Source organism: Saimiri boliviensis, chromosome 3 (genome assembly GCF_048565385.1).
Source record: "Saimiri boliviensis isolate mSaiBol1 chromosome 3, mSaiBol1.pri, whole genome shotgun sequence".
Taxonomy (NCBI): domain Eukaryota; kingdom Metazoa; phylum Chordata; class Mammalia; order Primates; family Cebidae; genus Saimiri; species Saimiri boliviensis.
The window spans coordinates 46,874,700-46,976,223 of NC_133451.1; the positions used below are offsets into that span (position 1 = coordinate 46,874,700).

At 38.8% G+C, this 101,524-nt stretch overlaps 1 protein-coding gene and 1 pseudogene across 3 annotated transcripts; both read left to right on the forward strand.

The window, feature by feature from the left end:
* The first annotated feature begins 13,632 nt into the window (after positions 1 to 13,632).
* SLAIN2 (SLAIN motif family member 2) lies at positions 13,633 to 99,872 on the forward strand. 3 transcript variants are annotated; one of them, XM_010344193.3, is made up of 9 exons: positions 13,633 to 14,319; positions 44,511 to 44,659; positions 55,530 to 55,694; positions 57,884 to 58,045; positions 60,829 to 61,188; positions 62,162 to 62,299; positions 74,258 to 74,335; positions 94,998 to 95,316; positions 96,863 to 99,872. In XM_010344193.3, exons 1-9 carry the CDS (start codon positions 13,934 to 13,936, stop codon positions 96,927 to 96,929), a joined length of 1,824 nt encoding a protein of 607 aa, XP_010342495.3. In that variant the 5' UTR covers positions 13,633 to 13,933; the 3' UTR covers positions 96,930 to 99,872. The 3 variants fall into 3 exon arrangements, with proteins under 3 accessions (XP_010342495.3, XP_003933689.3, XP_074252200.1); XM_074396099.1 differs by lacking the exon at positions 13,633 to 14,319 and adding an exon at positions 27,289 to 29,018; XM_003933640.4 differs by lacking the exon at positions 74,258 to 74,335.
* On the forward strand, positions 89,430 to 94,990 carry LOC141583946 (U6 snRNA-associated Sm-like protein LSm2 pseudogene; annotated as a pseudogene).
* Positions 99,873 to 101,524: the final 1,652 nt, after the last annotated feature.

Consider the following 101,524-nt stretch of genomic DNA (forward strand, 5'->3'; position numbering starts at 1 on the left):
ATTGCACTCCAGCCTGGGTGCAGAGCAAGACCTTGTTTCAAAATAAATTAATAAAGTTGCAATTCTGCCCCCAACCACACTCCCTATCCTCCTTTCTTGGTGTATTTTTTTCTTCACAGCACTATTTCTACCCCCTTCACTCCCTTCCCTCCTTCTCCATTTGTTTAACATTTTTATTGATTCTGGGTTTATCTTTCCATTGTATCTTTTTACAAACATAAGCATATATATATATATATATATATATATATGTATATATACATTTTCATATCCTTTCCGGATTCTTGTGCTAACAGTGTATACTATAAGCACTATTCTGAACCAGTTATCCTGGAGCTACATGGAGATCTTCATCTCTTTTCTTTTTATTGATGCACAGTCCTCCATCATGTGGATGTATCATAGTTTTTTAAATTAGTCCCACATTGATAACATTTGGGTTGTTCTCAGTCTTTTGCTATTGCAAGCAGTGCCATAATAAATAGCTATGTGCATAGGTCATTATATATTTTAGCCAGCCTACTTTTAGAATGGATTCTTTTTTTTTTTTTTTTTTTTTTTTAAAGAGATGGGGTTTCACTATGTTGGCCAGGCTAGTCTCAAACTCCTGACCTCGTGATCCCCCCACCTCAGCCTCCCAAAGTGTTGGGATTACAGGCGTGAGCTGCTGCACCTGGCTTTAAGATAGATTCTTAGAAGCAAGATTAGTGGAGAGATTCCTTTTCAAATTGAGATAATACAAGAGGATTTCTGTTCATTGTATCCAACAAGTCATGATTAAGATTGCTACCTATCCCTGTAGGTCCATCTTAAGTCACACTTCTTCTGGGAAAACTCTTATTCCAGGCAGAAGGAATCTACTGCTATTTCTCTCTCTCTTTTTTTTTTTTTAAGACGGGGTTTCACCATGTTGGTCAGGCTGGTCTTGAACCCCCGACCTCAGGTGATCCGTCTGCCTTGGCCTCCAAAGTGCTTGGATTACAGGCGTGAGCCACCATGCCCGGCCTGCTAGTTCTCTAATATGCCCTCAGGGAAAAATAAAAACAATCATATATTTTGTATTTTTTGTTGTTCACATCACTCACATGGTACTTTTTACATGCTGCTTTGTATATACAGTAATTTATACCTCTGATCTCCTTAAATGGACAGTAAGTTGCTACCGATTAAGGAGCACATTCTTTGTGATGTTTATCATCTCTGGTCCCTAACAATGTGCTTGAACTAGTAATAGATGACTGAATGAATAAACACAACAGGTATTTGTAATCCTGCACATGACAGTGCCCCTTATAAAAGTGTCCATGTGATTTATGCTTCATATAACATACAGAAAAAAATCTCAGGTGAACTAAAAAGTTCAATTTTAAAAAGGTAAAAATATAATAAACTATAGGAAAAAAGAAATGATATTTATTATTTGCTTAGAGGTCAGTGAAAGGTTGAGCCTTACACCTTTGTTTTTTTTCTTTTTCCCTGAACTAGTCGCTGCTTTGTGAAACTTATACCTTTAAATAAGACTGACACAATAAAATGAGCTTGGAGCCCTCCAGCACACCATTTTGGATCCTCTTAAATAGCTCCTGCCCATATTCTCTACTGGTAACAATCCTAGCCGGTGGCCCTTCAAGGGATGATTAAATGTTCTTGCCCAAATGTAAGGCTCCAGAGTCAAGCCCACTGATACAGCCATGTGGAGGTTGTGGCCCTTCGACTGAGTGTAGGAGAAATTAACTTGTTCTATGTTCATATGCCCTGCCTGGAGTCTAACAGGCTAAACCGACTCTTCAAGAGGACCTTGTGCAACATCATGATATAGCTCTGAATGCATCAAAGGTGAAAAGGTAGAAGGACATATCTCTTTCTTTTCTTTCTTTTTTTTTTTTTTAGACGGAGTCTCGCTCTTGTTACCCAGGCTGGAGTGCAATGGCGCGATCTCGGCTCACCGCAACCTCCGCCTCCTGTGTTCAGGCAATTCTCCTGCCTCAGCCTCCTGAGTAGCTGGGATTGCAGGCACGTGCCACCATGCCCAGCTAATATTTTGTATTTTTAGTAGAGACGGGGTTTCACCATGTTGACCAGGATGGTCTCGATCTCTTGACCTCGTGATCCACCTGCCTCGGCCTCCCAAAGTGCTGGGATTACAGGCTTGAGCCACCGCTCCCGGCCCCCCCCCTTTTTTTTTTTTTTTTTTTTTGAGACGGAGTTTCACTCTTGTTACCCAGGCTGGAGTGCAATGGCGTGATCTCGGCTCACCTCAACCTCCACCTCCTGGGTTCAACCGATTCTTCCGCCCCAAGTAGCTGGGACTACAGGCATGTGCCAAACGCCCTGCTAATTTTTGTAATTTTAGTAGAGACGGGGTTTCACCATGTTGGCCAGGATGGTCTCGATCTCTTGACCTTGTGATCCACCTGCCTTGGCCTCCCAAAGTGCTGGGATTACAGGCTTGAGCCACCGCGCCAGGCTGGCATATCTTTTACCTTGGCTGTTGGAGAGGTTGGGGATGATCTTCCTTGTGCACTACACAGCACAATGTTAATAGTTTACTCATGAGCTGTCTACAAACGATTCCATATCGTGATTTGAGTCCAATATTCAAATACTCCGTTAGCAGAGCTGCTGTTAGCTGCATCTGACTCAAGATGGACTAAGTACAAGGGCATACCTCCTGGTCAACTGACGTGGGCTGCAAAACTGGCAGAAAAAACTCAAAGAACTTGGGAGGATTGTCCTGGTGGGGAAGAGGAAAAGCCCTCCAGTAATGCAGGTAGACAACCATGCCCACGGACAAAGTAGTTCTGTTGACCGCTGCTTCATGTGTAGGTGCCCCATGTGAAGTAAACTATACCCACGGATAACAGGGAGCCACTTGTGCCACACCCAACTATTCATCTTTACCCTGCCCTGCTCAACACCTTACCCTCATTTCTCTAGAATAGGGTGACAATGTGAGATGAAGGCTATCTGGTTTCCAGAGACTATGGGAAGATAGAATCTGTTTACACAACAGTGGACTCGACTGCATTAAGGAGCTTTGCAGATTGGGCTCTAGTCCAGCAGATCTGGTTACCAATTTGTCTCAATGCTGGAAACTCACAACCCTGCCATGGCACAGAATCCCTAACCCTTTAATGCAACTGTTTCTTCCACACGCCTTTTATAAAGGGCCAGGAAACAAAGGTTACAACTGCCTGCAACCACTTTGTTTTGGCATTCACAAAGAATCACCCTCTTCCCTATCATTGAACCCAGTATATCTGGCTCTCATCTGTTTCCCAGGCTCTATACTTCGGCTTTTCATTCTGCTTCTATTCTTCCTTATATTGGGACCCATTCAAATTTTTCTTTTTTGTTGTATAGGCCCAGGACTCTTATGGCTAAATTCTGACTCTCAGATCTTCTTGCTTTGTTGATTGTGGTGTTACTACTGCCCTGGGTAAAAGACTACTTCTGCTAACTTCTGCCCCCATAAAACTCTTACAGGCTAGGCTAGTTCACTTGCCTTTCCAATGAGAAGCTCAGATGGTGAAGCTTTATTTTAGCAAACTGCTGACTGATGGGTCTTCAGCCATTCCTATCTTCTCTCTGGTATCCGGAGTACTGCCTAAGTACACAGCCAAATTTTGAGCAAGAGATCCAAGAACTACCTTCTATCTTTCTCTCTCTCTCTCTCTCCCTCTCTCTCTCCTCTCTCCCTCTCTCTCTCTCTCTTTTTCCAGACAGAGTTTTCTTTTATGCTCAGGCTGGAGTGAACTGGCATGATCTCAGCTCACTGCAACCTTCACCTCCCCGGTTCAAGCTATTCTCCTGCCTCAGCCTCTGGAGCAGGTGGGATTACAGACATCTGCCACCACGCCTGGCTAATTTTTCTATTTTTAGTAGAGATGCGTTTTCGCCATGTTGGCCAGGCTGGTCTCAAACTTCTGACCTCAGGTGATCCACCTGCCTTGGCCTCCCAAAGTGCTAGGATTATAGGTGTGAACCACCGTGCCTGGCCGAAATACCTCCCTCTCTAAAGAACTGATTGCTTCAATGCTGGGTTTCAGAATTGCTGAGACATCAAACCTGGCAAATTTGTTGTTAGAGGAAGATTGAGTTGTTGGTATCACAAAGGCAATGATCCTTAAGTTCTCAACATTGTCCCTCAATCCTCATCCGAGATGGTAGCTGACTAGGTATCAATACTCTTTTAAGTAAAAGAATGGAGAATTCATCATGCTTATGCGCCAAGGGGGATTGTGAGTGCAATTCTGAAGTCAGACCAGCTGGGTCTAATTCAGCTCCACTACTTCCTGACTATGGGATTGGAAATTATTTAAGGTCTCTATAGCTCAGTCTCTTCATTTGTAAAATGGAGATGATGAGAATAGCAGCTACCTCCAAAGACGATCATGAGTTTTTTTTTTTTTTTTTTTTTTTTAATGAGATGGAGTTTCGCTCTTGTTACCCAGGCTGGAGTGCAATGGCGCGATCTCGGCTCACCGCAACATCCGCCTCCTGGGCTCAGGCAATTCTTCTGCCTCAGCCTCCTAAGTAGCTGGGATTACAGGCACGCGCCACCACGCCCAGCTAGTTTTTTGTATTTTTAGTAGAGACGGGGTTTCACCATGTTGACCAGGATGGTCTCGATTCTCGACCCACCCGCCTCGGCCTCCCAAAGTGCTGGGATTACAGGCTTGAGCCACCGCGCCCGGCTATCATGAGTTTTAAATGAATTATTGCATGTCATAAAAGTGGTCAATAACTATTAGCTACTATTACTATTGGGCCAATTTGGATAGATTTAAACTTCCAGGGCACATGTAACTGTTAAAATGCGCGCTTTGAATGAAGAGACGCCCCCTCCCCACCCCCAAGCAGGCTTTGTGTGAGCAACAGAGCTGTTTATTCACCTGGGTGCAGGTGGACTGAGGCCAAAAAGGGTGTCAGCAAAGGGCGGTGGGATAGGAGTTGTTATAGGTTTGGCAAATCTTTGGGGGGCAGGGGTGTTATGGAGAAAGATCAGTTACAGTGGTGGGGTTAGGGACAAGGAGTATATATTACCATAAGTTCAGTTACAATGGTGGGTGGGATAAGGCCTAAGAGTAGTTAAGATGGTAGGGTGGGGCAGAGGGATATTTGCAGAGCAAGAAGAGTTAAGATGGTAGGGTGGGGTGAGGAGTATTCATATTATCATATTATCATAATAACAGTTAAGATGGGCCAGGCGCGGTGGCTGAAGCCTGTAATCCCAGCACTTTGGGAGGCCAGGCAGGTGGATCACGAGGTCAAAAGATCGAGACCATCCTGGTCAACATGGTGAAACACCAGCTCTACTAAAAATACAAAAAATTAGCTGGGCATGGTGGGGCGTGCCTGCAATCCCAGCTACTCAGGAGGCTGAGGCAGGAGAATTGCCTGAACCCAGGAGGCGGAGGTTGCGGGAGCCGAGATCGTGCCATTGCACTCCAGCCTGGGTAACAAGAGGGAAACTCCATCTCAAAACAAACAAAAAACACAAAAAACAGTTAAGATGGCAGGGTGAGAAGAGAAGCTTAATGTTGGGGGAAGTTCCGCTGGGTGATCAGGGATAATGTCGAATGCAGGCGGGGGTGGGGTGACAGCCGGGGAGGCAATCAGCCAAGGCAGGCAGGACTTCAGACTTTCTGGGTCCAGGCTTGCACATGGAGGCCTGACAATAACTGCCTGCATAAGAAGGATGATACACAGGAAGTAACTGTGTAGACATATTTGGGCAAATTGAATAGTTGATGATGTCCTTCAGTCTGTGTAATACTGTGACATGGTAAAAGCCCCATAAAACTGCATACCTCAACTATACCAAGTTTCTGTTGAAACTGCTCTCTGTAACCCTAATGTGACAGGCAAGCAATCCAAACCCACACCATCTTGGCCCTACAACTTGTTTTTTTTGTTTGTTTGTTTTTTGGTTTTTTTTGAGACAGAGTTTCGCTCTTGTTACCCAGGCTGGAGTGCAATGGCGCGATCTCGGCTCACTGCAACCTCCGCCTCCTGGGTTCAGGCAATTCTCCTGCCTCAGCCTCCTGAGTAGCTGGGATTACAGGCATGTGCCACCATACTCAGCTAATTTTGTATTTTTAGTAGAGACAGGGTTTCACCATGTTGACCAGGATGGTCTCGATCTCTTGACCTCGTGATCCACCCCCAACCGCCTCGGCCTCCCAAAGTGCTAGGATTACAGGCTTGAGCCACTGCACCCGGCCCTAAATTTTTTTTTTTTTTTTTTTAAAAGACGAGGTTTCACCATGATGACCAAGCGGGTTTTGAACTCTTGACCTCATGTGATCCACCCACCCCAGCCTCCCAAAGTGCTAGGATTACAGGCGTGAGCCACCATGCCCGGCTTTTTTTTTATTTTTAAACGGAGTTTAGCCGAGCGCGGTGGCTCAAGCCTGTAATCCCAGCACTTTGGGAGGCCGAGGCGGGTGGATCACGAGGTCGAGAGATCGAGACCATCCTGGTCAACGTGGTGAAACCCCGTCTCTATTAAAAATACAAAAAATTAGCTGGGCATGGTGGCGCGTGCCTGTAGTCCCAGCTACTCAGAAGGCTGAGGCAGGAGAATTGCTTGAACCCAGGAGGCGGAGGTTGCGGTGAGCCGAGATCACGCCATTGCACTCCAGCCTGGGTAACAAGAGCGACACTCTGTCTCAAAAAAAAAAACCAAAAAAACAAAAAACGGAGTTTAGCTCTTAGTACCCAGGCTGGAAGGCTGGAGTGCAATGGCATGATCTTGGCTCACCACAACCTCCGCCTCCTGGGTTCAAGCAATTCTCCTGTCTCAGCCTCCCGAGTAACTGGGACTACAAGTGCGCGCCACCATGCCCAGCTAATTTTTGCATTTTTAGTAGAGACGGGGTTTCACCATGTTGACTAGGATGGTCTGGATCTCTTGACCTCGTGATCCACCCGCTTCGGCCTCCCAAAGTGCTGGGATTATAGGCGTGAGCCACCACACCGGGCCATGTGACTTGTAATAAGTAACTAAGGTTTGTAATTTCCACCCTGCCCAGGCAATGTGTAAACTAATGCTTATCTTGACTTCTGTGAACCACTTAAGTAACAATTGGAATATCCAAAGCCCTTCACCCTCATCTCTGCCCAGGAGGTGATTTAAGGAATGTCCAAAGTCCACTGGCCCTTGACAAGTCTGAAGCCTCTCGCCCCTCCCCCCACCCCTCCCCCTACCCCCAAGGTGGTTTACTGGCATAAAAGGTCTTGACACCCTCCTTTCGGGGCCACGGGTTGGAGAAACCTGAGTCCTCCGTGGCCGCCGGCAATAAAGACCCTGCAATTTGGCATACTTTTGTCTTGGTGTTGACTTTCTATGCTCACTCCAGGACAACAATACTCCGCGAGTATCCCAAAGACACAGAAATGGAATTCTCTACAACTTCCTAGAAGACCAATTATGTATCTCAATGGCAGCTTATTTCGCTTTTACTTGATACAAGTATCTATTTATTTATTTATTTATTTATTTATTTATTTATTTATTTTTGAGACGGAGTTCCGCTCTTGTTACCCAGGCTGGAGTGCAATGGCGCAATCTCGGCTCACCACAACCTCCGCCTCCTGGGTTCAGGCGATTCTCCTGCCTCAGCCTCCGGAGTAGCTGGGATTACAGGCACGCGCCACCATGCTCAGGTAATTTTTTGCACCATTAGTAGAGACGGGGTTTCACCATGTTGACCAGGATGGTCTCGATCTCTTGACCTCGTGATCCACCCACCTCGGCCTCCCAAAGTGCTGGGATTACAGGCTTGAGCCACCGCGCCCGGCCACAAGTATCTATTTATAATCTACTTTCTCCATCTGTAAATCAGTACTCAGAATAATGTATTTTAAATCCTAGGGCAGATTATTGAGACTTATCTTATTGATTTGGATATTTAGATTATTCCTACTAAGTTTTCTTCATTCTTTGAATAGTAGTTTCCCAAACACATTCAGAAGTGGTTCATAATCCACTCTTCCAACTTCACTGTTTGATTGATATGCTACTTAAAGAAAAAAAAAAGAAATAATAAATGTTATTTAAAATGTTATTTTCCGGCTGGGCGCGGTGGCTCACGCCTGTAATCTCAGCACTTTGGGAGGCCGAGGCAGGTGGATCACAAGGTCAGGAGCTCGAGACCAGCCTGTCCAAAACGTTGAAACCCCATCTCTACTAAAAATACAAAAATTAGCTGAGCTCGGTGGCACGTGCCTGTAATCCCAGCTACTCAGGGGGCTGAGGCAGGAGAATCGTTTGAACATGGGAGGCGGAGGTTGCAGTGAGCCGAGATCGTGCCGCTCTCCAGCCTGGGTGACAGAGTGAGACTCCGTCTCAAAAAAAAAAAAAAGATCTTATTTTCCCATCTGCTGCCAGAAAAAGGGTGAAAGAGGTATTGTTTCATTTTGGATAAGATGACAGCTTCCTAACAGTTCAAGAACCTGATCACGAACTTTGTATGTCACCCCTTCATCTATATAATATATGCCCCCAATAGTGTGATAGGGGACCACCCTCTAGACAGAGAATCTCCCTAAAAAAGCCCCCCTTCATTTTGCCACCAAGCTTTCAATTCAAAATTTCTTAAATACCTAACCTTTAAGGTTCCTGGGATTCCTTTGTAAAATTGCATTGTACCAAGACAGTAAAAAGGCTGCTTCATAGACCAAAGGGAGGCATATCTGGAGGAGGGATGCTGGTGAGGAGCAGACGAAAGAAGGCAAGTAGAACATAACTGACCGTGTGTACCTATGAAGATTGAATGGATGGACTGTTTAATGAAATGATTGTTATGCTAAAAAATGGATGGATTTTAGCTGGGCATGGTGGCGTGTGCCTGTAATCCCAGCTACTCAGGAGGCTGAGGCAGGAGAATTGCCTGAACCCAGGAGGCGGAGGTTGCGGTGAGCCGAGATCGCGCCATTGCACTCCAGCCTGGGTAACAAGAGCGAACCCGTCTCAAAAAAAAAAAAAAAAAAAAAAAAAAAAAAAAAAGGATGGATTGGGCCTGGCATGGTGGCTCACTCCTGTAATCCAAGCACTCTGGAGGCCAAGACGGGTGGATCACCTGAAGTCGGGAGTTCAAGACCAGCCTGACCAACGTGGTGAAACCCCGTCTTTTTTTAAAATAAATAAATAATAAAATGGATGGATTGGATAGCCAAGGTTTTGTCAAAGAATCTGAGAATTTTCTAAGGAAATGCAAATATTTCTGTGTCTAGCAATTTCTAAACTACTTTTTAGCATGTGCTTATATCGACACACACACACACACACACACATACACACATACACACACACACCCCTTGATTTAGGATTTTAGGATGGCTAAATATCTTTATGCCATTGAGCAATAGTTTTTAATTCTAAGTTCTTTTAGTAGTTTGTAATATTTTCCACTTTGTCAGGAGTTTCACTAAGAGCTAACATGCATGTAGGAGCAAGTTATGAAAATGGGCCACACCTGCTTAGAAAAGAAGCAAGTCCTTCTTCCAGCAACAAAGCAAGCTTATCATAAAACACAACACCTGAAAAGCTAGTTGGGCTAATTGTGATGCATACTTCAGACACCTACTAGCTCTGCTCCTTGTATCCATATAAAAGTCACTTATAGAGTGACTTTAAAAAAACCATGCTCTAACACTTCTGAGTCACCAGAGAAGACAGGATATCATAGCTAACCTGAAAGAGGAAGATCCTGGCAAGGTTAAGGATAGAAAGGAAATATTCTTGTCCTTATGCTTCTCAGTGAGAACTTAAAACTCTCTCCTCAGCAATTCTTAAGGGTTGTTGGCTCTCAGGAGGTGGAGAGTGACCTAGTTTTGAGGATGACATATACAGTATGACATGTTGCTCTTCTGGAAGGACAAAACATAATTTTAAAAGTCAAACATTCAAAACAATTACAAATTTCCACTTCAGTGACTTGAGATATAAGCAGGAGACTTCACTTAGCCTAAATCCATTCACTCATTCAAAAAACATGTGTTGAGCACTTACCATGTACTAGGCACTGTTGTAGGCACTGGAGATACAACAGTGAACTCTGTTCCCATACAGTTCACATTCTACCGGACAGAGACAGGCAGGAAAGAAAGAAAGAAAGACGCGTCTGAGGAAAAATGAAACAGGATTAAGAGGATGGGGAATGATAGATGCTATTTTATGGAGAACTGTCATAATGAGGATAGTGAATTTAGGTGCTATTTGAGCAGAGAACTGAATGGAGGGAGTCAGTCACATGACAACATGAAGGAAGACTAGATCTTAGACAGATGGAAAAGCAAGTGTAAAATTCCCGAAGTAGAAACATGCTTGGCTTGTTTGAAGCCCATTAGGAAAGCCAGTGCAGTAGAGTGAGGGGGGAATGGTGGTAGCTAATGAGATACTTGCAGAAGTTGCCGGGTATCTAGAGCTTTATAGGCCAGGGAAAGGACTTTGAAGTATGATGGGAAGCCAGTTGTTTCTGAAGATTCTGAACAGGAGAATAACCTGATGTGACTTACACAAAGGATCATCTGGTTGCCATGTAGACAAGAGACTGTAAGCAGCAAAGTGGAGTAACTCATTAAAAGAGTACCACTGAGGCCGGGCGCGGTGGCTCAAGCCTGTAATCCCAGCACTTTGGGAGGCCAAGGCGGGTGGATCATGAGGTAAAGAGATCGAGACCATCCTGGTCAACATGGTGAAACCCCATCTCTACTACAAATACAAAAAAAGTGCTGGGCATGGTGGCACATGCCTGTAATCCCAGCTACTCAGGAGGCTGAGGCAGGAGAATTGCCTGAACCCAGGAGGCAGAGGTTGCAGTGAGCTGAGATCGTGCCATTGCACTCCAGCCTGGGTAACAGTGAAACTCCATCTCAAAAAAAAAAAAAAAAAAAAAAAAAAAAGTACCACTGTAATCTAGACAAGAGAAGGCGGCAACTTAAGAGTAGTAGCAGCGGATGATGCTGGGAAGTAATCAGACATATTTTGAATGTAGAGCCAGCATGACCTGCTTAAAGACTGGATCTTGTGGGTGAAAGAAAGTGAGGAGTAGGGATTATCCTAAGGTTTTTGGTTTGAGTACCTAGAAGAAAAGAGCTGTCATTTATTGGAACGGTGATGACTACAGGGCAAGCAGATTTAAGGGTGTGTATATGTTGTGCAGTGTGTACATGTGTGTATGAACTGAAAGTTATGTTATACTCAAGAGGCCAATTAAACGTCCAAATACCTAGATTGATCCTGCCACATAGTCGATACTCAATTTATACTGAATGAAAAAGGGAAGACATTGAGCAAGGCAATAGAATTTAAAAATCCAAGTATATCTATCTACTATGAACTTCTCTACATATCTAAATATATTTACTCTTATGTTTTGCAACCATGAGGACTCATCAGAATCCTTTACTTTTTGGTCCTGGAAGAAATACTGGAGATCCTCCAACTTACGAATTCCAAAGTAAATTCAGAACCAGAGATTAAGAGACCAGTGATCAAGGTCAAGTGCATTTACGCTACAGCTAGCACCTGACATCAGGTTTTCTGATTTTTTTTTTTTTTTTTTTTTTTGAGACGGAGTTTTGCTCTTGTTACCCAGGCTGGAGTGCAATGGCACGGTCTTGGCTCACCACAACCTCTGCCTCCTGGGTCCAGGCAATTTTCCTGCCTCAGCCTCCTGAGTAGCTGGGATTACAGGCACGAGCCACCATGCCCAGCTAATTTTTTGTATTTTTAGTAGAGACGGGGTTACCACGCCTGGCGGCTTTCTGATTCTTAATTCATTGTTCCACACTACAACAAGCTTTTCTTTCCCCACAAACATTAGTGCTCACTTCATAATGCCCGGTGAACTATTCAAGGAGTATATTTAAAGGATTCCCATTAGAGAAACTGACTAGTTGGAATCTATTTTACAAAGCATTGAATGCAAGTAAAAACTGCTATACATGAAGTAGTCATGATTTTTAACCCTCTGACAGAAAAGTTCATAGACTGGTCAGAAACAGTAATGATATTTAGATGTTCATTACACAGATAATAAATATTACTTGACAATTACATTAGCAGACAATCACATTCTTTGACTAGGTCTGCATAGCTAGAAAAATACTCGACTTATAGTTAGCCAGCAAACTTTTAACACAGTAAGTTTTTTGCTATGAATAAATAGCTACTTGGTTTTAGTAGAACTTACAGTCTACTTAACTTTCAACAAACCAAGTATTGAGTCTCCACTGTTATCAGTGTACTAGACATGGTAAGAAAAAATGAACCGGCTCCTCAAATCAAGTAAACTGACAAAAACAAACGAAAAATAATTCCTAGAAAAAATGCAATTTTTAAAAAAGTGCAAACACCTGTTGAGAACTATTGAGTGCTAGAATACGCTAGAATAATTAGATCTTTGTGGAATTGTCGGGAAGAGGTTTCCCGAATGAGTGAGTATGGGTTTTAAGATAAGGAATCAGATATGGCAGGCAGGATAGTCTACGTTAGGAAAATACGGCACTAGAAGAAAGAAAGGGTAGAAGCAGGTCAGTCACGGCACGCGTCCACACCCAGGTGTAATAGGACTGGATCATTGTTTTTAAGCTAAGGGTGGAGGGGGCAACTGAAGAAAAGCTGCAAACACAAGCCAAAGCAGTTACCGACATCTGAAGACCAACGACTGTGATCAAAACAAGGCATTTAAGTTTTGTTTGGGTTTGCTGCCATATTATAAAGGCAGACTTCACATTCATACTATTTTCTGTATTCTTCAGTGTCTGTCACCGTGCTTAAGTGCCTTTTTTTTTTTTTTAAGATGGGATTTCACCATGATGGCTAGGCTGGTCTTGAACTCCTGACCTCAGGTGATCCACCCATCTCGGCCTCCCAAAGTGCTAGGATTACAGGCGTGAGCCACCGCGCCCGGCCGCTTAAGTGATTTTTATACACAACTTTTTAAAAAGTCAAGACACACTTGATCTAAAGAGCAGCCTGTGAGTCAATAAACGGAGAAAGGCAGTAAAGAAGTGGTTTCTACCCCCCAATTCTGCGCCAGTGTGCTGTAAACTTTAAGTCAGGAAAACTGTGTTTAAATGGATGAGATAATGCCTTTAAAAGTGCTTAGCACGGTGTCTGGCCAGTAGGAAGCACTCAAGAAATTATGATTACTTGACTTTAGACCTCTCTTAACTGTCTGAAACTGGGGTTATTTTCAGGAAAAGAAACAGGACACAGGCAGTCTCTGAGGCTCCCGCCAGCCGAGACTATCTCCAATTAAAAGTAGGTATCGATGGAATATTTGCTGAACAAAGTAAACCGTCTCTCTACGGCTGGGCTGAGCGCCCACTGAGATCCGGCTGCCCGCGGGTCCCAAACGCCGAGACCAATAGGCGGGGCTGACCAAGAACCGTGTGCGCCACCTCAGCCCCGCCCGCGCCGAGCCTTCGGTTCGCCTACGGGCCTGGGGAGACCGTCCTTACCCAGCCCGGCCGCGGCCCACATCCGCCGACACGCCCCTTCCGGTCTAAACCCCGCCCCTTCACGCCCCCGCCCCGCCCCATAGGCCCCGTCCGTGGCCCCGCCCCGCCGCGAGCCGGTGCCGGGTCCTCTCAGCGATCGCGGGCGGTCGCGTCCACCCCCGACGCTCTGAGGTCACCGACGGGGCCGGACCGCGGGGGGGCGGAGGGACGGAGGGAAGATGGCGGCAGAGGCCGGATATTGGCGCCGCCTCCCCCAATCCCGGAGCCGGCGCAGATGAGGCAGCTCGGCTGGGGCCAGCGGCGCTTTGGAACCCGAGCTGGGGGGACCCTGGCGGTGGGGCCTGGTCCTGCTATATGCCGGCGCCTCGGCTAGAGTGAGCGGCGGCGACGCCTCTTTTCTCCGGCTCTTTCCCTGTCGCTGCGAGAGCGAGCGGGCGGCTGAGGCGGCGGGGCCGGGATGGAGGACGTTAACTCCAACGTGAACGCGGACCAGGAGGTGCGGAAGCTGCAGGAGCTGGTGAAGAAGCTGGAGAAGCAGAACGAACAGCTGAGAAGCCGCTCAGGGGCCGTGCAGGGCGCCGGCTCTCTCGGGCCCGGCAGCCCGGTTCGGGCCGGCGCGTCCACTCCCTCCTCCGGCGCGGCGTCTCCTCGGGGCTTCCCCTTGGGCCTCAGCGCCAAGTCGGGCGGCGGGGCCGGGTCGGGCCCGAGGCGGACGAGTAGCGAAGAGCTGCGGGACGCCACCTCCTTGTTGGCGGCGGGCGAGGGCAGCTTGCTGGACGAGGTGGAGCCGCTGCGGCCCGACGAGCTGGAGCGTTTGTCGGGCTGGGAAGAGGAGGAGAGCTGGTGAGCGCGGGGTGCGGGGCCGGAGCGGGGCGGGGACGGGCCCGGGGGCGGAGAGCGTCCTCGGAGGGTCCCTCCGGTCGTGCGCCTCGCTTTGTGTAACCGGGTCCGCTCTCCGGGGGGGACTCACGGTTTTTTTGCTTTGGCAGAGGGAAGGTCAGCTGGAGTTGGGGGTTCAAGGCGTGCGCAAGTAACAGGGTTTTAGCTCGTTCTCTGGCTTGTGGACTCTCTGGGCGCCGGATCCTATTGGGGTCTGTCGGTTGGTGCAGCTTGAGAAGGGCTGTTCGCCTGGGGAGGAGTCGGAATTGGGAAACTGCTTTGTAGGCAGGGATCCTGCTTTGTGTGAGATACTGGCTTTCGGATGGTGGCCCTGGGCATTTTGGGTGTAGGGGACGGGTCTGCTTGATGAGGTATCACCAGGTGCGGCGGGTCGGGGGCAGAACGAAGTCGTCTACGTCTGTGCAGTGGTTAGTGTGTGGGACCCATTTCTGTCGGGTATGGGGAGACCGTGTGGATCAGCACCCTCGCTTTGGGGAGAGGGGTAAAGCTTGCTTTGTGTGAAGAGGGCAGAGGATGGTGCTGCTTTGTGTGAAAAGTCAAGGGTGGAACAAGAGCCCTGGGTCTTATTTTCTAAAACAAGAATTTTGAGTCTGGCGTTTTGCGTAGCTCTGAATTGAGTTATCACATCCATCTTTCATTTCCACGTCCTCCTAGAGGCAGAGAAAAAGAGTCCTATTTTAAACTCTAAACCAAAGCTGTATTGTCATAAGCTACTTCTTTGTGAAATTGAGATCCACACCTTAATAATCACTTTCGTATAGAAAGGACATGGGAGGCTTTCCCCCTCATTTTGTTATAAAGATGTCTGTGGGAAATTTCTCCTCTTAATTTTTTTTTTTTAAGTTTTAACTTTTAGCTAAAATGTCTCTGCCTTGTTAAAATTAAAACTTCTTATTTAGTGAAATACTCTGGTATTGCAGGGCTGGAACTTTGCAGTGTTCTGAGGTTAGTGTTCTGGATTCAGGCTCTGGTTTTGCCTCTTACTAACTGTATGACCTTGAGCAAGTTACTCTGAGCCTCACTTTGTTCTTCTATTTGATGGAGAAAATAATAGCACTTACCTTTATAGAGTCATGAAAATTTAGTAAGATAATCCATGTATGCATTTAGCACTGGATATGGCATATAGTAAACTCTGAAACTAGCTAGTATTCGTCCTCAAGCCTAGTTATTTAAATCAAGAAATGTTTTGTGAGCCTTTACATGATGTAGGAGATGCTGAAGATTGTGTTGTTACGTGCTCATAAGGCAGTTATATTGAGAACTAAATTTTGTGCAGTTAAATAAACTGGAAAGTGTACAGTGAATTACCGAAAGAGTGATAAAACAAAAAGTACTGACCGTGCTCTATAACTGGGAAGAAAATAGTAGTCCAAAGTAGTTGGACCAGACTTTGAGGAGGAGGTGACTCTGGAGTCTGTTAAGTGACGAAAGAGCGGGAAGGGCATTTTACGCTCTGACAGCTACAAGAGCACAGTCGGTGGTATTTGTAACTCCCAGTTAGAAGATTTGAGTAACAGAAGTACTCTTGAGTATTTAATGACAGGCCTTTATTTTATTACCACGTGATATCAAATGTTATTAGAGCTGACTATGGTAGTGACAGTTTTTGATATAAATGTGAAATTGCATTCTCCCAAAGGAATCTTGGGTATGTATGCACTTGAAAAGAACCCAGAATCATGTAAATGTTGTCACAAGGCTCTTGCAAGTGATGATAATAATGATGTTCATAATAATGAGGATTAGCTGCACTCATCAGCCCATTTTAGATTATATATTATTAGAACACATTGAGTCTACTTGGAGAAGCCGATTAAGTCTTTGGCTGCTTTGGTTCCTGAGCATGAGTTTTGTTAAGGTAAAGCAAGTCTTCCTTAAATACTACACCTGGAGTTTCTTTTGACTAGGTGATTCCTGCTTACTGCTTTGATCCTAGCTTCATATCTTGATATTATAGATGTCATATATATATATATATATATATATATAATTTTTTTTTTTTTTTTTTTTTTTTTTGAGACGGATTTTCACTCTTGTTACCCAGGCTGGAGTGCAGTGGCGCGATCTCGCCTCACCGCAACCTCTGCCTTCTGGGTTCAAGCAATTCTTCTGCCTCAGCCTCCCAAGTAGCTGGGACTACAGGTGCCTACCATCATGCCTGGCTAATTTTTGTATTTTTAGTAGAGACAGGGTTTCACCATGTTGACCAGGATGGTCTCGATCTCTTGACCTCGTGATCCACCGGCCTAGGCCTCCCAAAGTGCTGGGATTATAGGCGTGAGCCACCGCACCCGGCCTAGATGTCATATATTTTTCCTAAGATTTGTGTGAACTGAAAGTTGGATGAATTAAAATGCATTCGATGTGTTTAGGGTAAAAGTTGTAGGGGGAGGATGTCAGTGGCAGGAAGATTCAAAGTCAATTTTATTCTTAGCAAGCTAAAAATCCACCTTCTGTAACTTCTAGTTGTTGCACTTTCTTTTTCATCTAGAGGCATGAAATTCCTTGGATGTAGAATTCCTCCCAAGTATGTGTGCCACAAAGTGCTAGTTCTGAGGATGTCCATAAGTGCTATGTAGGAAAAAAGTGGATGGGTTCCGGGGTTGAATAAATGCAAGAAAAACTGGGTTCAGCAAAAATAAACAGTTTTCTTTAATGCTGGGCTCTTGGAGATGCTAGTGTGTTTTGAACGTAGTAAATCTTTAGAGAGTATGGTTTGGTCATAAACTTAATTGAGTTCCCAAGGAGCTAGTATCTTAAAGAACACACATAGAAAACAGTGCTCTACAGCAGTCACTTTCACACTTTTTTTTTTTTGGACTCAGCTTCATGATAAGAAATACATTTTAACTCATCATCTAGAATTTACATGTATGTGAATAACTGAAGCAAAAGTTTCACAAAATTATGATTACTTCTACAAGTGATATGCTTTGATATTTTCCATTCTATTCTGTTTCATTAGAAAAAAAATCCTGGTTACTACCCAGCTAAGCTGATTTTGTAACCCATTAATGAGTTGCAATTCTCACTTTGAAAAACATTGTTCTAGAATAACTCAGCAAAGTCTAGGGATGAGAACTAACATCGTTGTGTATTACAGTGTGTCAGTCTGTGCCACGCAGCTTATAAGTATTTTTTGCCTCTAATTTTATACATTTATGAGATAGGTATCATTTTCTAGGTAAGAAAACTAATCTCTCTCCAAACATCAAATAACACACAGTAAATGATAGCATCAGGATTTGAATCCAGGTCTTTATATATCATAGCCTTTGCTGTTCCCACTGTATTTTGCTTTTTCCAAGTATAATCTTTTCACATGAACGGTCTCTTCACATGTTTGAAGACTACTGTAGTGTCACTGCTGATCCTTTCTCCCTGCCATGTACTGTGAACATTCACTTCTCTTCTTTTTTTTTTTTTTTTTGAGACGGAGTTTCGCTCTTGTTACCCAGGCTGGAGTGCAATGGCACAATCTCGGCTCACCGCAACCTCCGCCTCCTGGGTTCAGGCAATTCTCCTGTCTCAGCCTCCTGAGTAGCTGGGATTACAGTCACGTGCCACTATGCCCAGCTAATTTTTTGTATTTTAGTAGAGACGGGGTTTCACCATGTTGATCAGGATGGTCTCGATCTCTTGACCTCGTGATCCACCCACCTCGGCCTCCCAAAGTGCTGGGATTACAGGCTTGAGCCACCGCGCGGCCACTTCTCTTCTTTAGAGTTAAGAATCCCAGTTTGTTTTATAATTCCTTAGATAATGTAATTCTCTGATCCTTCAATCATGGTTTTTTTTAAATTAACTCTAAATTGGTCATTGTCATTATACATGGTTCCCAGAGTTGTACCCAGCATTTTAGGTGATGTTTGACCAGATGGAGAGTATGGTGGGTATGAGCCAAATCTGTTTTTTTTGTGGTTTTTTTTTTTTTTTTTGAGACGGAGTTTCACTTTTGTTACCCACGCTGGAGTGCAATGGCGCAATCTCGGCTCACCGTAACCTCTGCCTCCTGGGTTCAGGCAATTCTTCTGCCTCAGCCTCCTGAGTAGCTGGGATTACAGGCACGTACCACCATGCCCAGCCGATTTTTTGTATTTTTGGTAGAGACGGGGTTTCACCATGTTGACCAGGATGGTCTCGATCTCTTGACCTCGTGAGCCACCGCGCCTGGCCTTTTTTTTATTTTAAGACAGGGTTTCACCATGTTGGTGAGGCTGGTCTTGAACTCCCGACCGCAGGTGATCCGCCCACCTTGGCCTCCAAAGTGCTTGGATTACAGGCATGAGCCACACGCCTGGCCAAATGCAGGTTTCTTAAAACCAAATATTTCATTTTCAGTTTTAACTTCTGTTACTTATGCTTAATATGAGCCCGAAGTACCAACTTCTGTCCTGTATATTTTATACATAAGATGTTATACCGAGTCTTCCCAACCTTGTTTTTATGTGGTGGATTTTTTTAAGCTTAAATATAAGGCTTTTATTTATTTTTATTTTTTTAGATGTGCTTAGATTAAATACGGGCTTTTAAATTTCCTTTTTTTTTTTTTGAGAGGGAGTCTTACTGTGTCGCCAGGCTGGAGTGCAGTGGTGCAATCTCGGCTCACTGCAACCTCCACTCCTGCGTTCAAGCAGTTCTTCCACCTCAGCCTCCCAAGTAGCAGGGACCACAGATGTGTGCCACCACACCTGGCTAATTTTTGTATTTTTAGTAGAGACACGATTTCACCATGTTGGCCGGGATGGTCTTGACCTCATGATCCGCCTACCTTGGCCTCCCAAAGTGTTGGGATTACAGGCGTGAGCCACCACGCCCATCCCCTTTTGTTTTTATTTAGACATTTAATATTATCCTTTCTGATTTATTTGGTCTTTACATTTGGTAGGCATACCTACTGTCTTCATTCACATTGTTGATAAAAATATATATTTTTTTAAATAGTTGAGACCATCAGTTTATTTTTACTGCGTTTTAGGTTTTGGGGTACATGTGAAGATCATGCAAGTTTGTTGCGTAGGTACACACATGGCAGTGTGATTTGCTGCCTTCCTCCCCTTCAACTGTATCTGGCATTTCTCCCCATGCTATCTCTCCCCACCTACCCCCCCCCCCCACCCTCCCCCATTTCCTCCCAGCAGACCCCCGTGCGTAGTGCTTGATAAAAATATTAAATTGGCAATAAATTACACTGAAGTGTGCACGTCAGCTAGACTCACTCTGCATTAGTGCCAGTCCATTAATCAGCACACATTATGGTTGTTCAGTAACTACTAATTCTATCATTGTCAGGCCCGTATGACATTTTGGAGGTTACTATGAAAGATTTTGTGTGCCTACAAGATTCTTACCTACAGTGAAGAATACTACATTACTATTACTAACCTATTAAAATAGCCATTGCAGTGGATTTGGTTGGATTTGTTCATAGTCAGTCTTCTAGCTAGCATTTCATGTATCCACTTTTTCTTTCTTAACTTCACAAACTTTTTTAAATCCAATTTTGAATTTTGCAAAATTAATTTGGTCTGGACTTTGTAGACACTGCTTATTTTTCTCTTCAGAAATTATTATATTTCCTTTTATCCAGACTTTTGATCATGCCCATGTTCATCATGGTATTAGTGATAAAATTTCTGTTTTTTTCCAAAATTTGGAGTGATATACCTAAGCCCATTTCAAGCTACATTCTGGTTCGCTAGATCAATTTTATCTTAGGTTTATGAAGGCACTTTAAACTCATACTGGGTTGGGCGTGGTGGCTCATGCCTGTAATCCCAGCACTTTGGGAGGTCAAGAGTTGGAGACCCCAACATAGTGAAACCCTGTCTCTAAAAAAATAAAATAAAAATAAAGAAAAAAAATTAAAAAAAACCTCATAGTGACTTCTCATCAGTAACCTTTGTTGATAAATGTCCCAATTCAGAGCTAGGTAGGTATATGGTTTTTATTTTTTGTCACGTGGCTCTTCACTGCTGAGAGTTAATTTATTACATGACCTAATGCTTTTTGTAGAGGGCCATTGGTAAAATTTGTCAGTAGTTTGATTTGATAAGCCTAAGTTAATAAAACAGTTTGTGTAATTATCACCACTTATCTGAGTAGTTTCAGGCATTCACTGATTAACATACTAACATCTTGGGAAGTTTCATGTTTTCTAGACTCTTCTGTACCAAGGAGATGTTACTTTAAAGTAATGTGGTTTGCATGTGTGTGTGTTAGATGAATCAGAAGTTATACATCTAACAAGCTTTCTATTCCCCCCCTTTTTTTTTTCTTCACTTTCTTTCTTTCTTTCTTTTTTTTTTTTTTTAACAGCCCCTTTTGTTTTTTTAAAGAGACGAGTTCTTGCCATGTTTCCCAGGCTGATCTCAAACTCCTGGGATCAAGCAATCTGCCCACCTCAGCCTCCCAAAGTGCTAGGATTACGGGCAGGAGCCATCATCCCTTGCCCTCTATTCCCTTGTTAGGTGTGGTTTTCCAGTCATTCTAATATGGCTTTAATTTTTTTTCTTTTTTTCTTTCTTTCTTTCTTTTTTTTTTTTTTAAGAGACGGGGTTTCACCATGTTGGCCAGGCTGGTCTCGAACTCCTGACCTCAGGTGATCTGCCCGCCTCAGCCTCCCAAAGTGCTGGGATTACAGGTTTGAGACACTGCCCGGCCAATTTTTTTCTTTAATGTAACAAATACTTAGTGTACCTGTCTGCAATACTGTTGGGAACACTGAGAGACATGATAGTGCCAAGTTCTTAAAAAATAGAATTTGGCCAAGCAGGGCCCCATGGTTGATAAAAGTATATTACAGTCACTATGATGTACCCATGTTTTATATACCAAGCATTGCGCAAGACAGCAGTTGCCAATCTGTTTGGCACCAGGGACCAATGTCATGGAAAACAATTTTTCTGTGGACCAAGGGTGGGAATGGTCACTGCAGCTTTGACCCCCGCCCCCACCCTCCCCAGGCTCAAATGATTGTCTTACCTCAGCCTCTTGAGTCACTAGGACCACAGACACCATGCCTGGCTAATTTATTTTTTATATTTTGTAGAGACACAGGGTCTTACTATGTTGCCCAGGCTGGTCTGGAACTCCTGGGATCCCTGCTTCACCCTCTCAGAGTGTTGGGATTACAGGCGTGAACCATCGTGCCCAGCTCCTTTACACATGTTAAATCATCTAATATGTACAGTTTGGAGTTGTAGTTATTCTTCTTTTTATTGTAAAATATACATAACAAAATTTACCATGTTAATTTTTAAGTGTACAGTTCAGTGGCATTAAGTACATTCACATTGTTGTGCAATCATCACCACCATTCATCTCTAGAACTTTCATCTTCCTCAGTTTAAACTGTGTACCCATTAAACAGTAATTCCCTGTTCCCATGGACCCCAGCCCCTGGCTACTACCATTCTATTTTCTGTGTCTGTGAATTCGACTACTTAAGCTACTTATGTAAGTAAAATCGTACAATATTTGTCTTTTTGTGTCTGGCTTATTTCATTTAGCATTATGTCTTCACAGTACATCCATGTGGTATAATGTATCATGTTAGTCCCATTTTACAGTAAAAGAAGCTAAACCCAAAGTCATATAGCGAATAAAGTGAAATTGAGATTGACACCAAATCTAAAAGTCAAGTCTGATGAAGAATGATTGATCTTGGTTTATTTAGACTGTAGATATTTAGCTTGGGGAAGAGAACTTTTTGAATATTTGAAGAACTATAATAAAAATTATTACTTATATAACTCTTCACTAGACTAATAGGTATAAATTAGAGGCAGGCAAATTTCAATTTAGTAGAAGGAAGAATTTTCTAATAGAGCTGTTTTGGGATGATACGGATTACCCTAAAATTGTTGGAAATAACCTTCAAAAGACTGCTGAATGCTCCTGTGACAGACGATATTACAAAGAAGTAAAAAAGTTAAAAATTGGTGAATTCTAAATGTTAATTCTTTAGCAGTCTGCATGGGAGCATAAGATACCTTCAAGGCAGGCCGGGTGCAGTGGCTCACACCTGAAATCCTAGCACTTTCAGAGGCCAAGGCAGGCAGATCACTTGAGGTTAGGAGTTTGAAACTAGCCTGATCAACATGGTGAAAACCCATCTCTACTAAAAATACAAAAAAAAGTAGCTATTGCCTCTAATCTCAGCTACTTGGGAGTCTGGGGCAGGAGAATTGCTTGAACCGGGGAGGTGGAAGTTGCAGTGAGCCGAGATCATGCCATTGCATTCCAGCCTGGATGACAGAGCAAGACTCCCTCTCCCAAAAAAAAAAAAAAAAAAAAAAAAAAGATACCTTCAAGTCAAAGTGCTAAGCTTAAGTGTGAGATATTTAGCAATGGAAGCATCATGGATGTTTTCCCTTTAAGTCTGTGCCACATTTCTCTGAATATTCTCAGTAACAGCCAGTTGTTTTCCTCTTGAGGGTAGGTTTGAATTTTTAAAACTATTAGAAAAAGTCATTATCATGCCTGGTGAATAAAAATGAGTTAGCGGGATACTTAAAAGTTCTCAGCAGTCCAGTGCTAATTTACCTTTTTCCTAGATTTACTTGCTTTTGTCAGAACGTTCCTGAACATTTATGCCCTTTGGCTTTTGATGTTCATCCCTTTTTTTTCCTCCTCCTCTCACCAAAATTTTACTTATTCTTCAGGCACAATGCAGATTTTCTTTCCTTTGTGAAATTCTCCAGAATTTTTAACTCGGTTTACTTCCTCTTCAATGTTAACCTATCACTGTTCATTTTTCCTTTTTTAGAGTATATTTAACACAGCCACCTTGTACTTTGGTCTGTGTAGTCTAGATTATGAGCAATGTAAGCAGGAGGATAGTATCATATTCATCTTTATGTTTCTGAACAAGAACACAGTATAGTAAGAGTTCAGTTACATTAATTTAATTTAAATGAAATCAATATAGGGGCCAGGCGCGGTGACTCAGATGCCTGTAATCCCAGCACTTTGGGAGGCCAAGGTGGGCGGATCACCTGAGGTTCAAAGACCAGCCTGACCAATATGGTAAAACCCTGTCTCTTTAAAATAAATAAATAAATAAACGCTGTCTCTTAAAATTAAAAATTAAAAATCAGTATCAGTGATGTTAGGTTAACACGAGGTGAAACTATAAAATAATGAGACCAAATTTAGATGAGATATTTTGCACAGATTCTGAATAATGGCAGTATTGAATTTGTGCTTTCCCATGATGAATTAAAGAAGAAAACACTGTCTAGATATAGTGTCTGATTTTCAATGTAAGTTGTTTTCTTCTTCTTCTTCTTCTTCTTTTTTTTTTTTTTGGCTTGCCGATTTCATTGGATAAAATAAGTTTTAAAATTAACGAAAATACTGGCATATTTTGGTTAATATTTCATAGGATTACAGAAGCACTTTGTTTTGCACTTCTTTGTACTTTTTGCGATTTCCAAGTTTTCTGATATAAACATGAATTGCTTTTATAATTTAAGAAATCCTGTTGATAAAATTTGTCAGTTTCATTACTCTGTGATCATGTAGGGATCATAACATGATATATTAAAAGCGTTGTTACCTAGTGGTAGTTTTCCTTGTTACTTAGTGATAGCAAGGTTATATATCACAGATGGATAAATTTTGGCTTCAATAAGTACGGTTTCATTTATTGAGTACCTCCCATAGGTGGAACACTATGCTATAAGGACAGCATATTTTTTATGTGGAGAAATAGGAACACTTTTACACTGTTGGTGGGAATGTAAATTAATTCAACCATTGTGGAAGACAGTGTGGCAATTCCTCAAGGACCTAAAAATAGAAATCCCATTTGACCCAGCAATCCCATTACTGGGTATATATCCAAAGGATTATAAATCATTCTACTATAAGGACACATGCACATGAATGTTCATTGAAGCACTGTTTACAATAGCAAAGACCTGGAACCAACCCAAATGCCCAACGATGATAGACTGGATAGGGAAAATGTGGTACATAGACACCATGGAATATTATGCAGCCATCAAAAACGATGAGTTCACGTCCTTTGTAGGGACATGGATGAACCTGGAAACCATCATTCTCACCAAACTGACACAAGAGCAGAAAATCAAACATCGTATATTCTCACTCATAGGCGGGTGTTGAACAATGAGAACACATGGACACAGGGAGGGGAGCACTACACACTGGGGTCTGTTGGGGGGGAAATGGGGGAGGGACGGGGGGTGGGGAGGTAGGAAGAGATAGCATGGGGAGAAATGACAGATACAGGTGAGGGGACGGAAGGCAGCAAACCACACTGCCATGTGTGTACCTGTGCAACAATCTTGCATGTTCTTCGCATGTACCCCAAAACCTAAAGTGCAATAAAAAAAAAAAAAAAGAATTGGAACCCAAGACATGTATATGATCTTATGATCTCTTATTCTTGTTTGTTTTAAATTTAACAGTTTAAGTGGTCAAAAAAACATTTATTGAACTGGATAGCACCCAGGACTGAAAGTGGTTTAGAATGCTTCTTGTACCTATTCTTAACTTTGCATTAAAAAAAATTTTTTTTTTTTTGAGACGGAGTTTCGCTCTTGTTACCCAGGCTGGAGTACAATGGCGCGATCTCGGCTCACCGCAACCTCTGCCTCCTGGGTTCAGGCAATTCTCCTGCCTTAGCCTCCTGAGTAGCTGGGATTACAGGCACGCACCACCATGCCCAGCTAATTTTTTGTATTTTTAGTAGAGACGGGGTTTCACCATGTTGACCAGGATGGTCTCGATCTCTCGACCTCGTGATCCACCCGCCTTGGCCTCCCAAAGTGCTGGGATTACAGGCGTGAGCCACCGCACCCGGCCGCATTTAAAAAATTAAATTCCACAGTGTAACTATTAAAACATTTATCAGATCTACCTAAGTAAATCTTGTAGTCTGTTTTCATGGAAAACACAACGTTGGTTTTAGGAATATCAGATAAGGAACCCCAAAGTTGTATAGCTCATATCCTGTGAGCCTTCTGGATCATTGATGCTACTGATGCTGCTCCGCAGTCCCATCTTTGAGGCCACCCTGTATTCAAATTCCTATGCTAAAAAATTGCCCAGGGAGCCTGATGCTGATACCCTGGTAGCCCAAAAAGACTACTTGCCTTCTACCTCCACTTAATGCAGACCCCTGCCTCCTCATCCTTCCTCTAGGAACATACCCATAACGATATAAATTCACGTAATTTTGACGTGATATTTTAAAAAGACAATTTGGGCAGTAAATAGCAGAATTAAGGAGTTTCTTACTATAAATGGTTTGCGTTACCTGAATACACTATTCCTTAGAGTAATTACCTGTACTAGCCAGAGCACATTGTATGTGACTCCTGTTGGGCTTATTTTCTGTAGCAGAGATGAATTTGTAAAAGAATGTAGGTTTTAAGGCTTTGTTAATAATAAGTTATTTCACCTCTTTCATTTACTCAAAGTCATGTCTTCTGGGATCTTTCATTTTGGTATCCAAATTATGGAGGAAATGAACAACTTTAGGACAAACTAGCTTAAGAGGAAGGCTTTAAACTAGGTGTTTAGGAGTGGCTCAAAAAATGCAAAACACAGTTTACTTTGATCTGGGAAAGGTCTCAAATTCTGGAAAAAAATAGAAATTAAAGACCAGAGGAAAAAATATTGATTCTATCTCCTTGAAATGTGAAGAATAATAGATGCAAGATAATGTATCACAATATCAGATAGGAAATTTTGAAAATATTTGGAAAGATAAGACCAAGAAAGTTGTATTTAGTTAAAAACCAGATTTAGAATTCATGAGGATGAATCAAATCATCTCCCACTTCTGCAGTGTACTAGAACTGAAACTTCTCCCCCACACATCCCTTCACTACTCCATTCAGGAGCTTCTGCTCCTCTCTCTTGAGAGAGAGTAAAAAAGTACCCAATTATGTGTGGCTGTTGAGGCTTATTTTATTTGAAAAATGTGAATGAGAAGCAGGAGTGGGCCAAGCTGAGTCTGTGACTCTTGACTCCAGTAAGTTTGAGGAATGAGATTTAATAGATGCTGCCAAGTTAGGCTTTTAGTATGCATTTAATCCTAATCAGTGCCTATATTTTGTAATGATAATCAGGCTAACTTGGGTGTTTTTGCTAATACCTATTTAGTAGATACAGAAAGAGTACTTTAGTAATTTTGGGCTGTGAATGCTTATATCTTTTGAGTGGTCTCCTCTGAGTGGGAGATGATGAGTCTTGTACAGTGGAATTCTTATTTGCCATTGGTTATACTTAGGATTGATCTGGAGTGGATTAAAAAGCAAAACCCGGCCGGGCGTGGTGGCTCAAGCCTGTAATCCCAGCACTTTGGGAGGCCGAGGCAGGTGGATCACGAGGTCAACAGATCGAGACCATCCTGGTCAACATGGTGAAACCCCGTCTCTATTAAAAATACAAAAAATTAGCTGGGCATGGTGGCGCATGCCTGTAATCCCAGCTATTCAGGAGGCTGAGGCAGGAGAATTGCCTGAACCCAGGAGGTGGAGGTTGCGGTGAGCCGAGATCGCGCCATTGTACTCCGGCCTGGGTAACAAGAGCGAAACTCCCTCTCAAAAAAAAAAAAACAAAACCCAAAAAAACTTGGTGAATCCTAGTAGAAACCTGAATTTGGAGGTTTGGAACTTGATGAGCAGGCATCGTTAAGTCTTTTTTTTTTTTTTTTTTTTTTTTTTGAGACAGAGTTTCGCTCTTGTTACCCAGGCTGGAGTACAATGGCGCGATCTCGGCTCACCGCAACCTCCGCCTCCTGGGCTCAGGCAATTCTCCTGCCTCAGCCTCCTGAGTAGCTGGGATTACACGCATGTGCCACCATGCCCAGCTAATTTTTTTTGTATTTTTAGTAGAGACGGGGTTTCACCATGTTGACCAGGATGGTCTCGATCTCTTGACCTCGTGATCCACCCGCCTCAGCCTCCCAAAGTGCTGGAATTACAGGCTTGAGCCACCGCGCCCGGCCTCGTTAAGTCTTGATGGTAGCGCAGCCTGTGAGTGAGAGGCTAACAACTTTTATGTGAGGTATAATAATCTAGTTTTATCTTAATTCATCTTGAAATTTCTGTCGAACATCATGTCTGTCCATTGATAAATGCTTTGTAAATATTTGTTTAAATTACTGAGTGGAGCATAAGCTTTCAAGGTGTTCAGAGTTTGGCTAGGAGACAGAATGGACTCAATTGTGTTCTCTCTGAAACTAATAATATTTTTTAAAAGAAATGTTTATGTGGGCTTGAATGTGAGAGCTGGGACTTTGGATTTGGGTACAGATGGAAAAGTATTTTTTGTTGTGTGTGAAAATCAAGCATAGGGAAAAGAGCAAGTAATACATTTGAATAGGGTAGAGAAAAGACCTATAAAGATACTTAACTAAAGGGACATTTGTTAGGAAACAAGTAAGAAATAAAGTTGAGTCATTGAGTTGGAGATCATACTGTGAATGACCTGTGAAATCTAGGAAGAGTTTTTGAATATTGGAATGCTCTTAACAAAAGCATTTTGGGGAGGTTAGTGTGGCAATAGTATGTAGGCGAGAACACAAGTTATAGCTACCTTTACTGGCTAGAAAACAGCCTCTCAGGTTGATGTCCACCTCTCGTGCCCTGAAGTATTCAAACCAAAGCACTGAATTCAAACCAGAGTATTGAGGCCACAGTGATACTAGATCCATTTCCTACCAACCACTTAACATATGTTGCATGAAAACCATCACATCAAGCTAAATTAAATGACTAAAGATTAGGTCATTTACCTAAGAAGGAAATAGTAGATACCATTTTGGTTTCAAAATTTCATTCCTCTTAAAAAACATTCACTTTGTTAAAAAAATGTCATTTTGATCTTATTAACACTATTATAAGGATAATCTCAAAGCAGAATTTTGTAACCTTGACATTTGGGTCAGATAACTCTTTTTTATCAGTGCCGTTCTGTGCATTGTGGGATGTCTAGCAGCATCTCTGGCCAACCAGGAGTGTCTCCAGACATTGCCAGGTGTCCTTTAGGGGCAGAATTACCGCAGGTTAAGAATGATTGCCTTGGCTGGGCGTAGTGGCTCACGCCTGTAATCCAAGCACTTTGGAGGCCAAGGTGGGCGGATCACCTGAGGCCGGGAGTTCAAGACCAGCCTGACCAACATGGTGAAACCCCGTCTTTGGGGAAAAAAAAAAGAATGACTGCCTTAAAGGATACTTATAGTATGGTGTCAGCGTGACCAGAAATATCAAGTAGTACATTGCAGTAGTAAGTTTTGTATTCTGATTACTTTGCTCCATTTATATTTTCTGTGTCAAAAATAGTGCTTGATATCGTTTGACTCTGTGTCCCCACCCAAATCTTTTCTTGAATTATACTCTCATAATTCCCACATGTTATGGGAGATAATTGAATCATGAGGGCAGTTTCCCCTATGCTGTTCTCATGGCAGTGAATAAGTCTTACAAGATCTGATGGTTTTATCAGGGGTTTCATCACAAGATCTGATGGTTTTATCAGGGGTTTTCACTTTTGTGTCTTCCTCATTCTCTCTTTGCCTGCTGCCATCCATGTAAGATGGGACTTGCTCCTCCTTGTCTTCTGCCATGATTGTGAGTCTTCCCCAGCCATGTGGAACTGTAAGTCCAATTACGCCTCTTTTGTAAATTTCGCATTCCCAGGTATGTCTTGATCAGCAGCATGAAAATTGACTAATACAGTGCTGTTCTGAAAATTAGGAATAACTGAAGTGATTGGGTACTACTTGAGAGTCAATGGAACGCCAACCAGATGGGATGCCAGAACAGTAGATTTAAATTAGAACTGCCTTGGGGAAACTGTAATGAATGGTCACCCAAGAAGTAATTAGATATTTATTGAATCAGGGGTGGAGCACTGTCTGTAATGAGACGAAATAGGCATAAGAACTTTGATGGTTGGAAAGTTTCATGAAAGTCTTCAAAAAAGACTTCATGGTCAGTCTTGAACTGTCCATAAAGTAAGGCTGGGTTAGATAAAAAATAGGAAATTCTTTTTTTTCCCTCATAGTGAAAAGAACTATGAACAAAGAATCCATAGATGAAACTGTCCATGATGCATGAAACAAACATTTATTTGGTCAGTTTGGCTGAACACAGGTTTTTTTTTTTTACTGGAGTAAAGATCAAAGGACGTAGTTTTGAATTTGAACACAGGATTTTGAAAACTAAGCTCTGGAGTATGTCTGATGAGAAAGTTTTTAAAGCTGTGAAACTGTTACATAGATCTGTGTTTTAGAGTGTAAATGGTAAAGTGTTGATAGATTGGAAGTATGAAAGTCTGCTAGGTATGGAGAAAACAGTTAAGATTATTCTAACGGTCCGTACTTGATAAGATGGGGCCTAGACTAGAGCGACGTCAGTGGAAATGAAAAGGAAGGGATGGATTTAAGAAGCATTAGTGAATCAATAGGCTACGTCAATTGAATATCAAGAGAGACAACAGTCAATATTAGCTCGGACATTTTCATTTATTGACTGGAAAAGATGTTACTATTTTGAGGGTTTTTTGAGGGATGTCCATAGGAAGCAGTTTAGAGCTCTGTGATTGGCACTAAGGAGAAAGATTAGAACTAGTAATATTAGAAAATTATGTATGTCCAAAAACCAATAGTTGATTATGGCAAAAGGGCACCAAAAAATTTCCAATAAGAACAAAGTTATCTGATAAACATAGAATTAAATAGTAGGAAGAAGTATTGAGTTGTATCTTGAGAGGCAGCAGTTGATAGAATAACAAAAACATTGTGGGCTATATAAAGTGAAGAAATAGAAGAGCTCATTTTTTACACTATATATACATTTTCAGACCCTCAAATCAACTTCTAGCTTTTGTAATTAAAAAAGTGATATAGAAGAAACTGATGGGAAAGGGAAAAAGTTAAGGGATTAAAGAGTAGGTTAAGCTTAGTGTCTTACAGAAATTGGGATAATTTGGTAACTGTCACTTTGGAGAGAGATCCTGGTTAATGGTTATGGGTTTTTTGTTTTTTAAGGCTGAGTCTCGCTCTGTTGCCCAGGCTGGAGTACACTTGCGCAATCTTGGCTCACTGCAGTTTTTGCCACCCTGGTTCAAGCGATTCTCTTGCCTCCACCTCCTAAGTAGCTGGGATTACAGATGCCCATCACCGTGCCTGGCCAACTTTGGTCTTTTTGGTAGAGACGGGGCTTTGCCATCTTGGCCAGGCTGGTCTCAAACTCCTTACCTCAGGTGATCTGCCTCCCTTGGCCTCCCAGAGTACTGGGATTATAGGCATGAGCCACTGTGCATGGCCTGTTGTGGGTATTTTGAAAGGAACAAATGATGAAATGATTATGAATTAAAATAGGAAAAATTTTGATTCAGCTGATCTTACAACTGATAACCAAATGGTTAGGACCAAGAAAAAATGGAAAATTTTCATTGTTACAGTATTTCAGGAAAAAAATGCCATGCTCTTTTATGAATTCTTCATACTTATTTCCTTGAGTTTCTTTTTTATTGTGTGCCAGGAAGTTTTCTTTGGGGATGAGGAGGCATAAGGGATGATGTGAAATATTCTTATTCCTGTTCTTGAGAAGCTTAGAATCCCATGTGAAGACAGTTATAAAATTATATGCAAATTGCTTATATACATAGAATTACAAATTCTAACAATGGAGGATTAGATTAGGTTTTCTCTAGGACTCAATTCTACTAATAATATTTCTTCTTTCCCCCAAATGTATTTTGTGCTTTCTGACCATCTCAGAATACAGTATACTTCAGGAATCCTCACATACCCGTTCTTACCTTTCTATATAATTCAAAGGAAAAAAGAAATGAATGTCTAGGCTGGTATTCTTAAATATTAACTTTAGTTCTCTAAGCAGAATACAGTATACCTGTCTCTCTTACCTCCTACTCTGGCATGTAACATAAAAATATTGTTAAACTTTGTTTAGCACTTTATGTTGTTGAGGTTAAACAGTTTTAATATACATATATCTTATATATTTATAAATATATAAATGTAGATTATATCTAATTACATATTTAGATTTTTCTCATTCTTACTGGTTCATAATTTCACAAAGTAGGTAAAATATTTTAGTTTTATTATGACTCAAACTAATTTTGGAACCTATAGGAATACTGCAGATAGAAAATTCTCTGAGGTGACAATTTTTTAATCTTTACTGTATTAATAAACCTTCGTTATCCGTGTTTTGTGGATTCAAACTTTATGTTCCTATATCTTTTCCAAGATAATTTATTTGTAGATGCTTTATCAACAGTATGAAAAAGCGTTAATTTTTAAAACCTAAATTATTAAGCTGACAAAAAAATTAAGTTGCTATATTATAGCAGTATGCATTAGAACTATCTGGGATTTGAAGAATATATCATTTGCTAAAAGTATGACGTTTTAGCGAGGAACTAATGTGGTTTCTTTCTTTTTTTTTTTTTTAAGACGAGGTTTCACCATGTTGGTCAGGCTGGTCTTAAACTCCTGACCTGAGGTGATCCACCCACCTAGGCCTCCAAAGTGCTTGGATTACAGGCGTGAGCCACCACGCCTGGCCGGAACTAATGTGGTTTCTATGGATAAGGTCCTGTTTTAGCCATTAAAAAGCAAACCATTCTAAAAGAAATTGCGTGGATTACATACATATGTAATGATTGTATATGTTATATATGTACATACCCATACCCATGTATGTTTTCTATGGACTAAAAACTTCTTGTGTTAGTAATTGCTATCTATATATGCAATTGTAGCTGAAAAGATCTGTGTTAGTATACACAAGACTGTCTTGCAGCTATTGCCACAATTTGCAGAGTCTGGAATAGTTTGAGACTCCAGGTCTTTTGGATGTCTTCTCTCAAAAAGAAGTAACTCAATTTCTGATTGATGCAGTCTAGGTTGGTCTTACTGTAGCTAGTGTTTCCCAGAATTCCCAGGTACTTATGGCTCAGCACTAGGTTTGTTCTTTAAAGACTTAATTATCAACCTCAAGTTTAGTGACACTGCAAGGAATATCAAAATTGTTTTGATTCTCTTAAAATTAAAAAAACCCCTGCCATACTGGAATTGGAATAAAGTGAGTCATGAAATGAAAATGGAAGCTTAATTGCTATTTCAAAAAGTTTGAAATTCACTTCTTTAAAAGCTTTTCTTCAGTTTACTCTGCTTGTTTTGCACTGTTTCTTGAACCATGCTGTTTTGTGTTCTGTCATACGTAACTGTTTATATACATGTATATCCTACCCTGCAACTAACATTGCTTCAGTGCTTGGAAATAGCTCTATTCTAAAACTTTATTGAGTTTGCCTTGCTAATAATTATTAGTATTATTGATAATATTTTTGATATTTCTCTAAAAACCAGAACATATTATATATATTTATATAAATATAGTGTTATATGTCTTTTACTCACCCGATGGGTCAAATATAATAGTGAAATAGCACTATGATCAATCTAGAAATTCAAAAAGACATTATATATTTGAATTGAATATGTTTTTCTTCAATTTAATTGTGATTTTTGGTTGTAATAGTAGGTGGGATTGATTGAAACTTTATATTTTATAGTTGGTGAGGCTTAAGAGAAAAGAGCAGGGAACATTGTGGCTATTAGAATGATTGCTATATTGAAGTCTCTTGTTTGCTTCTGTTTCAAGAGACAGCGTTTCTCTCTGTTGCCCAGGCTGGAGTGCAGTGGCATGGTCATACCTCACTGCAGCCTTGAACTTTTGGGCTCAAGCAGTCCTCCCACCTCAGCCTCCCAAGTAGCTGGGACTACAGGCTCTTGCCACCATGGTTGACTGATGTCTTTTTAAAAACTTTTGTACAGACAGTGTCTCACTGTGTTGCCCAAGTTGATCTTGAACTCCTGGCCTCTGGTGATCCTCCTACCTCAGCCTTTCACAGTATTGGGATTACAGATGTGAGTCACCATGCCTGGCCCTATTACATTCTTTTTTTTTTTTTTTTTTTTTTTGAGACGGAGTTTCGCTCTTGTTACCCAGGCTGGAGTGCAATGGCGCAATCTCGGCTCACCACAACCTCCGCCTCCTGGGTTCAGGCAATTCTCCTGCCTCAGCCTCCTGAGTAGCTGGGATTACAGGCACACGCCACCATGCCCAGCTAATTTTTAGTATTTTTAGTAGAGACGGGGTTTCACCATGTTGACCAGGATGGTCTCGATCTCTTGACCTCGTGATCCACCCGTCTCGGCCTCCCAAAGTGCTGGGATTACAGGCTTGAGCCACCGCGCCCGGCTACATTCTTTAATTTAGGAATCTTTTATATTCTCTTAAGCAATGCTATTAGGCAGTAAAGTATAATATTTAAGAGTACTGCTTCTGGAGCAATTTTGGTTTTGCTATTTAATAGCTGTGCCACTTTGGAAGTAACTTACCTCACTTGTCTCAGTGACCTAATCTGTAAAATGGAGATTATAATAATACCTATTTTATAATTTTGTAATGAAGATTGAAAGAGCTACTATATTTAAAATACTGAAACAATGCCCAACATTTAATGAGCATTTGATACAGTATAAATTATAGTAATTGCTATTACCACATTGACTAAGAAAGCTTATTAAAGCATTGTAAGCAATGTATCCTAATGGTTTAGAATTACTAAATTATATTTGCTTAGGAGTAAAACCAAAGATACTTGTATTTTTAATTTTTATTTTTTGAGACAGAGTTTTGCTCTTGTCGTCCAGGCTGCAGTACAATAGTGCCATCTCAGCTCAGTACCTCCACCTCCCAAGTTCAGGCCATACTCCTGACTCAGCCTCCCAAGTAGCTGGGATTACAGGCACCTGCCATCACGCCCAGAGAATTTTTGTATTTTTAGTAGAGAGGGGTTTCACCATGTTGTCAAGGCTGGTCTTGAACTCCTGACCTCAGGTAATCCACCTGTCTTGGCCTCCCAAAGAGCTGGGATTACAGGTATGAGTCACCTTACCCAGCCCAAAGAGAAAGTAAACCTTTATTAATGAATGTTTTTTTTAGTGATAGAATTATAAAAATGGAAACAAAATTAGTATCAAAGTGGCCACTTTGATCTAATTTACTTTGGTATGCTCCCTTTATCTCTTTTCGTATTGCTTTTTAAAACATAGACATGGTTTTTTATTCACTGTTAATTCAGATCCAAATACTTGAACACGTGTAGTGTCTGTGTTGGGGATTGTGCTTTGGATGTTGTGTCTGTTCTGCATTGAATGTACCTTACTCAGTGAATAGGTGGAGGGGGATGATTTTGAGGTAGTAGAAGTCTGATTATTTTCCTCAGCCTATAAAAAATTTGCATCTAAAGAAATTTATTTCCGTAATACTTTTAGTATAACTTTTATTTTTATCTTAAATTTAAATCTTTTTTTTTTTTTTTTTTTTTTTTGAGACGGAGTTTCGCTCTTGTTACCCAGGCTGGAGTGCAATGGCGTGATCTCGGCTCACCGCAACCTCCGCCTCCCGGGTTCAGGCAATTCTCCTGCCTCAGCCTCCTAAGTAGCTGGGATTACAGGCACATGCCACCATGCCCAGCTAATTTTTTGTATTTTTAGTAGAGATGGGGTTACACCATGTTGACCAGGATGGTCTCGATCTCTTGACCTTGTGATCCACCCACCTCGGCCTCCCAAAGGGCTGGGATTACAGGCTTGAGCCACCGCACCGGGCAAATTTAAATAATTTTTGTCCTTGCCTTCAGTAGCCTACTTTCAGCTGGCTACAATATGAAAAGTGATTACTATGGTTACCACATATTCAGCAAAGTAACTCCTGTCTCCTTTCCTTTCACCATTATTTAATTATTAATGTATGTCTACTATGTGTAGACATACATTAATAACGTGAAGGAAAGTCTAGAGAGACATACACCAAATTTTAAATAATTCTGGGGTGTAATTTTGGTAGAAAAAGGGAGATTACTATTTTTTATATTTGTACACTTCTATATTACTAAAAGTTATTACACTTAAAAATAGTTATATTTGGCCAGGCGCGGTGGCTCAGGCCTATAATCCCAGCACTTTGGGAGGCCGAGGCGGGTGGATCACGAGGTCAAGAGATCGAGACCATCCTGGTCAACATGGTGAAACCCCGTTTCTACTAAAAATACAAAAATTAGCTGGGCATGGTGGCGTGTGCCTGTAATCCCAGCTACTCAGGAGGCTGAGGCAGGAGAATTGCCTGAACCCGGGAGGCGGAGGTTTCGGTGAGCCGAGATCACGCCATTGTACTCCAGCCTGGGTAACGAGCAAAACTCCGTCTCAAAAAAAAAAAAAGTTATATTCTTAGTTGTCTTTAATCACCATGTAATACAGGTATGTGTGACATATGGGCCAAATTACATTTCTCTCAGTATTTAACAGTGTACTTAAATTGTATTTAATGGTGTTTAGTTCCTTTGTAGTGATTGTTCTAAGGAAAAAAATGGGATCTCAAAAGGCCAATTTATTTCTATCAGATTTTAACAGTTTTTTTGAGATGTAATTTGTATATCATAAAATGCACCAGTTTAAAGTGTACTATGGGCTGGGTCCAGTGTCTCATGCTTTTAATTCCAGCACTTTGGGAGGCTGAGGCGGGTGGATTACTTGAGGTTAGGAGTTCAAGACCAGGTTGGCCAATGTGCCAAAACCCAGTCTCTACTAAAAATACAAAAATTATCCAGCAGGCTGGTGTGCATGCCTGTAATTCCAGCTACTCAGGAGCCCGAGGCATGAGACTTGCTTGAACCTGGGAGACGGAGGTTGCAGTGAGCTGAGATCATGTCACTACACTGCAGCCTGGGAGATGAAGTGAGACTGTCTCCAAAACAATTAATAAATAGATAAGAAAGTATACTGTGGTATTCAGTGTTTGGTGGTTTTTAATATATTCACAGAATTGTACAGCCATCACCATAATTTAGTTTTAGAATATTTCCAGCATACCCAAAAGAAACTGTGTACTCATTAGTAGTCATTTCCCATTCCTTCTCTCCACCCCCTCATCCATCCCCAGGCAACCACTGATCAACTTGTCTCAGATTTGCCTATTCTAGACATTCCTTATAAATGGTATCATACAATCTGTGATGTTTTGTGACTGGCTTCTTTTACTTAGCATAATGTTTGAAGTTGATGTTGTAGCATTTTTATTGCCTCCAACACATTTTTTTAAATGTCTCGTTTCAAATTATAAATGCCAACTCAAAAAACTCAAACAGGACAAAAACGAATGAAATATAAAGTAAGTCTCTTATTAGACTGGGGGTAAGGGGGCTGGGCACAGTGGCTCACACCTGTAATGCCAGCACTTCGGGAGGCTGAGGTGGGCAGATCATGAGGTCAGCAGTTCGAGAACAGCCTGGCCAAATACGGTGAAATCCTATCTCTACTAAAAATTCCAAAATTAGCCAGGCGTGGTGGCATGAGCCTATAATCCCAGCTACTTGGGAGGCTGAGACAGTAGAGTCGCTTGAACCCGGGAGGCAAAGGTTGCAGTGAGCCAAGATCACATGACCATACTCCAGGCTGACCGACAGAGTGAGGCTCCATCTCAAAAATAATAATCGGAGTAAGGGGCAGAATTTCCTTTTTGATAGGATGTGTCTAAATGTCTACAAAGATACTTTCTTAAAACATTTTGCATCAATGTTGTACACCTAATTAGTGGGGACACCTAATACAATCTTACTAGAGATATTTCAGGAAAGTTTTCCTGAAGAATTGACATTTAAGCTGATACCCAGTAGAAAATAGAGAAGAGCTGGATGAAGATGAACAAGGGAGGGTGGGGTAAGCAAAAAGTGGAATCAGACTTGTTGCAAGGGGAACAACATGCACAAAAGACCTAGCAAAAGTGTTGGGCTTTCCAGGCATAGAAAATAATTCCATATGGTTGCTATTTAAATTTGTGTGGTGGAGGAAGGTGAGAAATGAAGCTAAAGAAGTACTGTAACAGTGAAATCATTGGTTAGGTCTTAAGGGCTGTAGGGATCATGTTTGGAAAAAACTCCATCCTAAGGGCAGAGGGAAACTGGCACAGAATTTTTAGCAAAAAAATACTAATAAAGTCAGTTTTGTATTTGAGAAAACACTAGCTGCAGTGTACAAGATGAATTTGAAGAGCAGGCAAGACCAGAGATTGTCAAATTAAAAATCTGTTTTTCAAAATTGTTTTATCCATATCCATTCTTTGCCCTTTGCGTTTTTATATAAATTTTAGGATCAACTTGTAAGTTTCGGTTAAAAATGCTTGCTGAGGTTTTCTAGGGATGTATTGATTCTATAGGTCAATTTGGTGCAGTTAACATCTTGAAAGTATTGTGTTTAGATCTATAAACATGATACATCTCTTCATTTGTCTTTCATTTTCTCTCAGCAATATTTTATAGTTTGCAGTGCACATCTTGCTTTTCATTTGTTCAATTTATTCCTGAGTATTTTATTCTTTTTGTTCCTATTGTGAATGAAATTGCTTTATCTATTTCATATTCACGTTGTTTATTGGTAATGGTTAGAAATACAATCGAGTTTTTGCTTATTGATCTTGTGTCTTGTGACCTTGCAGAACACATTTGTTATATTATTTCTTTTTTTTTTTTTTTTTTTTGAGACAGAGTTTCACTCTTGTTACCCAGGCTGGAGTGCAATAGCGCGATCTCCGCTCACCTCAGCCTCTGCCTCCTGGGTTCAGGCAATTCTCCTGCCTCAGCCTCCTGAGTAGCTGGGATTACAGGCACGCGCCACCATGCCCAGCTAATTTTTTTGTATTTTTAGTAGAGACGGGGTTTCACCATGTTGACCAGGATAGTCTCGATCTCTTGACCTTGTGATCCACCCACCTCGGCCTCCCAAAGTGCTGGGATTACAAGCTTGAGCCACCGCGCCCAGCCCCTGTTATATTATTTCTTTTTAAGAGTTCTACAAAGGATATTCTGTATACAATATCAACATGTCTGCGATTAAACATGGTTTTACTACTTTCTTTTCAATCTGGATGTCTTTAGTTTCTTTTTCTTGCTTTATTGTACTGGCTAGACACTCTAGTACAGCATTTAATAAAAGTATGAGAGTATACGTCCCTACCTTGTTCCCAGTCTTAGGAGAAATTGTTTGGTCTTTTACTATTGTCTGTTTTTCTGAAAGACTTTGTGTGAGATTGGCATTATTTCCTTAATATTTGATAGAATTAATAAATGAAAGCACCTGGACTTGAACTTTTCTTTGTGAGAAGGTTTTTAAATTTATTTTTATTTTCATTTATTTTTTGAGACAGAGTCTCACTCTGTCACCCAGGCTAAAGTGCAGTGGCGCAATCTCTGCTCACCACAACCTCTGCTTTCCGGGTTCAAGCGGATTTTCCTGCCTCACCCTCTGGAGTAGCGGAGACTCCAGGCATGTGCCACCACACCTGGCTAATTTCACCGCACATGACCAGTTTTAAAATTTCCGATTCAGTTTATTTTATAAGTCTATTCAGGTTTTCCTTCTTGAGTTTTTAGAGGTTTTTTGTTTTTTTTTTGTTTTGTTTTGTTTTGTTTTGGGTAGATTTTGTTTTATAGGAATTCTTCAGTTTTATCTATTTTGTTGGCATTAGGTTGTTCATAATATTCGCTTATATTCCTTTTAATGTCTCTAGTGTTTGTGGTGATGTTCTCTAATTTATTTATTTTTTGTAAGTTATGTTTTCTTTTTTTCTAGGTCAATCTCGTTTAAAAATTTATAATTTTTGGGGCCGGGCGCGGTGGCTCAAGCCTGTAATCCCAGCACTTTGGGAGGCCGAGGCGGGTGGATCACGAGGTCGAGAGATCGAGACCAACCTGGTCAACATGGTGAAACCCCGTCTCTACTAAAAATACAAAAAATTAGCTGGGCATGGTGGTGCGTGCCTGTAATCCCAGCTACTCAGGAGGCTGAGGCAGGAGAATTGCCTGAACCCAGGAGGCGGAGGTTGCGGTGAGCCGAGATCGCGCCATTGCACTCCAGCCTGGGTAACAAGAGCGAAACTCCGTCTCAAAAAAAAAAAAAAAAAAATTATAATTTTTTTGTCTTCAAAAAAAAACAAAACAAAACAGGCTACGCACGGTGGCTCACACCTATAATCCCAGTACTTTGGGAGGCCGAGGCAGTGAATCACTTGAGATCAGGAGTTTGAGACAAGCCTAGCCAACATGGTGAAACCCTGTCTCTACTAAAAATATAAAAAATTAGCCAGGCGTTGTGGCAGGTTCCTGTAATCCCAGCTATTCCGGAGGCTGAGGCAGCAGAATGCCTTGAACCGGGAAGTGGAGGTCGCAGTGAGCCGAGATCACGCCACTGCACTATAGCCTTTTTTTTTTTTTTTTTTTTTTTTTTTTTTTTTTGAGACGGAGTTTCGCTCTTGTTACCCAGGCTGGAGTGCAATGGCGCGATCTCGGCTCACCGCAACCTCCCTCTCCTGGGTTCAGGCAATTCTCCTGCCTCAGCCTCCTGAGTAGCTGGGATTACAGGCACGCCCCACCATGCCCAGCTAATTTTTTGTATTTTTAATAGAGATGGAGTTTCACCATGTTGACCAGGATGGTCTTGATCTCTTGACCTTGTGATCCGCCCGCCTCGGCCTCCCAAAGTGCTGGAATTACAGGCTTGAGCCACCGCGCCCGGCTGCACTCTAGCCTTCTAATCTGGACGACAGAACAAGACTCTGTCTCAAAAAAAAAAAAAAAAAATCCTTTTACCCTCTGTACTTTTCTGTTTTCTGTTTAGCTGATTTCTACTTTAATCTTCATAATTTCCTTCTTTCTTGCTACTTTGTTTGTATTTTTTGAGATGGAATCTCACTCTGTTCCCCAGGCTGGGGTTCAGTGGCAAGAACCACCTTTTGGGTTCAAGCAATTCTGTCTGCCTCAGCCTCCCAAGTTGCTGGGATTACAGGCGTCTGCCACCATGCTTGGCTAATTTCTCTATTTTTTAATAGAGACAGGGTTTCACTGTGTTGGGCATGCTGCTTTTGAACTCCTGACCTCAGGCCATCCACCCGCCTCGGCCTCCCAGAGTACTAGGATTATAGGCATGAGGCACTGTGCCCAGTCGCCTTTTGGTTTAATTTGCTCTTGTCTAATTTTCCAGCTTAGATTATTGATTTTATGCCTCTTTCCTAATATAAGTATTTGAAATTATGAATTTTTCTCTAAGCACTTTTTTTTTTGAGATGGAGTTTCACTCTTGTTACCAAGGCTGGAGTGCAATGGCACGATCTCGGCTCACCGCAACCTCCCTCTCCTGGGTTCAAGCAGTTCTCCTGCTTCAGCCTCCTGAGTAGCTGGGATTACAGGCATGTGCCACCATGCCCAGCTAATTTTTTGTATTTTTAGTAGAGACGGGGTTTCACCGTGTTGACCAGGATGGTCTGGATCTCTTGACCTCGTGATCCACCCGCCTCGGCCTCCCAAAGTGCTGGGATTACAGGTGTGAGCCACCGCGCCCCGCCTTCTAAGAAATTTTTTAGCATCATCACGTAAATATTGATATGTTGTGTTTTTGTTTTTGTTTTCAGCTCATCAGTAGTTTCTAATTTCCCTTGTGGTACATTATTTGACTTTTATTGATTGATTGATTGATGGAGTCTTGCTCTGTCTCCAGCCTGGAGTGCAGTGGCGCAGTCTCAGCTCATTGCAACCTCCACCTCCTGGGTTCAAGCGTTTCTTCTGCCTCAGCCTCCCGAGTAGCTGGGACCACAGGCACGTGACACCATGCCCCAGCTGATTTTTGTATTTTTAGTAGAGACAGGGTTTCACCATGTTGGCCACGATGGTCTCTATCTCTTGACCTTGTGATCTGCCCACTTTGGCCTCCCAGAGTGATGGGATTACAGGCGTGAGCCATGCGCCAGGCTGACCTTTGTTATTTATAAGTATGCTGTTTAATTATCAAATATTTGGATTTTACTAAATTACTTTCTGTTGCTGATTTTTTTTTTCAATTTTTTTTAAAAAATTGCATTTTAGGTTTTGGGGTATATGTGAAGAACATGCAAGATTGTTGCATAGGTACACATATGCAGTGTGATGTGCTGCCTTCCTCCCCATCACCTATATCTGGCGTTTCTCCACATGCTGTGTCTCTCCAACTCCCCACCCCCCACTGTTCCTCCCCTATTTCCCCCCTACAGACCCCAATGTGTGATGCTCCCTTCCCTGTGTCCATGTGTTCTCATTGTTCAACACCCGCCTATGAGTGAGAACATGCAGTGTTTGATTTTCTGTTCTTGTGTCAGTTTGCTGAGAATGTTGGTTTCCAGGTTCATCCATGTCCCTACAAAGGACACGAACTCATCGTTTTCGATGGCTGCATAGTATTCCATGGTGTGTATGTGCCACATTTTCCCTGTCCAGTCTGTCATCAATGGGCATTTGAGTTGATTCCAGGTCTTTGGTATTGTAAACAGTGCTGCAGTGAACATTCATGTGCATGTGTCCTTATAGTAGAATGATTTATAATCCTTTGGCTATATACCCAATAATGGGATTTCTGGGTCAAATGGAATTTCTATTTCCAGGTCCTTGAGGAATTGCCACACTGTCTTCCACAATGGTTGAACTAATTTACACTCCCACCAACAGTGTCAAAGTGTTCCTATTTCTCCACATCCTCTCCAGTATCTGTTGTCTCCAGATGTAAAGATGTCTCCATCTTTTTTACATCCTTTGTTAGTTGTATTCCCATTTTTTAATGATCGCCATTCTAACTGATGTGAGATGGTATCTCAATGTAGTTTTGATTTGCATTTCTCTAAAGACCAGTGATGATGAGCATTTTTTCATATGTTTGTTACCCTCACGTATGTCGCGTTTTGTAAAGTATCTGTTCATGTCCTTTGCCTACTTTTGAATGGGCTTGTTTGTTTTTTTCTTGTAAATCTGTTTTAGTTCTTTGTAGATTCTGGATGTCAGCCCTTTGTCAGATAGGTAGATGGCAAAATTTTTTCCCATTCTGTTGGTTGCCGATTCACTGTAATGACTGTTTCTTTGGTCATGCAGAAGCTGTGGAGTTTGATTAGGTCCCATTTGTCTATTTAGGCTTTTGTTGCTTGTTGCCAATGCTTTTGGTGTTTTGGTCATGAAGTCCTTGCCTACGCCTGTGTCCTGAATGGTTTTGCCTAGGTCTTCTAGGGTTTTGATGGTGTTAGGTCTTAAGTTTAAGTCTTTAATTCATCTGGAGTTAATTTTAGTGTAAGGTGTCAGGAAGGGGTCCAGTTTCTGCTTTCCGCACGTGGCTAGCCAGTTTTCCCAACACCATTTATTAAACAGGGACTCTTTCCCCATTGCTTGTTTTTGTCATGTTTGTCAACGATTGGATGGTTGTAGATGTGTGGTGTTGCCTCTGAGGCCTCTGTTCTGTTCCATTGGTCTATATCTCTGCTTTGGTACCAGTACCATGCTGTTTTGATTACTGTAGCCTTGTAGTATAGTTTGAAGTCCAGTAGTGTGATGCCCCCTGCTTTGTTTGTTTGTTTGTTTGCTTGCTTGCTTAGAATTGCCTTGGCTATGTGGGTTCTCTTTTGGTTCCATATGAAGTTTAAGGTGGTTTTTTCCAGTTCTGTGAAGGTCATTGGTAGCTTGATGGGAACAGCATTGAATCTGTAAATTATTTTAGGCAGTATGGTCATTCATGATATTGATTCTTCCTAACCATGAACATGGAATGTTTCTCCATCTGTTTGTGTCCTCTCTTATTTTGTTGAGCAGTGGTTTGTAGTTCTCCTTGAAGAGGTTTTTTACATCCTTTGTTAGTTGTATTCCCAGTTAATTTATTCTCTTTGTAGCAATTGTGAATGGCAGCTCGTTCTTGATGTGGCTCTCATTAAGTCTGTTATTGGTGTGTAGGAATGCTTGTGAGTTTTGCACATTGATTTTGTATCCTGAGACTTTGCTGAAGTTGCTTATCAGTTTCAGGAGATTTTGGAAAGAGAATGAACCCCATTGATTTCATTTTGAGTTTTTAGTTATTCTGTAAATTGAGATTTTATTTCACTATTTTTGTTTAAATGAATATGGATTATAAAGAAATGGTCATCTGCCCCATTAGCCTTGATGATCTTGATCAAAACTAAAATAATGCATGTGGGTAACAGACCTAAGGTATAGATAGGGGGAAAGAGATAAATGGTGGAAAAGGTACTGTTGCCACTAAAAGTAGTTTGTCTATTCTAGTTCTGTAGCTATACACTTATTTAAATATTTACAGTGAAACAACATTTTATATTATTGCATTAACTTGATTAATGTAAATGTGAAATTTTTAACTTTTTATTGAAACTTTTCACTATCTAGACATACAGTATCAAAACCTAATTTTGTTTGCTTCATAAATTCCACTTAGTGTCTTAATTTGAAAGTCACCCTGGTTAGAAATCAATAACTATGTGCATTTTTCACATGGAGTCACGCTTGAAGTAAATTAATAACAACTGACATAATCTGGACTAATCTGAGAAAAAAAAAAGTAGAAAATATATGTACATGCCTCCATATTTTCTGTTCACCTTTTCCCTTCTGTATACCTTCCCCATTAGTTTACAAAATGCTGTCTCCTGATTCTTTTCTGAAACTGAAGCAATTTCGTAATTGATTCACATTTAGTTATTTAGGGTTTAAAGTTTTGCTTTTCTCCATCACATTGTCATTTGAAAAGAGGACTACAAATTGGATACTGCTTAACTAAAAGGAATGAGTCCCTAATTGGTAGATGTTTGTATATATGGTGGTAAGGGAAATAGGTTCAGAGCAAGAAATTTAGTTCCTCCTTCTGCTTCCTAGCTAGAGTTAATAATACAGCTATATTAGGGAGTTAGTCAAGTACTGTTGAAAACAGAATAAACAGAAAGACAGGTGTTTTCTCTTAGTCTTAGTAAAAGACATACTTTAGGAATGCCTCATTTGGGTTCACTTAGTAGTTGAAATTTGGATTTATGTTGATTGATTTACTATAATTTTCTGTGCGGTAATTAATATGGGTGATTTAAAATATGCTTCATCACTTTTACTCCCTTCTCCGTAATTTAAATCTATCCAAAAGGATCTCTGTTTTATAACCTTGTGTTTAATAAGGAGTTTTTTTGTTTTTTGTTGTCTTCTTCTAGGCTGTATTCATCACCAAAGAAAAAACTTACACCAATGCAGAAATCGGTTAGTCCATTAGTTTGGTGCAGGCAAGTTTTGGATTACCCAAGTCCTGATGTTGAGTGTGCTAAAAAGTCTCTTATCCACAAACTTGATCAAACTATGTCAGGTATGTCTATAATTTTACTTGTAAATTCATCTCTTTACTTTCTTTAGTCAAAAACAATAAATGTTGAGCCATGTGTTGTTAGGAAGCAATTCTTTGCTTGGAGCGTTTTTCAAATCTCATTGCATACCATCATGAGAGTTTTTCCCATGTGCACATAACCCTGTTCTATCATTTAATAGCTTTTTAAAAAATATTGTTTTTATTTAGCGTCATCCCAAAGAATGATATCCAAGAAATAATGAATTTTACATGATAAACTTTTTTCTAAGACAAGTTAAATAACTATTAAAATGTAAAATGTCTAGTATATAAAGTCATCTCACATTCCACTCTTTGGAGAAACTGATGCAGTAGAAGGATAAAAGCGGTGAACAACAGAGACCTTGTTCTCACTCTAACCCTTAATTGCTCTGTCACTGCATTATTTAACTTCTGTGAGCTCAGTTATCTCATAAGAATAATGAATCTTGAAAGGTAATTTTAAGAGTTGTTACATGAAAGACCCTAGCATGTTTTCTGGCTAACTGTAAGTGCTGAGTGAATATATTTATTTCCCTCATTATGTTTTTCTATTTGGCATTTTAGGTTTAAATTGCTCTTATGCTCTTTTGTTTAATAGCAGTCACAAAGCTGACAAAATGTGTGTGGCTATTTATGACATTTAATGTAGCATGCCAGTGTGGGTAGAAATGTAGGAAAAATAATGTTGACTTCTTCTTGCATTTCTCTCAATCTGTTTTATGACTCTTACTGTTTTATGAAATGCTCAGATAGTAAAGGATAGATGCATGATTAGTTTTGTTTTTGTTTTTCTGCTTTATATTTACTTGGCAGCTATATACTTAAAATTACTTATTTTGGCTTTATTATAGAAAACAGTATGTGCTTTGTGGTTAGATTATAAGCTGAAAATGAACAGAGGAAGCAGAGGGGAGACTAGCTGAACAGTTAATGGCATACAGTAAGGTGAAGTTATTTGGCTGTAAGGGGTAGTGGTTATTATATGCAAATAACTTACGGGATGTTATTACACAGCTTCTGAATCTGGGTCAGTTTTGACACTAAAGTATTACTTTTCCTCCATGAAAAGAAACCCTTTTGTTTGTTTTGTTTTTGTTTTTGAGATAGAGTCTTGCTCCGTCACCTGGGCTGGTGCGATGTTGGCTCACCACAACCTCCACCTCCCAGGTTCAAGCAATTCTACTGTCTCAGCCTTCTGAGTAGCTGGGACTGCAGGAACCCACCACCGTACCCAGGTAATTTTTGTATTTTTAGTAGAGACAGGGTTTCACCATGTTGGCCAGGCTGGTCTCAAACTCCTGATCTCAGGTGATCTGCTTGCCTCAGCCTCCCAGAGTGCTGGAATTACCGGTGTGAGCCACCGTACCTGGCCAAAGGAGCCTTTTTGAAAAAGCAATATCCTTTATGTGATTTAAAAAAATGTTTAGTATGACTATCAGCTTGTTTGTTTGAATTATACCCTGAAGCTTGATTTGTTATATTTATAAGAGATAATTAGAAATATGTAGACAAGCTGGTAGAACATTTAAAATAACTGCAAATTTTCTGACCGATTTCTGACATTAATGTACTTAATGTCACAGAACATTAAGTGTAGAAACCGTCTGACGTGTATTGAGAAATATTCCTACAGAAGGAGCATGATTGAAAGAAAAAAGAAGAATATTCCTAGAGGGCTGGGTGTGGTGGCTCACACCTGTAATCCCAGCACTTTGGGCGAGCTCAGGAGTTCAGGACCAGCCTGGGCAACACAATGAAAACTTGCCTCTACAAAATATATTTAAAAAATAGCCAGGCAAGCTGGGCACAGTGGCTCACGCCTGTAATCCCAGCACTTTGGGAGGCTGAGGTGGGTGGATCACGAGGTCAAGAGATCGAGACCATCCTGGTCAACATGGTGAAACCCCGTCTCTACTAAAAATACAAAAAATTGGCTGGGTGTGGTGCCACACACCTGTAATCCCATCTACTCAGGAGGCTGAGGCAGGAGAATTGCTTGAACCCAGGAGACGGAGGTTGCGGTGAGCCGAGATCGCACCGTTGCACTCCAGCCTGGGTAACAAGAATGAAACTCCGTCTCAAAAATAAAATAAATAAATAAATAGCCAGGCATGGTGGTGTGTGCCTGTGGTCCCAGCTATTCAGGAGACTGGGGCAGGAGGATCCCTTGAGCCCAGGAAGTTGAGGTTGCAGTGAGCCGTGTTTGCACCACTGCATTCCAGCTTGGGTGACAGAGCAAGACCCTGTTGCCAAAAAAAAGCATCCCTAGAAACTGCTTTTCAGTACTCCACCTTAAAAATAATATCATTCATGATTTAATTAGGAATTTTGGTCATTCAACAATATATGTTAGGAATCTGCTGTAATAGGCATTGTTCTCAGCTCTGAAGATATGGCAATGAATATAATAGACCAAAAAATGACTTACTTTTCGGAGCTTATATTCTTATCAGAGGAGTCACATAGTAAACAAATAAATAAAACTCTGGCAAACTTTTTCTGCAAAGAGCCAGATAACAATTTTAGTCTTTGTTGCCCGTAAGATCTCTGTTGCAGTTACTCAGCTTTGCACTTGTAACATGCAAGCAGCCATTGACAATACATAAATGAGCGGGCATGGCTGTGTTCCAGTAAAACTACTTAGAGAAACAGGTAGTGGACTAGATTTGGCCTGAAGGCTGTGTGTGTATATATATATATTTTTTTTACCAACCCCTGGTTTAAAACGTCCTAAGGAGTACGAATTATTAGCAATTGGGACTAGCAGCTTGGACTTGAGGGATAAAAGCAGAGCTGCTGCACCTCAAAAATAGCAATTTTGAGCAAGTGGCTTTTTGCCTTATTGTAAGGAAGGTATTAGTAGGAGTGTGTAAGAAAGGCAGTTACTCTTGAACCATAACTAGGTGTAATTAAGTACTGCATCTGTTTAAGATTGTTTAAATTTTATAGCTGTATTCATAGAACAATAGCTACAACTATAAATACAGTGTATATTTGAAATACAAATATGTTTAAAATTTTTTAAGGAAAAAAAATTTGGCTTTTACAAGTTTGAACTTTGTAGTTGTAAATTCCCCCATTTCCCAGGGAGATTGTTTTTTAAAAAATACACCTTTTTGGAGCTGAAGTACTACAATGCAGCAGAACATTTTCTACTCCTTCACACTCAGCTTCTCTGCAGTGCACTACCACTCATTCATAAAATTTTCTTCACTTCTTACGATACTGTATTGTCTTAATTAACCCTCATTTACCCTCCCTGCTCTTTTCTTTTCAGTCTTCTTTGAAGGTTCTTCCTTTTCTGCCCATTTTAAAAATTGTCATAAAATTATATAATACAGATTTACCCATTTTCACCCTTTAAAAATATATGGTTCTGTCACATTAAGTACATTCATGTTACTGTGCAGCTGTCACTACCATATTCAGATGAACAGAACTTTTAATCATCCTATACTAAACTAAACTTTTTCATCATCACATACTGAAATTCTGTACTCATGTTAACTAATAACTTCCCATTCCCTTTGCTTCCTCTCTGCCTGTCTTTTAAGTTTAGGTTGCCCCACGTCTCTCTTTTGCCTCATGTCTCCCTGTTTTGGTATTTTCATCTGTTTCTATGGTGTCTAGTATCACCTCTATTGAATCACATTCATTCATGCATATATTCAAATAATTTTTAATGCAAATCTCTTAAGTATCAGGCTTTGGGAAAAGGGTGAAGGTGGGGTACATTATGAAGAAATATGGACACTGTCCTGGTACTCATGGAGTTTTCATCTCATAGGGGAAACATAATACAAATAATCTTTATAACTAGTGACGTATAATAAAAGAATAAAGGTATAGTGCTTTGAGAAATAGGAATTTTCCCTTATGAAATGATGTTTGACCTGAAACCTAAAGATTGAGAACAATTGGAGAGAGATCCAAGATGGCTGATCACTAGCAGCTCGGGATTGTAGCTCCCAGTGAAAGCACAAAGAATGAGAGGACGCCACACCTTCACATGAATTCTTGTTGCTCACGCACCAGGAGGTTCCCAGCGGAGGAGCCCCATGGGTCGCCAGCGCGACTCCTGTGACCGGCGAGGCGGTTTTGCCGGTGCCTCGAAGCGTCAGTTCTTGATGCAGAGTCAGAAAAGCACCATCAGTCTTAACGCCGCGGTGCAGTGGGTTGCTCAGGTTTCGGCGCTGAGAATCGATAAGTTGGATGTCCACTCAGAAACCCAATTACAAAGACGGTAAATACAAAGACCACATATGGATAAATCTACAACGAAGGGAAGAAAACAGCCAAAAAAGGCTGAGACTACCCAAGATCAGAATGCCTCTCCCTCAGCAGGGGATCACAGTTCCTCATCAGCAACGAAACAAGGCCTGATGGAGAACCAATGTGTTCCAATTACAGAAGCAGGCTTCAAAATGTGGATAATAAGAAACTTCTGTGAATTAAAAGAACTTGTTCAAACCCAATCTAAAGAAACTAAGCACTTTGAAAAAAGGTTTGACGAAATGTTAACAAGAATACACAATTTAGAGAGGAATATAAGTGAATTGATGGAGCTGAAAAACACAGTACGAGAACTATGTGAAGTATGCACGAGTTTTAACAGCCGAATTGATCAAGCAGAAGAAAGGATATCAGAGGTCGAAGACCAACTCAATGAAATAAAACAAGAAGACAAGATTAGAGAAAAAAGGATAAAAAGGAATGAGCAAAGTCTCCAAGAAATATGGGACTATGTGAAAAGACCTAATCTACGCTTGATAGGTGTACCTGAATGTGACGAAGAGAATGAATCCAAGCTGGAAAATATGCTTCAGGACATTATTCAGGAAAATTTTCCCAACTTAGTAAGGCAGGATAATATACAACTCCAGGTAATACAGAGAACACCACAAAGATATTCCTCAAGAAGAGCAACTCCAAGGCACATAATCGTCAGATTCACCAGGGTTGAAATGAAGGAGAAAATACTAAGGGCAGCCAGAGAGAAAGGTCAGGTTACCCACAAAGGGAAGCCTATCAGACTTACAGCAGATCTCTCAGCAGAAACCCTACAAGCCAGAAGAGAGTGGGGACCAATATTCAACATCCTTAAAGAAAAGAACTTTCAACCAAGAATTTCACATCCAGCCAAACTAAGCTTCATAAGTGAAGGAAAAATAAAGTTTTTTGTGAACAAGCAAGCACTCAGAGATTTCGTCACCACCAGGCCTGCTTTACAAGAGCTTCTGAAAGAACCACTACACATAGAAAGGAACAAACAGTATCAGCCTTTCTAAAAAATACCAAAAAGAGCATCAATATAATGAAGAATTTACATCAACTAATGGGCAAAATAGCCAGCTAATATTAAATGACAGTATTAAACTCACATATATCATTATTAATTCTAAATTTAAATTGACTAAATCCCCCAATCCAAAGTCAGACAGGCAATTTGAATCAAAAACTAAAACCCATCAGTATGCTGCATCCAGACCCATCTCATATTCAAGGATACATAAAGACTCAAAACAAGGGATGGAGAAAGATTTACCAACAAAACAGAGAGCTAAAATATATAAATAAAAAGCAGAAGTTACAATTTTTGCCTCTGATAAAATAGTCGTTAAAGCAACAAAGATCAAAAGAAGCAAAGAAGGACATTATATAATGATAAAAGGATCAATACAACAACAAGAAGAGCTAAAGATCCTAAATATATACGCACCCAATACAGGAATACCCAGACATACAAGACTAATAAAGAGACTTAGACTCCCACACAATAATAGTGGGAGACTTCAACATTAACATTAGACAGATCAATGAGACAGAAAATTAACAACGATATCCAGGACTTAAACTCAGATCTGGAACAAGTAAACGTAATTAACATTTATAGAACTCTCCACTTTAAATACACAAAATATACACTCTTATCAGTACAACATCGTATCAACTTAGAAGTTTAAACGAAATGTTGGTTGGCTCCTTGTTTTTTATTCTCTTCCCTCATTTTCTTTTATGTCTCCATTATTAAGGACAATTATAGGCATACCCATATTTAGACTGCATTCTAGCCCGGGCAATAAGGCAATACCCCCATCCTCTTTCCCTCTTCCTCTTTCTCTTTCTTCCTCTTCTTTATTCTTTTCCTTATTATTAAAAAAAAAAAAAATCTAATCTCCTTTCCTTCTGCCCCACCTTTCCTCCCCGTTCTCTCTTCTTATCTCTAAAAAAAAAAAAAAAAAAAAAAAGAGGCACCTCAAACAGCCCTTTCACACTGCACATTACACACACCTTACCCTGGCTAACAGTCTAAATGTATGAGTGCTAAAGAGAGTGTTATTTCACAGTTTCATTTTTTTAATTAAAAAGCTTAGACTTCCAAGATCACAATTTAATTTTTTTTTTTTTTTTTGAGATGGAGTTTCTCTCTTGTTACCCAGGGTGGAGTGCAATGGCGCAATCTCGGCTCACCGCAACCTCCGCCTCCTGGGTTCGAGCAATTCTCCTGCCTCAGCCTCCTGAGTAGCTGGGATTACAGGCACGTGCCACCATGCCCAGCTAATTTTTTGTATTTTTAGTAGAGACGGGGTTTCACCATGTTGACCGGGATGGTCTCGATCTCTCAACCTCGTGATCCACCCGCCTCGGCCTCCCAAAGTGCTGGCATTACAGGCTTGAGCCACCGCGCCCAGCCCATCGCAGTTTAATTAAGCTTTCATCCTTGGGTAGAAAAAAAAAAAAAAAGATTGAGAACATTTAAGTGTGGTAAGAAAGAGCTGGAATAGGGCATTCCAGGTTAAGAGAAAGGCATGTGCAAAGGCTTCATGTGGGATGAAGCATGACATCTATGAAGAGGTTGCTGGAGAAGAGTAAGGAAGGGAGAGATGTGAGATGAGGCCAGAAAAATACGTAGGAGCCAGACTGTGTAAAGCCTTATAGGCCATGTTAAATATTGTGGACTTTTTTCTTTTCTTTTTTTGAGACAGAGTCTCGCTCTGTTGCCCAGGCTGGAGTATAGTGGCATGACCTTAGCTCACTGCAGCCTCCACTTCTGGGTTCAAGTGATTCTCCTGCCTCAGCCTCCTGAGTAGCTGGGATTACAGGTGCCTGTTACCATGTCAGGCTAATTTGTTTTTGTATTTTTAGTAGAGATGGGGTTTCATCATGTTGTCCAGACTAGTTTCGAACTCCTGAGCTTAAGTTATCCACCGGCCCGGCCAATTGTGGACTTGAAGAACACTAGGAAAATATCGAAGGGTTTTCTACAAGGGTGTAGTGTGTGTGGACAGGAAGGATGACATCAATTTTATTTTGGAAAGGTTATTCTAGTAGTAGTAGTAAGGAAAGTAGGTTGGAGAGGGGCAAAAATGTAGGATGCTTTTGAGGAGGGTTGATTATGATAGCTAGGCTCTGTGTGCTGAAGGGAAAGTGTAGTAGTAAAGATGAAAAGATAGGACAATAAAAAGGACTGAGCCAAATATGAGGAATTGGTGGAAAAGAATATCAGTAGTGATTTCTAAGTTGCCAGCTTCTGCGACAGGATAAATATTGGGATCATTCTGAAAGAGGGACCCTTGGAAGAGAATTAGGTGTTAGTGCGAAGATCATGGGTTGATCTGATAAGTGACTTGGATACATTTGCCATATCCAAGGGGAGAGACATTAAATGGGTGGTGTATATAGGTCTGAAGCTCAGAGGAAAACTTAAGACTCGAAATATAAATAATGAAAAGTATTTAGCATATAGATAATAATTGATGTTGTGAGTATGATTGAGATTCCTTAGGAGAAAGAATATGGCAAGAGAAGATAAAAAGGCTTAGAACTTGAAATGCTAGTGATTAATAACTAAGTAAAAGAGAATAAACTCCAGAGGAGATGGAGGAGGAGGAAAAAGAAAGAATTTAGCAACTGTATTTCTGCACAGGTTGAAAGTTCTAAGATCATACTGCATACCTCATACGAAGTATATGTAAAATTGTTTTGTGTCTTGTCTCATGGTGAATATGCACAAAACTATACATGGTCCAAATTACTAAACTGTCTAAACAGAAAACATATGTTTCTCCTTCCTAAAACCACTACTCTACCAGTAGGCAAGCCAGACATTTCAGTCAGCTGATTTTTTTTAGCAGTCCTTTCCAGTTTTTAGTATCTATCCTTCTCCTCCCCACCCCTCCTTTTTTTTTAAGTCTAGTCAAGTGAAGCAGTGGGAGTGGAGAAGGAACAAAGAAATCTTTAACTGGTTGTGATCAATTAATTGTAAACACCACTGCACTCGGACCAGCCCCCTTTTTTCCCCCTGTCATCATATACTGCCTAGTTCATTCTAGCTTTTTCAACATCAAGATTTCCATCATTTTTTCTCCTTACACTGATCCAGTCATATTACCCTTGGTCAAAATCACTGATAGTTTTATCACTGCTACTAAATAGGTTTCAGACTTCTGAGTGTAGTGTTTCAAGGCCTTCCATGACCTGGCTCTAACTGGTTTTATCTATTTTGTCCCTCCCCTGTTCTTTAACACGCTTACCTGAGCATGCTCTGCATTTCCGAGATACTGCTTTTATTCATCTTATAAACACTCATGAAAGCACAGACCTTCCGTATTTTAGCATCCTATCAAGTTATTACTCATCCTCTCAAGACTGTTTCAGTGCCTCTCCTTCCAAAAAGACTTACCCAGTTTCTCTCAGTTGTATTGAATTACTCCTGACGTTTCCTTTCCATTGTCCTTTGCACCTTTATGTTAGTACTCATTTCATTTTGCCTTGCATCATTGTTGCTGCCTGTGCTACTTGGCAGCAAGCCTCTTAAGAGAGGGAGTACCATATCATATTTCTGTATATATTCTGCAAAGTGTTCTTTCCAATACTTGTAAATATTGAATAAGCCGTGGATATTGGAATATGAAGGAAGAGGCTGGGCACAGTGGCTCACACCTGTAATCCTAGCACTTCGGGAGGCCAGGGCAGGCGGATCATCTGAGCTCAGGATTTCGAGACCAGCCTGGGAAACATGGCAAAACCTTGTCTCTACTTAAAATAAAAAAGGTTAGCCAGGCATAGTGGCACATGCCTGTAATTCCAGCCATTTGGGAGGCTGAGTCATGAGAATCACTTGAGCCCAGGAGGCAGAAATTGCAGCGAGCTGAAATCATACTACTGCGCTCCAGCCTGGGGGACAGCAAGACTTTGTCTAAAAAAAAAAAAAAAAAAATTGAAGGAACAAATAGTATTTTAAGTGTTAATTTTTTTTTTTTTTTTTTTTTGAGATGGAGTTTTGCTCTTATTACCCAGGCTGGAGTGCAATGGCACGATCTCGGCTCACTGCAACCTCTGCCTCCTGGGTTCAGGCAATTCTCCTGCCTCAGCCTCCTGAGTAGCTGGGATTACAGGCACGCGCCACCATGCCCAGCTAATTTTTTGTATTTTTACTAGAGATGGGGTTTCACCATGTTGACCAGGATGGCTCGATCTCTTGACCTCATGATCCACCCGCCTCAGCCTCCCAAAGTGCTGGGGTTACAGGCTTGAGCCACCGCGCCCAGCTTAAGTGTTAATATTTTTTTTTTTTTGAGACGGAGTTTCGCTCTTGTTACCCAGGCTGGAGTGCAATGGCGCGATCATCTCGGCTCACTGCAACCTCCGCCTCCTGGGTTCAGGCAATTCTTCTGCCTCAGCCTCCTGAGTAGGTGGGATTACAGGCATGTGCCACCACGCCTGGCTAATTTTTTTATTTTTTATTTTTGAGACGGAGTTTCGCTTTTGTTACCTAGGCTGGAGTGCGATGGCACGATCTCGGCTCACTGCAACCTCTTCCTCCTGGGTTCAGGCAATTCTCCTGCCTCAGCCTCCTGAGTAGCTGGGATTACAGGCACATGCCACCATGCCCAGCTAATTTTTTTGTATTTTTAGTAGAGATGGGGTTTCACCATGTTGACCAGGATGGTCTCGATCTCTTGACTTTGTGATCCACCCACCTCAGCCTCCCAAAGTGTTGGGATTACAGGCGTGAGCCACTGTACTGGGCCTTGTGTTTTTTTTTTTAAGTAGAGATGGGGTTTCACCATGTTGGCCAGGCTGGTATCAAGCTCCTGACGTCAAGTGATCTGCACACCTAGGCCTGCCAGATTGCTGGAATTAAAGGCGTGAATCACTGTGCCTGGCCCAAAAACTTTTTTTTTAAATAAAAAGTAATACATTTGTTAGGAAAATGAGAAAACATAAGTATGCTTTTATATTTGATTTATTTTTAAAAGTCATTCAGGATTGATACAGCAAGTATCAAAGAATAAGCTTTCCAACATGGTAGAAGTGAATTAAGTGACCAATAATCTGCTTAGGAGTTACTCTTTGTTTATTATTTTTGTTGTTTGGTGTGACTATTTTATTTGCATACCCAATTTAAGTTAATGAAAGCAGTTTATTGGGATTATATATATATATATATATTTTTTTTTTTTTTTTTTTGAGACGGAGTTTCGCTCTTGTTACCCAGGCTGGAGTGCAATGGCGCGATCTCGGCTCACCGCAACCTCCGCCTCCTGGGCTCAGGCAATTCTCCTGCCTCAGCCTCCTGAGTATCTGGGATTACAGGCACGCGCCACCAAGCCCAGCTAGTTTTTTGTATTTTTAGTAGAGTGGGATTTCACCATGTTGACCAGGATGGTCTCGATCTCTCGACCTCGTGATCCATCCGCCTCGGCCTCCCAAAGTGCTGGGATTACAGGCTTGAGCCACCACGCCCGGCCTAATGATTTGATTTTTCTAATAGGAAAACTTTAGAAATGAAATGTTAACTTTTTCTCAGTCATTAAATTTGATTTTCTCTTTCTCATTAATGCAGCTCTCAAGAGGCAGAATTTATATAATAATCCTTTCAACTCTGTGAGTTACACAAGTCCTTACAGTCCAAATGCCAGTAGCCCATACAGCAGTGGCTTCAATTCTCCATCCTCAACCCCAGTGCGACCTCCTATAGTCAAACAGCTTATACTTCCTGGAAATTCAGGTAAGGAGGATATGATACAGCGTTATTAAGGAATGTTTTTCAACTTACTGTACTGTATCAGAAAGTAACATTCATCTGCAGTTCAAGTTCATTTCATTTATGAAACTTTTAACTGGTTAAGGAAAATATTATTGAGGAGCAACTTTGCACCAGGTAGTGTATTAGGCACCAAAGGTATAAACATAAGCCAGTGTGTTAAATACATACATTTTCTTTAGCATGTATCTGAAAGTTTGTAAGTCTGGCTTAATTAAATGGGGTTACCAATGTGATTCTTTTAATCAATTGATCCTTATTGAGCAGCCTTCTTGGGTTGTAAAAACTAGAGTTAAAAACTCTTTTTAGGAATTTTAATAAACTTGGATACTGCAGCTAAATAATAGTATGAGGTTAGATGTGAAATACCAAAAAAGTCGGAGGGGCAGTAAATGATGTGGAAATGCTAGATTGCTGTAAACCAGGGAACGAATGTTCTGCTCGGGTTCTGTTTGTGAGACTGTTACTGTGTAGCTTACTCGTCAAGAATTCACCCATTAATTTACTCTTATTGTCGCTGCAGCTGTTTTTATGACTATTGTAACTTCCTTAAAAATTAAGGTTAACCATCTCAAATTTTGACCTGTGCACTCCATAGTCTAATGATCCTGCTCTTTGCTTAGTATATAGGTTGTTATTTGCCACTTACTGCACCTGTGACAATATGTTAAAAAGTTTAACCTGCAATATTTGTTTTAAATAAGTAATTTGATTCAGGCATTATTTGAACCTGACCTTGTAGGACTTTTCCTGTCATGTGTACTCAGCTCTTCTTTCATTAATAGCGTAAAGATGAATTATTTTTTATTTTTCTTGCTCTCCTTACATGTTTTTCATGTTGGAGCTGACTGTTATGGTGAAGAATTCTGGAAAACAAGTGTTTCAGATAAATCTGTATTAGAAATATTAGTGCCATTGTTGGGATTTTATTATTTAGTAAAAGTTGATGAACTGATGAAAGTATTTCATTAGAAACAAGTTAGACTTTTTTGATGTGTGTATTCTTTATTTCACTGGCCTTTCTGTCTTCCTTTTGGTTTATAATGATAAAGTACTTTTTTTGTTGTTTTTTTTTTTTTTTTTTTTTTTTTGAGACGAAGTTTCGCTCTTGTTACCCAGGCTGGAGTGCAATGGCGCGATCTCGGCTCACCGCAACGTCCGCCTCCTGGGCTCAGGCAATTCTCCTGTCTCGGCCTCCTGAGTAGCTGGGATTACAGGCACGCGCCACCATGTCCAGCTAATTTTTTTGTGTGTTTTTAGTAGAGACGGGGTTTCACTATGTTGACCAGGATGGTCTCGATCTCTCGACCTCGTGATCCACCCGCCTCGGCCTCCCAAAGTGCTGGGATTACAGGCTTGAGCCACCGCGCCTGGCCTGATAAAGTACTTTTTTTAAAGAATATATAATATTTTATTGCATTTTATGTTCTGGGGTACATGTAAGGAACATGCAGGATTGTTGCATAGAATGATAAAGTACTTTTTATAAATCTAGTCTTCTTTTTTTCATCCCAGGTTTTGTGCTTCACTACTAAACTTTAGAGAACTCTTTAGGTCCTCATTAGTAATTTGGCAAAGGAATTTTGTAAACATGGCATAATATAGGAGAAACAAGCCTCCTGGTCTTTGTTCCTAAATCTCTAAGGAATCTTAATTTTCTTCAAATTATAGTTTTCTTGTTTAAAAAAAGTAGATGCTTTTATTCAGGGAAAAGATGATGGTGTTTGTTAATGACTGTGAGTTTGGGAGAAGAAAACACTACAACAAACTCATCTATTTATAGAGCAGTTTGATTGGCTGTCTTGTGCAAGTTGAAATCCTTAACATGTAGTTACTGAACACCAGTTACTTGCCAGGCACTGTGTTGAAAGCTGAATTGTTAAATAAGAGAACAGATAAGTTATACTTAGATGTAAATATGTTTTGTATTTATGCCATAGCATGTAAAGTAGTATGTATTAGTGTATATAATAGGTTCTCAATAAACCTCATTTTTCTTAAGGAGGTCAATTTCTAATTTCAGGGAAATTTTTTAAGGAGAAAAGGCAGAGTAAGAATGAATTAAATCAAAGGATATAATATCAAGTTAATTGCAGTAGGCATTTATTCAATAGTTCCTCTACCAAAGTGTGAATTTTTTTCTTTTTTTAAAGGTAACTTGAAAAGCTCATCAGACAGAAATCCTCCACTCAGTCCTCAGTCCTCTATAGATAGTGAGTTAAGTGCTTCAGAATTAGATGAAGATTCAATTGGATCCAATTATAAGCTAAATGATGTAACTGATGTACAGATTCTAGCCCGGATGCAGGAAGAAAGTAAGTATTCTAATTAATTGTTGAGAGTTGAGATTTTTTTTACTATTGCATAATTTTGTTGTGTATTAAACATGTCTTAAAAGTGTCGTGGGGATAGTAATGTAGTGAAAGTAGAAATGTTGCAGTAGGCATTGCAGAGGCTTAGTCAACATATGTACATGTTTATTCATTAAGTTGTTTTCAGAGTCCATTTTTACATAGAGCAGTTATGCTGTGTGAGGGACAAAGAATAGCATTTATGCTGCTCTGCTTCTGTGACTGGTATTCATTCTCTGCATGTTATTCTGCACTGGTACTCACTCGTAATTCTTATCTATTGTCCTGTGTTCTTTAGTGTAAACCAGCGTTTCTCAATTTTTTCTTTTTAGTTGCTCCCCTAAGGAGCCTTCTAAAAATCTTTTTTTTCCTTTTTACCCCCACTCCCCATGAAATCTTAATACCACACTATATACACTATATATGTTTAAGTACTATGAGGGCCATATACAATTATGAAGTCTAGGAATTTTTTTACACCCCAAGAACCAATTTTTGGCCTCTTGGGAATAAATATCTCCTCACTTGGGGAATACATGGTATAAACTATAAAAAAGACCTTTAGGAGAAAATTGGAATTGTGACATTAAATTAAATGAAGCATGTGATGGTACGTTGCAGAGTGAACCATGAAAACTTTTTAGGTCGCAGATATCTTTGTGACTCCTGTAAAAATTATGACTCGGTTTATCATCAAAATGTACACATGCACAGAATTTTTAATACTTATTTAGAGGGTTCATGGCTATTTGCCCTGGTCACCATCTGAAAGTAGTTATTTTGTCTATGCATTTCATTAGGAGACACCATCTGCTTAACTATGAAGTAAGACATTTCTCTAAAGTAATTTCTTTAACCTTTACAATGAAAAAAATCCTTGAAATACATATTTTAGAGTCTTGACAGTTGGCTGAGGGTAATGAAGCATTGCCATGATTTAGTTCAAAAACTTTCTGTTGTCTGTGTATATAATAGGTTCTCTTTAAATATGTAGTAAGCTTTATCAAGCTGTAGCATTTTAAGAAACTAGTGTTTCTTACTCTGCTGATTCACTTCCCCTAAAAAGATAGAAGGACTTAGTGCTTGCTTTATTTAACCCTACAACCTAATAGCATAGGACTCTTTTCTTCCGTAATTTTAATTAACTCCTCACTGAGACTGTGGTATTGTCAGCTGGTTAGGGGCTGGTTATTGTTGTGGATGTGAAAAAAATAATGCTGCCTAACTCTGTACCTTAGAATAATTCTCTCATTTCTTTGAACCCTAGCTTTTTAGATTACAGTATTTTATTACAAGCTCAACCAGCTCTTTGCTCTTGGTTTTGTATTGTGTTTTGGTAACAATAGAAATTTTAGTCTTGCTTTAAGAATTTTTTCTAAGCCTGGTGAATAATTTTCCTGGTGAATAAAAATAATAATAAAAATACATGTGATACTTCCTTGAAAACTGCAGCTTCCTCCCTGCCCTTAGAGATGATTTTCCTTTTTACAGCGTTGTTTTTTGTAATAATTAGAAATGTGGAATTACAGATTTAGGCAGTTGCCTGGTCAAGGTCCTTCATTTTTAAGATGAAAAATGCAAGATCCTATAGTGATTGTGACTTCCTTAGGATCCACTTGTTAGGAGAGCCTACATCGGGAACTGGATTTTTCTTTTCTAACAGTGCTCTTTTCACTGGTCTCTTGTCTTTTGTTAGGTGACTTTAGTGCCATGTTGGCTATAACTAGATACTAAGTAGCTTATTGGTTACTATTTTGGTTCCCAAACTGAATGAAGGGCTACGTGGACTCTAGGAATTTATAGTTTTAAAGATAACCTAGGGTGATTCTCATCTACTAGTTTGATGAACCATGTTAATAATAGCACTTTCTGTGTGTGAATGCAGGACTTAAGGATTTGAGTACCACTTTATAACAGATCTTTTTGACTAGAGTGCCAGTAGTTAGCAGGACGTGCTGAGAGTATTACCTAAATTCTATACTACCGCATCGCAGTTTGCTTCCTCATTGAATATGTTACATATCAACTTTTTTTCTGTTGTTCTAGAAGAGGCTATACTCCTTGAAGTACTCCCAAGGTTGCTTGGGTATTTTTGAAGGTATCAAGCTATATAGAATTCTTTGAAAATTCTTACTTGAAGACTTAGAATTTAAGCTTCAAAACAAGCTTAAAACAGTAAAAATTGAAGTCTCTTGAGTAATGAAGCAATCAAGATTTCCTTTGTGCCTAAGTACTGAATTCCTAAAAGTGGGTTAGGTGTTTGTTTAATACTTTATACTTTTCATGAGTAAGATTACTTTAATAATTAAGTATCCAAGGAGTTTTATTTACTCACATATGTATTCTTTTCCACTGGTTGGATGGTAATTGTTTCCCCTAAATATTCCTTTAATATTACTCTCAAATTTGGATTACTATCTTTAGGGGTAGACATATTTTCAAATTTGTGATTCTACCATGTGAGACAGATTTCAGATTTAAGAAGAAATCTGGAAATTGGGCAGTGGTTTATGGGATTTCGTTTAATTTAAAAATAACCTTCAGATGTGGTTTATGCATCCTTAAAGGGGAGGATGTCTAAAAGCAGAAAGGGAGTTTTTGTTGTTTTTTGTTTTTTTTTTTTGTTTTTTTTTTTTTTTTTTTTACACTTTACACCCTATTCGAATTGCTCAGTGATAATCTTTTACTTTAAAAATATTTAAATGTCTAAAAATATAATTTAAATAAATAACATTCATTGTTGCCAGGTCTCCGGCAAGAATATGCAGCCACCACGTCTCGGCGCAGTTCTGGTTCTTCTTGCAATTCTACAAGACGGGGTACTTTCAGTGATCAGGAACTTGATGCACAAAGTTTAGATGATGAAGATGACAATATGCATCATGCAGTATACCCTGCTGTTAACAGGTTTTCACCATCACCACGCAATTCTCCTCGACCGTCACCTAAGCAGTCACCCAGAAATTCACCTCGTTCACGATCTCCTGCTCGGGGAATAGAATATAGTAGAGTGTCCCCACAGCCTATGATTAGCCGCTTACAGCAACCTCGCCTTTCACTTCAAGGCCATCCCACAGATTTACAGACAAGCAATGTTAAAAATGAAGGTAAAACAGCAGATTTCACTGTTAATTAGATAGTTTCTGCTAGCCTGTGCAACAACATAGCAAGACCCTATCTCTAGGAAGAAATTAATTAGCTGGGCATGGTGATGTACATCCATAGTCCTAGCAACTTAGGAGGCTGAGGCTGGAGAATTGGTTGAGCTCAGGAGTTCAAAGCTACAGCGAGCTATGCTCACACCACTGCACTCCAATCTGGGCAACAGAGTGACACCCTGTTTTTTTTTAAAGGGTCCTTTATGTTTTATTATGAAAGTAATATAATTTTTGCCAAGCTTTTGAATTTCAGATAAGAAAATGAAGAGTTTAGTCAAGTTTATTATTTTATTAATAATCATTACAAGAATAAAGGAGAAAGTGAATTTCATTTTACTTGCTTATGTTATTTTTGCTTTGTTTTCTTATGAAGTTATTTGTATTTAGATTTTGATTTAAATATATGATTTGTGGTTATCTTTAAGGGTTCTCTTATTCTACCCACTTACAGATCCTAGATTGAGGTTTTTTTTTTTTTTAAATAAGACAAATCCTACTTGTTTTCTCATATAAAATAAACAGAATATTTGGCCTGGCGTGGTGGCTCATGCCGATAATCCTAGCTCTTTGGGATGCCGAGGCGGGCAGATCACAAGGTCAAGTGATTGAGATTGTCCTAGCTAACATGTTGAAACCCTGTCTATACTAAGAATACAAAATTTAGTTGAGCATGGTAGTGCACGCCTGTAGTCCCAGCTACTCCAGAGGCTGATGGAGGAGAAGTGCTTCAACCTGGGAGGCGGAGGTTGTAGTAAGCCGAGATTGTACCACCACACTTCAGCCTGGCAACAGAGACTACATCTCAAAATAAATAAATAAATAAAAATGTTAAACAATGTAATTTTTGGATGCTAATTAATAATTTAATTTTCTCCATCTCAAAGAATTAAAAAAATTTTTTTTAATTACAATTCTATTGCAGAAAAACTAAGACGCAGTCTTCCAAACCTGTCCCGAACATCTAATACACAAGTTGACTCAGTGAAAAGCAGCAGAAGTGACTCAAATTTTCAAGTGCCAAATGGAGGAATACCTCGCATGCAACCTCAGGCTTCAGCCAGTAAGTATCCTTCTTATGCTTTCATGTATCAGTTATTTAAAGATAAATGAAAATTTTAGGTATCTGTTTTGTGCTGAAAAAAATTTTAAACTATAGCTGTAGTAAAATTTAGTGTTTATTAGTTGCTGGATGATAAAGTTATATCACAGTTTTAAATTTTTTATGTAGGATACTTGATTCTGCCAGTACGTATATCTATAAGAAACTTTGTTCTCGCCAGAATTTTAAAATAAGCAAAGTGTGACTATTAAAAATGTAGGCGTAGCTTCTGCATATAAATATTTGAAGAGGAAATAATAACCAGTATAGTATCCAAAATCTATGTCCTTTAGTAAGTACTTAAATTTTCTTTAATAATCTCCACTTTAAAAATACCTGAAAGCTTGATTATTACATAATTTTAGAGTCATACTCAAAATAATCAATTCATTGTTCAAACCTGTAATATATTAAATCTGTTATCAAAATTGGATTGTTGAAGTTGTTCTTTTCTTTCCAGAACGAAAGTATACCAGGAGAACTCTTGGATGCTCTCATTTTATTTCTGCATCTGTTGAGATAAATTTCTAGTTTGGGTTTAATTTTCTGTGTCTGCTGAGGCTGTTTTAATGAAAAATACAATATTGAATCAATATGTATGTCAAATTAATCCATAATCCTCATCCTACTTATAACATAGATTAAAATTTGAGATAAATTGCCAGAAACCATCACTTTTTTAAGAATTGATCAGGACTTTTCTATTTAAATTATCCTTCAGAAAACAAATTCTTAGATTTTAAACTTTTTTTTTTTTTTGTTTTGTTTTGTTTTGTTTTGTTTTGTTTTGAGACGGAGTTTTGCTCTTGTTACCCAGGCTGGAGTGCAATGGCGCGATCTCGGCTCACCGCAACCTCCGCCTCCTGGGTTCAGGCAATTCTCCTGCCTCAGCCTCCTGAGTAGCTGGGATTACAGGCACATGCCACCATGTCCAGCTAATTTTTTGTATTTTTAGTAGAGACGGGGTTTCACCATGTTGACCAGGATGGTCTCGATCTCTCAACCTTGTGATCCACCCGCCTCAGCCTCCCAAAGTGCTGGGATTACAGGCTTGAGCCACTGCGCCCGGCTGATTTTAAACTCTTAAACAGAGAAGGTGGATTTTAGAACTATAGGAGGAAAAACACGTAGATTATAATTTTTATTAAGTTTTGGTCATTGGATGGAAACTAACCCCTGAATGTGACAGTGTTTTTTTTTCAGCTATGGTTTGTAATAAATATTTGAGTTGTTATTTTGTGGCAAGTAGTACATTAAGTGAGTACAGGCACATCTGCCGTAGCAGAAAATACACATTCTTTAAAAACCTCACATTCGGCAGTATTACACAATAACAGTGATAGATGGTGGGCGATGGGGAACATAGTACTGGAGCATACCACTGAAAACCCAAGCAGCTTTCTTTGAAAGGATTAATTAAAAACAGTAATGACACTAGCACAGTTAAAGGCATGTTAAATCCTTAAAATACCCTAGGAGATACTGAACTTCATTTTTAAAGAAAGATTTGAAGATGTGGTGGAAAGGAAAGGTTGACACTGTTGAATTAAGGAAACATTTGCAACGTAGACAAAGATTAGAGAGAATCATACAGTAAGAACGTCCAGGACAAAATAGCCAAACTGAGCCAAGAAGTAGTGATGTGAAGGTAAATGGGTATTGTGTATATAAATGTACAAGACAATTTTAAAAGAATGGAACACTTTCAAAAAATTAACTGCTTTTTGGCCGGGCGCGGTGGCGCACACCTGTTTTGGGAGGCCAAGGCAGGCGGATCACGAGGTCAGGAGACCAGGACCATCCTGGCCAATATGGTAAAACCCCATCTCTACTACAGATTTAAAAAATTAGCTGGCCATGGTGGTACGCACCTGTAGTCCCAGCTACTCCAGAGGCTGGGGCAGGAGAATCACTTGAACCAGGGAGGCGGAGGTAGCAGTGAGTCGAGATTGTGCCACTGTACTCCAGCCTGGTGACAGACCGAGACTCTGTCTCAAAAAAAAAAAAAAAAAAAAAAATTACTGCTTTTTGACTAGGATAGATTTGAACATGTAGTCAAAACAGTTTTAAATAAATGATTACAGCTATTTTTATGATCTTATAAACACTCAGTATTCATCACATGTGTTTCACAGCTCACATCAGTCCTGTATATGAGCTGTGATACACAAAGGATGCATATTCACTCGGGTCCTTGTAGGGACACAAGGGATGCTTATTCACTCAGCTCTTTGTAGGCACACAGTGAATGCATATTCTCTCAAATCCTTGTGACATATTACTATCAGTGGTTGAAGTGAAAGCTGTGTTATGTTTTCTCAAGACTATGAAGAAGAATTGATACAAACGAGTTTATCGACTGTTCACTTATAACTTGTTTATTAAGCAATTAAAAATTTGAAGGTATTTAATCCTTTTTTCATTTTTTTTTTTTTTTTTTTTTTGAGACGGAGTTTCGCTCTTGTTACCCAGGCTGGAGTGCAATGGCGCGATCTCGGCTCACCGCAACCTCCGCCTCCTGGGTTCAGGCAATTCTCCTGCCTCAGCCTCCTGAGTAGCTGGGATTACAGGCACGCGCCACCATGCCCAGCTAATTTTTTGTATTTGTAGTAGAGATGGGGTTTCACCATGTTGACCAGGTTGGTCTCGATCTCTCGACCTTGTGATCCACCCGCCTCGGCCTCCCAAAGTGCTGGGATTACAGGCTTGAGCCACCGCGCCCGGCCCCTTTTTTCATTTTTATCTTTTTTTTCCCCCCTTTTTTTAAATTGAGACAGGGTCTCACTCTGTCACCAGGTTGGAGTGAAGTGGCGCAATCATGGCTCACTACAGCCTCACCTTTTTGAGCTCAAGTGATCCTGCTATCTCAGCCTCCCAAGTAACTGGCACCACAGGTGTGTGCCACCATGCCTAGCTAACTTAATTTCTTTGCACTCTTCCTTGGCCCTGTTGTGTTTAGTTGACTTCATGTACTTCATGTTAAGCTGCTCTTTCTTGGTGGCTCAAAAACCAGCAGACTAGCAGGAGTTTGAGACCAACCTGAGCAACAGAAGACCCCCGTCTCTTAAAAAAAAAAACGTTTTTTTAAAAAATTAGCCGGGCATGATGTCACATGTCTATAGTCCCAGCTACATAAGAGGCCAAGGTGGAAGGATTGCTTGAGCCCAGGAGTTTGAAGCTGCTGTAAGCCACGGTTATGCTGCTGCACTCTAGTCTGTTGAAAAATAACAAAAATCAAGCTAGGGAAAAAACAATATTTGAATCAGAATGACTTCTGTGATATATTGACAAATTTTCCTTATTTACCAGTTGAATATATTACTTATATAACAGAAATTTACATTATACTGTATTTAGTTGCATAATCTTATTTGATCCTTAGAACAAGTCTATGAAGGAGGTACAATTATTACCACGTTCTACAGATTAGAAACTGAATCTCTGAATGGCTAAATAACCTATCTCTGATCATACAGCTTATAAGCAGCAAGTTAGAATTTAAACACATGTTAATTCAGCTTGAGCACTGTATCTCACTAGGTGAGAGTCCAAATTTAGTGACATTTGCCACATCTATGATTTAGACCACAGTATAAAAATTATCTGGAAGTATAATTTCCATCTTCCCTAAGATTTAAAATTCTAACATTTAAAGCATTGTGGAAAATTGTTACCTAGAAATTTGTATACCACATTTATTCGGCTAGATATATGCTAAAACCTGTTTTTGTAGCAAATTACATTTTAAACTTAGTACTCCAAGTCTTATCTGATATTGTGAACTCTGTAATTAAGAGTGCCATTATGATACTCATTGTGGTACTAACAAATCGTATAGAAAACAGGAATTCACAAAACAGTTGTGTTTTGAAAGGAAGGATAGAATTTGAGTTTTATCTTTGAAATGGTAAGTGATAAGTTTTGTGCCTTCAAATTAAGTTAATTTGACACTTGAGAATATCCTGTTTCTGGCCTCTTTTTTTCCCCTGACACCTTTGGTTGATGGAAAAAGACACCCACAGTGTTAATGTATCAGGAAAGAAAAATTGTAAATCAATAAGAAGGTTAAGTAATAAAACTTAACATATATTATAAGCCATGCTTTTACAGCATATGAACAAATTATATAAAATGGTGTTTATACTTGGCTTTCAAAGATTCTTTCATATTTAGTTTGAATTGTTATGTTCTCAATTTCTCAAAACTTTACGTGATACATGTCCAAACAGTGAAAAATAATTCTGCTCAAAAAAAGAAGAAAAAAGAAAAGGTTGGGAACCTAGAATAAAAACGTTAATAGAAATAATTCATTGGCCGTATCTTAAACTTCACACTGATTGCTTGCCTACTCTAGTGGTAGAATTACCATTGTGTAATTATAATCGTCTGCTGATAACCCTATAGTTTTTTTCTGGAGGTGAATTACTTTTCCTTTTTCCTCAGAAGTTGATAATTAAGGAATATATATAGGGAAGACACAATGTGATTCTAATCATTGATTTATGTGGAAAATACATGAGCAGTTTTGTAATGGTGTATTTAAATATTTGAACATAAAGGCAGAAGAGAAAGTAAGATACCGTCTTTTTTTCAATTGTATGTACTTGTTTATATTTGTAGCTGTAGTAAAACTTAAAATGTCACATTTGTTTGGTGTACTATTCTCAAAAATGTATTTGGAAGGTAGTAAATTCAAAATATTAGCAAGTTTAAAACTTAGTAGAGTTTACTTTAAAATGTTTAAAACTTTGTTGAAAGTTAACATGAAACAAAATGTTATTGATTTATCTTGAAATTTCATAAATATAATTGGTACATGAAAATAAGCATTCTTTTAATTTGTATACATATTTTTCATAATAGCCTTTTAATTTTGATATATAATTATGTACAATTACAATAAGCTTTATATACTTTATACATGAATTGGTATTTTGTATTTTTTGGGTAAATTTCAGTTGTTAGTGTAATAGATGTTGCATTTTGTTTTAAGTATTTACTTTTTCAGCTCTTAAGTGGTAAAACTTTGGTTCTTACTTGCTGGTCTGCATGAACCTAACTTTGCAAGGTTGCTGTTACTTCCACCTAAGGGATCACTTCTTTTGCCTTGTTACTATGCCAATCACTGTTTTTATATGCTTATTTGCTGTGGCTGCATTATTGTGGATGCTGGCATTCAAATATGAGTTTTATGAGGGTTCTAACATGTTTTCATTTTTATAACTATTGCCAGGCATTTTTGACTTTTATATCCGGAAAATAAAACTTAAAAAGTTTAAGAAAACCAGAGCATTGCAGAGGTCATGGATACGTGTCAGTTTCTTAGTTTCATCAATTAAAGGAAGTAGTGTTTGCCAGAGACAGTTTTTCAAAAGGCTAATAATGCCTTGCTTTCTAAGACCGTTAGAGCACAGGTTTAGCAGAAAGTTTAGTTTTCAGAACATCATAGGAATAATTGGCTGAGAAATAAGGGAAGGGAGAAAAATCTCCCAATCTACTGATTTTAAAAATACCCAAATTTTGTTATTTTTTTTGGAAATGTTTAAAGTACTTTCACATATATTACCTCATTTAAACCTCACAAATCATTTATTTTATAGAAAGGGAGCAGAGATTCATATAATTTATATAAATTGTACAAGGCCTTATAACTAGGAAAGTGGTAAAAGCAAGGCCAGATTCCTCCATTTTCCCAGCTCCTCCCTGAGCCTCCTATTTCCTCCTCATTGTTTGAATGACATCATGCTGACCTAATTGTAAATGAGCACATTTGGGAAAACATTCTTGAATGACTATCAGAGCATGATTTGAGATCGAGCTGTAAGTATTTTGTGAATTACCAAAGAAGAGTAAAATGATTCAGTGTAGTATTATCCATTTGCTTACATTTAGCTAAACAGAAGAATATTTTTGCATGGAATACACAGTATACCCCAGAGAAAAGGAATATAGAGTCAACATTCTACTTTGGACCTCTTACTGAAGAAAGAAGGAGACGATCCAGGGCAATTGTCAGCTTATGCATAGCTAGCCTGTTATGAGACCCATGAGGAAGGAATTCCCATGCAGATTTCACTTAACTACCACAGCATTAGATTACACTTGAATTATATATAATTTTGAAACACAAATTGAAATAAGTTATGATTAATATGTGTAATGTGCTAATCTAAGGATGAATGAAACATTTATAGAACATCTATTTAAGTAGTATGATGATGTTGCCTCAGTTATCTAACCACAAGGACACTTTATAAATGCAGTTTTTCTGGCCTTTATCCCTGGAAATTTTGACAGAATGCACTGGATAGAGACCCAGATTCTGTATTTTAGAAGCATTTCATCTGGTTCTGGGCACATTCGAGAACCAGTGAGTTAGACCCTGAGTGTGGTGGACTTTGAATGCTTAGTGTAGAGCTCTGGATTTTATCCAGTTGTCAGTCACTTATGTGTTCCTTAATTATTCAGTAGATATTATTGGGTATATGTTATATTTCCAGCACTGGGAATATAAATGTTAATAAGACATCCCATTTCTTCCAATAGCAGGGAGTGATAAGCAGGAACCTCTGTGGGAAGAGAGGAGAGACATTAAATCCAGCAGTGTAAAGGAGTTTTCAGGAAAGATATTAAAAGATATCTCAGCCAGCTCAGAAGGAGCTTATATGAGTTGCCAACAAAGAAAGGAAGTACAGGTTTTCCCAGCAGTGGGATCAGTAATGAAAAGTCTTGAGAATGGCAGCCTGAATACAGTGTTTTGTATAACTAAAGTGTAGAGTGCATGATGGGTGAGGGAGCGGGTACAATGATGAGGGATGAGAGCTATAGAGAGAGGACAGGCTGTAAGAGTTCTAAAATATCATAGGAGTTTGAATTTCACCCTATAAGTGGGATGAACCATCGTAGGTTTTTAATCAAGGTGGTTTCTTAGAAAGTTCACTCTCATGTCAGTGTGGAGAACAGATTCAATGAAGTGAGACCAGAAACCACTTAGGCGATTACTGCATAATTTAGGCAAGAAATGAAGATCTGAAGACACAGATAGCAAATGAGGAAGTGATGAGATCTGGATGATTTTTTTTTTTTTTTTTTTGGAGACAGAGTCTCTCTCTGTCTCCCAGCCTGGAATGCAGTGGCGCAATCTCAGCTCACTGCAACCTCTGCCTCCTGGGTTCCAGCAATTCTCCTGCCTCAGCCTCCCTCTCAGTAGCTGGGATTACAAGTGTACACCACCACACCCGGCTAATTTTTTGTATTTTTAGTATAGATGGGGTTTCACCATGTATTGGCCAGATTGGTCTCGAACTCCTCACGTCAACTGATCCTCCCACCTCGGCCTCCCAAATGACTCTAAATTAAAACTCGTACGCAATAAAAGATTTAAACAAAAATGAGGATATGGGATAATGGGGTATTTTACCAAGCAGTAATTAATCTTCATTCACAGAGGCTATGCTTACTTACTACTTAGCACCTGGAGAAGCTAGATTTTAACATTCTCCTATATATGAAAATATTATTTTTAATCATGAAATGAAATGAGTTAATAGTACTAATGGCCAGGAAAAAATACAGGCACTGAAAATATTCTTCTATTGAAACCGTATTTTATAACTGTCAGTAAAAAGTAAATGATAAAATCAACATTGCAATACAAAAAAAGATAATGGGTTAATAATTTGAAGTTATTGATCTTTTTTTAAAAAGGAAAAATGTTTTTATATATTGATCTGTCACAGTGGTGAATAGTATAGCTTTTGTTTTTGAAACTTAATAATTTCTTCAGAATTCATCTTTTGATATTGAGGCTCAGTATACCATAGCCAGATGTATCAGTCTATCTCTACTCATACTTGATGGAAGAACACTATTTTTAAATTTAAATTTTGAAAGTTTTTTTCATGAAGCAACTGCTACACAGAGGAAGTAAGTTCAGCAGAGATTCTTAAAATTTCATTTTACAATAAGTTACAGAAATTACCCTACTTTCCATGCCATTGTTTTTCAGGGATCAAGTCTAATGATTTTTCAGTGTCTTCACAGTTAAAATATTTTAAACACAAGCTCATAGTCCCATATAATGACAGAATTGAGGCAACTCGAAATCTTTTCATTGATTTTAAAATCACTGTACCGCTGTTATTTCTAATGTGCTTAAATATAATATATTGTACCACAGGGTTGGAGGCACACACTTTGCTGAAGTAATTTTGAATAATTTCGGATTGCTACCAACTTTCTGTTGAAAGGAACATACATAGCTGAATCCACCTGTATCAGGGAAGACTATAAGTAGAAGACTATAATTGGGAGTTTTCATAATTAATTGTTGTGTGAAGTGTGGTTATTTATTACAGGATAAGTCACAAAATGTGCTAATTTAAAGCTTACATGTGTGCCATTAAAATTCAACAGTTGTTTATAGCTTAGACCAACTTTTTTCAGGGAGGAGTGCTTTTTTAACAAATTTGATTATTATTGCTGGGGCATGATGATAATAGAAAGCATGCCAACTTGGTTTGATTTTTGTTTGTAAATTGTATACAGACAGTACACCCACTTATTGCCTGTTCTTGGGGAGGTGGGCAGCACTTTCACCACCCTTCCCCTTGATGTACGTGAATAGAGTGAAAAGGATTAAATATAGGGAGACCACAAAAGACACTGGTTGGAATCCAAAAATAGCATATGATGAAGTCCTGAATATGGTTATTTAGGAGACAACAGGAATGTAAAGGAAGCAATAGATTTAAGAAATGACCAGAGATTAATAAATGGAATTTAAAGTAAGAAAACTTTGAGCTAGAATCACTTGGAAAACGGTATTTTGACAGATATTTTAGGGCTGGTTTGTGGAGGAAGACATTATAATGGTAGCATGAAACAATTGTTTTGCATTAGTGTCTTTGCTTCTCACAGTAGGATATTGGCGAAGTGGAATTATATAAATATTAAAATAACCAAGGAAAATTTTAAACCATAAATATTTTCAAACAGCTAACACATTGAACTCTTATTATTAAAAAGATTTGGAGTTTCACTTAAACTACTACACTTTGTCATTTAAAAATGATTTTGTCTTTAGAAAACTGATCAAATTATGATAATTCAGAATAACATTGGATTTTGTGATTTGAGTTACATTATATGACTCTGGTATTTTAGGAAAATCATTCATTTCATTCTTTCTGTATCAGGTGAATTTAGAGTTTACTGCCTGATTCTGTGTGTAATCTGATTCTTCAGATTCCCATCACAGGTTTTGCTTGTCTGTAGATACTGTTATTACAATCACATGTGAAACTTGAGGGCTAATAGGATAGGTTCCATTGGAGTCACCGTAGCTGTTAATTCAAATAGGATCCTTCCAGATGAGTTCATTATAGATGTTATTTAACATTGAATCCTTATTAAAATTTTTTTCAATGGTTAATAGATATTGTGGACTGTAGTGTATGTTCAGTAGGTTACCTTTTGCCCTCATTCCACCCAACAACTGGCCTACGATCTGTTCTTCAAACGTAAAGGCATGCTCCTATCTTGGTTATCTTTTACAATTGTTTTTCCCTCTATCTGGAATGATTTCTTTTCATATCTATGTAGCTTACTTCCTATCTTCTTTCAGATATCTTTACACATGTCATCTCAGGGAACTCTTTCCTGATCACTCTATTTATAACTGCAACTTAAATCGCCTTCCTGTCCCTCTTTTCTACTTAATTTTCTCCTTAGCAGCTATCACTATCTGGCAGGCCGTATATTTTACTGCCTCATTGTCTATCTCCCCTTCCCTAGAATATTAGTTTCATGTGAATAGGAACTGTATCTATCTAGTTGCCTCCTGAATACATTATGCCTAAAACAGTACCTGGAATAAAGCAGATATTAAACTATTTGAATGAATTGAAAAAAAAAAAAAGTAGGAACGAGTGAGTGAGTGAATGAATGAATAAAAATATAAATGGTTAAAAACATGTATGAGTAAATAATTTAGATGAAAAGTACTCTGACAGTTACCTGTATTTTTGTGCAGTAGAAATAAGATAACCCATTGGCCGGGCACAGTGGCTCCTGACTATAATTCCAGCAGAGGCTGCGGTGGATGGATCACTTGAGGTCAGGAGTCCCAAACCAGCCTAGTCAATATGGGAAACTTTGTCTCTACTAAAATTAGAAAAATTAGTCAGGAGTGGTAGCAGGCACCTGTAATCCCAACTACTTGGGAGGCTGAGGCAGGAATTACTTGAATCCAGGAGGCAGAGACTGCAGTGAGTGAAGATCACACCACTGCACTCCAGCCTGGGTGACAAGAGTGAGATTCCGTCTCAAATAAAAATATCAGATAACCCATTATAAAATTGATTTTTTTAGATATGGGTAAGTTTTTGCTTTTTTGCCTAGCAATATTTAAGTTGATATCAAATGTTATTTAGCTACAGTAATGTTTGGAGTGCTATAAAATTTGAAATCAATACATTTGCTACTTTTTAAAAAGTTTATTACCTGTAAGGAAAGAATGGCTTTCCAGTTTTGATAGAGTTAAGCAATACAGGGAACAGATTTTTTTATTTTTTTTAAGATAGAGCCTTGCTTCATTGACCGTGCTGAATGGACTGCTGTAGTACAGTCACAGCTCCTGCAGCCTCAACCTCCTGGGCTTAAGCACTCCTCTCATTTCAGCATCCTGAGTAGCTGGGACCACAGGCACATCACCATGCCTGGCTTATTATTATTATTATTATTATTTTATTTTTTGTGTAGACAGTTTCCCTGTGTTGTCCAGGCTGGTCTTAAACACCTAGGCTCAAATGAATCTTCCTGCCTTGGCTTCCCAAAGGCCTGTAAGTGCTGGAATTATAGGCGTGAGCCACCTCACCTGGCCAAGAAATCTTAGTTCTGATAATATATCAAGTATCCCTTTATCAGCCCAGTAATGTTTATGCAATCTGGCTAGATTTATAGTGATGAGAGCTCTTTTTTTTTGCACATAAACCCTAAAGGTATAGGAAGTCTGACTTTCAAATCAATAGAGTAAAATATTTTAGAGCCACTTAAATACACTGGTAGGTGCAAGACTCATCAGTCTGTCAGAACCATAGTAATTGTGTATTGGAGAAATTGGAACCACTTTATCTCTGGCTGGTCCTGGGCTGCCTGCTTACCTGCTAATTTTGAGTTTCAGTCCAATTAACAGATTATGAGTTTGGAAGAAAGCTTAGCTTTCCTCATTGAAAACTTTAAAAGGTAGACAATCTGATTCCTCCAAACCCCTCAACCCACACCAACATTGCATGCAGTGCCCCTCACCTACATACAGATGTGCATAGCATACATACGGCACTATCCAAAGTGTGAGGTGAAAAATTAGTTGTACTCTACAAGATGATACTGAATATATTAAAGCTACTAGACTGTGACTCCCCAAGGACCTGCTGGGTTCTGAGTTTTCTTCTCCTTTTTGAGTATGGAGATTATGGTTTCACATTAGGGCAATTCATCTAACAATAACTGCTTTGCCAAAATCTGCTTTTTTTTTTTTTTTTTTTTTTTTTTTGCTTTGAGCAAGTGCTGCACTTTATACTGTGTGCTTGTGTTCATCACTTTTATCTTTGTATCCCTAGCATGTTTGTGGTGGTTTGTTTTCTCTTTTATATTTTGACCAATTGACATATTAGATATTTTCTCATCTATAAGAAACTATTTTTTAAAGTTTATGTTCTATTCACTTTTCTTTCCAACTTAATGCACTAAGCATCACTTTAAAATTCTTTTGCTTCTAGGATTCTAACATATTTGTACCTTATGGCTTCTGCTCTTTGATAAATTTTCAAGTTTGTATGAAAACATTCAAGTTTACAGACGCTATAGCCTTTATCTTGTACTTCCAGGCAAATATTACAGTTCCTTATTTTTCAACAGCTTCGCAAAGGCTGAAAAATTTGCCTCGCACTTCCCTCAAAGCCAAACAGTTGCTTCAAACTTCATCTACAAAAAGAGGTAACTACAGCCTCTTACTCAGTTTAAAATTTCAGCATTATCTAGTTAAATCTTAAGCCTTTTGGCATACTGAGTCAGTAGTGTCTGTAAGGTGCGTTTTAGTCTTTTTAAAAAATAAAATAAAATAATGAGGATTTATTCTGTTATTTAGATAAATTCAGAAGAAACATTTTCTGCAGAGGTATGTATTGGGTTGCTTTTCTGAAAGGAGTAATGATAAGAGAATTTATTTTTCTTACCATCTTAAAATGAAAGGTCATTGTTTCAACTTTTTGCCAACTGAATTTCCTAAGTGCTTTAAAATGAACCAAATGTCAGACTATCTGTATGGTGATGTTTTTTCCACAGACTTCTATTTTTAGTTTTACTTATCTATCTGTATGATAAAATGGGAGCACTTCCACATTAGTAGGTAATTGAAGTTAAATCACAAGTTTTGGGTAACTGATACGTTTGGAATGTTTATGGAGTGGTAGCTTTTATAATAATAGAGAGTTGAAGAAATACATGAAGGCTGGACATCAAAGCTATCCAGTATTGGTTCCAAGACGCTGAATGTATAGGCAGCTAGACAGAGCAGCTGGACAGAAGTACAATTGAGAGAAGACAGTGTGATTGGATAGACCAACAGCAATAAGAACAGAGACCTTAGAGAAAATGGTATGAAACAAATAAAATGTGGAAAAATATTTTTCCAATCCAGAACATGTAGGTTTTCTGACAGCTTCAGATAACAAAATTATATAACAGAGATAAAGCACCAAAGAAAATTACACTGGAAGAAAAAATAAAGAAAGAAAGAAAAAAAAAAGAAAATTACGCTGGAAGAGGAAGTTAGATTTTTTTGAAAAAAAGATTTGGTTATGGTTACAAAAGTGCTATAATAGATGTTTTGGCAAGTTTATTACTATAAATATTTTCACAGTGATTTCTTGGATTAAGTATAACTTAAGGAATAGTTCTAGATAATAGAATTTGAAGGAAAGTCAAATAGGCAAATAAAGCAGGATGTATGAATGTTTGTGTTTTGAATATCAGAAGTTGACTATAGGTCTCCAATAAATGTTTTTCGGTGCCATGGTCAGGTATATTAATAATAGACTGGATAAATTATATTTGATGGGGAAGAAGGTGACTTAATAGTGGCCATTATAGAAAGGGGTTTTTATGAACTTACTTGGGAACTTCAGGCTTCTTTTTTTTTTTTTTTTTTTTTTGAGGTGTCTCAATATTTTTGAGTACTTCATGGCTAGGAGTGAGAGGCATGTAAAAACATGAACCTGAAAACACTGTGGTATCTAAACTAGGTCAGGAGATCACTATACTGTAATAAAAACGTAGAAGATTTTAAGTTTATATAAATTTTATTGGTTGGTTGTCTCCTTAAGCTGCTTCATCATGGTTTTTGGAATCAAGTAGATTTGCATAATTTAAAATTTTTACCTAAATATTTCATGTTGCTCTGTTGATCATAACTTCTGGCTGAATCTTTAAAAATTTGCTTACAAGGGTTATATTATCACTCTAAGCCATCAAACTAGCCACCTGTATGATAAGATGACAGGAAAGCCCAAACAAAACTATTAGGACCTGGAATTCTTGGCATCTGTAGCTGTCTTGTTGACTTAGTAAAGGGAAAGAAGGAGGCGGTGGGGGGACAGGGACAGGGGCACGGGGTGTGCTGTTCTCTTTTGTTCAATCCCTTATTTAACTTGATCCAGACTTATATTTTCTGGTTGGTATTGTGACATGAGCATTATCATTATCTACCTCTTCTCTATAAATTTTAAACCATTTGAGAAATGGACACAGAAATAAAGTAAGATTTAAAATATTACCTTAATTATTGATTAATCTGAAATGGATACTATCTTTTGGATCCAAGGCCAAAACTGATTTTCTGGTTTCCCCTATCGAGACTTTGGGAGGGAGGGGCCTGCATTGACTGGCAGAAGTCTCTTCTCTTGTAGGGATGTGAGGCACACAGGAGACAGAGGCCATCTGTTCACAGGTACATTTGGCATATTAAACATGTCCAATTAAGAAACACGGACCAAAAGTGATAAATCGGCACACAAATCAATTCATCCATCCTGGGGGTGAACTTGTACGATTTTTTAGAGAGCTAGTATATCGTAGGCTAACAGGATCATGGGAAGAGGAAAAAGATTTTTTTTTTTCAATTTCAATTTCAATTGGAAATACAGTCACTTTGATTTCAATTGCATTTAGTAGTAGCAGGTGTTTGAAGATGGAAAGTCAGAACTGTGTTGCTTGGCATAGTCACTCCATAAATATTTGTTGAATGAATAGTCATGCTGCTAAAGTCAAAAAAGGTTGGATACGTTCTTCTTTGCATTTTTTTTTTTTTTTTTTTTTGCAAGTTTTGTTTCTTCAGCCCATCCTACTTCAAGGAAAACAATCCAGTGTATATTTTTAAGATTTCATGGAAGTGACTATTTAAACTGCTTTGGGAAAGATTTTATTCATTTATTCATTCCCTGTTGTTAGGCACTGAGTGAAGTGGAGGTAAATAGGTCAGAGACCTCACCAAGCCGGGGGGAAAAATGAAGACTAACTAGACAGAGTGAATGCAGAAATATGAGGATATTAATTCCTTCTTAGTTGCCTCTTCCCTTCTAAATACCCCGTGAAAAAGTGGACAAAGGACACGAACAGAGACTTCTCAAAAGAAGACATTCATGCAGCCAACAAACATATGAAAGTTTTTGCCTCTTTCCTTCTGTATTTTGAAGGAAATTTATATTTTGCCTGTTATTTAGAAGCAAAGGGGTAACTAAGAAGGAATAATGGTAATTGTTTAATACTTTCTTCACTATATTTTGACATATTCAAGTTGAAATAAACCATATTTATAGAAGTCCTTAATTATAAGATTTGTCTTTTCTTTTTCCTTCAATTTTTATTTTAAGTTTTGGGATACATGTACAGTTTGTGCAGGTTTGTTACATAGGTAAATGTGTGCCATGGTGGTTTGCTGCACAGATCAACCCATCACCTAGGTATTAAACCCAACATTCATTAGCTATTCTTCCTGATGCTGTCCCTTCCCCTGCTGCCCCTGACAGCCCCAGTGTGTGTTGTTTTCCCCAGTGTGCCCATATGTTCTTATTGTTCAGCTCCCACTTATAAGTCAGAACATGTGGAGTTTGGTTTTCTATTCCTGCATTAGTTTACTGAGGATAACGGCTTCCGACTCCATCTGTGTCCCTGCAAAGGACATGAACTCATTCTTTTTTATGGTTGCATTGTATTCCATGGTATATATGTACCACATTTTCTTTATCCAGTCTATCATTAATGGGTATTCGGGTTGATTCTATGTCCTTGCTATTGTGAATAGTGCTGTAGTGAACATACACATGCATACGTCTTTACAAAAGAGTGATTTATATTCCTTTGAGTATATACACAGTAATGGACTTGCTGGGTCAAATGGTATTTCTGCTTTTAGCTCTTTGAGGAATCAACACACTGTCTTCCACAACAGTTGAACTAATTTACACTCCCACCAACAGTGTAAAAGTGTCCCTTTTTTTCTCTGCAGCCTTGTCAGCATCTGTTGTTTCTTGACTTTTTAATAATTGTCATTATTATCTCATTATCTCATTGTGGTTTTGTTTTGCATTTCTCTAATGATTAATGATATATAGCCTTTTTTCATGTTTGTTGGCCCCATGAATGTTTTATTTTGACAAGTGTCTGTTTATGTTCTTTGCTCACTTTTTAATAGGGTTTTTTTTTCTTGTAAATTTGTTTAAGTTCCTTGTAGACTCTGGATATTAGACCTTTGTCAGATGGATAGATCGCAAAAATTTTCTCCCATTCTGTAGGTTACCTGTTCATGCTAATAGTTTCTTTTGCTGTGCAGAAGCTCTTTAGTTTAATTAGATCCCATCTATCAGTTTTTGCTTTTGTTGCAGTTGCTTTCCGCATTTTGTCATGCAGTGTTTACCCATACCTGTGTTCTGAATGGTATTGCCTAGGTTTTCTTCTAGGGTTTTTATAGAGTGGGGTTTTACATTAAAGTCATTAATCTATCTTGAGTTAATTTTTGTATAAAGTATAAGGAAGGGGTCTAGTTTCAATTTACTGCATATGGCTAACCAGTTCTCCTAGCACCATGTATTAAATAGGGAATCCTTTCCCTGTTGCTTTTCTCATGTTTGTCAATGATCAGATAGTTGTAGATGTGCAGTTTTATTTCTGATTTCTCCATTCTGTTCTATTGGTCTATGTGTCTGTTCTTGTACTAGTACAATGCTGTTTTGGTTACTGTAGTCTTGTAGTATAGTTTGAAGTCAGGTAGCATGATGTTCCCAGCTTTGTTCTTTTGCTTAGGATTGTCTTTGATATTTGTGCTGTTTTTTTGGTTCCATACGAATTTTAAAATAGTTTTTTTATATTTCTGTGAAGAATGTCAATGGTAGTTTAACGGAAATAGCATTGAATCTATATATTACTTTAGGCAATACAACCACTTTTACACTATTACGATATTGATTCTTCCTATCCATGAGAATGGAATGTTTTTCCATTTGTTTGTTTCCTCTGATTTCATTAGGCAGTGGTTTGCAGTTCTCCTTGAAGAGGCCCTTTATTTCCCTTGTTAGCTGTATTCCTAGGTGTTTTATTCTTTTTGTAGCATTGTGAATGGGAGACCATTCATGATTTGGCTCTCTGCTTGCCCATTGTTGGTGTGTAAGAATGCTAGCAATTTTTGCATATTGACTTTACATCTTGGGATTTTACTGAAGTTGCTTATCAGCTTAAGATGCTATTGGGCTGAAATGACGGAGTTTTTTGGATGTCATGTGCAAATCAAGATAATTTGACTTCCTGTCTTCCTGTTTGAAGAATATTCATTCTTTATTTCTTTCTCTTGCCTGATTGCCCTGACCAGACCTGCAATACTATGTTGAATAGGAGTGGTGAGAGAGAGAGCATTGTGGTCTCATGCCGCTTTTCAAGGGGAATGCTTCCAGCTTTTACCCATTCATTATGATACTGGCTGGGATTTGTCATATATGGCTTTTTAAATTTTGAGGTACATGCCTTCAATACATAGTTTATTGAGAGTTTTTAATGTGAGGAGATGTTGAATTTTATCAAAGACCTTTTCTGCATCTATTGAGATAATCATGTTTTTTGGTCTTTAGTTCTGTTCATGTAATGAATTATATTTGTACATTTGTGTATGTTGAACCAATCTTATATCCTGGGCATAAAGCCAACTTGATCTTGGTGGATAAGCATTTTGATGTGCTGCTGGGTTCGGTTTGCCAGTATTATATTGAGGATTTTTGCATCAATATTCTTCAGGGATACTGGCCTGATGTTTTTTTTGTTGTTGTTGTATCTCTGGCAGTTTTTGGTATCAGGATGTGGCTGGCCTCATAGAACGAGTTAGAGAGGAGTCCCTCCTTTTCAAATGTTTGGAGTAGTTTTAGTAGCCTTTGCAATTGTTTGGAGTAGTTTCAGTAGAAATTGGGCTTTCATTGGTTGGCAGGCTATTTATTACTTCCTCAATTTCAAAATTCATTATTGGTTTATTCAGCAATTCAGATTCTTCCTGGTTCAGTCTTGGGAGGGTGTATGTGTTCAGGAATTTATCCATTTCTTCTAGATTTTCTAGTTTATGTGTATAGAGGTGTTTATAGTATTCTCTGATGGTTGTTTGTATTTCTGTGAAGTCAGTGATGATACTCTTCTTATCATTTCTGATTGTGTCTATTTGATTCTTTTCTTTCTCTCTTCTGCCTCCCAGGTTCAAATAGTTCTCATGCTTCAGCCACCCACATAGCTGGGATTACAGGCATGTGCCACCACACCCAGCTAATTTTCTTGTGTTTTTAGTAGAGACAGGGTTTTACTATGTTGGCCACACTTGTCTCAAACTCCTGTCCTCAAGTGATCCATCTATCTTTGTCTCACAAAATGTTGGGACTACAGGCGTGAGCCACTGTGCCTGGGCTCTCTTCTTCTTTACTACTCTAGGTAGCTATCTATTTTTTTTTTTTTTTTTTTTTTTTTTTAGGCGGAGTTTCGCTCTTGTTACCCAGGCTGGAGTGCAATGGCGCGATCTCGGCTCACCGCAACCTCCGCCTCCTGGGTTCAGGCAATTCTCCTGCCTCAGCCTCCTGAGTAGCTGGGATTACAGGCACGCGCCACCATGCCCAGCTAATTTTTTGTATTTTTAGTAGAGACGGGGTTTCACCATGTTGACCAGGATGGTCTCGATCTGTCGACCTCGTGATCCACCCGCCTCGGCCTCCCAAAGTGCTGGGATTACAGGCTTGAGCCACCGCGCCCGGCCCTCGGTAGCTATCTATTTTATTAATTAAAAAGAAAAAACAGCTTCTAGATTCATTGATTTTTTTTTTTTTTTTTTTTTGAAGGGTTTTTCTTGTCTCCTTCAGTTTTTCTCTGATCTTGGTTATTTCTTTTTTTTTCCACAAAGATCTGAAGCCTCATGATCTTGGTTATTTCTTATCTTCTGCTTTTCTTATCTTTGGGGTTTGTTTGCTCTGGTTGTCTGATTCTTTTAGTTGTCACATTAGGTTTTTGATTTGAAATCTTTCTAGCTTTTTGATGTTGGCATTTAGTACTGTAAATTTCCCTTTTAACACTGCCTTAGCTGTATCCTAGAGATTCTGGTATGTTGTCTCTGTTCTTATTCGCTTCAAAGAAAGTTGATTTTTGCCCTAATTTCATTATTTATCCTAGAGTCATTCAGGAACAGGTTGTTCAGTTTCCATGTAGTTGTGTGGTTTTGAGTGGATTTCTTAATCTTCAGTTCTGATTTGATTGTGCTGAGGTCTGAGAGACTGTTAGGATTTCAGTTCTTTTGCATTTGCTGAGGAGTGTTTTACTTCCTATTACATGATGAATTTTAGAGTAAGTGTTTTGTGGCGATGAGAAGACATCTATCAGGTCCACTTAATTCAGAGCTGAGTTCAGGTCCTGAATATCTTTATTAATCTTCTGTCTCGATGATCTGTCTAGTATTGTCAAAGGGGTGTTAAAGTCTCTCACTATTGTGTGGGAGTCTAAGTCTCTTTGTAGGTCTCTAAGAACTTTATGAATCTGGGTGCTCCTGCATTGGGGGCATACATATTTAGGCTAGTTAGCTCTTGTTGAATTTAAAACCCTTTACCATTATTTTATGCCCTTCTCTGTCTTTTTCAGTCTTTGTTGGTTTAAAGTCTGTTTTGTCAGAAAGTAGAATTGTGACCCCTGCTATTTTTCTGTTTTCCATTTGCTTGGTAAATTTTTCTTCATCCATTTATTTAGAGCCTGTGTGTGTCTTCGCATGTGAGATGGGTCTCTTGAAGACAGTACATCCATGGGTCTTGCCTCTTTATCCAGCTTGCCATTCTGTGTCTTTTAATTGGAGTATTCAGCCCATTTATATTTAAAGTTAATATTGTTATGTGTGAATTTGATCCTGTCATGATGCTAGCTGATAATTTTGCAGACTTATATATGTGGTTGCTTCACAGGGTCACTGGTCTATGTACGTCAGTGTGTTTTTGTAGTGGCTGGTGATGGTTTTTTCCCTTTCATATTTGGTGCTTGAGGGATCTCCTGCCTTACAAAAATTCCCGGAACTGAAGTATGCAAAACTACTGGGTCTCCATGAGTGCTTGAGTGGCCATTCTGCCGAGACTTCACACAGCTTTGTGCTTTGGATCCTAGGCTATGGTGGTGGCATGGGCTTGTGAGAGAATCTCCTGATCTGTGGGTTACAAAGATGTGTGGGAGAAGTGTGGTTTCCCGGGTCAGGGCAGGGTTGCACAATCACTCACTGCCTTTGTTGGCTAGCAGTTAGGACTCTCCTGGCCCCACACTGCACCTAGGCCGTTGTCTCACCCTGCTGCTTTTCGTTGCTCTCCATGGGTCAGGCTGTTCGCCTAGTTAGTCCTAATGCGAGAACCTGGAAGTCTCAGTTGAAGGTACAGAATTTACTCCCTCTACTCTTTCCTCTTTTCATTCCTCTCTGTGACAGCCGCAGACCACTGCTACTTCTAATTGACCATCTTGGCTCACCCCTCCAACTTTTGCATTTCTAATGACTAAAATGCCTTTTGATATTAGACTATCTGAAAGTGGAGAACCAAAGAACTTTGTGATTATGTAGTATTCAAAATAAAAAATGTGTGTTCTTTTCTATCAGCTGACAAGTATTTATTGAATCTGTATCATAAACAAGATACACTCATTATATCCTTTCCTGTTTTCTTCTCTATTCTAGCCTGTCTTTGCTTTCTCTAGTATAGTTGTATTCAAAACTACTGATATACACAGACTTCTTAGAAACAATTAAAATGATAGGAGTTGTTTCCCCTCCTATGATTTTGATATATAAAACTGGAAGAATGAGAGAAGAAAGAGCATGGAGGCTGTTCTCTTGAGGTTCCCTCCAAACACGAATTCCTATTAGACCATTTCATGCTAGTTTTGGAATGATAACTGAATATTAGACTTAATAATGCTTTTATGGTTTTCTAATACCCTTTTATCCCTCTGTAGTTAAATCTCGATTACATCTATCAATTTTCTTTGCTGCAAGAGTCATATGTCAGAATTTTCTTCTGTCTGAAATTCGTGCCTTAATTTTCCTAATTAAATGTTGACTGCCTTTTAGAATGTGAAAATTACAACTATAAGGTCTTTGAAGGTAACTTATGTCCAAGTAACCTCATTATATTTTTATGGTTTCCTGGCCCACATGTTTATAGATGAGTCAAAATGCTGCTGCCGTGAAACATTTTTTGCAATAGCATAACTACAGCTTAGTATACCTCTTCAGATCCTCTCTAGTTTTCCCTCCACTTATATATTAACTTTGTTAAAGTATTTCTCTCGGAGGTGGAGGAGAGGCAAATGTAAAAAAATATTTGAAAAGAATATTTCTCTCCACTTGTCCATAGATTGTAGTACATTTATCTAAGAATTTAGGGATTAATACATTTACAGTGATTTCTAATTTATAAATCTGTTTTTAAACATTGTTATTTTTAAGTAAACACATACACACACAAACACATAAAACATAGTTTAATTAATTCTTATAAGGCAAATGCCCTCGTAACTACCATTCACATCAGGAAGACTAGAACTTGCCGCCTCAGACATCTTCCACCTGTCTGCTTCTAAACACAACCCTCTCTTGACTCCTCCCCAAAAAGTATCCACTCTTCTGAACATTTACAGCAGTCACTTCCTTTTGTGAATGGTTTTATCATCCAAGTTTTGAAACAGTAGTTTTGCCTTTTTGATATATGTCTTTTTTTTTTTTTTTTTTTTTTTTTTCTGAGATGGAGTTTCGCTCTTGTTACCCAGCCTGGAGTGCAATGGCGCGATCTCGGCTCACCGCAACCTCTGCCTCCTGGGTTCAGGCAATTATCCTGCCTCAGCCTCCTGAGTAGCTGAGATTACAGGCACACGCCACCATGCCCAGCTAATTTTTTGTATTTTTTAGTAGAGACGGGGTTTCACCATGTTGACCAGGATGGTCTCAATCTCTTGACCTCGTGATCCACCCGCCTCAGCCTCCCAAAGTGCTGGGATTACAGGCTTGAGCCACCGCGCCCGGTGATATATGTCTTTTTAAATTTCTCTTACTTTATAGTTTTCTTCCATTTCTTTTCTCTCTCTGTTTGTTTCTTTGAAGAAACCACCAGATCATTTGTTCTGCAGAAGTTCTTGTAGGCTGGATTTTGCAGATTACTTTTTTCAAGGCTTTGTTTAGCAAGTTCCCTTGTATTTTCTATAAATTGGTTGTTGGATCTAGGCAATTAAATTATTTTGCTGTTTTTTTTTTGCGAAACTATTTTTTTTGTATAGTAGTGATGCTTCTTTATCCAAAGGTGCATAAAGTGGGGTTTCCTCTTTTCATGATGTTAGCAGTCATTGATACGTAATTACAGAATCGGGAATTTTAATTCCAATGTTCCTTTTTTTGGTCAAAGTATAAAGATAATTTTTTCCTTATTTGGTCACCCAGTGGTAGTTTCTTTAGGAAATTTAGACCAAATGTTTGTTTTATTCCCTTTATTTACTAGTTCACAAAATTAAAAAATGGCAACGTGGCACCTTCCAAAGGTGACCAGTTTTAAAAAATATATATCATTATGAAATTAGAGATTTAAACATATTTTTAAATATGTTTCAGTTCATTTTAGATGTTTTTCCAAGTTTGCTGGAAGCTTCTACTAGTTGGCTTCCAAGTCTTTTTGACCCAGTTCTGGTAGTCTTTGATACCATTTTGCTAACTGGTGTGAGAAGATAGACTGATCTTGTACATTTCTTGCCACAGACCTGGGGTCAAGCGTTTCTCCAAAAAGTCCTGCTTGCTTTTGGTAGGCAATGGTATTACAAGACCAAAATCCATGTGTTTAGCTATGCTTACTGCTACTGGGTTGGTCATTGTTTCCATGTCTTTTTGGTTACTAAAGCTAGGAAATGTGTAGCTTTGTGTTTGTATATATTTTTAAGATTAAATGCAGAGCTTCTGGGCAATTATTTAACTTCCTCTAGCATTCTCCCATCCTGAGAATCTTACTTCTCAGCAACACATAGAATTAGAATATCATAATTTGTTTTGTCCCATATTACACACAAGGTGTTCTTCGGATAACATTAGCATAACATACAATACGATTACTGAAAACAATTTTTAAAACTTTTGGTTATGCTTGCTCCTTGTTGTATTTTTTTCTTTAAGTTATATTCACATTGTCAGATACCTGTTAGATACTGTTTTCTCCTTCATATGCCTCATTTAATTTAGACTCTCCATTTAAATACATATTTGATGCTTAATGCCAGTTTATATGTCATTGTCTCATCAGTCATTTTTCTTGTCTGAAGCTTATTCTCTAGTAGATTCCTTAAGAAGCAGTATAACTGTTACATGTTGATGATAGCTTGTCCGTTGTTTGCATACTTGAAAGTCGTTGTCTAAATATGAAATCTTTGGCTCACATTTTCTTTAAGTAACTTGCATTACTCCACTTTCTGCAGGAATAAAGAATTGTTTCTTTATTCCTCATTTATTACTCATTTGGTCTTTATATGGATGTACAATGGATTTTTTTTTCTTTATAATTACTAGAATATGTCTATTGGTCATTCTGAGCTGATTTTCTTAGATTCGGGGTGTATTCTTTCAACGTAGAGTAGCAAACTTTTTTCTGTTTTTCAGAAAAGTTTTATTGTATTACAGTTTTTCATATTCTGTTCTTTTGCTTTGGTTTTCTTTTTCGTGGGGACTCCTGTTGTACATGTATTGGAGGTTCATTTCTTGTTTCTATATTTGTTGCCTTCTCTTGAATCATCTTTTTCTTTCTTCACTTCTATGAAAGTTTATTTTCATTGTCTGTTTCTCTTACAACATTATCTGTTGTGTATTGACTCTTATGTTCCTCCTTAGACTTCGTCATAAAATGATTCATTTTACAGCTAATTCCTTCCTGAGTTCCGTCAACTCATTTCTGAGTGTTTCTCACTCTGATTTATGCTATTCTTTCATATCTTGTAGCAGTATTAAAATGTTTCTAAAATTTGAAATACTAGATACATTCATCTTTGTGTATATGATTTCTTACCATGATTTCTGTTAAGGTTTCACTTCCTGTAGAAGTGTTGTTCTACTCCTTATTCTTGTTTTCTTACAATAATTTTGTGTGTGATTTGACTTCAGTCCTTTTCTATTGCTCTTTTTTTCCATGAAATTGATTTTTCTAAACACTTAGCTTGATTTCAGACAATAATTTTATGGTTCAAAAATTATTGAACCAGCTCTTTTGTTTTTGAAAGTATTCAAAAACATGGCTGCTTATTTTCTGAGATTTCTTTCCTTTATTTCCTTCCTCCACTTTCGAAATACACCCTCTTAAAATGTACAATTCAGTGTTTTTTAGTATATTCACAGAGGGAGAAACCATTACCACTATCTTATTTTAGAAGATGTTTATCACCCCCATAAGAAACACCATACTTATTAATAGAACTCCTCATTCCTCACTTCTTCCAGCCCCTGCCTCCCAGTAATCTACCCTCTCTGTCTCTAGTTTGCCTGTGTTGGACATTTCATATAAGTGGAATTATAGAATATGTGATCTTTTGTGAGTGGCAGCTTCTACTTAGCATAATGTGGGTTTTTTTGTTTTGTTTTGTTTTTTGTTTTTTGTTTGTTTGTTTGTTTGTTTGTTTTGAGACGGAGTTTCGCTCTTGTTACCCAGGCTGGAGTGCAATGGCGCGATCTCGGCTCACCGCAACCTCCGCCTCCTGGGTTCAAGCAATTCTCCTGCCTCAGCCTCCTGAGTAGCTGGGACTACAGGCACGCGCCACCACGCCCAGCTAATTTTTTGTATTTTTAGTAGAGACGGGGTTTCACCACGTTGACCAGGATGGTCTCGATCTCTCGACCTCGTGATCCACCTGCCTCGGCCTCCCAAAGTGCTGGGATTACAGGCTTGAGCCACCGCACCCGGCCTTGTTTTGTTTTTTTGTGAGTGTGTGTGTGTTTGTTTTTTTCCTTCTTTTTAAAGACTGGTTTCACCATGTTGGTCAGGCTGGTCTTGAACTCCCGACCTCAGGTGATTCACCCACCTTGGCCTCCAAAGTGCTTGGATTACAGGTGTGAGACACCATGCCCCGCCACATAAATGTTTTCTAAGTTCATTTTGTAGCATATATCAGTGTAGTTACTTGCTGCATAACAGTGTTTCAGGGCCAGGCACAGAGGCTCATGCCTGTAATGCCAGCACTTTGGGAGGCTGAGGTAGGAGGATTATTTGAGCCCAGGAGTTTGAGACCAGCCTGGGCAACATAGTGAGACTGGATCAGAAAAAATAAAATAATTAGTCAGACATGGTGGCTTGCACCTATGGTCCCAGCCACTCCGGAGGCTGAGGTCTGAGGATTGCTTGAACTTGAGAGGTTGAGGCTGCAGTGAGATGTAATCGTACCACTGCCAGCCTGGGCAACAGAACAAAACCCTATCTCAAAAAAATCTAAAACAAAAAAAAAAAACCCACATTTCAGTCAACAGTGGATCACATATACAATGATGCAATTTCTATCACCTAGTAATGTCATAGACCTTTCAATGGGACAAGATGTGGAGGTGGTAGATGGTGATATTGATGATCTTAACTCTGTATAGGCTTAGGCTCGTGTGTGTTTCTGTTCATTTTTAGCCAAAAAAAAAAAAAAAAGTAAAAATTTAAAATTAAAAAAAGCTTATAGATTAAGGGAATAAAGAAAGTAATTTTGGACAGCTAGACAACATGTTTGTGTTACAAGCTATGTGTTATTGCAAAAGAGTCAAAAAGTTTTTAAGTTAAAGCATATAAAGTAAAATAGTTACAGTAAGCTAAGGTTAATGTATTATTGAAGAAAAATAAATTTAGTGTAAGTGTACAGTGTTTATAAAGTCTGCAGTAGGGTACAGTAACTTTAACATTCACATACCACTCACTGAACTTCAGTCCTGTAAGCTCCATTCATGGCAGCTGCCCTCAGATGTACTGTATATTGTCGTTTATAACATTTTTACTCTACTTTTTCTGTGTTTAGGTATGTTTGGATATGCAGATGCCCTTGTAATACAGTTGCTTACAGTATTCAGTACAATAATATGCTATATCAGTTTTAGCCTAGGAGCCATTGGTTGTTTTTTAGAATATTTTATGGGTACATAGTAGGTGTGTGTGTGTTTATGGAGCACATGAAATATTTTGATATAGGCAAGCAATGTGAAATAACATCACAGAGAATCAGGTACCCAGCCCCTCAAGCATTTATTCTTTGTGTTACACACAATTCAGTTACACTATTTAAAGTACTTTAGAATATACAATTAAGTTACTGTTGACTACCATCATCTGGTTGTGCTTTCTCAATTTTTTTTTGGTACCCATTAACCATCTCCACCTCCCCTGACCCTGCCATCAGGTATTTCGTATATCCTAGGTGTGTAGTAGCGTAAGTTACCTAGATTTGCGTAAGTACACTCTGATGTTCCTGCATGGACAAACTTGCCTAACAGTTCATTTCTGAGAACATATCCCCATCGTAAAGTGACACATAACTGTACTTTGTTCCTTTTTATTGCCAAATATTCCATTGTGTGGATGCACCACATTTTGTTTATCCATTCATCACTTGGTGGATAATTGAGTTGTTTCCACTTTTTGCCTATTGTGAATAATGCTGCGGCTGGGCACAGTGGCTCACACCTGTAATCCCAGCACTTTGGGAGGCCGAGGCAGGCAGATCACCTGAGGTTAGGAGTTAGAGACCAGCCTGGCCAACATGGTGAAACCTCGTCTCTACTAAACATATAAAAATTAGCTGGATGTGATAGTGGGCACCTATAATCTCAGCTACTCAGGAGGCTGAGGTAGAAGAATTGCTTGAACCCAGGAGGCGGAGGTTGCAGTGAGCTGAGATCATGGCATTGCACTCCAGCCTGGACGACAGAGCGAGACTCCATCTCAAATAGTAATAGTAATGATAATAATGCTTTGAACATTCATGTACAAGTGTTTACATAGACGTGTTTTTTGTTCTCTTGATTATATACTTAATGGAGTTACTGGATCATAAGGTAGCTTTATGTTTAACATACTAAGAACCTGCTAAACTGTTTTCCAGAGTGGCTACAACATTTTACAATGTCACCAGCACTGTGTGAGGGTTCCAATTTCTCCATCTCCTTAGTAACACTTGTTACTGTCTTATTTTAGCCATTCTGGTGAAGTGTTGTGAAGTGGAATCTCTTTGTGGTTTTTATTTTACCTGACTAACGTTGAGCATCTTTTCATGTGCTTATTGGCCATTTGTTTATCTTTGGAGAAATGTCTATTCAAATTCTTTCTCTGCTTTTTTAGTTTTTGAGTTGTGACATTCCTTTGTATGTTCTGTATTCAAGTCTCAGATCCATGATTTGTAAATATGTTCTCCTGTTCAGTGGATTTACTCTTCACTTTATGGTATCCTTTGAAACACAAAAGTTTTTAATTTTGATGAAGTATCATTTATCAAATTTTGATCTTACGGATCATGCTTTTGGTGTCATAAGAAACTAGTGCCTAACCCTAGTTGTTACTCCTGTTCCCTCTGCTCTACCCCTCTTGCTCTTCCCAGACACAAATCCTGCGCTTTCCCCTTCAGTACTTGGAGCTTTCCATGGCCCTTTCCTTCCCCAAATCCAGCTGGGCTTGCTGTATCCTACCCTCCTCTCTGGCCTGCAGCACAGCACCAGGACCATGCTCTTCTATTTCTTTTTCAATCCCTTGTGGGCAGGGATGTGGTCATGGAACTCGAGAGTGACCTGCATATCTGTGGAACCCTCCATTCTGTGGATCAGTATCTCGGCATCAAATTAACATCAGCGTCACAGACCCTGAGAAATACTCTCACATCTTCATTTGGGGTTTAGTGGTCCAATATGTGCAGTCGCCAGCCAACAAGGTTGACACAGTTGCTGCAGAATGCAGCAAAGAAGGAAGCCCTACAGCAGAAACAGTGATGGCTCTTCCTCCTCCTCTTCCCTTCCCTCTTCCGTTGGTGACCCATAACCCCAAATCCCAGCCCACGAACCCCGACTGTGAATACTTGAAGCAGTTTTGTTTGGCTGGTGTTTTGTTGTTGTTGTTTTAACTAGGGGTGTGTGTGTGTGTGTGTTAGGGGTGACTGGATGAGAGGAATAATAGGAAACAGCTCTCCTCTTTTAAGAAGGGGAGGATAAGTAGGCTGGGAAACTTCAAAGCCTTCCTAGTCCTCAGCATCTGCCTTTCTCACTACTTCCCTAAAGATGGTGGGAGAGTTTCCTAGGTCTTTCCAAGGCAGCATGGGATTCATTTTGGGTATGGAAGAAATCTGTACCACAACAGGAATAAAATTTATGATGCAAAAAAAAAAAAAAAAAAAAAAAATGTAACTCCTATATTTTCTTCTAAGAACTTTATAGGACTTACATTTAGGTCTGTGATCCATTTTGAATTTTTTCAGTATGAAGCATAGGGGTCCAACTTAATTATTTTATAGATGGATATCCAGTTCCTAGCAGCATTTTGCACTCTTCCCTGCTTTTATGTGGACTTCACATTTTCCTTTATGTGGAATGTCCCTGTTCTGCTCTGTTTGTATTATTTTCTGAGTTTTTTTTTTTTCTTCTTCTTCTTTTTCTTAACATGAAGTTTTTACCTAGAAGAGGGGTTTGGCTGGTTAGTTTTAAGAATTCATAGCCACTCACATTCCTTCTAGACCTTACAGTAAACCTCTTGTACTTGCCCACTGTTGGAGTATGCAAACCCTTCCCAGTTCAGCTGCTGTTTAGTTTTTTTTTTTTTTTTTTAATGAGTACTTGTTTATTTTGGAATTTTCAGGATGTTGAGATACTCTTTTGCTTCCTTCTGCACAGATGCTGATAATTCATGTGGTCTTGTAGTTGTCAGTGGCTTCTCCCTACCCATTTGTATTTTGGGGCTCTTGGAGATCTTGTCACCACCTGGTTTTATTGTAGCTGTTGTAAATGGGTTTTGGTTTGACCTTCCTGGTTGCTCTGTTTGTTTTATGGAGAGATTTGAGGAGATTCATAAATTACACCAGTGCCGGTACCATCTTTCAAGAATCCTCATAATTAAGTTTCTTAATCTTGACATTGATGTTTTTTCCCTATTCCTCACTAGATACTCTAAGGTTAGTTAAATGTTAGATAATTTATTAAACTAAAATACAGTAAGTTATATAGGTATAGATGTACAACTGTTTATATTCTGCGTACTAAAACTAATACATGTCTCAAGAAATCTGGATATCAGATGTTTTGATACCTAATCAATCCTCTAATTTTTGTATTTATGGAAGAAAAGCTATTGAAGCCCCATTCTTGGGGCTTTTACTGCCTCTTATGTTTAATACATCTTTTCTAATAACTAACAGTTTTGTATGCTTACAAAAATAATAGTCATGTACAATAATGGAAAAAGAAATCAAAGGCTTCTATGTCATTTTTTAAAAATGGTTACTTGTCAGCAGTTGCCATTTTAATAGGCTTTGGAGTCATGCCTTATAAAACCTGCCTAAGATAGTAACCCCCACAAATAAATTGAGTCTGGTTGAAAGTTAAAGTGTTGATAATGACACTTTGGCTGGACGTGGTGGCTTGCCTACAACCCCAGCACTTTGGAAAACCAAGACAGGTGGATCTCTTGAGGCCAGGAGTTCGAGACCAGCCTGATTATGATGGCAAAACCCTGTCTCTACCAAAAATACAAAAATTATACAGACGTGATGGCATGCGCCTGTAGTCCCAGCTACTTGGGAGGCAAGGCACGAGAGTTGCTTGAACCTGGGAGGCAGAGGTTGCAGTGAGCCAAGATTGTGCTACTGCACTCCATCCTGGGCAATAGAGTGAGACTCTGTCTCCCCCCCTCCCAAAAAAAAAGAGATGAAATAAATGATAATGGCACTTTAATTTCTACCCCCAGAGATGTTTCTCTTTTGGTTCCTGGAAAAGAATACTGATCTTAGGATCAGGAGACCTGGGTTCAGTTCCTGACTTCCCATTTATTTGCTCAATTAACTTCTGTGGTTTTGGTAATTTCCCTTGTCTGTGAAGTGAGAGTGTTACACAGAGTACATACTCAGTAATAGCTTTTTACAAGGATTCTTTAACTCTGTAGTGAGAGAATCATATTTAGTTCATCTTTTTGTTCTTTAGCAGCCAGAACTTATTTTTACATACTTACTGTGTCAGTAAATTGTGATTATCATTGATGGTGTATAGACCATTGAATAATTGAAATGATAGTATTGTAAGGAATAGTTGACAAGGAGATATTTTTGTATTTTATTTGTTAATAATGGAATTCATATATGTTTTAATAAATCACTTCTCCCATTGGTCATGATGATCAGTGTTTGGCAATGTGTTTATTTTTATTACTATATACTTACTGGGCATTTTTTTTATAATGGAAGTTGTAGTTTGAAGGAAGACTGCTCTGTGAAGACAACTTGGAATATCTAACTTTTGTATTGCTATGTACATGAATATATTTTTATAAAACATTTATATTCAGTGAATATCAAGCTAAAAAGATACATAATTTATTCAGTTTTTTTCATTTTAGGGTTAAGTGCATGCCTGAATTATAGAAAACTTAATGAGAAAACAAACTTAGCACAATTATTAAATACTTATTAAAATAAAAAATATTTTAAAGTACGAATTCTCTGTTCCCATCATTCCATTTTGGAGATAACTTAGACACCAAGGTTAGCATTCTTAATCATGTCATTTTTATAAATAGAGTTCTAATTCTTGCTCAGAGCAAATGACTCTCCATTTTATGCCTGACTTGAGTGTAATTCTTGGCATTCAAAATATATATATAAAGAGAAATTGTAACTTGTCATTGTCAACTTGGGTAATACATTTTGGATAACTTAATACTTGGGTTTGAATTAATTTCTAAGGAAAACCTAGGAGACTTTTCTGAGTGGCATTGTTGAATATCTTTCCAGAAAACTCATCTACGACAGGCTGAAGGAGCCCTACTCTTTAGATAAGAATGCTTTATAATTTGTTTAATATTTTACATTTTACTAACAGTTTACACACTACTCATTTTTCTATTCACAGCAAACATATTGACTGAGATTTATTAGATTTATACATAAGTGGTTTTCTTTTCGAGCAATGCAATTGCTATGATATTTTAAATATTGATTTCTAATGTTCATTGCTGGCATATAGAAACGTAATCCATGTTTGTATTTTTATCCAGTCCTGTGACCTTACTGAATTCACTTATTTCTAGAAGTGTATGTGTGTGTGTGTGTGTGTGTATGTGTGTGTGTGTGTATTCATTTGGATTTTCTGTGTAGACTATCATGGGGACTATGTGCCTTTTACTTTCTTTTCTTTTCTTTTTCTTTCTTTCTGTCTGTCTGTCTTCTTCCCCCTCACCGCTCCCCCACCCCCACCACCGCCTTTTCTCGCTTATTGCACTGGCTAGAATTTCCAGTGGTTAGACCATATGTTCTTGTCTTGTTCCTGGTCTTAGGGGAGAAGCACTCAGTCTTTTTTCATTAAGTTTAATGTTAACTGTAGAGCTTTTGTAGATGTTCTTTATGAGGTTGAGGAAATTTTCCATATTTCTGTTTTTTGGAGAATTTTTTTCATGACTGTGTTAAATTTTGTCAGATGCTTTTTTTGAGTCCGCTGTTAACAATTGTGTGATTTTTCTTCTTCATCCTGTTACTGTGGTGGATTACAATGATTGATTTTCAAATCTAGAACAAACCTTGCATCTTGGAATAAATTCTACTTTCTCATGGCATATAAATCTGTATATTGCTGTATTCTGTTTTCTAATGTTTTCTTAAGGGTTTTTACATATTCATTTGTGAACAGTATTGAGCTGTAGTTTTCTTTTTTGGTACTGGCCTTTTTGGTATCTCGGTAATACTAGCTTCATAAAATGAACTGGGACATCTTTCCTATTTTGTGATGGAGATTATGTTGCATTTGTTTTCATTCTTTATTTAAACATTTGGTAGAATTTCCCAAGGTTGCTCCCAATCTCCAACAAACATCTGACCTGCTTCTTGTTACCATAAATTAGATTTGACTTTCCTCAGATGTTTTTAACAACATTCTACAATGTGTGTATGTGTATATATACACGCACAGACTGTTTTGTGTTTTGATACTCATTTCATTCAGCATAATTTCTGAATTTCATCTTTGTTGTATATATCAGTAGTCAGTAGTTTATTCCTTTTTATTGCTGAGTGGTATTCTGTTGTGTAATTATGCCACAATTTGTTTATCCATTCACATGTTGATGTACATTTGAGCTTTGTTCAGTCTTTGGCTGTTATAAAGTTGTATTCACGTCTTTGTGTGGACATAAGCTTTTTTTGTTTTCCTTTTTTATTTTTTTTGGAGACAGAGTCTTGCTTTGTCACCTAGTCTAGAATGCAGTAGCATGATCTCTGCTCACAGCAACCTCCGCCTCCTAGATTCAAGCAATTCTCCTGCCTCAGATTCTGAGTAGCTGGGACTAAAGGGGCACACCACCATGCCTGGCTAATTTTTGTATTTTCTTAGAGACAGGTTTTTACCATGTCAGCCAGGCTGGTCCAGAACTCCTCACCTCAGGTGATCTGCCCACTTCAGCCTCCCAAAGTGCTGGGATTACAGGTGTGAGCCACTGCGCCCAGCCTTCTTTTTTCTTTTTGAAACAGTCTTGCTCTGTCACTCAGGCTGGAGTGCAGTGGCATCTTAGGGGCTCACTGCAGCCTCTTCCTCCTGGGTTCAGGCAGTTCTGCCTCAGCCTCAAGTAGCTGGGATTATGGGTGCATGCCACCCAGCAGATTTAAAATACTGTTGTTAAAGAGAGTTGTAATTCTCTAATTAAGCACTTGGTAATTTACAGCTCACAATTTACCTTTATTCTTATAGTAGCCCAGGAATATCTTTTATTCTTTGCATTGCTGTGACGTTTCCTGAATAAAATGTACTAGTACCTAATCATCAGTTGTAATTTAAAGTCATGGTTTCATTTATATATGATTTCCACTCAAAAATTGGTTTTTCTTCGCCATTTCACAGTACCTTCTCCAGGCAAATTCCGTTCCCCTGCAGCACCATCTCCTTTGGCTCTTCGGCAACCAGTGAAAGCATTTAGTAATCATGGCTCTGGTTCTCCTGGTAGCCAAGAAATAACACAGCTCGCACAAACCACCTCCTCTCCTGGGCCTCTTATGGTTCAGAACACAGTCTCAGCAAATCCTCCCAGCAATATCAACAGTACTACTCTAACCAGACCAGCAGGGACAACTGCAATGAGAAGTGGCTTGCCCAGACCCAGTGCCCCTTCTGCTGGGGGCATACCAGTGCCTCGCAGCAAACTTGCACAACCTGTTCGCAGGTAAGTGGTAAATGTTCTGTTTCAGTATTCTTGAGTACCTGAAAGTGGATAGACTGGAATTAATTAGCTTCATGCTATGTTTGATAGTAACCAGAAAGTCATGGTGGATTGCCACCAGAGTTTTCGTACAATTTGAATAAAACATTACTATGTTGTTTTGATGAAATCCTCATTTGAGACATTTACCAATTTGATTCAGATTAAATTTGTCCAGTTTCCTAACATGATTAAGCATTTCAGAGGACTCCTAGAAAAAGATTGCTAGAACCACTTAATTTGTGATATTTGTTCATTCAGAATATAATTATATTCAATAAAGATGATAAACATATATTAGAATATAGAGTGATATTTAAGATAAAACCTGTAGTTACCAAGTCTGAGTATAATCTCTAAGCATGGTTTTCAAACCCTTATTCTGCAATTCAGAATTATCTGTGAAATTTATATAAATGTAGGTGTGTAAGTTTTACCCTTAGAGTCTAACTTAGTGGATCTGGTATGAGGCCCAGAATCTGTGATTGTGCTGGGATGGTGGTGGTGGTGATTTTTTGAGACAGCATCTTGCTCTGTCTCCCAGGCTGGAGTGCAGTGGTACAATCTTGGCTCACTGCAGCCTTGATCTCCTGGGTTTAAGCAATCTTTTCACCTCAGCCCCGCATGTAGTTGGGACTACAGATGTGCACTACCACGCTCAGCTAATTTTTGTAGTGACGGGGTTTCACCATGTTGCCCATGCTGGTATCAAACTCCTGAGTTCAAGTGATCTGCCCACCTCGGCCTCCCAAAATTCTGGGATTACAAGTGTGAGCCACTGCCCCCAGCCAATGTGCTGTTTTTTATTGTTGTTTGTTTGTTTGTTTGCTCTTCAGATGATTCTGAATCAGACAGGTTAGGAATGTTGCATCTGTAACCCTTCAAGAATGGGATTACTATCATCAGTAAACTTTGTCAACTATAATTAAACTGGAAGTATTTATCACTGTGCTAAATAAGTAAATGTTTGCTTTGTTTAATCTTCATAGTAACATTAAATGAGTAGGTTTTCTTATTTCTGTTTTTCAAAAGAGGATATTGAAATTTAATGAAATTAAGTAATTTGCCTAAAGCCACATAACTAATAAAACTATCAGTTCCAAGTATGTCTGACTTCAGTCACTATCCCATACTGCCTTTCTAGTGATGACACTGAGCTTCTAATATCACATTCATCATTCTGCCTCTCAAAATAATAAGTAAATAATAAGGTTGGTTATCCATGTGCTTGGAAAAGGTGAGAACATCCTTTCCATTCTTTGATCTAGTGGCTATGTTAACAAAATGGAAAATTATCTAGTGTCCAGTAAAACTTTAAAGTTGTGAAAATGCCACATGTGGGGAGGTTGTACAAGTACCTGTTTAGAGCTTTTGTGTTGGAAATCCTCCAGAACAGTCTTCATAGGATCATGATGCCACCTAAAGAGTAATTAATATATGTATGAGATAGTATGGTAATATTTCATAAAGACATTTATCAAATTTAAATTATAAAATTGCTTTATTTCAGATCCTTGCCAGCTCCTAAAACCTATGGTAGCATGAAAGATGACAGTTGGAAAGATGGCTGTTATTGACCAGCAAAGACAAGAATGCAGAAGTCCACGGCTTCATGGATACCCTTCACAAGGCTAAAAACAACTTTTATATGCAGACTGTTCAGATAAGACTCGTGGGATTTATAAAATCCCAGCCCTCTCTGTCTTAATTAGCACAAACTGACAGAGATCATCAAACAGCACTTTAATGACATTTAACATCAGATGTGTTTGGTAATCACACAATCACTCTCCATAGAATCACTTTTAGTTTTGTTTAATAGAAACTAGGATGATTTTTTAAATATTTGACAGAGGCCAATATCTGGGCAAATACTTAATGGATGCCAAAGAGAAATGCCCATTTGTAAATGAGAAAAATGCCCATTTGTGCGTAAGAAAATGGTGAATTCAAGCTATCCAAAACTTCACATTCAACTAATTTACTGTATAAATAGTATCAATAAATATTTCTGTTAATGAGAACTAATATTCTGACTAATGATCTAAAGTGTTTCACTAATACACCAGGAAACTACAGATAGAGATTGGGGGTGGGAGGAAAGAAGGCTGGGCTAAGAGATTGAAAACATCCCTAAATTTGGGAGAATTTCAGAAATTATTTTTGCAGATTCATTAGAAAAATTGTCACTTAATCTTAAGTTTTGGATGTAGCTCACATATCACCACCATCAGATAGTGTTACAGCATGCATCCATCATGTTGCATTGACACATCGAACTTTCTGTGTGTTTGTTTTGATTGCCAAAAGGGCTTAATATCAGTTGTACAATCTTTCTAAACTTTATAGTTCCTGGCTCAGGAAAGATGGCCTTTGCTATTGAAGCCAACTTCTTCATATGCTGTTATCTTTACAGAATTAAGAGATCCTGTTTCTATTAGCAGGTTTTCACGATAGGAAAGAACAAGTAATCTGTGTCTTTATTCTTGATACACCACCACCTCAGTGCTTACAACCTGGAACAAAACCATACAATGAGAGAGAGGGGGAAAAAATCTATGCACTTAACCTACAGAATCTCTGGTGATGACAGTTGTATTGTTGCTGTTACATGGCATAATGGTCTATTATGTGGTAGGAAAATAATAGCCTGCTAAATGCTACTTGAGTTGATCCACTTGAAACTGAGTAACTGTATAAACAACATCTATTGAAAATTCTTTCCCTTTTGACTTAGATTCTGCCTTACATCAATTTTTTGCATTTTTGGTAACAAACCTACTACATATAACTCTAACCTGATAAATACTTGTTCTCTAACGGCTCGTAATATATCTTGAGGTCACCTTTTTCAGTTTTACCAGACTATTACCAGAGTAAAACTTCCTTCTGTGGCAGGCTTCTCATTTTTTTATTACGAGGTCTGTTTTTAAATACCTAATTTGAACAGCTCTAAGATATTGGCAGTTAGGTCATCTAAAAGCTTTTAGAGATTTGAACATAAGTTCATTTCCTGTTAAAGACATTCCGTAAGTTGGCAAAAGAAATTGGGGAGAGAGAAATGGAAGGCTTGATATTCAGGGCAGCATTAAGGTTAATAGGTTGAGAGAATGATGAAAAAACCAGGACCTCCATTCTGTCATGACTGACACCATGGTAGTCTACCAGCTTGACCAGTGGGGAGTCATTTATTTAGCACAAGCAGCTGGAGATTTAAACTGCCAGTACTATGTTTTGGTGTATAATGCAAGGAAGAAACTTTATCCTTGAATTTGAGGGTAATGGGGTGGGTCAGGAAAGGATGGCGCCAGAATTCTACATGATAATGAACTCAAAATATGTTGCTTTTCAGAGGGAGATAAAGCATCTTCTTTTGGGAGGGGTATCTCGTGTCTAAGTAATTAAAAGAACTAGCTACTGTCTCTTAACCACATACAAAACAAAACAATTCTCAGTTTTCAGTGCAACATTTCAAAAAATATATATATGCTGCAATCTAATAATTAAAAGGAATTTTAACTCTATTATGAAACATTACATTTTTTAAGTTAGATAATCAGTTTCAAAAGGAGTATTCAGGTTATTTAACTTTGTTTTTGAATGGCTGCATCAGAAAAAAATGTCTATTTTTTTTTAATTAAAATATTTCATCACTTGTTAAAACTTACTTTGGATCTGAGTTTGGTAAAGTATTATTTTACCTGCTGTTGTACTGCCACAGACTATTGACTTTTAGTTTCCTAAAGAGAAAAATTGCCTTTTTACTAGAAAGCCTTTGTGTATCACAATTTTTCTGTTTGGGAAAATCTAAGGATTTACTGTGGTTAGTCTTACAGAAGAAATGTGGATTTGATAAACTAGTGCCTATGATTTTAACTTATGTTTGATATATAGTAGTAAGGGTTTTATGAATGTTGATTATTTTGTGCCAACAGCCCAGAATTGTCACTTATATGTAAGCAGAAAACAATGAGCTCTGCTTCCAAAGTTATTTAATTTTCTCAGTGTTTGAATGTTATTTTTTGTAAGTGTGTTAATAAAAGTGTAAAGAATTGGAAAAAATATAAATATTCTTAACTCAAGCATTTGCTGGATCATTTTTCTACAAAACTTGTTTGTATAATATAAAACACTCTCTGAAGAGTTGACTTTTTTTTTCAGTTTCATATCCTGGAAATCACATTTTGTAAAACTGGGGACCATTCATAATTGTCAGATACTTTTTAAAATTATCTCAATACATCACTTTTATAAAAAGTTTTTTTGAAAGAAACTTCGATACATATGATGTGGCCCCAGATGTTTGTATAACTCTAGAATGATCTAGACTATGTATGTTTTAACTTTTTATTGAATGTACAGGTATCCATTTTTGACGTTACGCATGGTCCTTTTAGATCACATGACGTTTGATTTGCAAACATTTCTATAGCCGAAGTTGTATATGTGGTTGCCTCCTTAATAAACAGCCTGACCATAATGTTTATTATTAAATTTATATTTGTTTTTTAAGTGTTGAATCTCTGGATATGGTAAGATTCCTTTTTTTCCTCTCAGTTGCCTACACTCGGTTTTAATAAATTACTCAATTGAGTTTTTCTTTAAACATGCAAACCCAAATCATATTACCCTTTCAGACTTAGTCTTCATGGGGTTGGATTATATCTTATATTTTCTCTGTCAAAGTTATTTCATATGTGGATTACTTGGAGGAAATTATAGTTTACTATAAATTAATTTGTTCTTGGAACTTTTTCACTTGCTGTGAATTAATATCTAGTTAGAAAAAGCTAGCATATGACTAGATCATAGCTAGATATGATATCTAGTTAGAAAAAACAAGTGAAAAGCTATTATGAGTTTCCAGGAGAACGATTAATGCATTTTCATACCAAACGCGAATATTTAGGTGATCACGTGCGTCTTTTCTTTTATGGATGGAAAAATCAAGGACTATACATTGTTTAATTAGTTCACCATATTCCTCTAGGGGATATTTGCTTTGCAATTACATGTTACAATTAGAATAATTACAGTTAAAATAATACTGCATGTTCCAATTAGATTAATACTGATGAGGGGAGAAAAAGACATCTTGTGTTTTATTTCTCTCAAGCCAGTCTAAAAACTTGAAGAGCCATTTAAAATTAATTTGTCGCCGGGCACAGTGGCTCAAGTCTGTAATCCTAGCACTTTGGGAGGCAGAGGCGGGTGGATCACGAGGTCAAGAAATCGAGACCATCCTGGTCAACTTGGTGAAACCCCGTCTCTACTGAAAATCCAAGAAATTAGCTGGGCATGGTGGCTCGTGCCTGTAATCCTACCTACTCAGGAGGCTGAGGCAGGAGAATTGCCTGAACCCAGGAGGCGGAGGTTGCGGTGAGCCGAGATCGCGCCATTGCACTCCAGCCTGGGTAACAAGAGCGAAACTCCGTCTCAAAAAAAAAAAAAAATTAATTTGTCACTATACTTGTATTATAAGTCAATACATGAGAAGTCTAAACCTGTTATATACTCAACGCCACGGAAAAACCCATATGGAGGTTCAAATTCACTAAAGATATTGGAATGATACTAAATATAAAACTAGGGTAGCTAAATGGCCCTCTGCTTACCAGTCTGAAAATGAAAATGATGATACTCATAGGCCTTATTTACTATAATACAAATTAGTTAAAATTATGTTAACTGAATGCCAGTTTCAAACAAATTACCTACATTGAGTCATCTTAATGTTTTCTCTTTAAGAAAATTTCTTCTGATTTCAAAAGTAAGAAAAAAAATGTTTCTTCTGATTTCAACAGTAATAGACACTCATTGCTGTACAACATAAACTACAGATATTAAAAAGTATAAAGGTGAAAAGTGATAGTTGTCTGCAGTCCCATCATCAGGAAATATTGAAGTAGTGACCTTAACATGGTTATAAAATGTTAAGTGGAAGGATATCAAGTCTTTTTTTTTTTTTTAATGAGAAAATGTTTTTTACCTAAAATGTTGATGTGAGTTTGCTTTTCACAGAAGTATACATTAACTGCTATTGAAAGCTTGGCATGTATCTTAATTCCTGATTGCAGCTATTTCTTGGTAAAATCATCATATGTATTATTTGTGTTGTTACAACATTAATTGTTTTTTTACAATTTATACTTTTTTTTTAGACAGTCTTGTT

What these genes read in the sequence shown, in the direction of transcription:
- SLAIN2 (XM_010344193.3), top strand. Translation starts at nt 13,934, where the DNA reads ATGGAGGACGTTAACTCCAACGTGAACGCGGACCAGGAGGTGCGGAAG. An exon ending in ACTTGATCAAACTATGTCAG is followed by an intron (nt 44,660 to 55,529) that starts GTATGTCTATAA and finishes TCATTAATGCAG; the next exon opens with CTCTCAAGAGGCAGAATTTA. An exon ending in AAGCAATGTTAAAAATGAAG is followed by an intron (nt 61,189 to 62,161) that starts GTAAAACAGCAG and finishes ATTCTATTGCAG; the next exon opens with AAAAACTAAGACGCAGTCTT.